The 140,669-nt window shown below is 34.1% G+C and overlaps 15 protein-coding genes and 2 long non-coding RNA genes across 22 annotated transcripts; 5 read left to right on the forward strand and 12 right to left on the reverse strand.

The window, feature by feature from the left end:
- Positions 1-8,234: 8,234 nt before the first annotated feature.
- Positions 8,235-9,957, reverse strand: LOC108824122 (vacuolar protein sorting-associated protein 32 homolog 1). 2 transcript variants are annotated; one of them, XM_056993651.1, is made up of 7 exons: positions 9,798-9,957; positions 9,568-9,680; positions 9,321-9,420; positions 9,155-9,240; positions 8,920-9,011; positions 8,717-8,831; positions 8,235-8,622 (listed from the first exon to the last, which is right to left on the reverse strand). In XM_056993651.1, the coding sequence occupies exons 2-7, from the start codon at positions 9,637-9,639 to the stop codon at positions 8,446-8,448; spliced, it is 642 nt and encodes a 213-aa protein (XP_056849631.1). In that variant the 5' UTR covers positions 9,640-9,680; positions 9,798-9,957; the 3' UTR covers positions 8,235-8,445. The 2 variants fall into 2 exon arrangements, with proteins under 2 accessions (XP_056849631.1, XP_056849632.1); XM_056993652.1 differs by having other exon boundaries at positions 9,568-9,656; positions 9,798-9,950.
- Positions 9,958-15,260: 5,303 nt separating this feature from the next.
- Positions 15,261-18,575, forward strand: LOC130499403 (hexokinase-1-like). The gene is made up of 8 exons (XM_056993409.1): positions 15,261-15,821; positions 16,617-16,767; positions 16,873-17,055; positions 17,135-17,209; positions 17,293-17,448; positions 17,533-17,631; positions 17,708-17,920; positions 17,992-18,575. Exons 1-8 carry the CDS (start codon positions 15,550-15,552, stop codon positions 18,343-18,345), a joined length of 1,503 nt encoding a protein of 500 aa, XP_056849389.1. The 5' UTR covers positions 15,261-15,549; the 3' UTR covers positions 18,346-18,575.
- Positions 18,576-22,142: 3,567 nt separating this feature from the next.
- Positions 22,143-27,424, reverse strand: LOC108825549 (golgin candidate 1). The gene is made up of 21 exons (XM_018598861.2): positions 27,148-27,424; positions 26,994-27,074; positions 26,726-26,775; positions 25,988-26,650; positions 25,810-25,872; positions 25,602-25,679; positions 25,285-25,488; positions 25,084-25,140; positions 24,900-24,974; positions 24,742-24,813; positions 24,445-24,507; positions 24,261-24,359; positions 23,945-24,022; positions 23,783-23,851; positions 23,392-23,439; positions 23,208-23,303; positions 23,045-23,121; positions 22,883-22,928; positions 22,671-22,769; positions 22,521-22,565; positions 22,143-22,434 (listed from the first exon to the last, which is right to left on the reverse strand). The coding sequence occupies exons 1-21, from the start codon at positions 27,173-27,175 to the stop codon at positions 22,369-22,371; spliced, it is 2,157 nt and encodes a 718-aa protein (XP_018454363.1). The 5' UTR covers positions 27,176-27,424; the 3' UTR covers positions 22,143-22,368.
- Positions 27,425-30,667: 3,243 nt separating this feature from the next.
- LOC108826947 (pathogenesis-related protein 1-like) lies at positions 30,668-31,189 on the reverse strand. Its single transcript, XM_018600292.1, has one exon. The coding sequence runs from the start codon at positions 31,187-31,189 to the stop codon at positions 30,668-30,670; it is 522 nt and encodes a 173-aa protein (XP_018455794.1).
- A 12,876-nt stretch (positions 31,190-44,065) lies between these two features.
- Positions 44,066-45,839, forward strand: LOC130499384 (uncharacterized). The gene is made up of 2 exons (XM_056993364.1): positions 44,066-45,130; positions 45,380-45,839. The coding sequence occupies exons 1-2, from the start codon at positions 44,698-44,700 to the stop codon at positions 45,802-45,804; spliced, it is 858 nt and encodes a 285-aa protein (XP_056849344.1). The 5' UTR covers positions 44,066-44,697; the 3' UTR covers positions 45,805-45,839.
- A 6,548-nt stretch (positions 45,840-52,387) lies between these two features.
- Positions 52,388-55,199, reverse strand: LOC108826918 (protein SPEAR1-like). Its single transcript, XM_018600262.2, has 5 exons — positions 54,843-55,199; positions 53,982-54,086; positions 53,711-53,751; positions 52,895-52,970; positions 52,388-52,609 (listed from the first exon to the last, which is right to left on the reverse strand). Exons 1-5 carry the CDS (start codon positions 55,071-55,073, stop codon positions 52,505-52,507), a joined length of 558 nt encoding a protein of 185 aa, XP_018455764.1. The 5' UTR covers positions 55,074-55,199; the 3' UTR covers positions 52,388-52,504.
- A 10,855-nt stretch (positions 55,200-66,054) lies between these two features.
- LOC108825146 (uncharacterized) lies at positions 66,055-71,359 on the forward strand. Of its 3 annotated transcripts, none has more exons than XM_056993702.1 (24): positions 66,055-66,555; positions 66,660-66,735; positions 66,818-66,882; positions 66,965-67,012; positions 67,090-67,181; positions 67,309-67,462; positions 67,561-67,622; positions 67,702-67,775; positions 67,848-67,918; positions 68,032-68,119; positions 68,201-68,261; positions 68,359-68,451; positions 68,527-68,644; positions 68,761-68,854; positions 68,944-69,027; positions 69,110-69,266; positions 69,354-69,514; positions 69,588-69,632; positions 69,745-69,773; positions 69,855-69,976; positions 70,064-70,111; positions 70,209-70,333; positions 70,417-71,067; positions 71,150-71,359. In XM_056993702.1, the coding sequence occupies exons 1-24, from the start codon at positions 66,164-66,166 to the stop codon at positions 71,228-71,230; spliced, it is 2,991 nt and encodes a 996-aa protein (XP_056849682.1). In that variant the 5' UTR covers positions 66,055-66,163; the 3' UTR covers positions 71,231-71,359. The 3 variants fall into 3 exon arrangements, with proteins under 3 accessions (XP_056849682.1, XP_056849683.1, XP_056849684.1); XM_056993703.1 differs by having other exon boundaries at positions 68,536-68,644; XM_056993704.1 differs by having other exon boundaries at positions 67,381-67,462.
- Positions 71,360-71,384: 25 nt separating this feature from the next.
- On the reverse strand, positions 71,385-73,209 carry LOC108825553 (F-box/FBD/LRR-repeat protein At3g51530-like). Its single transcript, XM_018598865.2, has 4 exons — positions 73,074-73,209; positions 72,089-72,956; positions 71,887-72,021; positions 71,385-71,813 (listed from the first exon to the last, which is right to left on the reverse strand). The coding sequence occupies exons 1-4, from the start codon at positions 73,082-73,084 to the stop codon at positions 71,487-71,489; spliced, it is 1,341 nt and encodes a 446-aa protein (XP_018454367.1). The 5' UTR covers positions 73,085-73,209; the 3' UTR covers positions 71,385-71,486.
- A 255-nt stretch (positions 73,210-73,464) lies between these two features.
- Positions 73,465-80,925, reverse strand: LOC108825547 (CLIP-associated protein). The gene is made up of 21 exons (XM_056993701.1): positions 80,430-80,925; positions 80,191-80,346; positions 80,022-80,084; positions 79,540-79,608; positions 79,250-79,409; positions 79,012-79,173; positions 78,809-78,906; positions 78,412-78,486; positions 78,263-78,331; positions 78,086-78,171; positions 77,897-78,014; positions 77,635-77,733; positions 77,205-77,559; positions 75,301-77,096; positions 75,115-75,213; positions 74,609-74,713; positions 74,421-74,495; positions 74,260-74,328; positions 74,117-74,185; positions 73,926-74,027; positions 73,465-73,802 (listed from the first exon to the last, which is right to left on the reverse strand). Exons 1-21 carry the CDS (start codon positions 80,760-80,762, stop codon positions 73,644-73,646), a joined length of 4,317 nt encoding a protein of 1,438 aa, XP_056849681.1. The 5' UTR covers positions 80,763-80,925; the 3' UTR covers positions 73,465-73,643.
- Positions 80,926-91,200: 10,275 nt separating this feature from the next.
- On the reverse strand, positions 91,201-94,098 carry LOC108825551 (uncharacterized). 2 transcript variants are annotated; one of them, XM_056995119.1, is made up of 8 exons: positions 93,687-94,098; positions 93,525-93,581; positions 93,305-93,439; positions 93,115-93,216; positions 92,911-92,991; positions 92,721-92,829; positions 92,594-92,651; positions 91,201-92,515 (listed from the first exon to the last, which is right to left on the reverse strand). In XM_056995119.1, the coding sequence occupies exons 1-8, from the start codon at positions 93,775-93,777 to the stop codon at positions 91,568-91,570; spliced, it is 1,581 nt and encodes a 526-aa protein (XP_056851099.1). In that variant the 5' UTR covers positions 93,778-94,098; the 3' UTR covers positions 91,201-91,567. The 2 variants fall into 2 exon arrangements, with proteins under 2 accessions (XP_056851099.1, XP_018454365.1); XM_018598863.2 differs by having other exon boundaries at positions 93,115-93,219.
- A 130-nt stretch (positions 94,099-94,228) lies between these two features.
- Positions 94,229-96,897, reverse strand: LOC108825556 (zinc finger CCCH domain-containing protein 21). Its single transcript, XM_018598870.2, has 8 exons — positions 96,434-96,897; positions 96,149-96,233; positions 95,889-96,029; positions 95,695-95,786; positions 95,086-95,274; positions 94,871-95,001; positions 94,687-94,789; positions 94,229-94,600 (listed from the first exon to the last, which is right to left on the reverse strand). Exons 1-8 carry the CDS (start codon positions 96,602-96,604, stop codon positions 94,421-94,423), a joined length of 1,092 nt encoding a protein of 363 aa, XP_018454372.1. The 5' UTR covers positions 96,605-96,897; the 3' UTR covers positions 94,229-94,420.
- Positions 96,898-102,759: 5,862 nt separating this feature from the next.
- Positions 102,760-103,837, forward strand: LOC108825558 (uncharacterized). Its single transcript, XR_001945265.2, has 3 exons — positions 102,760-103,078; positions 103,384-103,448; positions 103,593-103,837. It is a non-coding gene; the product is annotated as an uncharacterized LOC108825558 (long non-coding RNA).
- Positions 103,838-108,621: 4,784 nt separating this feature from the next.
- Positions 108,622-109,851, reverse strand: LOC108825559 (uncharacterized). Its single transcript, XR_001945266.2, has 2 exons — positions 109,645-109,851; positions 108,622-109,262 (listed from the first exon to the last, which is right to left on the reverse strand). It is a non-coding gene; the product is annotated as an uncharacterized LOC108825559 (long non-coding RNA).
- Positions 109,852-112,428: 2,577 nt separating this feature from the next.
- LOC108825546 (myosin-13) lies at positions 112,429-121,320 on the reverse strand. 2 transcript variants are annotated; one of them, XM_018598856.2, is made up of 39 exons: positions 121,069-121,318; positions 120,577-120,702; positions 120,352-120,495; positions 120,113-120,258; positions 119,848-120,013; positions 119,706-119,764; positions 119,471-119,630; positions 119,223-119,372; positions 119,015-119,142; positions 118,784-118,930; positions 118,597-118,698; positions 118,266-118,323; positions 118,062-118,163; positions 117,934-117,971; positions 117,723-117,849; positions 117,473-117,643; positions 117,273-117,404; positions 117,079-117,188; positions 116,938-116,998; positions 116,696-116,852; positions 116,403-116,596; positions 116,174-116,293; positions 115,872-115,970; positions 115,550-115,762; positions 115,338-115,456; positions 115,147-115,261; positions 115,034-115,066; positions 114,879-114,944; positions 114,630-114,800; positions 114,403-114,546; positions 114,156-114,317; positions 113,949-114,059; positions 113,797-113,867; positions 113,612-113,711; positions 113,472-113,528; positions 113,319-113,375; positions 113,139-113,219; positions 112,980-113,044; positions 112,429-112,861 (listed from the first exon to the last, which is right to left on the reverse strand). In XM_018598856.2, the coding sequence occupies exons 1-39, from the start codon at positions 121,069-121,071 to the stop codon at positions 112,744-112,746; spliced, it is 4,383 nt and encodes a 1,460-aa protein (XP_018454358.1). In that variant the 5' UTR covers positions 121,072-121,318; the 3' UTR covers positions 112,429-112,743. The 2 variants fall into 2 exon arrangements, with proteins under 2 accessions (XP_018454358.1, XP_056850422.1); XM_056994442.1 differs by having other exon boundaries at positions 113,139-113,375; positions 121,069-121,320.
- A 5,403-nt stretch (positions 121,321-126,723) lies between these two features.
- Positions 126,724-128,396, reverse strand: LOC108825557 (RPM1 interacting protein 13). The gene is made up of 3 exons (XM_018598871.2): positions 127,986-128,396; positions 127,793-127,879; positions 126,724-127,685 (listed from the first exon to the last, which is right to left on the reverse strand). The coding sequence occupies exons 1-3, from the start codon at positions 128,214-128,216 to the stop codon at positions 126,912-126,914; spliced, it is 1,092 nt and encodes a 363-aa protein (XP_018454373.2). The 5' UTR covers positions 128,217-128,396; the 3' UTR covers positions 126,724-126,911.
- A 3,109-nt stretch (positions 128,397-131,505) lies between these two features.
- LOC130500179 (uncharacterized) lies at positions 131,506-134,603 on the forward strand. Its single transcript, XM_056994932.1, has 6 exons — positions 131,506-132,357; positions 132,435-132,570; positions 132,730-133,184; positions 133,324-133,670; positions 133,749-133,830; positions 133,914-134,603. Exons 1-6 carry the CDS (start codon positions 131,506-131,508, stop codon positions 134,601-134,603), a joined length of 2,562 nt encoding a protein of 853 aa, XP_056850912.1.
- Positions 134,604-138,029: 3,426 nt separating this feature from the next.
- On the reverse strand, positions 138,030-140,276 carry LOC130500180 (uncharacterized). The gene is made up of 2 exons (XM_056994933.1): positions 139,842-140,276; positions 138,030-139,745 (listed from the first exon to the last, which is right to left on the reverse strand). The coding sequence occupies exons 1-2, from the start codon at positions 140,274-140,276 to the stop codon at positions 138,030-138,032; spliced, it is 2,151 nt and encodes a 716-aa protein (XP_056850913.1).
- Between the last annotated feature and the right edge of the window lie 393 nt (positions 140,277-140,669).

Genomic DNA, 140,669 nt, shown 5'->3' on the forward strand with positions numbered 1-140,669 from the left:
TAATTAAAACATATAGAAAGAGTTTATATATATATATATATATATATATATATATATATATATATATAATATATATATATATATATATTTACAGAATCAGTTAGGTATGGACATTTGAGTACTCATTCAGATACAAATTGTTTCTTTCGGGATCAAAATTTTTGGGTTTACAAATTAGGTTCCACTTGGATATTATAAACTTATGCGTGGATTTCGAGTTGGGTCTTCCCGAATCTTAATGATTTTGATTCTGATGTGTAGAAACATAAAAATATCTAAATAACCAATATATCATAAACAAGTTCAGATATTTATACCAGAAATAATCTTATTACCCAATTAAGTCTGGATCTTTTGAATACAATTAGTTATACGACGATAAATCTAAAATATATACCACTAATCATGAAAAATGAATATCATTGTTTAAAACATAGAAAACAATATCCGCATTGACGAGCATCAAACTCTAGTTTATCTTTAAATCTTTTTTATCAATCATCTATTCCTAGTATTTAGTATATAGAATACTATTCACATATGATAAATTATTACTGTAGTATATGAAGTTAGGCAGCATGTATGTACACATAAATATATTTGATAATTGATATCATGGGTTAGCATGTATATATATTTAATAATCACGAGTTTCTAATAAAAAATAGTCATGAGTTTGATCGCTTTGCTAAAATAGTAGGAAAATTAAAGAAGATTTACTAAAGACTTATTCTTGGGTTCACCCCCTAGGATGAACCTTTAGATTCACCAACCAATAGTCTTTAAGTATTTGATATTTGATATCTTTTAAAAAAGGAAACATAATTGAATTTTCAAATTAGATTAAAATAAAAAAAATATTAAATACATAAAAAATATAATAGTTACAAAAAATAAATAAATTAATATTATTAAGCCTTCACTAAAATACTAAATTATATACCCTAAATCCTAAAACATATACCCTAAATCCTAAACCCAAAAATTTTAGGTAAACCCTAAGCCTTTTGATAAATCTTAAACCCTAAATCATAAATATTAAAACCTAAATCATAAAAACAGTAAACCCTAAATTCTAATCACTAAACCCTAAACCCTTGGGTAAACCCCGAACCCTTGGATAATTCATGTAGGTTCACCGACCAATATATAATGTTTGAGTTTATGATTTATCCAAGGGTTCGGGGTTTACCCAAGGGTTTAGGGTTTAGTGATTAGGATTTAGGGTTTAGTGTTTTATGATTTAGTTTTTAATATATGTGATTTAGGGTTTAGGATTTATAAAAAAAATTAGGTTTATCTAAAATTTTTGGGTTTAGGATTTACCTAAGATTTTAGGGTTTAGAATTTAGGGTATAGGGTTTAATATTTTACTAAAAGCTTAATAATATTAATTTATTTATTTTTGTAACTATACTATTTTTTATGTATTTATATTTTTTATTTTTAAAAATACAATATAGTTTAGAAATTAAATTTTGTTTCCTTTTTTAAAAAGATGTCAAATATCAAATACTCAAATACTATTGGTTGGTGAACCTAAGAATAACTCTTTACTAAAAGAGTTCAGTGGTAATAGATGGACTATGAATGCTAACACATTTCAGATTTGATTTTCTTTCTGTGAAAACTAAGTTATATTGTTTTACTCACCACAGTTTTGGATTCTTACGTATAGATATCCAAAAAAAGAGCATGTTATAGACTACACCTCCTATCAAAATTAAGTTTGTTTATTTAGTAAAAACAGAAGATTTACCAAAAATAACTCATACTTTAGTTTTGAATCAATTATATATCATATATTTGATCAAATGCGAAAATAACTTAGTTTTCAGAACAAACTTCTCCAATAACTTATTTATGAAATTAATCTTATAAATACTTTATAAAATTGTGAAATTTATCTTGATGAAAAATAGAATGAAATCATGTAAATATACATATATTTTAATCATGTGTATCAAAATTTAATAAATTAAAATAGTTATGAAATAGATAAAAATATAAATTGTCAATCATATTTTCTGTTTAGTAGATTTTATAAAGAAGTCTACCAAACTGAAAATAATTTTCTTACTTGTCATTTTTATTTAGTTTGAGTATAAAAAAATTAACCAATAAATTTTTAACCAAAGCAGTTTTTACTTAAAATCCATGTGGAAGACTTCATGCAAAAATTTTAATTGATATTTTTGTCTGTTATATAATATTGTTTTTCACATTTTCTCCCTCTCTCAGACTGTACAACAAGAGTCTAATGTTTGTATCTTTAAAACTCTCTAACCCCAATAAACTCTTTGAATTTGAAAATACCAAACTTTAAATCAATTTTTTATTCTTTTTTTTATTTCATGTCAGTTTTACAACTATATTTATTTTATAAAATTTTTATTCTATGGTTTTCATTGTCCTCTTAATAGGTAGATCTATAGATTTTAGATGTGCATTCAAATAAAACTATATATATCCACCTTAATGCAATTGTTTTCTTATTATTTTAGTTTAAAAATTCTAGTTTCGAAGGTTTCTCTCTTTTGAAACAATTTTTAATGTTTTGAATATTTATATTTTCATATTTGAAGACGATATATCAGATTTTAGTAGGAGACTTTACCCATAATTTACTACATGGACTACCAAAATTAGTAAGATTTCATTTTCACTAATATTTTTATATTTTATGTGTTTAGTCTTAATAAAGTTTATAGATTCATATGATCTTTCTTTAAAACTATTATATATATCTTTAGATATTTTACTTGTTTTCTTGTTGCGTGTTTATATCCAAGTAAACATATAGATTCAAACTCAGTGGGTTATATGTATTTAATATTTAGTTATAAAATTTCTAGTTTCAAATAATATTTTTGTATATACATACTTTTTTTTCTTTCAGATTTCAAAAATGTAAATATATGAATCTGATGCAACAGATTTTATCAGTAGATTTCTTCAGAACACTACCCAGCAGATTTCAGTAACATTTTTTCATAAACTATTTGATTTTAATTTTTCTTGATGCAATATCAATATAATTTTTATGTTTTATTATTGTAATATGTAATTTTGTAAACTTGTACTAAACATCAATTTTATTTGCTTTTATATCACTATCACCAAAATATCAAATAAATTAAGATTTCTAAATTATATTAAATCTTAGGTAATGATAATATGCTAACTATAACAAAAACAAGTTATAGTTATAACATACAAGTTTATATCAGAATTTTAAACAATAATATAATATTTTTTAAGTTTAATACTTTAACATAACAAAAATTCAAAATAATACGTGACACAAGTTCAACATAGTAAGTAAATATTTGAAAAGGGCGCGTTTGAAGCATGCGCAGACCTAATTTTCTCTCTCGCGGCGACCAACCTTAATCTCTTCGATCTTCAATTCGGTGGCTTCAAACGCCGCGTCTGGCTCCGTCGGCACCCTAGATACGGCGAGAGCCTCCTCTCACCCTCAAGTCGTTGCCCTCCTTCCTGCAATGGCCGCTCCTTCTGTTACAGTCTCGGACAAGAGCTCCGCTCCACCTACTATTATCTTTGACAACAACTCTGTTTCTCCTCCTGCGATCTTCTCCGATAATCAACCTCCAGACCACTCACCAGCCTTAGCTATCACCGGTGCTCCACCTCTATCTCACTCATCTCCAAGCAACGTTGATGAAGTTCCGCCTCCGGTAATCTCCGATGAAACTAATGACTCAGATTCTGATTCTCAGGATGAGGTCTTTGTCCCTACCTTGGGTGCTTGGGCAAAACCACTTCTCTTTAGGCCTCCAGCAACGCCTACGTCTCCAAGTACTCCTACAGAAAACAATCGGGCAAAAGTGGGTAATCAGTTAGCTGCTTTATGGCCAACGTTAAATGATTCGATTCTGAACACTAAGCCTAAAACCAAGCGACCAACTCGTTCTTTAATGCCTCCGGTTGAGAAACTTCCGCTTCCTGAACTAAAAGCTGATGGTACCCTCTGATTCCCGTGGGCTGCGAGATTGAGTCCCCAATCACGGAACCTTTATCAAGCAGCATCTCCGACTTATCGACTTGATGGTACTCCTGAGATATCTATTCCTTCTAAGGTACTCAAGCTCGGTCCTGAGAATAAGGATGAGTACATCATAGGAAAGTTCCACAAGTGTTCATTACCACCAGGTGGTCTCATTCATGCGGTAGTTAATAGAATTTGGGGAAGGAGCTGTAAGATTAGTTGTAAGAAGATTGGTGAATCATCTTATATGTTTCATATCCCGCATGAACCAACTCGTCATTAGATTATTCAGCGAGGAGTTTGGCATATAGACGACTGCTTGCTTTTCGTCTTGCCATGGATTCCGGAAGGCTCTTTCATTATCCCGGAAATATCAACACTACCGGTATGGGTAAACTTGAAACAGATTCCTGATTGTTGCTACTCTAGACTCGGAATTAGTCATATTGCCTCAGGTCTTGGAGAACCTATACTTACTCACAAACCTCGCCTTGATCCTACTAGTATGGGTGAAGCAAATGTTTTGGTTGAGATGGAACTAGATAGAGATTTCCCTAAGTTAATAGCTCTTGATGATAAACAGGGTCACATCTTTCTTGTTGAGGTGGAGTACACATGGATTCCTTTTATGTGTGAAAGGTGTGGTAACCTAGGACACAAAGAGAAGAGGTGCCTCTTACCTTCCAAGCCGGTAGACGAGCACAACTCACCAGAGAAGGTGATGGTTGGTCCCATTGAGATCCCGGTAATGGATATTGATCGCATCTTAAAAGAAAGGGGTTATTCGAGCACTCCATCACTGCCTATCCAAACAATAGCTGCAAATCTTCAGGTTAAACGCTCAGAAGAGGCAAATGCAGCTGATGCTCCTAGTGCTACTATCAAAGATCCTATAGTTACGGCTCATGATCAGGTTGATATAGCTCATGACTCTTCTTAACTTCCTTCTGCTGCTCCTGAGGTATGCACAGACAGCATAAAGACTACTACATTATCTTTTTCTTCTCCCTCACATCAACAGACGCATGTTGCTCCGCTTATCTCAGCCAGTTCTACTGCCACATTAGTAGATTCACAATCTACTCCTACTCCTACTCCGATTATGGATTCTTATCCATCCAATATTACCAACAACGAGGTTATTGAATCTTTAGTTGTTGATCTGATGACCACAACACCTATACATTCTGCATTTGAGAGTTCTCTCGATTTTCAGTGTTAGGAAATGTGGATAAAGCTGAGATTGAGCCTCCTGACTCTATCAGCTTGACAAGAGGTGGGAGGGAATCAAAACCTCTGATCAAGTACCAGAATATGGAATGGAATACAATGCGAGGTAGGGGGAACCGTGGTCGCAATGGCCGTGGTTCGTCTCGCTAGTTACTGTTTTTATCGCCATTTGATGGTCATTTCTAGTCTCTACCTTTGTTTAAATAGGGTCTAAATATTACACGAAATCTGTTTCGTGCAAACTTTATTTCACTATAAGATCCGACGTTTTATCTTTGTAATACTTATGTTTTTAAATGAAAAGCCCTTTTTCAAAAAAAAAAAAAGTTCAACATAGCAGGAAAATATATAAATAACATAAACTAATCATATTCAGAAAATTGCGAAAACAGACTTCACGTGAAGTCTAAAATCTATTCTCGTTAGCTACATTTTTCCTTTTGAGAAAGGGCTCTCATTAGCTACACTTACAAAGAAACAAGTATTTTTTTTTTTTTTTTTGAAACTTACAAAGAAACAAGTATTGTTAAGAGTTTTGGGAAGAAAAGAAAGAGTGTAAGAAATAAATGAATTTTATGTGTAAGAAATAAAAAAGAAGATGTAAAAGTTGAATTAAAATGTATTTAGAATTTAATATTTGGTTGCTTACTGTGGTTAGTGATACTGATGATAATTGTACTTTTGTTGTCAAGTGAAATGATGGAGACTTTTGGAGGGTAACAATCTATTTCAAAAATAGTATTTATGAATAATTGATATTTTAGAAAGAAATTTCAAAAAGTAAAAAAAAAGGTTCTCTATTTGACCAAAAGTTATAAGTTCAGTTTTTGGATTATGTTCTATTTAATTTGGGTGTTATGTATGGTTCGATCTGAATGCATACTTTCAAAAGAATTAAGATTGTGATGAGAAATATTGTTATTGGACCGAACAAAAACAAGAAGAGACTTATAAAAATATTGTGATAAGATTTGGGTGACGGTGATGAAGATGTGAAAAGTAGCTTGACCTTTTGAAAGTTCAATCAGCTCGTGCCCTCTTTCCGTACGCAGAGGGCACACACCGACACTGCTTACGACGTCGATTAATAGCGTACGCATTTTTTTGCTTCCGTATAGTATGAAGTATGAACTATGTAGCTCTCTCATCTCTTTCAGGCAAATTGGGTGTCGATTTATCAACTCTGGTCTAAGCCCATCAGCAGATACACTAAAAAGGCCCATCTAGACTGCCACCAGCGAAAGCCCACCTGGAAGCTCAAAATCCAGCTTGCAACTAAAGAGCTCCAACGGTCAGTAAATATATATACGGGGTTGTTGATATCTATTCGGGTTGTTGATATCTATTCGGGTTCGGTTCAGAAATCTGAAATTAAAATTTTCAGTTTTATTCGAGTATTTATAAATTCTGGTTCGGGTTCAGATCTTTGTAAAGTCAGTTCGAGTTTGGATAACATGTTTAAAATATTTTTAAATCTATATATATAAATTTGAATAATGTATGTCAAAATATCTAAACTTTATATAAAATAGTTTACCTTGAATATTTGGATGGATAATCAATAGATGTGTTTCAAATAATTTTTGGTGTTTTGAGTATTATTTAACTATTTTAGATATTAAGTCTTATTATTGGTATATATTTTCAAGAATTTTAGACAACTTCAAAATTATATATATATATATATATATATATAAAATTTAAAAGATAATTTTATTTAACTATTTTAGATATTCTTTTGGATATTAAATCTAAAAGATAATTAATATATTTAACTATATAAATCTGATTTGTATCTATTTGGATATCTAAAATATTTTGGTTGGAATTCGATTTGATTTCGTTTTTGAAATACCAAAATTTTAAATTCGTTCGGATGTTTAACTAGTTTTGATTCGAATTTGATGTTACTTTTCCGGATTGAATTTGGTTTGGTTCTTATGATTCAGAAGTTTTGTTCAGCCCTAAGAACATCTGCAATCATGTATTCCTCAGGCTCGATTTCCAATTTCGTTTTTTTCCGTCTCATTATTAAAAAAAAGAGCTAATTGTGAGTCACCACATGTCGTGGAACCCACGATACAGTAACGAAATACAACAAAATCAGTTCTTAGTTTAGGATTTTTTTGGCCTAGTAACGTTATTGTCACTAAACTTAACTAATATTTTAATATTTTTTTTAAAAGAAGAGAGCTACGTACCCCGCGTATTTGAGGAAATTACAAAGGTAATTTTGATAATGCAAAAGCAAACTACACAAGCACATCCCGTCACAACTGACAACCGGTTCGCGGCCTTGAAGGATAACGACGAACAAGACTAAAACCCTAGAGACTGTTCAGCTATATATGTAATACCTTGATGTAATGAAACCTTAGGAGAGTAATATCAAAGTGCAAAGACCCACCTTTCTTCACTTTTTCACTCTACATTCACCTTTTTACTGATAAAGCAAAAGCCAATGACTCACCTTCATTGTCTCTTCTACGTTCTGTCATGAGCAACTGATAGTTACTCAAATCTTCTAGTGCTTCTTCCGTTTCATCTTCACTTTTGTCCATAGACTGACTTTCTGATCTTCTATCTAAGCAGATCCTTGTAGACTTAATCCCCTGTAAAACATTGCATTATTCCTGCCAATCGCACACTTCTCGTCTTCTAGCAACCACATTTTACTCAATAGAGATACCTGATAAAACCACCTTTCATGCTCTCGGTTTGAGCTATCTTTGATAAATATGACCATAAACCACTGAACCCAACCTTCTGAGATGAGACTATCCATGTTCTTTTCCCAGCCATATTTGTTCTGGTACGTTTCCATCATTTGCCAATAAAGGTTTCATGTTTATGAGTTGAACTGAATAAGTAATTGAAAGATAATTACTTGTGTTTAACAAAGTCAAAAATGGCAGGGAAGGTAACAAGTCGTAACCAAGTATAGAGGAAGTTAGCACAAGATAGCGTGAACGAAGAGTAAAAAGAAAATGTGAAGAAACATTCAAAATAAAAATAAATAAAAGCTTATAAGTTATATAAGTCAAATTGTATATAAAATAATGTATCCGATCAATTTGACTCGGATACTTTAATTTACATAACAATCTTCGTTTCTGTTTTTTTTTTTTTAAAATAATGCACACTCAAACCCCATCTTCCAACACCAACTTCCGCTGCAGTAAAAATAGAACCCGTTGGTTGTGTGTTTATAGTGCCATCTCAGCCTGTAGTGCAGCGAGTTCATCTTCTTCATCAGCAGTCTGTTTCTTCTGAGGTAGAGGACGAGCAGGTAGCTTTCCTTCAGGAAGTGGTCTTGCTGGCTGAAGAAGTTGGTCCTCTAGCTCTAAGCCTTCAAGTTCGTCAAGTTCTGCTTCCAATTCATCCTGTAATATTGCAAAAAATAAAAGAAAGTGTTGAAAAGAGATTGTTTGTGTGTGTTTCCTGATGGTGGGAATAACGGGGGGAGGGAGTTTTTACCTCATCGAAATCAGCGGCGGAGCCAAATGGAGCGGACAATGCGTCCTGGATCTGTTTCATGTTATCGGTCTGCTCATTGATCTCATCCATTGTCTTGTCAACATCGTCAATGTTTCTGCCAAAACACACACATTAGTCCCTGCTTAAATTAAAAAAAAAAAGAAAAGAAAAAGAGAGGGTTGGGTATATATAAAAAGACGTACGTAGCTTTCTGCATAGCTTTCATAGCAGCAGCACCAGTCCTCAAAGCATCTACAGTCTCAGTTGTTGCTTTTGCACCTTCTAACATAATCATCTGCAGTTTGCAAGAACAAGAGAGAGAGAGAGAGAGAGAGAGAGAGAGAGAGAGAGAGAGAGAGAGAGAGAGAGAGAGAGAGATTAAGTAGTAGCAAATTTCATCAAAAGTTATAAAAAAAAAAAAAGAAAAAAAGGGTATACTTGATCATGAATACGGAGCTGGAAGTTGCCAAGCTGTTCAACTTGTTGCTCGTATAACCTCTTCCTTTTCAAACATTGTATAGCCGCTGCACCAATAACAAGTTCTATTGGATCCTCTACTAAACAAGAGATAATACTAAGCTCACAAAGAAGAGAGAGTGATTACCGCGTTTGTTCTTGACCTTGGAGAATTCTTTGGCTCTCTCAACCTCTCCAGCAGCTTTCTTGAGAAGAACAGATTCCTTCTTCTCCAGCATCTCAAGTGTCTGATGAGGAACAACAATTTAAAACCCAAAGATTAAGTATTCAATCCTTTTCCTAACACAACAATCTAGTCAATTCACAAGCTTTGTCTCAAGTTTCAGTTGAAGATTGACCCAACAGAGGAATGAATTGGGGAGAGAGAGAGATACCTCATTAAGCTTGCCTAATGTGTGGAGAGTATTAGTCTCCTCCTTGGGTTTCCCGAATAGCCGTGTAAACATTCTTGTTGATTAAACACCTACACCTCAGATCGTAATAAACCCTAAACATGATGAATCGGTTTTATCAGAATTTTCGGATCATAATGTATTTGCCGACATGTCTAGGCGAAGAAATAGGTGTTTATCAATCTCTTTACTCGATTTCTAGATACGATTACCTGGGAGATTTGATGCCCGAAGGTTGCGATGATGATGAAGAGACGGAGGAGAAGAAGAAGAAGAAACGGCGTTGAAGTGCTTATCAATAGTTTTTTATAATAATATGAGATGATCTCCTGTTTCTACTTGGTTAAGAAATATAATGATTGATTGATATTTTCTCTTTTGATATCTTCTCCTTCTTCTACCCTTTTTTATATTTTAGTCCAATCTCCGAAATTTCTTTGTAATTTATAACCTTTAAGCAAATATTTTAAAATCGCTTTTATTTTTTTTCTCTTTTAAAATTGTGATAATTACAACTTTTTGTTGTTTCGTAACGACTTGAGAGAAGCATATTTTTATTTTTGTTTTACTGTGCAATGTATATCTAGGCATTTCAAATATCGGTTTGGTTCGGATATTTTAGCTATCGTGTAGTTTTACTATTTAATTTGTTTTTCGGTTTGGTTCGGTTCAAATTGTTTTGGATTTAATTAAGATAGTAAAACTAGGAACAAAAAATATCCAAAAAAAAATAGTTCTCATTTGGTTATGATTTCATCTTGGATAATTCGGATAAATCAGTTATTTAGGTTAAATATCAAATAATTATGATCATTTAAATAAAAGAGTTGGATATTCGGATTAAATTATCTGAAAATTTCGGATAGTTTCAGATATTTAGATAATTCAGATATTTTATAATAATTTAGTTATTTTCAAATATTTTTGATACCTTTAATAGATTTTAAATTATAATTACATTTTTTGTTTATAAATATATATTTAATTATGCTATATATATTAATATGTTATATATTTGGGTATCCGTTTGATTTCGGTTTGGTTCGGTTATTTCAGATATAGAAATAGGCGTTTTTAACTCAATCCGAAGTACCTACGTAAATCCGAACCGGAAAAACCTAAACCGTATCCAAACTGTTATACAAAAATATCCAAATGAGACTTCTAAGCTTAATATTTTAAAGTCTGGTTATAACCCGAATCGAACCGAAATCCGAATTAAAATCCCAAAATATCTGAAATTGGTTGAATATTTTATGTTTTTGTATATCTATACTACATGTTCAATATTATGTTGTGTGGCGTATATCTTTTCTTGATTAATGGCTTTCATATTAAAAGCAGCAGGAGAAATAAAAATGATTACAAGCACAAACCTATAGTCCAACCCATTAGTTAGCTAAACCCAATTGTTTTTGAAACCCATAGATTAGGATCATAAGTAAAGATTAAGCCCAGAAGAACTGGAGCCCAGAAGAAAAGACATCGTCATCAACGGAGTCGAGGAGTTGGAGAGTCATTCTAGTTACGATCATCAGTGGAGAGCCAGAGTTGCATGAGCTTTGAGGAGTTGATGGCCAACTGCAAAGTATCTTTGGGGTCTTATCAAAATCTTTGAACACCTTTTCATTAAGTCCATTTCAGATTTACCAAAAAATCCATGTAAATTGGTAATCTTCAATATATGGTCAAATTTTCTCCATAAATAATCTATATTTGCAAAGCCCGATTTTTAGAAAAAGACCGATAGATTCGCTGGAATTTTAAATAGAGCCCATACATATAGAGTTTGAGGACTTTCAAACATGACATAGTTAATTGTCTTTTCATTCACTTCACATTTTGCACATTGTGTATCACATTTTATCCCTCGAGTTTTAAGATTCTTCTTTATTGATAAGCATCCAAAAATGAATTGCCATAAGAAATATTTTAGCTTCGGGTGACATTTGAATTTCCATGAAAAAACCTTTGTGTCTAGTTCAATTATGGTTTCCAGATACGATGTTCCACCTCACATCTTGATTTGACTGTATAATTTCTTGATTGTGTAAAATGTCATCTCTCTATCAAGTTTGATATTGGTTCAATAGGATACTCACAGTGAGTTTCAGTTCGTCTTGATCCACCAAAGTCTCAATAAACCATGAGTTTGAATGACGAGTGGTAAGGTTAACGAGTTGATCTGTCGTAAATGCAAAATGTGCGACATGTGAATTATTTTTTGCTGGTTTCGAGCAATTAGTTAAGAACCAAGAATCGTTCCATATTGATATAGAACATCCAGTTTCCATTCCATATTGATATAGAACATCCAGTTTCCACTTTTTGATTAGTCTTTTTGGGTTTTCTTAGTATTTGTTGGCAATTCTTCATTAATCCCAACTGCAATTTGTCCAGATTTATGTTAGGGGTGTGATTGGTTGGGTTGTATGAGGTGGTTTTAACTTTAAGTTTTACCTACAATCTTTAAAATCACCAATCATGCTTTATATTGGTTTTTAAAACTACAGCAAAAATATATAAAAAATGACTGTAACTACCTTATTTTCCAAAGTTTCATTTTTTTTTTGGTAGGAAATATATTGCTGTAACAATAAATTTTAAATCTACATCAGTTAAAGCTAAATCAAAAAATTATACAACCTAAATCCTACAGTAAATTCTCTACAATTACAACCAAACCAATCATCCCTATTATCTTTCTTTTTTCGTAGCGAGACGACGATCATATATGCATTTTTTAATTACCAGAAAATTCAAACCGGATTTCTTATTCCTCTAGGCCGAAACCACATCATTATATATGCATTATATTTTTTTTTTGTCATCTGATAGATTAACATTGATTTTCAACACTAAATTACACACAAAGCCGGCTGGGAATACCCGGAACCAAGAACTGACAAGGACCTAGATCCCTCCAGAATTAAGGTCAAACACAGCAACAAACGCCTAACTAGAAACAACAGAAGACCAGCTTTAGTACAGGTAAAGCCAAAGAAAACCAGAACTCGGGTGAAACACAATCAAACTCGACCTCAACAACACGCAAAACCTACAAGGTGAGAGCTCAATACCAATGAAAACCAGCTTGAAAGGAGGCCAAATAACGCACACATTGCGCACATCACCAAAGCATAGAATGAATCCAGAGAAGTTAAACTCCTTAACCGTTGCTGTAACACCCTTCAATTCCAACTAAGACTCGCCATTGGACCTTGATCGGACTCTCCACACGCTCATTTGTAACGTCACATACTCACCACCACACTACGGCCAAGCCTAGAAAGGCTTCCCGAAGTCTCTTTATTAAAACAGCCAGTAGCCGGAGATTAACTACTCCAAATCCACGAAACAATTAACAATAAGGTGGCAATTTACAGACCAAGAGAGCACAAGCTCCCAATTGTAAATTTATAAATTTACGTTTGTCAAAAAACTTTTTACACATGTTATTTACAAACATGTTTATCTAACTATACTAGGTACTTAAACGCATATCCTAGCTGATAGAACGATTATGTTTAAGTAAATAAACAGATTGTTCTATGCTATGAAAGCATGAAAATACGTGTTCGATTTAGTTTTGGTCTGGGCCTTCTTCTTTTTTTTTTTTGGTCAACGATTATATTTAGTTTTGGTCTGGGCCTTCTTATTATACTGAAATTATAATGTGAAGAATATCATACAAATATGAAATGGAAAATGAGAGAAAAACAACTTTTTTATTTTTCAATAGAAGCAGGGGATCAATGTCAGACTAAAGAAGATGACAGAAGAGTCAGCTTTATCTAATCTCTAACCGTTGTTTCGAGAAAACTAGTTCTGGACCACTTATATTATAAAGTTGATTTTAAAGCAACATATATATAATAATCTGACTCACCAAAAATATTAATTAATAATGTTAATACTCCAATTCTTTGAGCTGTGATTGTTCATTCCGTTCACGTCTTGAATTCGGTTCTCATGCGATTTGAAAGATAGCCAACGTGTTGTTTTCACTAAGATTAGATGTAGAAATTGTATACCTTTTCGCAGTAAACAATTCCAACACTTCACTTTAAAGCAAAGTTAATTTATTGGTTTAAGTTCGGTTTCACTAATTAACTATTTATTTTAACTAACTGATTATCTATTTGTTCAAAAAAAAACTAACTGATTATCTAAAAAGTAAGTTTTTTCAGTATTAGATGGAACGTCTTCTCCGTCAGTCCTACGACTCACTATACGAGGATTTGGACAAGGATTTTGCATAGCAATAGTATTAAAAAGGTAGAAAATTAAAAAGTGACTAATGTTGTTTCTTTGTTCTTCTGTTAATTCGGAGGTATCTGGGACACTCAAAGCCTAACTAAACTCCAAGAAAGACATTATTGACGACTAATTAGGTTTGAATAGTGTTGCTAACACTTCTTTTACCAAAATGTTGTTTAACACCTTATGCATAATAGTAACACATAGCTTAAAGTGTGGGCCTCAGTGGGTGAGACCGTGAGGGACAAGACCGAACTATTTGCTTTCTCTTACCAACCTGATGTTAACATGTTAAAGAGTTAATTTAAAAGTGACTTTTTTTTTTGGAATAATCAGGAGGTGATCCGGCGGCCGTGGCCAACCGACTAATTCTCCTGAGCCCGGAACCAGCCTGCGTCTGTACCCTCAAGGGGCCTAAGTCATTCCGTGACCAGCGCGTATCGAACCCGAATTCGTATTGGAACCTTTGACTTCCACAAGACCACTAGGCCAACTTGCGCTGGTTATTTAAAAGTGACTTTGATTTGAAGGAATTAGTCGATTTACAATTTTTTTTTTTGAAACGAAGATTTACGGAATTACACCATTTTTAATTACAAAAATTAATTTGGATATTTTCTCGATTTGTAGATGTTATATCTATATAAGCACAGAGTCCTACAAAGTTTATATGTATTTCTAAGTTTTATTGGAAAAGATTATTAATTATCTTTTATCAAAACTTATTAGGTGCAGTCAGCGACATACATAGGCCGGCGTGATTTGTGTAGGAGTGGAAAATGCCATTGTATATATAATTAACGTCTGACAAACACATTTATTTTGTTTTTGGAACAGATTTTTTAAAGTGATGAAAAGCTCTAATGAGATTTTTATATGATAAAAGCTTTAGATAGTCTGTGTATAAATTTATAATTCCACCTATTTTTGTGGAATTTTGTGTAATTTCATGAGTTTTTTCCCTCTCTATTTAGATAATAAGTTATGTACTTTTTTTTTTTTGTAAACTGCAGGTTATGTACTTATGTTATTAAATAAAACGTTTCCTTTATCTTAGATTAGATAATGTAGCAACTCTTTATCTACAGAAAAATGAATCTCTACAAAACATTAAATTTTATACTGGCAGAGTCTCGGAATAATTAAGTTGCAATAATGTCAGATAATTTATGAAATAATAGTATTAATCATGAGTCGGTGGTCAAATCAGTAACGGAACTCTAATTATATGCATTTGTCTATAACTAAAGTCAAAACATATTTTTTTAATTCTAAACTAGAAAAAGGCGTCAAGCAAAATGTCAATCTTCGAAAGTTAAATAAAATGTCAAACTAGAAATTTAAAACTAGATTTGTAAAAACCTTATAGCAATCGTTTTGCTTACTCTGATTCAGTATATATTCCATCAGACAAAATGAGTAGTATATCTTTACAAACAAGGACTTCCTTTTCTACAAACATTCGATATCGTTAACATACTTTTTATCCATCCCGAATTATACGTCACTCAGCGTCCTCCACAATTCTTTCTCAAACCAAAAAAAAAAATTGATCTTTCCTTTGCGTAGTTTACAGACAAAGGGAGCTGCTTACGCGGGTCTCTCTCTTACAATCACCACCAGCTCGAAATAGATCGATCTAGGGTTCCTCCATTGATATCGGATTTTCAGATCGAAATTTGATTGATTGTGTCTGAGAGAGAGATGGGTAAAGTGGGTGTTGGTGCGACGGTTGTATGCGCAGCGGCGGTGTGCGCGGCGAGCGTGTACGTGGTGAGGCGGCGGATGAAAAGCGCGGGGAAATGGGGGAGGGTGATAGAGATCCTGAAGGTGTTCGAGGAGGATTGCGCGACGCCGGTGGGGAAACTGAGACAAGTGGCGGATGCGATGACGGTTGAGATGCACGCGGGTCTCGCTTCCGAAGGTGGGAGCAAGCTCAAGATGCTTATTAGCTACGTCGACAATCTCCCTTCTGGGTATGTCTTCCTCTTATCCTTTTATTTTCTTTTTTGATAATAATATTTGGATTTACAAAAAAAAAAAAGAATTATATGATTCCGCGATTTTTCTGGATGTTTTTTTAATCCGGATTTTATCTGTTTGGTCAGATTCTTTATCTAATTTGTTTTTGGATAATGTTACGAGTTTCGTCTGAGAAAGTTTGATGCTTTTATGATTCATTCGGATCAGGTTTCTCTGGTTTTAATTAGATCTCAGACAGACCACTTGTTTCGTTGCGATTAAAAGCTATTTAATCCTAAGAAGTTAGATGTGTGTACTCATGTCCTTGTTTTTAAAAAAAAATTAAAATCATGACACTGTATGTAAAGGGAACACAAAACATGAAACTGTAGGTTTAGAGGTAATACCAGGCTTGATTGTGTGGTGTCAGGTGTGTCTGCATTTTTGTTTCTTTTAGAATAGTTGATAGGTTTTGATGTCTCCCTGTTGTTCCATGATTATAACCTTTTCATTAATTCTAGCAAGTTTTTTTTTTCTTCTTTGTTTATGATCTCTGCTTAGCTTCATCTGTTTCTGTAAAGGAAATGAATTGACATAATTATAAGTAGGCTTTATGACATATTTGGTCTATACATATTCTAAAAGTGCCAAAATTTTCCGTGTAAACTTGAGATGTAATAAGTGAATTTCATTTTTCACCATTAATCAGTCCATATATTGATTTTTTTCTTTTGCTGTTGTGATACTGCTGACACCAGAAAACTTGAGATGTAACTTGACTTTAAAATTAACAATCAATTTTTTGACAGGGATGAACAAGGTTTCTTTTACGCGCTGGACCTAGGAGGAACAAACTTCCGTGTCATGCGAGTGCTTCTTGGTGGCAAACAAGACCGTGTTGTCAAACAAGAATTCGAAGAAGTCTCTATCCCTCCTCCTTTGATGACCGGTCGTTCAGATGTCAGTTTCCCTTACACTAGAGTTTTATGTTTAGTCTTTTTTTTTTGTTTTGGTTGATCTATGTCTTTGTGTTCTTGATTATGTTCTTGCTAATTGTGGAGACAGGAATTGTTCAATTTTATCGCCGAAGCGCTTGCAAAGTTCGTCGCTACGGAAGGAGAGGACTTTCATCTCCCGGCGGGTAGACAAAGGGAGTTAGGTTTCACTTTCTCGTTTCCGGTTAAGCAGACGTCTTTGTGCTCTGGCACTCTCATGAACTGGACGAAAGGCTTCTCCATCGATGATGCAGTTGAGCTTGATTACCCTTCTTCATTTGTATTTCAAATTTCATCACGCAAAGCTTGTTCTCAATTTCTCTCTGGTGTAGGTTGGACAAGATGTTGTGGGAGAGCTTATTAAAGCTATGGAAAGAGTTGGTCTTGACATGAATGTCACAGCGCTTGTAAGTTTATTCTTGCAGCTTAATAGATTATGTCATTTATTTGTTAACGATTCCTTAAAACGCCTTTGTAAACTTTTTTGCAGGTTAATGATACGGTTGGAACACTTGCTGGTGGTAGATACTATAACTCTGATGTTGTAGCCGCTGTTATTTTAGGCACTGGCACTAATGCAGCTTATGTCGAACGTGCACACGCCATTCCCAAATGGCAGGGCTTACTCCCCAAATCTGGAGAAATGGTTTGTGTTTTTCTTTTTCTTTTGCAACTTCCATTGAGCTTTGAACTATATTTGAAGCTTAGTAGTATGTACTGGCAAATGTAGGTGATCAACATGGAGTGGGGAAACTTCAGGTCATCACATCTTCCACTGACGGAGTACGACCACTTGCTGGATTTTGATAGTTTGAATCCTGGTGAACAGGTATTATGATGGCCTTGATTGTCTGCTTGTTTTCAAGTTCATGATCATAGCTAGCTAATCTGTCTTTTTCTCACAGATTCTTGAGAAAATCATTTCCGGTATGTATTTGGGAGAGATCTTGCGTAGAGTTCTTCTGAAAATGGCTGAAGAGGCTGCTTTCTTTGGCGACTCTATCCCACCTAAGCTGAAAGTACCATTCATCATAAGGACGCCGACCATGTCTGCTATGCACAGCGATACTTCTCCGGATTTGAAGGTTGTTGGAAGCAAGTTAAAGGACATACTGGAGGTTAGATTCTCTCTCCCTTAACTATTCACACTAACCTATATTAATGAATGTTCTTTTTAATGATCTCTCAGGTCCCTACTACTTCTCTGAAGATGAGAAAAGTTGTGATCAGTCTCTGTAACATCATAGCCACCAGAGGAGCTCGTCTCTCTGCAGCTGGTATCTACGGAATCCTCAAGAAAATAGGAAGAGACACACCGAAAGATGGAGAAACAACGCAGAAATCTGTGATTGCCATGGACGGTGGACTGTTCGAGCACTACACTCAGTTCAGTGAGTGTATGGAGAGCTCACTGAAAGAGTTGCTTGGAGATGAAGCATCAGAGAGCGTAGAGGTGATTCATTCGAATGATGGGTCTGGCGTTGGAGCCGCGCTACTCGCTGCCTCGCACTCTCAGTACCTCGAGGACTCTGAAACAAGTTAATTTAAAAAGGAAGGTTTCGACATTCCAAGCATGGAAGGTAAACGACCTTTGTGATTTTTTTGTTTGCCCATTATTTGAGGATTTTTTTTGTTTGTTATATCATTGTTCAGGAACAAATAATAATAAACCATCCTGGATAGTCTTCTTAAGGCTATGGCAAATTCAAAAACAAGCCAATGTTGTAGAACTATATATTTCATAGTTCTATATATAAGTGACCTTTTTTTCTACTGATCTTGAGTTGAATATACTGATACGCCCACATTGGTTGTTGCGGCAAAATATAACCAATTACATAACTGTTTTTCGAGGAGATTGATACATCAGCTTTTTAATACTTTTAGAATGATAAAAATGTTTGTTTAATGGTAATTAGCAATATGAAATCAATTCCTTTGTGAAATGTACCAAATTTGTGTCTGTTAAGCCTCATTCACATAACTGCTATATGCTCATAAATCATACTATATTGTTTAAAGTTAAAATTGATGTCATTATTGTTAATTTGGACGGACATGCAAATAGTTGGAAATTTTTCAACTTACAAAAGAAGCCTTGGAGAGGAATGGTAAAAGACAAAAACAGGACGTAGAAGAACCTGTCATGTCGCTTTTGGCACTTGAAGATCCGAGTCATCTGAATCAAGAGGAGATTCGAAGGTTTCACGGAGAGATTGAACATAACTGGATCCTTCAGAGTCAAGACACAAGTTCCTTGGATATTGTTCATTGGTTTGTGACCATAAGAAGAACATGCATAAACTAAAAGGAACATGCACATCTATACTATTCTTTCAAAAGCGATTATATTTTTTGTTTAATTTTTTTTTTTGAAAATTTTAATTTTTATATTTAAATTTTTGTATAATCATATTTGAATTTAATATTAATGATAAGGGTCTTTTAAATAAATAAAATACATTATTGTATCAAACATTTATTAATTGGACATGATCATATTTTAATAGAATAGATTAACCGGTGCTAAAATAAAAACTAACTAACCAGCTTGTAAATTTTTTTTATTTGCGATCGACTAATCTTGTATGCCCAACCCATGGAAAGCTTTAAAGTTATATTATACCAGTCAAGAAGAAATTTATTAAAATATGAAACAGAGCACATATGAACTAATCATATTGTCAAATGACTCAAATATATGAAGCTAGTTACAGGAAAAATGCCAAATGCCTCAATAATAGCTTTACTTTCCCATTGAGTCGAATTAGTAACTTCAGAACCACTCCTTGGACTTGATCGCTGACGTGCAGGCCGTGAGATACTGGGTTTTACTGCACCCCTGACATTTTTTACCACCTTTTGATCCCAAATCGCTTCTCCTATTAATTCTTACCAACAAAAGAACAAAATTTCAATACTAATTTCTAAAAAATAGAAAACCAAATCAACAGATTCAATGAAGAAGTTTCTTATAATAACGATAAACTTACTGCCATTGAGAGATTCGTTATCGTATGTTAACCCAGCGAAGACGATAGTGTTCAATGATGCAGAGAACAAGAGAATAATCAAAGTTACTAACCGAACCGTGTACATTTTTTTTTGTTTTTCTTGTTGTTGGTTGGTCTAGACTCTTTAAGTTTCATCGGTTTTGGTTTGTAATTTGTGTATGTATTTATATGTAGAGAACATGCACAAAGGTTAGGTGGGTTACGTTGCTAAGAAAGAATTAGTTTAGAAGTTTAGATTAATTAAACGCGTTTAAGTATATTTTATATGCATGTTTGTAAAAATATATATCTTGACTCTTGAGCTTCTTGTATCTATATGAACCGGTCCAACTTCATCTTCCTCTTCCATAATACATAGGTTAGGTTAGGTAATGCGTCTTCTTGTGAATAGTTGAATTAGAGAAAGACCAAGACCAAACAAACCTATATTTTATAACGAAAGGCAAAACAAACATTTATAACAACAAAAAAAACAAAAACAGACATGCACCACGAAAGTCCATCAGCTGCCTTATTCTCACACACACTCCGACTTGTATGATATGGTCGAAACCCAATAATCTTGTTAACCATTTCTGATATTAAAGATTCACGTCCTTTTGGTCACTGTCCTTTTGCTGAAACTAAAATATCATCAGAAAAGACTAACACAAAATCCCGAAGAAATGACTTGAAAACCAAATTCATGAGTGCCTGAAAGGTAGCTGGTGCATTAGTCAAAGCGAAGGGCATGACCAAGAATTCATAGTGTTCTTCAAGTGTGCGAAATGCTATCTTCTTGATATCATTCTTCACCATATTGATATCCAGAGCGAAGATCCAACTTAGAGAAGAGACACACACCATGAAACTCATCCAATAACTGATCTATGACCTTTATTGGATATTTATCAGGCACAATAGCTCTGTCAAAGCCCTGTAATCAATGCAGAAAGCGATGAGATCCATCCTTCTTTTTGACGAGTAAAACATGGCTTGAAAACGGCTTGTACTTGGTCTGATCATTCCTGAGCTAACATGTCAATAACCATCTGTTCCATAACTATTTTACTAGCATGAGGGTACATATATGGTCTGAATGAGACTGAAGTAACTCCTGGACAAGATGAATAGCATGTTCTTTATCCCGAAAAGGAGGTAAACCCACTGGAACTTCAAAAATGTCTTGAAATTGAGTCTAACAGATCAGATATAGCTGGAATCATCATAGTAGCCAAGTAAGGAGTGTTCTCTGGAATCATAGGTGCATCCATTGTGAAAGTCTTAAGCCCTTCTCTTCCTTGCTGACTTCCACAGTAGACTGGAGATAATGACTTGAAAGAAAGCTTCCTACAATGTAATGACTTATCGCCAAACAGAGTAATCCGTTTTCCCTTGTACACAAATGAATTGAACAATAAAGTTTCGGAGCACAATCAGAGTAGTCAACAACATTTCGCGAATTTGGAGGATAGCGTACAGAAAATTCTGAAAGCTTCCTACTAAAAAACTATATTTCTCTCCTGTTCTTGGCAGAAATTTTGGCTTTTTCAACTTGCTTCCAACTTTTTTTTGGTAATCTTGATCTATATATATATTTGTGTATATTACCTCTCTCTATGATGGACCATTGGAATTCCTATTTGTTTTAGAAAGTGCATACACGTTTCAACATATCTTTCTATAGGAAACCAATGAGAAATCACTGTCCACACGAACCTTCTTTTCTCTTTAAGTTTGTACTGACTTCAAAACTTTGCTCATTATTATGCGCAGGATCATGTTGAAGCTAAGGTTGTTGTTGCTGGTTTATCAACGACTAGCAGCCAGAAAATTCATAATCAGTTGGGTATATTTGAGGTAAGATTTAATCTCTTTATGATTGTCTTTCATTAGTTGCACTAGTCTCTCAATATCTTGATGTCTTCATTGTAATTGTAACTGTTTTTTTTTATTAAACTGTAAGCACAACCATGAAAAGCTTAACTATCTTCTAATCATTTATGTTGTTCATTCATTGGCTTTTGCTGACTTCTTTTTTAATTCTCACATTGTCCATCTGTTTAATTTTGTTAATTATTCTAAGTACTGGTTATTTCTGTTTAATCTATGACTTACATTCAAGTTGGATTTAGGTTGTGCATCAGAGAGTAGCCCACTGCTTTTTCTTTTGTTGTAGAAAGCTCAACGCAGGCGATCATCCGTTTGAGCAATGCTATGGACATTACATGAGTATGTAAGATTCATATGTTATCAGTGTACAATGTGGTCTTCCATCCGGAATGTGTTGTGTTTTTCCTTTCCAAACCCAAACACTCAACTCGAATTCAAACTAGTTTTAGTTAAATAGGTATTCAAGCGTACGTTATATAAACCCCATGTAGTCATTTACAAACATTCTGTTCTTCAAATCCCAAACAGTTAGAAGAAACTTCCTTGAATAAACAAAACAGTAAAACTGCTGCTACACTAAATTGTGACAAGCAGCCTCAGTATAAAAAGTTCAAAACCTTCTCTAAGACAATCCATACGTAAGTTCTTTGGTAACTTGAAAACCCCATTTATAGAATCTGTCATGGTCTGAAAACGTTGTTGGTCAGGCCCATTGAGTCCCCTACTTCTTCGGCCTCGGCTTGCGCCTACACGAGTGCATGAGATTAGAACGACAATTATTCAAATTCCATGACTCAAATAAATATTCAGTTTAATTAGGGACCAAACGTACCTGTAGCCGGTGTATTAGATACATCAAGAAGAGATGAACAAAGATCTGCAATTTCATAAATGATGTTTATTAGATGTTATTTTGGGGTGACGATGAAGATATAGTAAGGCAAGTGATATTTCAAGAGGTAAGCGAGAGAGAGAGTCTCACAAGGTAAAAAAGCAGGAGAATCCGAGCTATTGGGTACCGCCAAAGGAACCTCGTGGCCCTTACAGCTCCTGAGTCTAACAGTTTCACTGCGTTTTGCACCTGAAGACACAAGGAGAACAAAGCGAACATAAGATTAAAAGCAAAAGCAAAAGCAACAGCAAAAGCGAATGAAAATAAGTAGTGTTTCTAAATATGCTCCCAAGTTTCTCTACCTGTGTCCTCGCTGTAGCCAGGTGTTGGTGATACAATGGAAGAGACCTGAAATTGTTTTTTTTTTCTTTTTGTAAGCATCGAAGAACAAACTCAATATATAGATCAACACCATCTTCAATATAGAAAAGTTCATATTTAGCAAGAGATCGCTAAAGACGTACTCGAGTGTCTTGATCTCAGAATCTTCTTCCCAAGTTGTTGATGGACGTCGCGGAACTCTGCTTTTTTCTACCTCTACCTGAATCATCAACCAAGTACAAGTTTAGATTCTTTCTTTTTAAGTAGCGTGCGAACGTATAGCTGTAGCTAGATTTGATATCGAACCTGTGCTTCCTGTAGACGTTTCACCTCTTTCTCCAACTGAAACTCTGCTGCAGCCTTCTCACTCGCCATAGTCTCTAGTTGCGTTTGCTTATAGTACTGCATCAAACCACATGGCCAGATGCTATCATACAACTTCCCAATATGAATTTGATCTAAGAATCATAATGTTTCAGAGTTCACATACCAGTAAATCTGTTAGTTCACGGTAGCGTTTTTCCAGCTCTGTATGCTCCTACTAGGTCAGGGGTATAACGATTAAGCTCATGTTATATAATCATATAGTCATATGCATTAAAGGTACCACTTTACGACAATGATGAAATAAATCAATTAGATGTAAGCACTAAATTCTAGCAACCATGAATCAGTTATAAACCACAAGACCATGTTAACAAGTAGAGCAATGGGTCTTTCACAAAAAAAAAAAGATCCAAAAAAGTTGCCAGGCCAATGAAATAGAAACGCCAGGGGATTAGAAGAGAAACGAGGTCTGCCGAGTCACTTGATATAAAAAAAAAAAAAACTGTCAATGCATTAACAAGAGGAGACAGACTCTCAGAAACTGTGGATCTCACCTGGCGTGAGTAGTGTTCTGCATCCCTCTTCATGGCTGCCATTTCCACCCTAACCTTTTGCATTTCAGCCTATAACAAGCAAATGAATCACATGTAATCTCGTATACCACAAACAACAAATATATTCATGTCAATAAAGGATTTCCGAGGTTACTAACAAACCTCCATCGAAGAAAGTTTCTCCTCGGCGTCTCTTTGACCTTGCCGAGCACGGTCCACTTCGTCTTGCCATGCTTGAATCTGCATAATAAAAAGTTAACTTCCTAGAGTAGCCAAAATTTGAACCTTGAAAAGCTAATAAAGTTGTTTTCAAGGGTTCGAACATACTTCTCGCTTTTAGAATTAGAAAACTGAAATCGATACATGACTTACCATAGGAACCACGTAAATACTGTTTGCACATATTTTCTACGGTTTTTACTTCTAACGAATTTTTAAAAGAGTGCTAAAACTCACTATCGAAGTTAACATACCATACCTGGATCACTTGATTAGGTTCATCCGGAGATTTCTTTTGTCCTCTGCGAGCACGAACTTCCATATCTTGCAGCTCTTGATTCAGAGATGTGCATTCGACCTGAGTATCATTTGCCAATTCTTCTAGTGAAGTTCAAATATATGATGATGGAGTAACAAATTTCGTTGAGGATAGATTCATCTACCTCAAGCAAGGCCACCTTCTGTTCAAGTTCTGCCACCTTCGCTGTCCTTTCATCAGCAATTCTCTAATAAACCAGCCATTTTCAAAGTCAGATCAAAGTGTTCTGGGTAACAAGAGTTCCACATAGAATCTTTACTTTCTTCATGATTATACAGTACATGAAAATACAATGGGTTCCTATTTTCCTTGCCGGAGAAAGAACACAGTGTACGAAGATAGAGCTAATGTTCAGCAACTAACAGCATATTAGGTTAGGTGAGATATTAACAGTAGGACTCAGTCAAAGATCCTGTCTCACCTGAATTCTAACAAGTGCTGTGGAAGCATCCACAGCCCTGTGCTCTAGCTCTCTTTCCCTTTCCATTGCAGCCTGACTTAGAAAGAGCAATTCACGTAAACAAAAAGTGATAGCATGTTTCCATTATGAATACTTTCCGCAACGTTCAGACAACAAACCATTTTTGTGGCATTATGTGCAGAACGCTCCTCTTCGGCTCTCCTTTCAGTAGTTGCAAGCTCCTCCCGCAATGCCTGGAAGAATTAAAATATTAGTTCAATGGTTTTGAGGACCTTATATGTTCATAATCGTATATACTATATAGCAAGCAGAAATTAATGGAAACAAAAATTCTAGTAGTACCTGCATCATCCTAGTCTCAGCCAATTCTCTGTTTCTCATAATAGACTCCATGTCAGCCTGGTAAAAGTAAATTATTTTACTAAAAGCTGATTGGGAAAAAAGAAAAAAGGGGTAGCTGAAGAGAGGAAATAACTAGGACCATTTACAGTCATGGTATGATATAACTGGAAGCACACCAAAATTAAACGAGGCCTAGAATACCTGAAGAGACGACACTTTTCCTTCGTTCAGAGCAGCCTGGTTTTTCAGGGCATCCATTGCGCTGACAAGTGCTTCTATCTCTTTGTTCTTAGCTGCTAGTGCCTCAACCATGCTTGACTCTACTTTCGTCACTTCAGTTTTCGAAGCTGATAAATCTTTTTGCAACTGCCTAATGCTAGCTTCATATGACTTGGTAAGCTCTTGCTACAACAGTCAAAATGAAGAAATAATATTAGGTGCACTTGACCACTTTCAAGTATTACTTTTTTACATTTTCTTCTATGAGAAGGAAAAGAACTCAAACTGTTGAAATTTACCTCTGAAGTGAGAAGCTCTTCCAACTGTGCATTCTCTGCCTTAATTTCTTGCAGACGGGATGAAAGTCCAGCACAGACCTAAAAGCAAATGAAGACATATACATCTGAAATCCCAACTACTGGCATGAATAAATCCTATCTGACGGATGAAGGAGTGTTTTGTCACCCACTTGATGCAGGAAAGGTAGAAAATGACATTGGAGCTTACCCTTGCTAACCTGGCTTCTTTTGACTGCCCAGTGGAAACTGTAGCTTTTAACAACCCCTGAGCCTATAATTAGTGAAAAGGTTGATCAACAGACTTTTAAAAACGACATCACACATGCAAATTCAAGTAGCAGACATAGCACGTGCTATTTTTTCCTCATTTGCGGAGGCTAACTAACCTCTTCAAGTTGATCTTGTATCTTCATGGAAGTTGTATCAGCTCTACGACCTTGCTCTCTCTCCAAATTGGTTGAGGCATCAGCAACTTTCTGTTCCTGTTTTTTATCCAAATTGATTGAGGTGCCAACTTTTTCTTTCGCCTCATCACCTGTGCTTTGAATCACATTCCCTTCGCCTACAGGAGGAACATGTACTACGGTTTCCACAAGTCTATCCTGGTCTCTTTTTGAAGAATCTTCCAACTCTCCTTGTACATCCTTTTTGGGAGCATCAACCAGGTTCTCACTGGCAACAACGACCTCAATTTCTTTGTCAGGTAAAGATGGTGACGGTTGCACCAAAGATTCATTTGGAACACCAACATCTCCATCAGGATTCTTGCTACCTGGAGCTGCCTCAGCATCACCACCACCGTCCACAACAGATTCTGAAGGTACCACAGCAGCAGCATCTTCACTTTTGCCGTCTGACACTGATTGTGGAAGTGACTGAACATCTGCATCAGTCGGTTGAAACTCTCTTCTCTGCAGGAGAGAGGCATCTTCAGTGGAAACAGAACTTTTAGATGGAGGCCCCTCAGACTGTGACACTCCTGGTCCAGATTGATCACCAGAAAGATCTCTCTTACTAGAAGTTCCCTCTTTTACAAGTTTCTGCCGAGCCTGCAAATACATTCCACAATTTAAGTACTGATGTAACAAACAAAGACAAGATAAGAGAAAAACGGTAAATAATACCTTTCTCTTTGAAGTTAATCTCTTTGATTGAGACCCTTTCTTATCAGAAGCTTTAGCCACCACCCCAAAAACAAAAGACAACATAACATAAGAAAAAGGCACGTGACTAAAATTAAAATACTAAAGATGTGAATCACTGTTAACAATTTGGCCACACTAACACCAGGCCAATGCTAATGTTCCTAAAAATTTATCCAAATGCTATACAAATTACGTCTGACAACAGCGTGATTGTGACATTCAATGTGGAATGAATCAGAGAGAGTACCTGACGGCTGCAAATCAGACTGTTCCTCGGAAAGATCTTCAACCACAGACTTCGCCCTTCGATCCACAACCTCGAATAAATCTATAAACCAACACACAACCTTCGATTAAAAAAAAAAAACAGTTATAACGGTAAAGAGTGAAGAAGCGATTACCTTCGGCAGCTTTGAGCCAAGACGCCATTGATGATCAGAGAATATATAAAAGTAACTCCCTCACTCACTAGTCACGTCCGATCGGTACAGGAGCTTTCCATACACCACCGTCTCGGATTCAGATTTTAAGAATCAACAGCTGCTGTGCTGCTTTTGAGAAATCACAAATGGTTCTTTCGTTGGGGAGGTTCCAACCAGAATTTAGCATATGAGCGAAGAAGGAAAAGAACTCAGATCGTTGATCCTGTGGTTTCACGACCACCTGATTTACAGTGGTCTCTACCTGATCCTGGCCGTTGGAATGGGATTATGACATTTCTCCTAATACTTCTTTGGATTGTGTGCGTGTTTTTGGACTAATATACATTTGGTGGGCTTGTGTTCGAAAACAAAATATATATTTGGTGGGCTTTTTGACATAAGTGGGCTCTTAAAGAAAGTTGCTGGGTGTTTATTGTTCTTCAAAATAACATGCAACAATTTTGTGATAACTCGTCTTCAGTTCCAGATTCACAGATATATAGAGCATCGACCATAACCTTTTACTGTAAGAAGAAACACCTCCACATCCATCGGTAAATTATTGATGTGCTTGAAATTACTCGAACCCAAAACTTTACTTTTTAACAACTCTCCCACGTGATAAGCTGTATCGGAGATTTCATAAATTAGAACAAATCATTTACCATGGTCTTAATTAAATCAGTCGTGGATCTGTTTTGTTGTGGGTAAAAATATACTAGTTAATTCGAACATAGGTAAAATGTTTTCTGAATAGGCCACTGAGGTAAGAGTATGCCTCGGATGTTGGAGAAAGTTATTGATCCAAATTGAGGAGTATAGGAGCCACAGACTCTCATGGTCACTTTAACATCATTCTAAAGCTCCTCAACACAATTGAAGACCGAATTTTGCTGCTATAATTGTGCCTACGTCTAATTTGAAAATACACATACTACATCATTCAGCCACTATTCAGAATTTAACATTTTAAAAATTTATCTACATGCTCATAATCCAGTCTATAATGGAACGGACAAACCAAATTTTTTTATGTCTTAGCTATCTCTTTCGCAAATGAAATATATGAACTTTTTTTTAATTTACAAGCTATACATTATATCTGAATAAATATAAAGGAAACTAATTCACTCCCACTTTAATGAACAAAACACTGAAAAACCTTTAATGACAAAAAGTTTATATAATCATAAATCTTTAAACAATTTGCAACCCATATTTTACCACTTATGGTTCGGCCTATGATGAGTGTCTAGTATGAGTATGAAGTTTTTGGGGGTGATTGATTCAGTTTTATGTTCCTACTTTAGTTTTATTTATTTTTAAAACATTAAAATTTATCAATCATGTTGTACTTTTATTTTTGTTAGTCAAAAAGCCTACAACAAATTACTATTAACTTTTACCAATCATTCTTTAGATTTATTTTTAAAGCCACAACAAAAAATCTAAAGCAAATTTGTTTCTTATATATATTAAGCAAAAAACCTACATCCTTGTTAATAGTATTTTCTTTTTCCATGCATTTTTTTAAGTGCTAAATTTTTGCATACATATTTGAGCTATTTCATTAAAAAAATTCCTAGTTCAACGTGACTAGTGCACAAGTTGAAAGGGCAATAAACTAGAATGCTCATTTTTGAAACTTTTTAGCTCGTAATCTTTAAATAAAAAGGAGGCTCACTTATCACTTCGAAATACCTTGATTGATCATAAATGTGATCATTATGGAGATAATTATAATGAATAATTATGTAATTTATTTAAATTTAATGATTTAGTTTGTATGTTTTTATTCATATGCAATGTTTTACTATAATATAAGATTTTCTTTATTAATTTTGTTTTATAATAATTTTGTTGGATATTTTATAGTTTTTGTCAAATATGTATGCTTTGCTAAGCATAAAGACTTTTATGTAAAATATAAAAAAATTAAGGTTTCATATAAAATTTTGTTTTTGGAAAGAAACATCCTAAAACTTTTTTTTTTTTGAAAAAGGATATTAAAATATGAAAGGTTGAGCATCGAAAAAAATTAGGACTAGATTCTAATATTAGAGTAACAAAATATGTTTATCATTAAGTAATCGATAAATGTTAATACTTCTGTTTTATAATAAGTGTTACTTTTTGTTTTTAATTTTGTTTCAAAATAAATGTCGACATCCTCAAATTTTATTTTTGAGGTTTTGCCAAACCTTAAAATATAGTTTCTTTTGAAGATACATTAAAATGAAAATAAATAATATTTTAAAGATTGAATAATGAATGCTCAAATTTGAGAGTATAATGTCCACCTCCTTAAAATTTGAAGGGATAAGAGGTTGCCGGAGTGCAAAACCCCTAAAAATAAGGAGATATAGACTATTGAAGATGTTCTTACTTCTTATTTCTTAAGTTGATTTTCAAAGATTTATTGTTGTTTTTTTTTAATCTTTTCAGTATCGAATTAATTTTATCTAATTAATGTTTCAACGTTTATTTTAATTTTTCTGACATTAATATATATAGTATAAAATTAAAATTAAATATTTTTATCGGCGGTTAAATATATATAAATCACAAACCAATTAAAACTTAAATTTTCAATTATTATTTAGTTATGTATTTATTATATTCTTAGACTAAAAATTTAATTTATGACTGAATATTGCTTTTAAACAACAGTAAATTAAGTGTTTATCTCTAAAATAACACACGGGAAAATCATAAATTAACACTTACTAAACGCAAAACAATAAAAATAAGTAATTCCTCAGTGTTATTTTAGTTGTCATTTTATGTTTATACATACATATTAAAAATATTTAGTTTTGTATATTTTCTATATAAAACATCATTACCTATAAATTTAACCATATTTCAACCAATAAAAATAGAATATCATATAAAGTTAATAAATTTTTTATTTAAATTATGAAACAAAAAAAATTTACTCTACAATAAAAACTAAATCGAAACGGGAGAGTATATTTATATTTAGAATTATATTATTAATTAAGTATTTAAAAAATAAAACTAAGAGTTAAAAAAATGTAAATGATAAAGTATTTACTAAATATAAAGTATTTACTAACTATATATTTCATATTTAGAGTTTAGTAGGGTTTAGAATTTAAAAGTGGCAATATCAGGGTTTCTTGTGTAAGGTATAATTTAGGAATGTTTTGAATTTTTTTTTCTTGTGTAACATTTTTGTAAAAAAAAAAGTTTTCTTGGGTGATATTGATGAGATTCATACTTTATCGTTCCTGCTAGTATCCTTTATGTATCATCTTCGGTTTCAAAATCACATATTGTTGAAAGCAAAAAGCAAATTACAAATTCAATATATATATTAGATTTTGAATTAGTTATATATAATACTAGCACAAGAAAATGAAAAATTGTGAATTGTTACATAAGTGTTATATTTATGTTGTAGATGACTTTTTCAACAACTCGAATACGCACCATTCTGTTTAGTCACGTTAAAAGAGAAAAAAACAAAAGTTCATTAATACGGACGTGTGTTCGCATCACCCATTGGCCTAGGAGCATAGTTACATACAACCCAAACATACTCATTGTTATGACATCTGACCGTACCACAACCGAGTCGTTGCGATTGATTAGCGACAATCTGGGTGTAATGCCCACACACATCACTACATTTGTTGGTGTCATAATTGTAATTAGGCTTCTCCGTCGACCAAAACTTAGTCGCAATCGGACCGCTCATTGTGTCCAAAGGTTGGACCCACCCTGCGGCTAAATTCTCGCCGTACATTCCGTCTGTTGAATGCTTCATGGCGCAGTCTTTGGAGCGTACATTAGCATAGTTCTGTGCGTAGGCAGCTAGTTTATCGTCCCATACCAGTGGAGCCACGCCGACATCGGCTCGAATCTGGTTGTGAATCGCTAGCGTTTCTTCCGGTTTGAGATCATACATTGGGTCTACTTTTCCCAAACCATATATTTGAGTAAAAACGATGGAGAATAATGTTAGTACGACGAAGCTATAACCAGAAAACGACATTCTTCCACTTTTATTGTTGTTTGGAGCTTCTTAGATCTCTATTCTGAACTTTTTTTCCCTTTTGTAAACCTAGAAAAACAAGAGTTCCGTGACTATTTTGGGATTTGGATATTCTTTAAACCAGAAAAAACTAAGTTGCTTATCTTCGTAATCAGTTACTCTGTAAATAACAAAAACCAAAAGAGTTACTTTTAGAAACTTCATAAAATAACAAAAAATTAGTACTAGATTCTAATTTAGAGTAACGTTAACAAATTGTGTTTATCATTAAGTAACTGAAAGAAGTTATAGTCTTAAAAATTTGATAAGTATAACAGAGAAGTCAGAGAAGTTACAGTCATTCCGTTTTAAAATAAGTGTCACTTCAATACTTTTTCCATAGATTAAAAAATTGTATAATGTACTAATATCTCTAATTAATGTATGATTAATTAAATAAAAATAATTAAATAAAAAATTATTCATTATTCAAAAAGGTAAAAATTAGATTTAATCTACGAAATTACATTGTGATTGTAACAAATAATACTTATTTTAAAACAAAATTAAAAACAAAAAGTGACACTTATTATTATAAAACAGAAGTATTAACTTTTATCGATTACTTAATGATAAACATATTTTGTTACTCTAATATTAGAATCTAGTCCTAATTTTTTGTTATTTTATAAAGTTTCTAAAAGTAACTATTAAGTTCTTTTGCTATTTATTATCTGAATAGGAAAATAAGCAACGTAACTTTTTTTACCACTGAAAATCTTTTCATTCAAAAACCAGTAGCAACAAAAAAAACAAGGTCGTGGAGAATCAAAGTTGCAAGATAAGAGAGAAACACTGAAAAGACCAACATTACTAGCCTAGGGATCAGAAAAATAGAATAAAATACACACAAACATCAACCTTATTAGTTACTCTCTCCGTTTCATAAGATCCATATTCTAAGAAAAAAAATTATTTCGAAAAAAAATTTTTTTTTACTTTTTAAATATATTATTTAATAAAAAATTCTTAATTTCAAAAAAATTAATAGTATTTATTGGATTTCTATTGGTTAAAAGTTATAAAAAATTGTTATTCACAAAAAAATAATGTATTTACAATCAGATTTAATATGATTTTTTTAATATATGTGAAAAATCTAAGATATGCATATTTTTAAAACAGAGGGAATATTACTTATTAGCTTCTTTGGACATACATGGCTTAATTGCTGTTGTAACCAAGTCGGACCTATTCCTTGCCACATACGAATGCATTCGTCCATGTCGAGTAACTGAGTTTGCAATCACCTCCACCGGCACGTTACCTTCCTCACCTAGATAGGATAAATCCCAATGATCAGTTTTAGATATATAAAAGATCTAGAAATTCTTCTCTTATTATTTATATTAATCTTTACACTGTTGCTCTCTAACTCTTTATACAAAACCCTAACTAAGAAGAAAAAAAAAAGAATATGATAATGGGTATATACAGAAGCCCACAAACATAAGCTTATAAGCTATATATCCTAAATATATCTTCGAGACCGTTTCCAACCTCTCTAAGGAGACGTGACTCATCTTCAAATATACCACACTCTCACTGGAGGCAGCCAGCAGAAAAGCAAGGAGTTGTGGCTTAAATCTGGAGATAGAAACACAAAGTATCTCTGTAATAGTGTGAAGGGCAAGAAGACCTTGAATCGGGTTTTGATGTTGTAGGACGAAAGTGTAAACCAGTGTCAGATGAGGAGATTAAGCAGGAAGAATTCAGAGTGAAAGGAAGCAGTGCCCCAGGGAAGATGGTCTTTCTGGATTTTTTACAGACGTTCTGGTACATCGTTGGAGTTTAGGTGATTGAGGAGATTCAGTCTTTTTTTTCAGAGCTCTGTTTTACCGGATGGATGGAACCATACACAACTATGTATCATCCCAAAGATTGATAAACCGACGATGATGAAGGACATGAGACCCATCAGTTTGTGTTCTGTCTAGTACAAAATAGTCTTTAAAATTCTCTGTGACAGATTGAAGAGCTTCCAGCCTCAGATCATTTCAGACACCCAAGGTGCGTTCTTAGATAGTCGATCAATCACTGACAACATTATTGAGCCCATAAACTGATATACATGCTGAGAACGAATGATTTGGTGATGAAATATTATATGGCGATAAAAACACACATGTCAAAAGGCCTCAGGGGAAGTGCCTTGGTTTTCCCGAAAGCTTCAATGGATCTAAGCGTAAACTCTTGAATTATATCAAAGATAAGCTGCAAGGAAGATTATAAGGATCATGTCCTATTTCAGATTATCAAAAAGACCTAGCTCACTAGCGCTATTACCGAATATTGGTGGATAAGTGGAGGTAAAAGAAATAAATTATTGTGGATAGCCTGGAAGAATCTATGCAGAAGAAGGAGGACGTGGCTTCCATGAAATTGAACGGTTTAACCAATCGTTCCTTGGAAAACAAGTGTGGAGAATATTCTCCAATCCAGACTCTGGTAGCTCGTCTCCTAGAGAGCATGTACTTCCAGAACTCCTCCTTTCAGGATTGTAACCTGGGAACTCGACCATCATATGCCTAGGCATAACATCCTTCACAGAAGAGAGCTTCTCAAAAAAGGATTACTCACGGTTATAGGTGATGCGAGAGACACAAATGTGTGGTCTGGTAACTAGATTTCAGATACTGCTCCTTGGCCGCCTAGATTTCTTATGTACAATCCCATGCATTGATCTCACATTATTGGTTTCTGATCTTATTGATGTTCACCATGGGGGTTGGGATTTCAGAAAACTCAAAAGAACCTTTAAGGAAACCAATGTGGAAAGGATAACATTCATTCGTTGCCATTCATCGAGGAAAGATGAATTCAGTGGGGGTAATGGATAAAAGCTGAAAAATGCTACGATACAGTGAATTTTTTGCATATACTCTCGGAGAATCAGTTAGTTTAGTCTAGAGATGGCAAACAGGTTGTCCCGTCCCATCTCGTACTGCAGCGGATTCATCTTCAAGCGGATCATAGCGGGTCAGTCTCGTGCGGGCCGCGGTTCTCAAAATGGTTGACCAAACCCGTCACGCAAAAAATGTAAGCCTTTGCAAGCCTTTGCGGGTCGACCCACAGGACTATGATTTTGTAGTTGTTTTATATTCTAACTTCCCAGAGATCATTCCCTGCACATTAAATATAGATATCAAAAAAAAAGTCAGCTTGTTATACTCAACATTAATGAAGAAGACCCGAGACTGTAACATGCTGATCTACCAACAATCTTAACAATTAACATCAATGTACAAGAAACCGAGACTGTTATATGATCAAGCAACAAACATAACGTTAATGAACAAGCAACTGAGACTTTAATATGATCAAGCAACAAGCAGCAATCGTAACAATGAAACGCGCAAGAGTTTAATGACAAGAAAGATTGAACACAAACATACCATTTTCACTTATCCATTTGAGCAAGAAAAGCCTCTTGTTCAATACGTTGGGAGGAGAAATACAAAGCAAACATACTGTATTTACCAGTTGAACACCAAGCACATAAGCTTCTATTATTTCCTGCTCTGTTTTATTTGTTCATATATTCATTATATAAGCAAATTTTACAATAGTTTTACCAACAAATTATCAGACCTTCATTCGTTCTGTTTTATTTGTCACAAGCTCATAGTTGGTGGTTACTTGGCAATAAGCAGAGTGGATGTCTCTCTGTCTCCTATGCAAATGTATCTCACAGAAAAATGAGAAAATAAATAAATTCCCAACACTGAAAAATGATACATCACAATTCAGAAACTTTAAACAAATTGGGATAAAGACGATTACATGAATACTCAGATAAACGCTTAAGGATAGTAATCAGAATTTGCATGTTCTGCCTTCTTTCTCTGAAAGACACAACCTGAGCCACTTTTTTTGTAAAAGAGGCAATCTTGAGCTGTTCCTTCAACTACGTGACCTATCTATTAAAACATGACGATGATATTCTGACATGAATGAAAAAAAAAAATTCAAATAGAGAAACTTAACATTCTTGAACATATATAAATATTAGATTTTAATTGTTTATAATATTATTTTTAAATTTTATCAAATTGAATAATCTGAATAAAAATCATATTAAATCATAATTTGTTGAGTGCGGACTATCATCTATTAAATTATATGTTTACAATACATTTCTGAATAAAATTATTTTATATTATTTTGACCATTTAAAATATATAATAGGTGGCTCTAGCATAAATCCATGAAGACCATCTGCCTCCGCTATCCATGTGCAATTACTACAATTTGCGGAGTCTCTACCCGCTTGAAAAATTGGGAATGAGCCTTTGTCTATTTCTCCATGACTAAATCTACAGAAATATAATGTAGTTCCCCAAAAATTAGTACGGAAACTCCATATATACATCTCACCCTTTTTAAGAATCTTGAAACCCATATTATCGTCTCGAGATTTGCAACGGACTCCAAGATGATAGTCGTTGTTATTCTGAATCTTGATTGTAGTACGAGGACTATCAAATATATCTGGTTGCAGAGGTTTAGAATTGGCCAAAGATACCACCATCATGAAGGTAGTAAACACCAAGTATACAATAGATATGAGTTTTTTTGTCGATGAGTTCATCATGATGAATGGCTAGGGTAAATACTCTTTTCAGAAAATTTAATTTATATGTGAGGCATGGTCAAATATACTGTAGAATTGAGGGATAGGAGAGAGAACGCTTTTGAGCATGGTCAAATATACTGTACATTTAGCTTTTTTGGAATACATAGTCAAAAGTCATTAGAATATACTAGATTCTTTTTCTGCGCTACGCGCGGATAATATTTTAAAATTGTTATATCTATCATTTTTATTTGTATGTGAATTTTTGCATTTAAAATTATATTTAACTAATTTTTAGATTTGAATATTTTTTCGTGTTACCATTTTGAAGTAAGTATTTGAATATAATTCATTGGCATTAATGGATAAAATAGTTATATAATTTTCTTCAATATACCCTAAAATTTATACTATTGTCAAATATGTTTCTATTATATGTAACATAATTAACTAATAAAATATGAATAATGGAGTTTGAGGTTTTTGAGTTATGCAAACAATATTAATCATGTATAGAACTTAGATTATCTTAAATTAAAAGATCAGAATTTCATCTCGAATAAATTCATGAAAAAAGAGTACTCCAATAACCTACTTAGAAATGTAAGCCTAACATACTTAATAATATTTTTTTCATGTGTAATAGTTGGAAACTGAAATTGAATATCAATCCAGATTATTATTTTAATATTTCTAATGGTGAAATTTTAATTATAATAGACAATTTTATTTTTATAATATTACATGGTTTATAAGTCTGTAAAAATCTAAAATATATGTTTATTAACACAATATATTTTTCATTTATTATTTTGTTGTTATATTGCTTTAATTTTATTTATATTTGTATTTTGTTAATAATTTAGGTTTTTAAGTAATTTTAAAAATTACCAAAAATATAATCTAATTAAATTTATCCAAATATGATGTCTCATTTTTATATGTGTTTGTGTTGACAATATTTAATCTGTATTTTGTATATTTAATAACACATTGTTATGTGCCGTTATTTTTTGTAATCAACATACAGACTCAAATAAATCTATATGAACCGTCTTAGTAACTTTGCATCCATATGAATAACAGAAACAATTGTCTAATGTTGTATGTAGTTCTATGGATTTAATAAATGTGTTTGTCATTTCATTTTTATTATTACGAACATGATTTTTTATTGATCAATGATAATGTAATTTTAACTTATGTATTTGATTCTATTGTATATTTTCTATATAGATTTTCCTATCTTCATGCTGTCATTTATTTTAGAATCATTTTAATAAGGTAATAGGTTTAAATATGTAAATAAAGCGGTATATGTTGTAAATTTAGACTTTTTAGCGGGAGCACTAGAGTTTATTGCCTTATTCTTTAATTGCAGAGAATTGCTCTTTCCAATTTTGTACCTTCATTCAATCTTTTGGTATTATTTAAAGGTTTTGATATTTTTAGTAGTGTATATGATACAGTATTTATAAATTTGGTTACTATTTTACTATTAATTAAAACTAGATTATGACCCGCGCTTTGGAAGCGCGGAATATTTTACGATGAAAATTTTCACTAATAACTTAACAAATATTTTGGTAACTTTTAAAGAGTGTATTTAAAATATTTTTGCATTTAAATCAGTGTTTCTAAATTCAACCCGATTGTGATTATACCGGTTGATCCGGAGATCTGACAATTCAATTTAGGTTTTTAAAAATATTCATATTAACAAAAATCACTAAAATCCGAGACTAACCGATTGAACTGATGGATGACCAATATGTAATTTAATTTGATTTAAATTGTGATCGTTTCATAATTTGTAATCTTATAATCCAAATTTTAAAGTTCATTATTTTGTAATTTATGAAATTATGATGTTTCTACAAAATTTTAAAGAGAAAATGATAGATATAAAATATTAAGATTAATTATTGTATTGTTTGGAAACATTGATAGTAGTATAAAAATATATTGTTTGGAAACATTGATAGTAGTATAAAGAAATAAGTATATTGTTTAGAAACATGGATAGTAGTATAAAGAAAGAAACATTAGTGATTTAATGTAGGTTTAACTATAAAGTATAAAGGTGTATTTAATTTAAAAACTTACAAAATAAATGTTAGGTATAACTGAATGTTTCTGTTTTAATAAGATAGAAGTATCATGAAGATATTAATGTGACTGAATATATTTATCATAAACATACAATATATATATATATGAAAATGTATTTGCAAATAACTTGTATGTTGTTGTCTGTATATGTAATGTATTCACTCAATACTTATTTATTATGTGGACGTCATCCTATTGCTTTCTTGGCCTAACCACCAGTTATAAATCATTTTCTCAATATTTTTTTTTGAGTGAAGGTATCATTTCCTCAAAACTTTCATTATGTTTTTGCCTTCCATTTCTTTATTCTTCCCTCAACACTGATTAAACCATATTTCTTACGTGATTCGTCAAGACAAAAATGATTTATGACTACATCCAGTCAAAAAAAAAAAGACTACATCCAGTCATCATCGATTGATTTTTGTTTTTTTTTTCTTTAGTCACAATTTATAGTCTTTGTATGTTTCGACCATTTCTTTTTTTTTTTAACTCAAACAACTGATGTTATTAGATAGAAATGCTTACACTCTGCGAATGGAGTGAGAGTTTGTGCGAGAGAAAGCTGATTTAGCCACAAATATATTGAGATAACATAATATTAAGGTATGGAAACTCTATCTTGTCTTGAGCTGGATGTAATTTAGATACCTGTCAATGTCAATTGATTCTGTTTTCGTGATAACTGGAAAAACATCTTTATGTCTTCCTTAAATCACCGTTAATTGGTTTGTATCTGTGTAGAATTAGTATACAAATTACTCTATTTCTTTCAAAATGTAATTATTTTGAATTAAAATCTAATATTAAAAGTTATTACTTAGAAAAATGGCATTTGATATATAAATTCAATCAATTAGACAGTAATTTTACATAATTTAGTTGGCCACAAAATATCCATTAAGTATAAAATTACATTGAAATATGAAAGCGATTTATATTTTGAAACAAAAAATACTTTAAATCATTATATTATGAAACACAGGGAATATTCAAATAATATTGAAACATTAAAATAGTATGATTAATCAAAAAAGCTAAAATCGTTGATATTTGACATTATGAATGAAGTCACTATAAAACCAAAATACAAAATCAGTTAGAAAGAAGAGTTAGGAACTAATACATCTTCTTTGAATTTGATATGGTTACTGGCTTTGAGTTACAGATACCAGATAGAATAATGAATAATATAGTAGAAGTCGATAAAAAATTAGAAAAATGTTAACGTGAAAAAATAATGAAAAGAAAGCAAGTAAAACTTTTAGTAGAAACAGAAAATCTATTGTTTACTTCAAACCCAAGTTAACCCATTTTTTGGCCAAGTGGCAACCAGTATCTGAGTTAATAGGCTTTTTTATAATTTGATTATCAGCTTAATTACCCGTTTGAAATTTGTATAGGCTATGCACCCGTGTGAACCCGTCAATCGGTCCGCTTCATCTGAAAAAAATTGTCACGTAGGTCATAATAGGATAAGATTGGACTCAAAGGTTTGGTCATATGATTGTCAACTGATAAAGAAATATTTAGTTAATGGATCCGAGGCTTTTCCATCGCCTTGCATATCCAATATAGAATTGTAAATCTATAGATCATTTTGTCTCTTTAGCTAAACCATTCCAGAACTCCACCGATTCTAGATCAGCGGGATGCTCGATCGTGGTTCCAAAACCTAGAGTTCCTGAGACCCAAACGAAGTGATAAAATGTAAGGCAAAGCCTCTGAGCTGTAGCCACCAGCCATCATAACACGCAACGGATGATTCTGCAATTAGAAAGGACTCATCTGTGTCTACGAATCTAAAGTTCCAAGTCTGCAATATATTAAAAAAGAAGATGATGAGATTACGTTAGGTAAGATTCAATAATTATAAAAATTCCAACAACATATACGAAAGGAAAATTGAAAGCGTTATTTAATTAAGAACTAGATTAGGACCCGTCCTAAACGACGGAAATTGATTTGTCAAATTTCAATTAATAATATATGGTATATATAATATGTGTATATAATATTATATATATTGTGTAACATTTATATATATATATATACATATTAGATATATATATAATATTTTATTAAATATATATAGAATTTAATAGTGTTATAATTTGTGTTATACTTGTTATTAGTTTGTATTTAATCTTCTTTCATTTTTAGTATAATAATTTGCCTTGTCACACCTTTTACCTTTTAACTTATACACATAGTTATGCCCTTTTCAAAAAAAAAAACTTATACACATAGTCTCGTAAAATGTAATATATAAAAAACATATTTAAAAAAACTACTGACCATATGCCATCATTATTTGGTTGTTTGAACAAAAAAAATCATGTTCTTGCATAACTGTGTATGTTGTGATATGATGTAGGCGAAGAGTAAATATATGGAAGTAAAGTTAGTGATACGAACATGAGCCTATGTTGGTCTATGCCACAATTATTTGGTTTTTGGAAGATCAATGAGCATAAGTATACATGGTCTTTGTATGCTTACGTTGTAAATGAGTCGGATATTTTTTTTCTTATGTCTGGAATAATATGGAACTCGTTGATTTAAGAGTGGTTCAGTTTTATATGATCTAATTATATTAAGAGATTAACCAAAAATATTATAAAAGTGTTACTGGTTAGGTTTAACTAATCTATATTGGTTAAGATTTGGTTTAATTTAAGTTGGTAAGTTGCATTGTATAGGAGGCATGATATATTTTAGCAACAACTATAAAAGAGTCCAAAATTTAAATGAGAACTTTAAATAGTAGATAATCCCTAAATTAATAGATTAGATGATGTCTAATGATTCTTACATTTCCTTCAGTTTCAGAGCCCCATAGCTTTGACAGATTGTAGAGAAGGACCATGTCTTGTCTTTTTGATCAGTTCTTTGTATTCACAGAAATAAATATAGATGGAGTAATCTGTTCTTGGTCTTGTTCTTCTTGATCTTATCTTCCACTGAATTTCCTCTTTAATTAATCTGACAAACAAACAAAAACAGTTAAGGCAGTTGAACGTCGTTTTGGATATTAGTGGTTCGATCCGATAGCTCTTAAACTTAAGTGGCATTCCTCTAACAGACAGCAACAACAGAGAGCAGCGAGACTGAATCATCAAGACACACACAACAACAAAAACGATTTGGTTAACTGAGTCACTTCACTGTAACAAAACATAATATAAGTTGGTACATCACAAGTGAATACACTGAAAGTTTCAGATAGAACAGCTAAAATATATAAGATAGGACTCTGTTTAGCAGAAGAAGATGATGTTCTTATGGTTATGCGCAATTAGTTTGAGAGTTCATTTTGAGACTAAGAACGCCATATATGTATCAGTATCAATAGTATTGATTCAAAACTCTTAACATATAGCAGGTAACGATACAATGATCTTGGAAAATAATTATGGTGCATCCAGAAAGGAGAAGTAACCTGATACGCGCCTTCGTAAGGAGGACGCAAAGGCGTTTGAGGTGGAAGTTCGGATGGGCATCCCAGTGGAAGATACCGAGATTGGTAACGTAATCAATTTGATCACCAGGCAAAGAGAGATTTAGAGTCGAGCCAGAAGACTAAAAGGTTTGTTCTTCTACTGCAAGGAACTCAAACAAAATAGAAAGTGGAGAACGTTATTACAAACCTGGAGGAGGATACGATTTATGCGCTTTAGCTTTGGAACCGGCCATTGTTGATTGGGTTTTATCGCCATTACTTCAGCTTAGGAGAGTTTGGGGTTTCTTTGGAAGTAAGCTTAGACGAAGCTGTTTATAAAGGAGGAGAAAGAAAGGGAAGCGAAACGAAACGAAGTGATTAAAAGGAAACATAATTGATTGTTGAAGAAAGCGACGCTGTAACGGAGATTTAATGTGATCAGAAACGAAGAAGACGGAGTGTCTGGCAAAAAGAACGATTAAAGTCGGAATTTAGAATTTAGGACGTGGGCATGAACTGGGTCAATTCTTGATATGATGTGGCAAGAAAATTGTTTCTGATTGGCTGATTTTAGTAAATGACGTGGACAGCCTAAGAATGCTTTATTAGTCCCTTTTAGTATAGTCTTGATGTGAGGCATTATAGCTAGGAAAATATTGAAAATATTGTTTCATAAGGATTCCTAATTTATATATATGAAATAATAAATTTTAGGATATATATCTTCTTAATAAAATTTACATTAGTCTTTGTTATGGATATTCACATATGTGGATAACCATTATAAGAAGTATATGATTTTGACCCGCGCTTTGGAAGCGCGGAATATTTTACGATAAAAAATTCACTAATAACTTAACAAATATTTTGGTAATTTTTAAAGAGTGTGTATTTAAAATATTTTTGCATTTAAATCAGTGTGTTTAAATTCAACCCGATTGTGATTATACCGGTTAATCCGGAGATCTGACAATTTAATTTAGGTTTCTAAAATATTCATATTAAAAAATCAGTAAAACCCGAGACTAACCGATTGAACTGATGGATGACCGATATGTAATCTAATTGGATTTAAATTGTAATAGTTTCATAATTTGTAATCTTATAATCCAAATTTTAAAGTTCATTATTTTGCAATTTATGAAATTATGACATTTCTACAAAATTTTAAAGAGAAAATGATAGATATAAAATAAATAAGATTAATTAATATTGTTTGGAAATATTAATAGTAGTATAAAAAATATATTGTTTGGAAACATTAATAGTAGTATAAAGAAATAAGTATATTGTTTGGAAACATAGATAGTAGTATAAAGAAAGAAACATTAGTGATTTAATGTAGGTTTAACTATAAAGTATAAAAGTGTATTTAATTTAAAAACTTACAAAATAATGTTAGGTCCAACATAATGTTTCTGTTTTAATAAGATAGATATCTTTCAGAACATTGTAGATATACTTATATAATATCCGAGATAAGACTAAATCTCAGATTTTGTAACTATATATAAGTGATTTGTTATTCATGGAATAAATATACTTGAATTCTTTTACTTATTTTTATTCACAACATATTTGTCATTTTTAATTAAGATAGTTTTTTTTGCTAAAATATTATTTCCAATCTTATCTTTCTAAATTTATAGTCCATGTTTGTCATCATGTGGCCATAACGCACATAAGATAATTAATATAATTTTAAGATTTTATGCATTACATTTCTACATACAGTAATAAAAGATTATTTATTATACATGTTAAACATATCATATATGATATGTGTATATGTATGTAATGGTAGATTAATAGTATGATAAACACGGTCGTATTTAATATTCAATGAAAAAAAAATTGTTATATAGCAAAATGATTTAAATTTAAAAAGCAGGAAATGTCAGTTTGATGATAGAAAAATAGTAGAGATACTTCAATGACAACAACTCCCTAATATAGTTTTTTAAACGCTGGATAATTATGCTATTACAATTATGAGGAATATTACTGAGCGTTTTACAGCCAATAATTCTATATGTCGTATGCGGATTCACCCATGACTTATCACCTGAACCGATCTATAGGATCAACGCTTGACGGTACTCTTTACGCCATGCTACAGATCTCTTGTAATTCTTTTTTCCCTTAATTCGCATAATTCCGCTTTCTCCCGGAGTTGAAACTCAGATCTGGTATAAAAGCACTAAAAAACACTTGATCAAACTACTGGATCAATGAGCTTCCCCACATAAATAATTTAGTTAAGACCACCACAATTACTCAAGTCTCCTGAATAATAGTCCGACTGGTTGGCATTTGCATTTGCATTATCAATTATGAATATACTAACACCTAATAAATACTATGAAAAAATATATGTAATACTAATACAGATATATGACATACCTACGTAAGTTGTGAGCCTCAAGCAAATCAGGGTTCCAAAATACATATATAATTGTATTTGACCTACTATAAAAGTAAATGAACATGGAGGAAAATATAGTTATGCATATTATTAGAGAATTGATGTTATTTATAACTATAACACAATACTCAGTGAATATCGTTTGAAAATTCTTGAATATGCCACCATTGTAATATACATATCTATGTTTCTCCCAATTTATGACAACGAAATTGTTCTTGCTAAAATTGATGGCAATGTAACTTGCCGCTTGACATTCAATAACATTTTCGTTATAAAAACACACTTTAGGACATGTAAATGCAAATGTAGTAAGTATAGATTAACAATTTATCTCTCTCTGGCGCTCTTCTCAAGACTACCATGACTCCTCCCTGTCTTTAGTCTCCTCCGCAGCTCAGCCGTCTCCCCACCGTGACTCTATTCCGGCGGCCACCTTCTCAAAATTTCCGACCAGAATTTTCTTCTGCTTTTGGAATCCTGATGTTGAGGGTTACTGATTTATGGGGTCAGATTTCGTGTGGGGTGCTTCCTCTGTGCTAGATCTTGGATCTAAAATTCTTTACGGGGTGATTTGTACTATTTTTTTTTTCTCCGTTCACTCATCGCTGGGTTCATACTGTCGATTACAGTTTCTACCTCATCTCTGAGGCTTTGTTTTGCTCCTCCGTCTCTTAACCACGAGCCGCTTCTCCGCTGATGTCGACGCCTCCCATCCTTTCCCGAAGCTTTTCCCCTCCTCTGTCAATGGAGTCTCCTGAAGCTGTTTCATCTGGGTTTCTCCCCCTGCCGCCTGAACCATCAGACCCCAATCTCGACGTGTTGTTTCCGATGTTTCCCCCTGTCCCTCCAGTTCCCCCGACCCTCCACCGATTCTCATAGATGTAGGTGTGCTATCTGTCCATCCTCTGGTGATGCATCCTTTACAAGATGAAGCCGATCTCTCCAGCTCTCTCACCACCAGACGAGTCTCCTCCTTCCTCCAACTAATCCCGGTGTCAAAGCCGAGAAACTTGGTCTCTTGTGGCGAATATGTTTCGTTTAATTATCAACAAGAGGCAGGGGGTATTGAGATCTCTGTGGCAAGGTTCTTGGGGTTACTGACAGCTGACTGCAAGCTTAATTTCCTTCAATACTCAACACCTCAAGTTCGCGAGGACTGGACTTCGAATGTTGAGATATTGGTGGTGGTGGGTTTTCTGTATGCAGCTTTTATTACCTCAGTGAAACTTCTTGGAGTGCAGCTCTCCACTGCAAAGTGCAGTTCTCAGTCAAAGCCGGTCTTTCATTCGAAACCTTGGTCACATGTCGTTGGACTCATCTCCCTTTGCTCCATGCTTTCGCAAGGTATGGTTCTCATAACTTACTGGAGTGAATCATTCTTGTTCGATCATTGCCTCCGAGAAGAATGTAATTGTCTTAGTAGGAGATCCTTGTTTCCTCGTAAACAAGAGTTTATGCTGATTTTGAATGGTTCTTTACCTCGTATTGAGGATGTTATAAACCTTTTGAGCTCCAGGTTTAAGCTCCATTTACCTCAGCATGAGGCTGTTATCTGGATTTCTGTCTTTGTGGTTTTGGATGCTATTGTTTCAGGTTTGTCTATTTGGCCATGGCGGTTCGCCTCACAGCAATCAATCTTGTGGAAGAGGTGTTTGGTAGCCTCTGAGTTTACTGATGTACCCTCCCTAATCGGGTATGTTGAGAACTTCCCGACTTGTTCGGCTTATGGAACGTGGATCGTGAGTTCTACTCAAAACGGCAAAGCTGTAACGCTGCAGAAAGTTCTACACCAGTCATTATCATCTGGATTCTCAAGTCTTCAGATTCTAGAGGACTCAATTGTCTTCTTCTTTGCCCTGTGCTCGGGGTTGGTTTTGATTGAGATTACGGGTTTCTTCATAGGTAGGAACCTTGTCCCTCTCGTCATACCGTTATCATGTCTTTATAATATAGGTTCAGCCTTCTGTTTAACTGTTGTTGCTTTTGTAATGGGTGGTGTCCCCAAACTTTGTGGTTAAAGTACTCTGTTTGGAGTTTATGAAATAAAAACGTTGACAAAAAAAAAAAAAAAAAAAAAAAGGGACATGTAAATGCTAAATATGCCTATATTAAATTTTATCAAGATGCTGTCAAAAAAAAAGAAAAATTTAATCAAGATACATTACTATACTTCTCGTTTTCAATACATAACGTCAAAAAAGCAAATATCATGTTTCTCTGTTTCACAATTCCATAATCAGTGTAAAACTAATAATCATTCATACTGTTTATATCTGAAATAAATTATAATAATGAGAACAAATAATGTTTATAATTTTTTAGACAATAAGAACATAATTCTATTAATAATTACCAACAGAAAATTTGGAGTCAAGGGTGGGTTCCTCAAAACACTCGAAGGTCAGTAGGTGGTTCCTCAAAAGTCAAAACCCATCAGATTCATCTTGACCTAAGACCATCATCTCAAATGTATTTTGTTATTTTCAGCTTTAACATAGACGAATTCTATAATATAGGTGATATTTGTTCCAATATATTCTACTAATATAGCAAATTCTAAATATAGAGTAAAAAATAGAGAAATACTATTTTTTCTTCTATAAATAGAGAAAAAATAGAGATCTCTAACTTTCATTGTGGAATAAAAAATAGAGATTTCTTCTTCTAACTATCTTTCTGAAATAAAAATTTGATGGAGGCCAAAATAAGCAAGTTCCACTTACAATTGCTTCAGAATGGTATTCTCTAACTTTCATTGTGGGATAAATTCAACAATTCTCCTTCACTTACCAATATTTTAGTAATTTGATTGAACAAGCTTAAATAATTATGTAAACCTCTATTGGTAAAGTTGATGATAAAACATTTACACCATGCTGAAAAGATGTATTTTCACATTAATTTAACTATATCCATATGCATATATATAGGTATATTATTTTAATCTAGAATTTTATTTTTAAATGATAAATATATTATAATTTTAATTTTATTATACATTTTAAATTATCAAATAAAATAAATTAGATAAATGTATTTATATTTTTATATTTTTAAAAGTAAGGTAAATGTGTTAGGAAATTTTTCATCTATGAGTAAAGATCATTTGGATTTACATAGTCTAAATATTTTTCAAAATGCTTTTGTAAAAGTAACTGATTGGATAGTGAAAAACTCAAAACATAATGATTTTCTATAAGCTCTATCAATCAAGACGTAAATGGCTGTATTTCTAAAATATGCAACATACCACATAAAAATTAGAGACTTTTGTTTTGGTTTTAGATGAATATTTAGATAAATGAAAATGCATAGAGAGAGATCATCAAATAATGAATATCAAAAACACTTAAGAGAGAATCAAACGGCATAGAAGAAGATACTAACTTGCTTCCACAATTTCTACAATAGATTCCAGGAATTCAAAAACAAAAAATTAGACCGCTGGTTTTGGAAGTTGTTCAAAATCAAAACAAGGATTTGGAATAAGAGCTCAGATGTGTGTATGCAAGCCGGCTCTACATAAAATTCAATGAAACATGGGCAAAAGACCTGAAAATGTTCAACTAGGAGAAAATTTTAAATCTGGTTCGGTGCATCGGACACCCGTTAGACTCGGATCGGGTATTTTGGAATTTTGGATAATTTGGTATTGGGATCTATAACCCGTTAAAATATTTTACATATTGGATCAGGTTCAGATATTTTTAGTTTGGATACGGTTATTTCGTGTTGGATTTGGATATTTAAAAATTTAAAAAGTTTATCATTCATTGCTCAAGTTTTCTATACTTAAAAAATTTACCATTAACTTAACTGATTTTATAACTTTTAATAAATTGGACGATTAATAAGTTTGGAGAAAAATTTGAAAATATAAAGAAAATAATTTAGTTGTTGTTTTGAAATTTTGAATACAATTTTTGTCAATGTATGAAACAAAAGTTTAACATGCATTTTAATTGAAAAGCAAACCACTTTTTCTATAATTATATGTATATTACATGGTCGTTGTACCATGTGCTAACATCAATATAACTAGTTTGAATAAATGAGTGAAGCAAATTAGGAATATACAATTATCTTAAGATATTCATTCGGATTACGATACTATCTCTTAACTCAATATTCGTTTAGATATTTAGCCACTATGGTTCGGATAATAAGAAAACAGATTGTTTCCCCTCGAAAAAGTCAGTTGCGATGAATTTCCGACAACAAAATTAGATAGTTCTATCTTATCAGAAAAAGTTCATCTGAATTTTTCGGGCTATCTAACAATTTCTGACAAAATTATGAAAAACAAAATTTCAACAAAATCCGGACGAATATTATCAGTCTGAAATTGTCAAGTATTACCATCCAAAAAATTTAGTCAGAATTTGTAAAAAAAAAATATTTTTTATTGAAAATATAATATTCAAATAAATCCAGTAATTTCTAGAAAAAAACTTACAATTGTTTATAATATTCTTTTAAAACAATCTTTCTATATGAATATAATTTAAATTATATTTAAATTTAAAAAAGATTTTGTAATAGAATTAACATTTATAGAATTTAGAAAATACTTCAACATTATATTTTATAAATTGAAAACGTTTATAGAGAAGTGAAAAAAAGTTTTAAAATAATATGTTACTAGATACTGACCCACCCTTTTCAAGGGCGGAAATTATTTAAACAAACCTTTTTAATTGTTACCGAGATTAGAATATACAAATTATAAAAAACAATATTTTTTTATATATATAGTTTTAGAATAATATTGTTTTTGGTTATAAAATATACACATTTTTTAAACTAAAACTTGTACAGTGAAACCTCTATAAATTAATAATGTTGGGACTACACCAAGACTATAAATTTTTTTAATTTATAAAGGTTATTAAATTATCGATATAATATATTGAACCAAAAATTCAATGTTGGGACTATAAAATTATAATATTTATAAAAAAAAATTAGTGTATATTAATTTATAGAGTATTAACTGAAAGAGTTTATACTGTATATAAACGTTAATATGTGTGAGATTCAAAATTTATAGGTAAAATATTTAGACAATGCTTTTAATTGTTACTGATAAAACGAAAAAATCAAATAAACTTTAGTTCCACAAAAAATAATGTATTTTTTATTAATAATATTGTTTGTGGATATATTATTTAGTCTTTTATTTTTAAGTTTCAAATACAATGTTAGTTGGTTAAAACCCAATATTTATAAGGGCTAATGTAAATTGGTTTACATAATAGTATTGTCCTTTATTTGCAAAGCAACACAATTTTAATAATTTTCCAAAGCCCATTAGTTAAACCATTTATAATGTGTATTTATGTTGGTTTAAATTAAGTTGTTAGTCATGTTGATATATTCAAGGAACCAAACAGATTTAAGTAGCCAAACACCTACTATTCTAGAAAATGTCCAAATTTAAATGACAACTTCTAAATGGTAGATAAAATTTAGGACCCTAAATTAATATAGTAGATGATAGAAATTTGAAAATATAAAACGTTTTTATAAATTAAATTTTTTAAAAAAAAAATTGAAAGTGTTTTAATAAACTTATACCAACACAAAACGTTTTATAATTGAAAACATATTCGAAATTTGAAAGCCATTTTTAGAAATTCAAAAAACCATAAAAACGTTTTTTAAATTGAAAACGTTTTAAAAAGATGAATTTTTTTTCTAAATTTTAATTTTTTTTTGAAAACTACAACAAAATTTATTGTTTTACAAAAACTTAATTTTTTTTTAAAAAAATCATGAAACGTTTTAGAACACCAAATAAACATAAAACAAGTTTTCAAATCCTTAATGTAACATGTACAATCCTAAAACCTATCAGAACAAAGAGATTTTAGAGAAAGAGAGTGTTAAAATAAAGAAAAAGAAAACTTTTCAATTTTTATGTTAAAATTATGACGGGTCAAATTCATCGGATCTCCATTGGAATTTCTTTAATTTAGCACTTCATGGAAAAATTAAACGTTTTTTGCAAATTTTGATTTCCAACAAATTTCCAATGGAATTTCGCCAAAATTTTTGAAAAACTTTATTAATGAGCAAGTTGACAATTTTCAATATATACCTATTCGTCCGAAAAGTATATTCTCCGATGAATTTCTGACAAAGTGTGGATTTGAGTTTTGAAACATAACAAAAATAGACCGACAATATCTACTAATAATATATTAATGATTTTTAGCGGATTATAATCTTGAAAAATGATTGAAAAAACTTAAAACACACACAAATTCAATATTTTAACATGAAACATGAAACACGTAAAATATTTACTGAATTATAAGTATTAATGAGAAAGATCATGTCTCTGTCGACGCATCCAAAGCAAGAACCTATAGCTTTAAAATAATTAAGATATTGTTAACCTCATCGTATTTATCAGTTAATATATGTCATGGTGATCTTGTAGGTTTCCAGTTAAACATTTTTTGAGTATTTCATATCTGAAACCCAAATTCGTTGGAAATTTCTGACGATTTCCTATAAAAATTTACACTTCCCGAAAACATACCCCAAATTCATACCCCAAATCATTTAACATTCCTCGGGAATCGTTGATAATTCATCGATTATTTCCGATGATTTTTTATTATGAAATCTCTTGGATTTTTCAACGAAATACTGACAAATAATAAAATTTCATATTTCTCAGAAATTTCCAATGAATACTTTTCTGTCAGAAATTCCAAAAGAAATTACCATCTTTCTTGTATTTTATTTAAGCTCTCAGACTTTTTTTATATTTTTCTTCTTCTTTTATAAAATGTTTTCATATTATATTTTTTTTTCTTTATCATACTAAGTGCAGAAATAAAGAAAACAACCCAAAACACTAGATAACCAGGTTGGTATAAAGAGGTAAACTGGCAGAAACAACTGGATCCAAAAGTGATAAACCGGAAATCAATCAATCTTCACTTTGACGGAGCGTTGCCATGTCTAGTCAGACCACTTTTCGCCTTGAAGCTTATGCCGGAGAGGAACCACCACCTAAAAACAGAAGAAGAGAAGAAAGCTCCAGCAAAACTCCTGCAGCCGCAAATTTAATAAATTGACAAAATACATTTTGTAATTAAAAGTTTATTAAAATATATCTACAATTAATTAAATAAATTACATATATTTTATTAAAAATACATAACGAAAAGAGTTGCATTAACTAAAAATTAAATTAAATAATATATTATACAATTTCATATTTAATAAATACAAAATAATATAAATATCCAAGTAAATTAAAATAAATTTTTAAAATATTTTATTTTGTAAATTATATTTTGTTACAAGATATTTCCGCATTTTAAAAGTCTATTAAAACAGTTTATATAATTGGAGCAAAAAATAATCCGTATGGTCGTGCGAATCCGACAAAAACAAAAAAAAACAAAATAACTATACAAAAATTTATTTGTTGTTTCCAATGAAAAAAAACTGTTAGATTGATGAGTTTCGAGTTAGAAATGGATAATTGACCAAATCCATTGGGAGAATCTCTACTTATATCTACATGTTTTTGTTGGGTCAATTCTTTTCAAACAAATCAAAATGATTTCATACAAAATGTATATGAAAATAAAGTTATATAATATTATATAGCTAACTGAATAAAATTCATATACTTTTTAATTATTAAAATATCAATTTTATGTTATATAGAGATATATAGAGCATAAAAACATTTATACAAAGTCTAATTAATATGATATATAAGAACACAAAAATTTATTCATATTTCTATATGTTAGATATTATTGTATGCACTAATCTAGAATATAGTAAAACATTATATAGTTTATTTAAGTAACATATATAATATATGATTTAATAACAGTCATTACATTAAAAAGTAATATAAATATTATACTTTCTTATGACCGGGTGGTTCTGGGTCTAAACCCATAATGACTATAGGAAAAGGTCTGGATCATTTTAATATATAAATAATATATATTTTACAATAAATATAATAACAAAAATAATTACGAATATATTAAAATAGATATTATGTGAAGATAATTGATTAACACTAATTATAAACAACAAATTTAAACTGATTACAATATGAATCAAATTATTGGCAAGCTAATTTACCATTAATAGTTATAATAATGTTAATTGAGCCACATAAAATAAATATAACACGACTAAAATCTCTATTAACACTAAACAAAATTCAATTAATTTATAAAATTTGTTTAATCAATTTAAAATAAAATTGTGCTGTCAAATGGGTCATGATCTAGTATTTTGTTATTGGTTTATAAAATTAAACTATAACCTTTAAGATCTAATATTCAGAAATCACCATTTATTTATAATAGTCTACGCAAAATCTTATAAGGAAAATGGTAACCAAATGCTGAATACGGCATTTTTATCTCTTTCCAAAAACAATTAGTCAAGATCAGTTGAACACGTTTGCTTCTGGATAAATTTACCATATACGGTTTATAATCTAACTTTTTATGCTCCTTCAAGTTTACAAACGATTTCTGTAAATCCTTTCTACTGAATGGTCAAATTATCCCTAAGAAGAAAATAAACTAGATACCCCAAATAGAACATATTCAGCTGTTGTTGCTTCGATTTATTTTCAGCATAACAACAGAGAATATATGAAAAGCATAATCACAGTGCGCGACTTGTTTCCAATTTCATGAAAAATCAAAGTATTACAAATGATTAGAGTGACAATCTTAACTCCAAATCTAACTCTTCATTGTCATTCGATCCCAAGTTGTGGTTTCCTGATCCCAACGATTTACTTCGCCTTGTAAAACTTGGATCCTGTTTCAAGACAAAACAAGAAAAAAACATTAGATAAGATATCTCTTAGCTACAAATCGACCAGACCTGTAACACTTTTTAACAAGGTTATTTCACCAACATTTAACCGACATAGGTACATTGACCATGGTTACACTAAACTAGAATAAACCAAAATATTTTTTTTTTGAATAAACCAAAGTATTGAGTGAAACGAAAGTATATAATACTACACACAGACTAATAAATTAATAATCATGTGATCAAATCCCTATGTTATTATGTGTGATGGTGTAGAATAAGAACCTCGTTAAAGAAATGTCTGGTGGTGTTTGGTTCCAAAGAATGGTGGCTCTCCAAGATGCCGTAGCTTGGGTTCCAACTGTTTTGAACAAAACATAAAAGGTCATTAATATTTAGGACCAAACGAAATAGCTAGCATATCATAAACTGAGAGATGTAATCTAAGTCCCACATTGGAGAATTAGACAAGAAGTGTCTAATATATAAAGAGAAGTCCAACTCTAATTAGTACGAGGCCTTTTGGGATGAAAACCAAAAGTAAATCCATGCGGGCTTGCCATTAAGGTCCAAAGTGGACAATATCGTACTAATTAGATAAAAAGAGTTGGATATGGACTTTCACAATCCCAACAATTGGTATCAGAGCGGTTGACGAGAAATCTGCAAGAAGACATAAATACCTTCGAGAGAAGAATGGGTATATCCTATGAGTTAGGAATGATGAAAGGTGTATGTGGCAGAGATCAAGTCAGAAGATCATGGAACCTGTGATGTTGGAGGACGAGGATCATCCTCAATTCGATGGAAGAAAAGACACGAGATGAATGTAATCCTTAGATTGAGGGGGAGAATGAGAGATGTAATCTAAGTCCCACATTGGAGAATTAGACAAGAAGTGTCTAATATATAAAGAGAAGTCTAACTCTAATTAGTATAAGGTCTTTTGGGATGAAAACCAAAAGTAAATCCATGTAGGCTTGGCATTAAAATCCAAAGTGGACAATATCGTACTAATTAGATAATAAAGAGTTGGATATTGACTTTCACAATCCCAACATAAACCTGAAAAAAGACAGTTGAAAGTGATTTTATATTTACCTCATGGTTGCTCTCTCGTATTGATCTCTATGTACACCTATCTGCCAATAACAGAAGGAAAAAAACAATTAGTAGTTGATATTGAAACATGAATGACCTAATTTTGTATAAGATTTCATATCGTAAGGCATGATATTTTGATTTGAAATAGAAAGTAAATAAATAACTAAGAGTAGGAATCTAAGTGATGTTTTTCTTTATAAACACACACGCACGCGCGCGCCACACGTATAAATCGCACACAAAGAGAGCATTAAGAGAATATATATACCATTATATTTGGAGAGAGGCCATAAGATGGTGATGGTGATGCATATGTAAAGGATGGTGATGATGATGGTATGGATGAATATTCTCCTTGCATCCTCACATTCTCCTACATATACATTCATATATGACGGTCAAATAAATGATATGCAAATTATACTTATGAAAGAGACTGAATCAGATAGACAAATGATAAAAAAATGTTACAATTTCATTTATAACATGAAATTTTCTTTAAGTATATCTTAAGAAATGAGAGGAATACACTCGAGAACTCAAAGACCTAGAATAATAACTTATATGAAATCTATTTCATCTCAACTGACTAATCTTCAAGTTGAGATGACTAATCTTCAATAGTAGATACATCATACATTGACAAGTTTTTCTTTTCTGGTTTAAGCCAAAGAAAAAAAAACTATTTATATGAATGATTGCGACTATATTAACGACTATATTAACGTATAATCGGTCAAATAGTAAATTGATAGATAAATGATTTTTTAAAATTTAGATAAATAATTTTTGGCCAGATCGAGCATGATTTTTGTAAAGATATACACGTTTTGTAATCTTTGGGTTAGAGTTGTAATTATTTAAATGAAATCTAAAGAAATTATTAAGCGAAACTAAAATCCTTCATACAAATAACCATAATCAGTCATCTCAAGTTCACGGGACACTGAATCGAAGCTCGGATTCCTATAATAGATCCGATAGAAGAATTCGATGAACACAAAAAGGGTTACGACACGTAAGATGATCGCGATACCAGTATACACCACTATGTTTAACATGCCCTGATCAACTCTGGCGAGATTATATCGTTAATGCATGTATATATAATGTATATGTAAAATGTTACCTGTGGATACAAAGAAGAATTATAATTGTCGAAGCTATTGCAACTCATCTCGCCGTGTAATCTAATTTTCTCCAGTTGTGCAACCCCAAGACCTCTCTGTGGCTGCTTTGGCTTCTCGGAACCATTCTTCTTCCCTCTTCTCGTCGCTGGGGATGAAGACGACGATGTTGGAGATGATGAAGACGGCGAAGATCCTCTCATGTTTGGTTTACCAAAGAAACTACTTCCCATGTTTCTTTGACCAGATTTAAATTTAATATCCGGTCTTGACGTACACCGGAAAAATCAAGAACTGGAGAGAGAAAGTCTTCTCTAGAGAGAGAGAAAGAAAGATGGATATTTCTTGTTATGGTTGGCTTTGAGCTAAGGAATCCGAGAGATCTCTTTCATGGTGAATCGGTGATCTCTTCTTTTATAAGCCTTTAGTAAATAATATTTATTTTATGCTTTTATTTAAAGACATTTAGTATATAACTAAAATTCATCGCTGGATCAGATTGTGTCCAGATTTCAATAGATACGCCACGCACACAAATACATTACGTTAAATATATAGATTTTATGCTCTTATTTTGATATTCCAACTCTCAATTATTTTATTTTTCAATTAATCAATTTGCAGTTTCATTAATTAGAATGATTGTGCAATAAAATACTATAAATGATTAGCTTAAGTATTCTAAAATATTTCTTGCTTGAATGTGTTCCGACGTAAAAGACTTCGACATTAATTGTACAGTATATAATTATTCAGCAAATCGAGAAACTCAAAATAACTATATATATATATATATATAGTTATTTTGAGTTTCTCGATTTGCTGAATAATTATATACTGTACAATTAATGTCGAAGTCTTTTACGTCGGAACACATTCAAAGTCTTTTACGTCGGAACACATTTAAAATTCCATCTCTTTTATACTATTAAAAGAGATGGAATTTTAAAAAATCTACTTATACAAGATTGTTACCTCCTTGTTAATGGCATAATAGTAATTTTGTTAATGGTCTTATATATAATTATACTAAACCAAATTCTATATCATTAATGTAATGTGATTCAACTGAATATATTATAAAATGTGCAAGACCCACTTCGTTTGATTTAGGGGGTGTTAGTGGGACTTTGATTTTTGTAGAATTTGTTGATTTGAAAAATTATGAAATTTGTTAAATTTGGAAAAAGTTGTAGAGAATTTTGTATATTGTAAAATCTATGAAAGTAAAGTAATATTATGATTTTAAGAATCCAAAGGAACATGTAGTATTCTTAAAATCTTGTTTTGTGACTTAAAAAATTGAGAATACAACTCCCAATAACACTTATTTTAATAAATTTGTAGAATCATTAAAATCTAAACTTTTTGAATAACAAATAATTTTGTATAGAATTATAGAATCATCAAATCAATAACACTAGATTTTAATGAGAATATGAGAATCTATAAACCAATAACACTAGACTTGAAAACTCTAATAATCACTATAAATGTCATTCCCACTAACACCCCCTAATATACGACAGTTTTAAGTATGAATATTCTTTCTTTCTCTTTTTTTTTGTTACCAATTGCAATTGCTCTTAAGCTTAGTATTTGTAAAAATGAAAAGTTTACAAGCTCAACCTTAGTTCTACAACACATTCGTATAGGACCCACTCCATATTTATTACGGGCCATCTATGTTATTGATCAACACATATTTAGAAAGCTGAAATGGAGCATTAAGAAAAAAAGGTGGTAATGGGTTATAATTTTTTCAAACCTGAAGGTGAAGCTATGATCTACCCAGAAGTGTTCATTGTTTCTGGTAATAGTAAGGCATGTAATACTACTGTTTGTTACTTTGTTATCTAGATTAGAATATTTTCGTTAAGAATAGCCTTTTGAACTTTGGTTCTCTGTTATGTACAATGTATGATAGCTTTTATTTTTCATCTTTGAGGTATATAGCTAACTATATCATAATAAATGTTTATATTTATATTTTCAATCTGGTATTTTCTTTTGGTTTTTCCTTATATTTCTCTAACTATATCATAATAAATGCTTTTGTCTATCTTTTGATTTTTTTTTTTTTTGCATTTTAATACACTTACTCCTAATAGATCCAATATATAATATCAAAACAAATTAATTGAAATCGGGCAGTTATAATTTGTGCTCGGTTTTGTTTACATAATTTCAAATCTAAATATATCTTAACATGTTTTCTATCTTACCTCTTTTATAGACAATATCACATTATAATATCGAAAACATTAATCTATATATACTGCTATATACCATATAATAAAAACTCATGTGTATTTGTATCATGTGCCAGTAATATCCTATCAATTGTTTACCATAAACTCTTATTCAAAGTATAAAATTTTAATAACTTTGTAAAGGAACCATGGTCAGATAATAATTTTTTTATTCTCATACCTATTTTATGGTATAACATATTTTTTTGTTCAAATGTGTGATAACATTGTTCTATTTTTTTTATGAAAAACCAAATTTTAACTAATTTTAATTTCAAAATTCATAAATATAATTTTAGATAATCATAAAAATCTTATAATTTAAAATGCATAACATAAATAGAAATGTCATTGACCTTATATGACAAATCAAATAGTTTATTTAGTTTTATGTACTATTATGAAATATATGAGAAGTTAAATAAATTTATAAGAACATTTTAAGATTTTTCTGGGTTTTGACCGTGTCAACCGGTGTCTGTTCACAGGTTAATGAAAATATTTTGGGTTTGAACATACTTTTAACTAAAAAAACTTTAAATTTAAATTTTGTGAAAATATATCAGTTGGTAGAACATTTAATAGAATATATTATGAAGAACATAAGCATATCCGAATCATATACGGCCACCGGGTTTACTGTTTCGGCCGGAGGTCCAACTCAGATATGAAAACATTGCTTATATTTTGAATAAATATTATTCGGATAATATATTTTTGGGATAATTCTGTTTATAATTAGTATTTTAAGATATTTGGTTATTTACTAATTAAATATAATATATTTGTAGGTAAATAATTTGAATTTTAAACTTCAAATACTCATTCGGTTCTCGGTTCAATTTCAATTTTTTTGTTCTATAGATATAGGATCTGCTCGGTTATTTATGAATTTCGTTCAACTTTGATTTCATTTTTCAGTTTGGTATGGTTTGATCCTCGATTCCAGATAAGTGTTCCCACACTTATAAACTCTCTTATATATCATTTATTTAATTTTTTTTATTTAAGTCCGAAAATAAATCCGCGCTTCTAGTTATCTTTATATCGCCTCAATTCAGGATTTATAAAACTTTTTTAATTTTAAAAATTAATCTTGTTTATTAGGTTTGTATTCTCTAGAAAATAGCAAAAAATACCACCTAAAAAGTACAGAATTTTCAAAAAAGTTTCTATCACTGAAATATATCAGTTTCAAAGAGAAAAAAAAATCCTGTTGGATTTAGTAAATTAATTATCAATAAAATAAATATGTATAGGACTTTGTATTACTAGACATAATAACATCCATATATATTTTCATGTTTTCATCACTAATATATTATCAATATTATTATTATTATTAATTACAATTTTAATAATTTTGTATTTTTGTAACTGATAATTTTCATATTAATAACCAAATTTAATTTTTTTAATAAATAATATTATTATTTCATGTATTTTAGTGAATTATATAACTATTTTTTTAAAAAAAATTATTAGATAATTAAATTTCTGTAAAGGTTTTTATTAAAAACTAAATAATTGACAGTAAAATTATCTAGTTCAAATAAAATCAGAATAAATGTAATTTTAATATAATATCTAACTTTTTATCTATAATTTAAAAGATGGATTGAAACTAGACAGATTCGAATTAAACGCCTCCAGATCTTATAACGAAAAGTAACACTAACAAAAACAAAATCTTGGTTGTTAAAAACTCTTAAACGTTTTTTAAAAATTATTAAAAAACGAAAGTGATCTTATTTATTTTTCTCATTTGAGAAGTGCAATGAACCATAATTATTAATTATAAAATAATTATGTAATGTAAATAAAATAAATTACTTATTAATGATATAATATTTTATTAGATTTATATTTTATGTGTAGATTTGATAATTCTTCTTTAATTTGTAGTTTCTTGTTAATTTATAGTTTCCAGAAAAATCTTAAGCAAACTTTATTTTAATTTTTTACTTTATTACTTCAAATATTTTAGGTCAAACTTATAGGAAGTAACTTACAGCAAAGAAAAATTAAAGGGTGGTTGTTAAAAAAATAAAGGTTATGATAAACTAGTTGTATCTTTTGTATATCTTTTACTGAGTAATCTATTATATTAAAATCAGAACATGACATATTGATAAATGTTATGTCTAATTATGTATTTTAATTATTTAAGAGACTAATTTATCAAATGAAATTAATATTAAACATAAATATGATTATAAAAAACTCAAATATAAAAGTTAATTTTTTTTTAAAAATAAAACAAAATATATTTATGCTCTTTGGAAGACGGGTCAAAATATAGTTGTTTTTTTTTTAAATAAATGTAATGGTTAATGATCGCATTTTGAAAAGTAGTAAATCAAACAAGTATTTGATAACATTACCCTTATATTCCCTCTTGTTCATAATAAGTGTCATTCTAATATTTTTTTGTTACATAAAAATGTTACTTTACAATTTCAATGTAAATTATACTTATTTTCAGATGAATAGTAATTGCAAACGGCATTAATTTTATAAATAATTTTATTTATCTTAAATACTATTGGTCAGGAATTCTAATTAATAATGACTTATATATATATATATATATTTCTCTCATCTTCTTGCCTTCTTAATCTGTGTGAAAAATGTAAAATTGACATTTGTTTAGAAACGCAGGGAGTATGATATATGGCACATGTGTTTACCAATTACATGAACGAACTTTCCAATTTCAAATTTGCAGCGATATTGGAATCTGATGGTACCATCTATCGTTGAGCTGTTTTGTGCATGATTTGATTGTGGCTTATCTTTTTTCATATTCTAATTTTATTTTATAAGTTTTTATTTGCTGTGTCAGCCAGTCTATTATGCAAATGCAAGGCTGAACAAGTCCCATTACCATTTAAAAATCAATTTTTCCGAAAACGATTTATTCTTTACGGCACATAAGAAAAAAATGAAAACCAAGTAATGAGCACTATTTAATTTATATATTCATTAACAAGCTAGGAAATTCCTTTTCTAATATTTTAAAATTGTCCCATGAAATCGCAAACCTCAGATCAAATCTTGAGATTTTTAATATTTAACACAACTGAATATTTAAATTTCTTACAGAACAGATTATATGTTTAGTTTATTCATCGATGAAAAAGACGATGTTTTTTTTTTTGAAAAGAAAAAAAAAAGACGATGTTTTGATAATACGTATATAAACGAAAACACGAGTTTTAGTTGATTAAAAATGGGTTTCTCCATTGTATCAATATATAGAGCATCGCCAATTTCATTGCTTAATATATACAGCAAAATGAAGTGGAAATGCAGCTGTGAAAGAAAAAAATGCATTACTCTATATATTATGCAGTGGGATTGAAAATACTCGTAAATGATTTCTGTCACTAAAACATATATATATTTTTCTATAGTAGTTAAGTTCTTTTTGTAGTACTGGATAACCCATTACATTATCATATAATCTTTAATTTTATTATATATGATGATCAACTGCATGCAATATATCCAATATTAATGAACAGCTTCACATATAATGATTTCATGAAGCTCTCTTCGAAACACTTAGATCGACGGATATAAGCCTCGAAATCTTATCTGATATCCGAACCCATATCCAAATTCGACCCGAAAAACTCAAACCAAAATCCAAACCGAAATAGCAAAATATTTGAACTGGTTGTGAATTAGGAAAAATTGAATATCCAAACCCAAACGAGTAATATCCGAATCCGAATGAATATCCGAAGATAACCGCACATATGTATATTTAACTTTATATTTCTAGTTTGTATTTCCTAATGCATTTAAAATATTTATATTAGTGTTAAACATAATTTAAGTCATATAATATACATACAATTACAGAAAAAATGATTTGGTACTCACTTAAAATGCATGTTATGTTTTTGTTTTATACATTAACAAAGTTTATATCAAAAGTTTAAAAACAATAAATAAATTAAAGTTTTTTTAATTTTTAAAATGTTATCTCCAAATCTATTAATCATTTAATCTATTAAAAATTTAGTTAAGCGAAATTTATATTTTTAAATACAGGAAACTTGAGAAATGAAAATTTTAATTTTTTTCAAAATCTAAATATCTGAATCCGATCCGAAATAACCGAATCCTAACTAAAAATACCCGAACCTGATCCGAAATATAAAAATACCCGAACGGTTCTATATCCTTATACCGAATGTCCAAAAATTAAAGTATCCGATCCGAACCCGAACGAGTATCTAAAAATCCACCTCCAGACGGACAGTTCTGCATATGTGACATCTCGAGGGACATGCTTTCTTCGCATCAGATGACCACAACAAACGGCTCTACATGTACTCTAGAACTTTTGATAAACTTTGTATTATAAAATCCGCAAGAAATTACATATTATGGAATTCAAATCCCATATATGGGTATACAAACTTTTAAATTTTAATCACTAGTCTAAAGTGCTTCTACCATAGTAGTTAAGTTTAGAAAGATTTTTTGATTAATACATGGCAACTAATCCATGTCATATCTAATCTATTAATTTAGGGTTCTATTTTTATCTACTATTAACAAGTCATAGTATGACCACTTAAAGAATTAGTCAATATGACATATTTGATTATTTGTATTAACAATAAACCAACTATAAATATATTAACAATAAACCAACTATAAATTTGATTTTTTTAATTATAATAAAATCTGTTGAGAAAGAATCTAACAAAATCTTAGTTTAAAATTTAAATATTTTTTTATAAATAACACATTAATATATTTCGAAATTAGTAATATAATATTATTATAAGTAAATTTAACTAAAACTTATTATAAAAAAGAAAATAAAAAATTCTTTATACTAACTTTTTATAGATTCTATGATATATTCCGTATTATATAAAAATAGAAGTGCTATATGAATTAAATATTAAAAATATATTAAATTGGTAAATTAACAAAAAAAATTATTTTATTTTTTAAGTTAAAGAAATTATTGATCATCATTATAATGGATTAAACTTCGAAAACTATATAATACTTTTATATTAAAATAAATGTATTAACATAAGTTAAATTTTATATTTACAGCCATACATTATCTTTTTATTTATTTTGAAACTATTAGCAATATATTGCTTAAAAATGTTTATATACAAAAATATAATAGTATATAATAACCTTTAGTTCATATACTATTTAAAAATATGTTATTAGTAAAATATGAAATTTCAGTAATTCATTTAAAATATTAGTGACAAAAATCAAATTTTAATTATAAATTTTATTTTATTTTAATTGTAACAAAATTTGTTGATAAAAGAATTAAAAATATCACCAAAAATTCAAATATTTTATAAAATAATACAGTAATGTAGTACCAAAACAAATTCAAAATTCATGTATTATTCCAAACTCAAATAGTTGTGTAATTTTCCAAAGTTGTCTGGAAAAAATATATTATTTTGAAAATAAATATTCAAACTCAAAATGATAATATTTCAAATTTTACAAAAGACAAAATCATGGATAATAAAGATTAACTTTTTGAAATGTACCTGAAAAAACTAACTATATATGTTGTAAAAATTTAAAGTAACCTAATGTTTTGACGTCTTAATTTAAAAAAAAAATAGAACTTAATATCATAACATCCAAAACAAATATCCTATATAATAAATTTAATAAATAGTATGATAGATACTACTATGTATAAAGTTTACTAAAACAATAGGATTATATTATTTAAAATAAATAAATCCCGTAAAATACTAAAATGAGATATGTTAAAGTATATTTTCTTAAACACAACATGTAAATATAATTATTTTAGTCATATTTATTTTCTATAATATAAATAAATAAAATTTAAAAATGTATTATATGCAAAATGTTTAAATTAAAGAAAACAACATAATTTGAATGGGGTTCTCTATTTGAGTATTTCATATTTTTATTTTATTTTACCTAACTCGAAAATATATTAGTAAGTAATAAAAATCAATAACAAAGTAATTTTTTTTTAAAACCATTATATATTAATAATATTGAATAAGAAATATAAACAATAATATGATATAGTAATACAATATATAACACTAAAATAGAAATTATATATTTAAAACATTTTTAATAATATAAAATATATTTAAAAATATATAAATATATCCGCACGAACGTGCGGGTTAAAATCTAGTTTTTGGTTTGTTTAAGAGCATGCCAGAAACACATTACTACCATGGTGCCATATATATACACTTCGTTGAGGTAAAAAGAAAATTTGTATCCCAGTTTCATCCACAATAATCATTATTTCAATCGTTTTCCAACTCCTACAGTCCTACTATTTAGAGCTGCATTTCAAGGTCTATTAATCAATTGTCAACTAAATTAAGTAATTGGAAATGAGTGAATATTAAACCTCTAGCCTAGGTCTTTTAGTTGACTTACCAATGCTACGACGCCTACGTTCAGTAACGATCGAAAGAAAACTAATACAGCTTGGCTGGCTACAAATTTTTATCCATATAATGTATAAACTCTATGTCTATGGAATGTGAATCATGTGAACCTCGAACATGTCTTAGCCTTAATTAGCTTCGAGGGAAGAACAGTATTATAATAATGTAGCAACGAGGTGTTACTTTTGAATAGACCACTAACTACATGACACTTGTTAGTTCATATGCTACGATGAATATTTACCATGTGCATAACCCTGACTTAAAAAGAAAAATAACATAAGGGCTGACATAGTGACATGTATTAATTCTGTAACCTGAAATTTGTTTAATGTTTAATTTTATATATGACGTAAAATTAATTTTCTCATGTACATCGAATTCCCATTTAACGGTCCTGCGAAAAAAGCAGGTTATATTTCAGGGTTGCAAAAAATATGCATATATGTATGCGAACCATTTAATGGAATGGTTAATTTACAAGAATATATACATATATTGTACATATATGCATATGATTAAAAATTTACGAATTGAATGATTGAAATAACTTAAAGACGGAGAAGTGTATCAAAATAGGGGATTATGTTGAGATTAAGTGATTTGATGAGTAATTAAGAGAGGATAACACCAAAAAGGACAGAGCATAGTGGAGAGAGTATGACATTTATTAAAAATTAATTAATTATTATGAAATAATATCTACTGTAGATTGTGTGCACATGCATTTCCCCTACTGCATTATACCACCCTCTGTCTAGTTCTTCTCTAATCTTAACTCGTATATGATTTAATATTACTCAAATTATTGATCTGTTAAGGATTTTATTTAAAATCATTTTTATCGAATCAAATCCCTTTGATCCTTCCTCGACAGCCAATCAGACCTAAAATTCCTTGCTTTAAATTATCCCATTATATTAATTACTAAAACATTTGATTATGTTGTAGTTTATTTTTAACCCTTATTATAAATTTAGCTTGGAAATGTACGTAGCATAATACCCCGTTAGATTATATTAAAATTTATTTACTTTATGCTGAGATATTACTGTGTTATGTAAAAACTAATTCAAATAAAAAGAAAATTCAATTTTTAATCAAACTAAATTATTCTATGTAAAACTTATGCTAGAGTTGTTTAAAAGATAGGAAAAGACACTAGCATCTATAAATCTGACTTATTTAAGTTAACAATATAATATTTCATATATTTATGGTAATTAATACTTTCCATATTTTATCAATGATAATTGTTCTAATTTTTATGCAAACTATACTCTCCATATAATCTGAATATCATTTTTCATGCATAGTATTATTTAATGATTGAATATGAATAAATATAAGAAAATTAAAAAAATATTTACTATGTCATTTTGTACATAATTATGCCAATCTTGAGTTTTTAAAAATATTAAGTTTTACATCTAAAATAAGTAAAAATATAAACTTATCATATTTTATTAGCAACAAAAATAAAACTAATATTTTCATATCAATAGGTTTTCTTTTTTCTTCTATTATCATTGTTTCATTTTTCTCAAATGACATAATGCAAATTTCATTAAATTCTGAAGAATTACAAGTTTTCTTCAATTTATAATATTAAAGTATGAGTTATTTAATAATTTTTTTGGAATAAGTATTATATTTTAGGGGTTTCAGCGGATCATCTAATATCGGATCGTAAGTTAATAGCCAGTTTATTGATTTTTACCGGGTTCTCTTTTTTAATATGTATCTTTTCAACTATTGATTCACTATGCTTACAACTAAATGAAAAAATAGTTTAAATAAAATTTTGTATAGTTAAATTTTACAAAATTGTAGCAGCACATCCAAATTATTTCCACCATTCATCTAAACATTCTTCAAGTATAACAAATTAAGTCAAATTGAATTACATATTGGATCATTTATTGGTTTAACCGATAGTCGAATCCCGAGTTTCACTAGTTTTTATGGGGTATATTGGATTTTTAAATAATGAACTTTTTTTCTAAAACCCAAACCAGATTACATATTGAGTCATTAAGTTTATATGTTCGACCATAGATCCGGGTTAGGATTTAAAATTACGGTTATTGACGTGTAGAGAGTGCAATTATTCAATTAGAAGAAAAAACCTGATCGAAACCGTAATAATACAAAAGAAAGGTTCGGCCATGGCCCAATATTATCTGTCATATACAACTAAAATTCCGTTAAAATATTTAAATAGAAATGTCAGTATAAGATGCTATTTGAAAGAATTGTCCTACAAAGATTGTAAAAAAAAAAGAATGTTAGTATAAAGTAGTTAAATATTTCAAATTTTAAAATACCTTATAATTTGTTGACAAAAAAAAATAAAAATAAAATACCTTATAATTTATTGGGCCGCTAGCTTTATTAAGTTGGGCTGATAGCTTTGTTAAGTTTTGTGGCCTGTTATCCTTAGTATACTAGTCACTGTATTATTGCCTTTGGGAAAGGGTATCAAACAATTTAACTCTCTCTCTCTCTCTCTCTCTATGTTCCTTCTCCCACACGATTCTTCTCTTCTTCTTCCTCCGTTCTCTTCTCCCATCTCAGTCACAAACCGTTAAGCATATCACAAAGCTTAACACTATGGTTTCCCCAACAAGCAAATCAGAAGAGAAAGAAACCCCAAGCCCTAGAAACGTGTACCACATCGGAGGACTCCAAGTGAGATTCCCTTATCAGCCGTACGGAACACAGCTAGCGTTCATGAGCCGTGTCATATCTACTCTTGATAGGTCTCAGAGAGACGGTCGATGCCACGCGCTTCTCGAGTCCCCCACTGGCACTGGCAAAACTCTTTCATTGCTCTGCTCGGCTCTCGCTTGGCAACAGAGCTATACATCTCGCTTTCCTAAAGGAAACTTGGCTCGTAAAAGAAGTATTTTCATACCGGACACACAGTCACCCTCCTCAACAGAACCTAGCAACGTGGTGGAAGTCGAAATACCTTCAAGAACTCCAACCATATTCTATGCTTCGTAAGAACATTATTAGTTTTTGTTCCCTTGAATATGTAAAGAAGTTTATGTTTTTCTTTTAATTTCTTCTTATTGGTTGTTGTGATTTTTAATTTGTGTCATAGACGAACGCATGCTCAGATCACTCAAGTCATTCGTGAGTATCGCAAAACTGCTTACAGAGTGCCCATGGCTGTATTGGTATATGTCAATATTTAATCTTTTAACTAAATGAAAATTGTCTGTTAATTGTGTTATATCCTTCATCTTTGTTGAGCGTTAGGGTGCACGTAAGCGTTCATGCACCAACCGTCGTGTACAGAGGAAACCTTATTTAAACGAGATATGGTAGAAACAATGTCATTCTCATTATTCTTATCAGCATAGATGCTCCTCTATCTAACGTTAACATCCCCTTTTTTTTTTGTAGTCGGTCTCTCATAAAAGATAGGATGAAACCAAAATGTCCCGAGTTCATGTAAGTTTTATCCTCCAACTTATTTTGTTTTCCCCCTCTTTGCTCCTCAAATCACGTTTCTTTTCCTTAACTTCCAGAGGCACAGATGAAATTGTAGCTCATCCATCACTTCAGCAAAATGAAGTTCATGATATTGAAGATCTTGTCAAAATTGGATATACTGTTAGAGGTTATACTTTTGGTTTTACATTTCTTTTATTATTATTATTATTATTATTATTATTATTATTATTATTATTATTATATTATTATTATTATTTCTTCAATATCTAATATATATAGTCTTCTCTTTTTAGGTTGTCCATACTTTGCTTCCTGGGATATGTTTGACAAGGCACAAATTGTTTTTTGCCCTTATTCATATATAGTTGACCAAGTCATTCGAGAAAGTAATGAAAAAAAATTGAGAAACAAATTGAGAGGGGCCATTATAATCTTTGACGAAGCACAGTAAGCGTCAAGCACATAATTAAGTTATCAAATTTTTTTATTAGCAATGCTTGGCGGTGTTGATGGTTGACTACTAGACACTTTTGATATGTGTATAGCAATATGGAAGACATTGCTCGTGAATCCGGCAGCATTGACTTGGGAGAAGAAACTCTCTTCAGTTACGTACTTACTCAATCTCTTTCAGTGCATTTTGTTCACGTCGACATGTACTGTGCTACTAATATGATGTCATGCAGAATTACAGAGTGAACTACAAGATATTGCTGTAGAGGTGCCACAGATATATCAACCCGTGTGCGATGTAATAGACGTAAGTCATCATCATCATCATCTGCATGATGATATTAATTCCTTTGCTGATTACTGAGCCATGTATATTTAGGGATTGATAAGATGGATCGGAAGCAAAAAGGACTCGCTAGCAAAACGAGATCCTCAACACTATTTCTCTAGGTAAGTACGTACGTATAGGGTTCAAAATGAATTTATATTCTCTTCTCCATGAGAACTTGTCATTTCATATTTGTATTTTACTCAAATTTATACATTTTTTTGCTATTTATCAGTTGGACTGGAGACAAAGCTTTAAGGGAGCTAGAGGAATCTAATATCACTCGAAAAGACTTCTTAAAGTTATCGAAACGCTTCAATATGGTAAAGTCATTTCTTCTAGGTTATCTTCCACATGCTATTTTATACGAATATGCAATGTGATGTTGTTCCTTATTCTATAAGGCGATCGAAACATCAGAGAAACTTCATCATTTGAGTGAGATATCGCTCTCCACACTACAAGGTTTGTTTCTTCTTGTTACCTTTACTAAGCATTGATTGATTGATCTCTGTAATAATATCTTGATGATGAGAGCTTATTGTACAATTTTGATATGCAGAGTTGTTAACTACACTTGGATACTTCTTTTCAAGAGATGGAAATCACATCCTAGATTACGAACTGGGTTTACAACGACGCTTTATTAAAAGAGGTAAAAGTTAAATTTTCTGTTTATCCGAATAATGTTAAAAAAACCAAAGATGTGTTCATTGCTGTTACTCTAAAGGGGATGAAGGAGATTCTTCTGGGAAGTGGACACATACTTTGAGTTTGTGGTGCATGAATCCATCTGTTGTTTTCAAAGCCATAGTTGATCTTTCTTCATCCATTATTTTAACATCTGGGTAAGCAAGCAGTATCTATTTACTTTTTTTTTGCTAAGAATCATTTTCCAAGTTTTGTTACCTCAAGGTCTGGTTTAAAACCACAATGTCATCAAATATACAAAATCATATTGCAGGACTTTGTCACCAATGGACTCTTTCTCATCTGAACTTGGGATGCAGTTTGGCTCTTGTTTGGAGGCTCCACATGTGGTTGATGCAAATCAGCAGGTTTGTTCTGACCTAAAGAGCTATTAATGTCCACTTAACGGCAAAAGCCTCCAGAACTGAATGTATGATATATTTTAAAAACCATGCAGGTGTGGGCTGCTGGAATCTTCAGTGGTCCTAATAATCAACCACTAAATGCAAGTTATAAAACAAATAATGAATATCCGTTCCAGGTACTTGGGCATTTTTTTATATCACTGTTAAAAATGGTTTTCTTCTTGTACTCTCATGCATACCTTACTTTGGTGTTTGAAGGATGCTCTAGGTATATCATTGGAAGAGATTTGCTCAATTGTGCCAGGTGGCTCTCTCGTCTTCTTTCCAAGCTATAAGCTGATGGAAAAACTCTGTACACGGTGGCGTCAAACTGGCCAATGGTCTCGGCTCTGCTTGGAGAAAGACATTTTTATTGGTTGAGTAAAAGAATATGTTCCTACAAATCCCATAGTGATGCATGTTTTGTTATTGTTGTTGAAAAATCTCAAATATCTCTCCGCAGAGCCAAGCGGAGGAGCAACGGGGGAATTTGAGAATGTCCTGAAGGAATATTATGATTGTATAGGCGGAAAGAAGAGATTGTTTGGTGGAAGAAATAGGAGAGCAGTTGATTTCAAGAAAGGAGGAGGAGGAGGTGCATTTTTTGCTGTATGTAGAGGAAAGGTTTGTGACGATCATGTCATGGGCATAGTTTCTATCTTTTACATATAGATTTTTGAGTATACACTTGTCACAGGTTTCTGAAGGGCTTGATTTTAGTGATGACAACGCCAGGGCTGTGGTATACCTTTCAACTTCAATAGATTGTTATTGATAATTAATATGATTTCATACTTTTGCTTCAATTTTGCTTATGAGTGTGGTGTTAAACAACCTTGATGCTTTGCGTTCAGATAATCGTTGGCATTCCATTTCCAAACTTGTAAGACTTTTTTTTCTATTTTTTCCCCTTAAGATTCATTTCTGCTTCTTCTTAACTGATCATTTCTTTTTCATGGGACAGGCGTGATGTACTAGTCGAACTAAAGAGAAGTTATAATGATACGTTCAAATCATCTAGAAACCTTCTTGGAGGGGGTGAATGGTATTGCCAACAAGCGTATCGTGCTTTAAATCAAGCAGCAGGTTCCATTGTTATATAACTTTGTCTTTTTCAGTTTTTTTTTATTCCAAATCAATATTTAATCTAACATGGTATTGTCATCTTTACAGGAAGATGTATCCGACATAGGTTTGATTATGGTGCCATCATATTTTTGGGTATGTATCTATGAAGATTTTAAATAATATTTTTGGGTTGTCAATGCTCCACTCTTTTTTTTTATTTCAATTCATTTTCTTGTGTTTGATTATCCAGATGAGAGATACAGACAACAAAGGAACAGAGTGTCTATTTCAAAGTGGCTTAGACAGTCTATCAAACTGTATGATAATTTTGAAGAATCTATGCAAGACTTGAAATCATTTTTCCCCAGTGCCAAGGTCTTATTTCCCTTTTCTTGAAAACTCTTTTATTATTACATAAAATCAACAAAATTGTTAAAGCAAAAACTACCTGCATGCAGAAGCATGTTGACAGTAAGATGTTAAGCTACAAAGAAGTCATCGACCTTGAGTGTGTGGTCCAAACTGAGCCTGAAACATCTGTTGTGATCAATGGTAGTTCAGCAGCCAGTCCATTTTCTTGCTCCAGTGGTTTGACTCTAGAACGAGGAGGGTCAGCGAGTGTTAATTCTCATGCTTTGAAGAGAAGAAAGTTTATCAACTCTGCAGCTAATATTATTGACCTTGAGAAAGACAACGACCAAGACATGACCACAAGAAAAATTGAGTTTGGATCTGACAGCAGCACTGAAACAAGAGCTCGAGTGCAGATATCTTGTTTGCTCTGCAGAAGCCCTTTAGGCCACCCAGATAATAATGGCTCTTCATATCTAAGTTGCTTGGTGACTAGGTCGTCCAAGAAGTACTTACTGTCTCTCCTGAAGGAAACATCAAGATCCGAAATGCCAACAAGCGTTTCAGTTATCGTGACAGATTGCTCCTTGGTTGACCAGAGACTCTGCGCAGAAGAAGGTGAGGAGGGGGTTTGGTGCGAGCAAGATGGATGTGTTTTCAACACTATCTTCTGCCCTTTCTGCAGTGTTCCAAACACGACGTGTCTCGGAGTGCAAATCATGGCTACTGATTCATCAAACGTCCAGTTTCTCAGCAAAGTAAGGCTTCAACTTTAGTGGCCAATTCATCTCTCTTTTATGATTAGTTTGATTGACTATTCTTACCTTTTCTTTTCTCCAGATGTTGTTCTTTTCTGATCACCTAAATGTCATGGGTGATGCTGCAATCAAGGAAACTTTGTTGGAGCACAAAGGTGATTGATAGAGAAGCTGAAGCTGGGGAGAAGAGATGAAAACAAGTTACTCGGCATTTTGGTGTTTACACTCTCCAAGGCAAACGTTATTGAACATTCTACAAGCTGAAGCAAATTAGTACACTTTGCTTTGTGAAGTTGTGAAACCAAACTTTTGCAAAATAAAGCAGAATCAAAACCAAATCCATTTAAACACAAAAAAAAAAACAGCATGCAGTAAAAAAAGTCTCTTGATAAAGAGTTTTTGTCTCATACATAATAAGATCACTCGGACTCGAACACAAGTTGGCAAGAACTGGAAGCCCTGACGACAGCAGGCAATTCGTTGAGCATTTCTCGTCTTTTCGCTAACCTGAAGAGCCTCTTGGGTTCGATGGGTTCTATGATGAAAGTCGCCTTCTTCAAGTGTCGTGCATTGCCTAGAATGTATACCGCCACTTCTTTCTCTTCTTCTCTAATCCAATCAGGTCTTGTCCACACAAATGTCTCGAGATGGCACAACAAACATTGAGGGACGTACTTTGGTTGGTTCCATTTCCCCGGCTCCATATTTTTCTTGTCCGAAACCAGCTTGGGTTGCTGAGACGAATGCTACACAAGGGAAAAGCAGTGTAAATTATTAACAGACCAGATAGCAAAACTAACTAATACTGAAACTGCTTACATCAGTGAGCTTCAGAACTTGTAGCATAGGAGAGCTATCAAGCATCACTGTAAGTAGATTCCACCACTCCACTTTGTGTGAATACATCTCAAGATATACCAGCTGATAGAATACAATTCCAGTAGGATATGCAATCTGTTTCATGAGACACTTATTAATACATTTATAATAATGTACAAAAACAAATAGAGTTCAAACTTACCTGCAAAGGTGATAAGTCCAAGCAAAGACGTTTGGCAGACACAAGAGATCCCATAATAGTCTCATTGGTTACATGAGAAACATTGCTAACATTCGCCTCTATCAGCTCCTCAGGCGCGTTCTCGATAAGACAATGCTCATAACCTTTCAACATTTGAATATCCAAGCGTAGCAAAGAGGGAGCGTTTATCACATATCCCCCTTTCTCTCTTCCGAAATTCTCACCGTAAAGAGACAACGTCTTGAGCGATAGAGACTCAATAACGAATCTCACAGCGTCTTCGTTATAGCATCGGTGGACGACCAAATGTTCAAGATTGGGGCAGCTAGAGAAAAGGTTTCGAATAGACTCACTGTCTTTGTAAACCACAGAATGAAGATGAAGAGTTGTGAGGGAGTTCAGAGACACCAAAGAAGGAATATCTAGGAGAACGTGATACTTGAGTTTCAAGGTCTGAATACTACAAAACAAGCTGCTTGGAAGTCTGACGGGGTTGCCACGGCCGAAATAATTAAGATGAAGCTCGAGCTCACGGACGGGGCGTGCGAATGCGATCGCGGTCCATATTCCGATGTACACGTCCTCGCATCTATCGTTGAGTTTCAGATGGAGAGTATCCAAGATCGGGGCTTTATGTGAAAGCAGAGTGTTGGAAACATTCTCTGCGAATTTCTGCATGTCCTCCCCTTTGGATTCGGATTCGAACCGGAGAACCGGCACCATTTTCCAAACGTGCCGCCATTGTTTAGACAGGACGCTTGTGGCTACGACGAGTTTTGTCGGGAGTAAAGACAGTATCCGCAGAATCAAAGGTTCTGGTAACGCACTGATTCTGTCAACAACATCTCGCTTCCTCAAACTTTCTCCACTAAAAAAAAGTCAAAGAGGGAAAAAAACAATTAAGATTTTAAGAGTCGGAGTTTGAAGAACGGTTTCGAGTAGGATCGTGGGGGTAAAAGACAATCAAACAGATATATAAACTAACCATTGTTCCATGTTCTTCTTCAACTTCAGATTCGTTCCTTCCACGATTACGAACAATTGGAGTGGAGGCAGACAAAAAAGAACCGAGGAAAAGGAATTTAAAGGTTATAAAGAGTTATGACACTACTAGGGCTTCATGATTAAATTCTTTTTTTCCTTTTTTGGATAATGTTGGAGTAATCACAACTTAAATGTAGAATTACTCTATTTAAAAAAAAAAACAATAGAATGAAATCTTAAGTAAATCATGTAATCATGTGCAGATAATAAGTGTCATTAAATCATCAGAACTCAGAAGCCCACAGTATTTAACAGGGGAATTTAGAAGATGCAACTGAAAACGAGAGCAGAGTAATAACTAATAACACACTCCCGCCAAAAAAAAAAAAAAGAGTAAAATAGATCACACACTAACAAAATGAATAGAAGAAAAAACTCAAAAGTTACAAAATTACACCAAGAAGTATCACAAGACACAGGGATATAACCCATATACAAAATGAACAATAAAGAATAATAACCCCAAAGACACAAGGGAGAAAACCAAACAACCACGACCATAAGTCTCTCGTCACGTGTTTGAGTCTATAGGGGCACCAGTTCTAGCCTGTGAGATCCTGTTTGCGTAGATGGTCACTAACCGAACCTGTGTACTGTTTAGACCTTCCAAATGCGGCAAAAACGCTTTCCCAAGCATTATGTATATGTCTACCAGACAGAACACCACTGTCTGCAACAACAACACACAAATTCCAAACGAGCTCAGAGAGACATATTGACCTTTTGTATCCCCTTTTTCACAAAATCTCAAGAGTAGTAGAAAAAGCTTTTGTATCCCCCAATTTGTTTTTACCTTTCGAACATCTGCGCTTTGGTTCCCAAATGCTTCAAAAACGGCAGGCAAAAAAGAAGACAATTGATCCGTTAATTCCTCTTGGGAGAGCCTACCCACAAGCTGTGTGCACAAGAAAGCAATGTGTCCCTTTCAGTGGGCATCTGATGATTGTATGTTATCTATATATGCAACTTTCGGGACGATTTTACCTTAGTTAAACAACTGATGCAAGCGACGAGGGTTTTTTCATCTTCTGTTACCAATAGTGGAACAATAACCTGAACACAGACATATTACGTTAACTAGCAATCAAATGAGGCCTATGAAAATAAGGTAACTCTTAACTACATACACTTAAGCATCTGAAAGGATCGTATTGGGACAAAACTGTGTTCAAGCATTCCTCAGCTTCACTGGAAACCTGAAAGGATATATCCATCATATACGAGGGGATCAAGAGTCATTAAAAATATAAGAATGCACAAGAAAAAGGCTGAGTATGCAATCTCTTACTTCTGGAACAGAGTCCTTCGAGACATGAAGCAGCTTCTCAATCACTATCTCTACAGAATCTTCCATGGCATCTTTCTGAAATTATCAAGTGAGATATATACAAGTGAGAAAAGATGCGAGCAATTTCGCAGAACTGGAAATATAACACCATTAACGTCTTGATAACTGAGTCTGAGCAAGTAACAAACCTGGCTCTTTAGCATTTCAGAAATCAGCGAAAGAGAAACTTCTCTGACTGAAAAATTTTCGTCATCCACCACTTCAAGAACAACCGTCAATATTTGATTGAAATACTGAGAATAAATAAAAGAACATAGAATATCCATTAGAACTGATAAACAAATGAATGTTTTAATCAATATGAACAGTAGACGACTTGTGACTCAGAGCAGTAAGACGGATAAAAATCACATGGCAAAACCCACAAATAGCGAAATACAGCTGCTACCACATGTCAACAAATTTCATGGTTTGGCTTCTTAAGTTTCTAGTCCCAAGTTAAAACCAATATAAAAAAGGCAACCCACCAACAGACATTTTCCTTGTCTTACCTAATCTTGCTTAGCCTCATAATATGATGGAGTAATTTAAGACATCCAGTAAACTTTTTCAGTAGAACTGTAATCTATAAGTTGGCTATGTCGAGAAAAATGCCTCCGACTACTGGAACTATAAGTTGGTTTATTAGGTATACCTTGGTCCAAACTGATTTCTCGTTAGCTACAGAGGCTTCAATTAATTGCTGGAGTCCAGATATCTTGCTTGAAGAAGGGTTTCCATCACTCCCATTGATCTGTAAAAGCATAACCATCAGACATGATTTAAAGTACCAGAGATTAAAAAGATAACGCCTTTTGCCAATGTGGCAATTGTTACTTACCATATGTAGAATCTGCGGAATGCTAGGTCCAGATTCCGATGTTGGGTTAACCTTAATAGATGAGAACATGTACTGACTCAAATCTAAGTCGCGGGAGACCTCATTTCCATGTCTATCTTCCAAGGAATCAGCGTTTGTCATATTCAGACCATTTTTCTCCAAATGTTGTGGAGATAAGCCATCCAAATTTTCAACGCTGTCTGAACTTCCATTAGGGCTAGTTCTTGATATCAAATTCTCACCAGCTGAAGTAAACGTATAATCAGAATCCTTTTGGTTCAACAGATCACTAGCAGCAGTTATTCCACTTCTGAAGTTGTGATATAACTTTTCCTGAGTTCCACTGGAAACACTTTGACCAACCATACCACCAGTGACCGTTGTCTTCTCCTGGGAAGAACTCCATTTCCTACCACTATCACTGTCAAGGGAACCCCCAGAATACCTGCCAAGGAATATATTCTTCTTGGACGCAGCAGGATAGCCTTCTTCAGACGATGTCCCAATAGCATCAGATGGATCATAAGACTTTATTCTCTGTTTCTCCTTCTTACTCTGCATATAATTTAATAGCTCCACCTCGATGCGGGGAGTATATTGTTTGAGGGCTCTTCTCAAGGAGTTTTGCTCCTCAACTGACAAACTAAGAATGTAATTTAGCAGTCCTGTAGAATCATAGTGATTGTAGACAGATATGATACAAGTAATGGAAGCTTCTTTTAACTTGGTATTTTTGTCGCGGGTTAATGGTGTCAACTTTGCCAGCCACAATTTTAGGATGCCACTGTTACCCGAAATTTCAGGGTTACCAGCGTACCTGTTGAAGGAGTTGACGGCAAATTCAATCACAGCTAATTTAGCCTTTGGTGATCTCTGCTCATCCAGTGAACGAAGCAATGCAGGTAAAAGGGAATCTACACTGTAGGTTTTGCTGACAATTTCCAAGGTTGACGAGCAAGGTTGTCTAACTACCTCTTTTGGATCGATTAGCCTTGAAAACACATGGGGTAAGACTCTTTCCATGTAGCTCTCAAAAGGTTTTCGGCAAGATGGTATAAGATCCGCGAGTGTCGACAGTGCTGCTTGTGCAACCTTGTGGTGAGGATCATCCAAGTGCCGGAGAAATAGTTTCATTACTTTCTCAAAATTCTGGATTATTTCTTGAGCACCTTTTGGGCCTTGTTGCAGCAAAGTTTGGAGAAAATTAAAAGCTCCAACTCTGGCAGACCAATCAGAAATTGAGTTCAGTCCATCGTTAAGGGCCTCGTTCAGAGACGCTGGACCATCAACATGATTTGTCATGTCACCAACTTGCAGCTGGCTATCATCAAAACTTCTCCTCCTGCCTACTGACATTCTTCCCCCAGCATTCTTTCTCAAAAGTGGCCTCTGGAAATTAGGAACATGGCTAGTGTTTGAATCCCTGAAGGTTAAATCTCTATAAGAGGAATCAATCTGCTGTCTGTCTAAATGACCCACCATAAACCGCCTCGCCTCCCTGGAATCGTTGTTGTCCTCAAAACAACTTCTCCCATTTCTCTCTGAGACCCGTTTAACTGTCAAGGATGAAAAGCTAGGATGAGATTCGGACAACAGATTGCCACGGTGTGATTGTCTTCCTGAGTCCTTAGCCGCTTGTATTTGGGTGATGATATCTGACAAACCAAGGCCACCACTGCGATTACTGCCTTTGTTAATACCACGCATTGATTCAGCAGTTTTGCTATTTGTGAGAGTATTGGATGCTGCACCAGAAGCTTGGAATGGAGGATCACGAGACGATGGAGGGTCAACTCCTGCACTAGGGGATAGAAAGACAATTTAGCTGCGCAAGAATGTTTTAGCTCATGTCACAGAATGTTCCGAAAACAGGATATACTCTCACAAGGAAAGAAGCTCAATACCTAGATCCAAACTACTCGAACGAAGAGCTGCAGGATTTTGTCTATCGGATACATGCAGTCCTCGGAGCATACTTTCAATTGCACTCACCTTCTGCTTGCTTGACTGTAACACACTTTCCAGACTACGGTCAGAACCTTTATTGAGATCCTTTGATTGGGATAGGAGTAGGCCAGAAGAAAGAGATCCTCCTGAGGACAAATTTGAACTTCTATCCATAGCGACTATGGCTGATGTTCCATAGCCAAGTAAATTAGATGGAGCAGACGTCTGAGAAAATGAAGGCTGGGAGTGTCTCTCACGGACAGATGGTGAGGCGTGTCTCCTATGAATTCCCCCTTCTTCTTCATTTATTAGCTGAGAACATATGGAATGTGTTATTAAGCCTCATCAATGCAAATGCGCAGAATATAGAGAGCTGAGAAGCCTTACCCTTTGAATGACAGGGTCAAAGGAGGAAAATAAACGACGAGAACGATCCGGCCAAGTTTTTGCAAACATTCTGTAGCACATTCTAGCAGTTGCTCGTACCTGTTATTCAATATTTTAACAGATGATCCATGGGAGAATGATAGACGGGCAGTACAAGAAATACAAAGCGTTTGATACAAATAACGCAAACATAGATCCCATTAGAAGTTGCATTGAACCCTAATGACTGCCATCCCACACAGAGATGAAACAAGGAACCTACCTCACTCATAGCATCTGCAACACAGCATCTAACCAGATCTTCGTATATATCAACTGACCGCTGAATTTCTGGAGCATCAGGCCAATGTTCGAGTGTTAATAGTGCATATTCACAACACCTGTATTTAAAACTGGGATCAACTTCCATAAAATCAAAGGTCTTATGATTTATACGAAGGCCGTAGTATACCTTGCTCGTAAAACTGCATTACGGTCATGCTTTGCTGACTCAGCTATGCGAGGAAGTACACGGGCAGCTTTGCAGTTACGCAGCATCTAGAATAGCAAGAAAGCATCTGTGTAAGCGCAAAACTTAGACGAGCAGGCAATCTTATAGAAGCCAAAATCAGAAAAGCTAGCGATTTACCGTTTTTATGCAGTTATCAGCAGATTCTGCAATTACAAGCACAGTTATCACAACCAGCTTGAAAAGTACCTGATTACCATATAGTAATATTAACATGAATTTATATCCATTGAATGTCAGAACAGTAGATGACAGGGGTTTTAGCTTACTGGAATAAAAATCTCAGCGCATCCTTCAAAATCACCCAGTAACTCTTTTGACAAGAGACACAAGAGATGGCAAGCCTATATACACGAGAAACACCAAATGAAGGAAAGGCAATGATATATATACAAAAATATATAAAATAAGGCTGCATTCATCTAAAATACCCTTCACCCTACTGGAACTTCTAAATATGTTACTCTTGCTAAAATCAATACAAATTATACAGCAATGGATAGTGTTGTCACGGGCCAGGGAAAGATATGAATTCCATAAACTAATGAAATAGCATTACTCTCGACATGCCAAATCATCAATTTGTCCCCATTGCTGAGCAAAAGAAGAATCACAATGCATTCTAAATCTTAACAATTAAAATATCAAATCGACAATTTAGTGAACCTGCTTAACAATGGTAGACCGCCGGTCAGATAATTGTGTACTTAAGGGACCAACAAGTTGCTTCAGAAGACCTCGAAAACAAGAGTAGTCAGTCGCACCTTCAACAGAGGAAGATTTCATGAGATGTGAATTTCAGAAGATATCATGGAGAGCAATCAAATGAAAAGAGACGGACAAAAGAAGTTGATTAGGTAAGTACGTACCTCCCGCAACGAGTCCTTCAACCCTCCGCATAGCTGAAATACGCATTGACCAGTCTTTCTCTGGGACAAGTGTTGAAGCAACTTTCTCAAATTCTCGTATCAGCTCCTTCTCTGAGTACACGGTGATTGGCTCGATGGGTTTTTCGGTGATGTCGGCATCTCCTGAATACACAGATTAAAAAAATCAGCCAAGATAGGCAACACAATTTTAGACTTTCCTTGGGGGGAAGTTCTTAACCTGCAAATAAAGAGTTCTCTCTGGTTGAAGTCTTTGCCTTTGGACTACTTTTCTTGGAATTGACATTTGATGCCTTAATCTCATTAACAACATGGTGATGGCTATCTGTAGAACGCTGTTGTGGCTCAATACGTTCGAGTCTAGCATTGATATCCTTTACCTGATTCATAACAGAGAAGGAGTTGTAGCAAACTGCAATTCTATTGTTCCTCAACAAAGTACACTAAACCACGATGCAGAATGATATGCAATGTGCACCACATATGAATCAATCTTAATCTGAAATTTACCATATATGATGGAAGATGGTGGCGCTGAAGCTCCTCACGAAATTGAGACCCACCTTGCATGTACATCTCCTGAGAGAAAACGCAACTGTGATATTAGAAACAAAAACACAAGTCACGGCATATGAACTCTAAACTCTATGGATTCTCAAAAACAAATAGACAGGGCTTCAACGAAAAAATTGATGAAATTCTGTACACAAAGTCTATTGGATTCACTACTCAATCATAATACTAAAATTTGAGACACATAACCAGCCAGAATGAAATTCTCTTCACAAATTTTATCGAATTCACTATCATAATAATACTGAAATTTGAGACACATAACCAGCCAGAATGAAATTCTCTACACAAAGTCTATTGGATTCACTACTCAATCATACTACTGAAATTCGAAGTACATAACCAGCCAGACTTCATCAGTAGAAACTAACACTGAGTCTCTTAACACTTGTGTGGTTGAAAACGAGTTAAAGCTTTACCTCAATGCACAGAATTGCAGCTTCCCTAACAGCTTGATTCGGATCATTTAACATCTGAAGTATCTGTCAAATAAAAACCATTTTCAAGATCGAGTTAACCTGCCTTCTTAAAACCAACCAATCAAAATACAAGCAAAAAAATAAAATAAAAAATGTTGGTTCTCTGTACCGGAGAAAGAATAACACGTTGAAGAGGAAGTTCAGTAGATGCAAAAAGACCAATGGCAGATGTAACAGTACGCGCAAACTCCTCCCTTACTCTCCAACTCTTATGCATCCAACCATACGAACCTGCTCTTTCCACTATAATCGTCGGAGACGAAACCTTTACAAAAAATAAATAAAATAAATAAATAAACTGTTAACATCACACACTTGTCAATGAGATAATAAACTAATTGATTCCACCTCCATGAGAGTCGTCAACAACCGCCTCGCCGCATCCCTCACCGGCTGCTTGCTGTCGCCGAGCCGCTCCACGACGGCAGGCACGAGCGCGTTCAAGTGAAGCTTCAGATGCTCGCCGGCGAGCACGGCGGCGGAAGCAAGCGCCTGGAGCGCGCCTTGGGAGACTCTGAAGTTGCTGTCCTTGAGAAGATCCAGGCAGGAATCGACGAGCGACGTCACTTCGGAGGGAGTCAGGCTCTTTCTGGAAGCTTCGAGAAGTTGGTGAAGCCGCTCCACCGCGGCCATGCGCTCTTTCGTGTCCTTGGCTCGCGCCATTTCCAGAGCCTCCTCCATGGACCTAACACCGCTCCCGATCTGGCTCTCGTCCCTTCAGATCTGCCTATTCCCTCCCAATTAGAAGTTACACCAAACCGAATCGATCCAAGGAGAGGAGAGAGTGTGTGTAATGTGATTTGTTTAGAGAGAGAGAGAGAGAAGCAACGAAGTGATTTAGCGAAGCAAGTAATTTTTTTTACTTAGTAAAAGAAAGAGTAAAGGCAACCGATGGGTTAGTCCACATCCATTTGTCCATATCTATATAACCATTTCTTCTTTCTAGACAAATATTTATCGCGTCCATTAATATAAATGGTTCATGGGATTCAATACAAACCATATAAGAAAATCTACTACAATAAAATTTGCTATAAATGTTTTATTAAATATTCAAAAAACGTTTATAGTTTGTGATTAAAACAAGATTAAATGTAGTTTTGGTGGGAATAATTGTTTGAGTTAATTTGCCGTATATACCTAAAAGAAGTCAATATTAAAGATCTATCAATTTTTTTGTTTAAATGGTAGAAGACTGTAGCAAATTAATATTAATATTTCTATATTACCTTTTTTCACAAACAAATTATAATTTTAACAGGGGAGAGAGACTCCAACAACATCTCTCTCATCTCTCCGTTTTCTTCTCTTCTGCTTTCTTCTCTTCTCAATTCCACCTGGACCATGGGTTTGACTGCCTTTATTTTTTCTTCTCCTCTTAAATCCTCTCCTCTCATCAAAACTAAACCCTAACCCTTTATGGATTAGTAAACCCATGGACAAAGATTTAAATTCTATAGGTAACACGACGGAGACGTTGAAAGATCTGGTGGGAGCATCGTTGGATTCGTCTGGAATCAACGAGTTATAGGGGTTTGAGGTTCATTTGTATCCTTAACTCTAGTCAAAAAAAAAGAACGCAACTTCTGAGTAGAGAGAGGAAACGGAGGAGTGGAGGGAGGAGAGAGATCTTGGCGTGGGAGAGGGAAGAGAGTTGAGAGAGTAGCTCGGGGTGGCGGGATGACATCGTGGTAGAGCTGTGCGTTGAGGAGGCAGATCGCTTGGTGGAGTCGATCGGCGGTAGAGGCGGGGGATCCAGAGACGAGTACGGCCATAGAAGCGGAGATCCAGTGGAGGAGACGGTCTCCGCGGCGGAGGAGAAGAGAAGCTCGGGGTGGCGGGAGACGACGATGTATCGGAGCTGGGCATTGCAGAAGCATATCGTTTGGTGGAGACGCTCGCCGGTGACGTCGTAAGATCCGGTGGCGAGTGCGGCAGAAGAGAAGAAGGCGTAGGAGAAGGAAGGGGAAAGGAATGGAGAGACGAACAGAGGAAAGAAAAGGTAAATGAATGGGGGAGACTGGCTGAGGAGAAGAAAAGGGAGAGGAATGGGGATACGCAGAGATTTTTTGGTGAGGAAGATGATGGATGTGGGATAAGGGTATTTGAGTCACTAATTTTTATGTACAAGTTGTAATAGTGTCAAATGGCAGATTGTTAATCAGGGCCGTCTTTTAGCACGTGCAAGTGGAGCGGTCGAACAGGGTCCAAAATTTTAGAGGGTCCATATTTTTGTTTGTTTTACTAATAGTTATAAATTTAAAATCATATTTTTATAAAAATCAGAATGACTATATTTTAATTTAGTTTTTGTATTTATAACCAATAATTGTAAGTTACAATTTTTCATTTTGTTTATGTAACCAACTAAAAAGGCAATAAATTAGGCAGTAATTAGTATTTATATCAATTATATATTTTGGGAAGTAATAATTAGTTGTTGATGTGTGTTAGAATATTCAATGGTGGTATAAAAATAATATTCTAATTGATTATATTTAGGAAACAGTTATCAATTAGTGATTATATATACGCCCTGTTCGGAAACTCGCTACGCGTTCCTCGTACGCTTGGGTTACGCCTAACGCCGAATGAGAAAATCGGAGATTTTGCGGAAATAAATCGGCGCGTTATTTTTAGTTATATATTATATATTTGTAGAGATTACAACAAACATTCCTTAGTGTGGTGGTTGTGGCTTCCTTTATATGTATAGTGACCCGGGTTCGAGTAGTGGGAAATGCTTATTTTTATGTTTTTAAATGTTTAACTTAAATGAAGGGTACTTATGTCATTTACCTGTCGTCTTCCTCTTTACATTATTAGGGTTTCTGCGTTTTCAAACTCGACGGCTCTTGAACTTTGCTGTGTTTTCGATCAATTTTCTTCTTTTTTACTGCTTTTTTCTGGCAGATTTCATAAACCATCTGTATATTAGTCGATTCATAGGTCGAAACAAGCAATAACTTAAGTTTTTCTTTTAGATCCGATTTTTCCAGCGAATCTCTCTAATTCGCCACGGTTGATGACCGGATAACGCTTTTCCGGCGACTTCGCGGTCCTCGGCGGCGCGTTTTAGAACAGGGTATACACGGAGAACAAAATATACTTTCCTCACCATTTTTAATTAAGAATAGCAAACACAAAGAAAATAAAACTAACATACAACTTCTGTTGACAAGAAAAAATAATGAATTGTCCAATCAAAAGTATATAGCTTACTATCCAGATTTTTTTTACTCTATTATATTTATAGATTATGATTTCTGATCGTGGATATAATAAACGTAAAAAACTGAAAAAAAAAATTAAAATGATCAAATTTGATGATTTGATCGATGATTTTGCATTGAAAAATGCTAAATAATCAAGTTCAGTGTTTGATCAATGATTTTGCATTAATAACAAGAAAATTGGTGCTATTTAGATTATAAATAATTAAATTAATGTATTTATTTTATATTATAATGGTATTTTGTAAAAAAAAATCAAAATTATTTCAGATTATTAAAAGAGATCTTATTTTCTTTTTTTGAACAGGGTCCGTGAAAAGTTTGAGACGGCCCTGTTGTTAATTATGCAATAAGTTTTGTGTATGCAATGCAAATTCTCTAATTGTTTTTGTTTTGTTTTTACAGTTTTGACAAACAAAAATATTTTGTAGTTTTGGCTAAAAGTTGTTTGGCGGGAAAACTTGATATGTGATTTTGGCGGAAAAATCGATTTAACGAGAATTTTTTTGATTTCGAGAGAAAGCAAGTGACGAAAATGAGAAGGAAAATTTAGATCCTCAAATTTTAGGAACCCTTGGTTTTGTGATTATTACTCCAGAACATTCTCTCACTTTTTATGAAACAAAAGAAATTAATTCTCTAACTAATTTATGCTTTCTATGATTTTTGATTGGTTGTTCCAGAAAAAAATTGTGATTGGTTAGTTGAATAATTTCATGTAGAAGTGATTTTCTTTATCAACGGAATGTAGCAATGATTTTCAGCCGACCAAATCACACAACATAGAAATGGTCGGCTGAAAATCATTGCTACATTCCGTTGATAAAGAAAATCACTTCTACATGAAATTATTCAACTAACCAATCACAATTTTTTTCTGGAACAACCAATGATCTTGTACAGCGTCGGTTTTTCATATCCTCTCAACCCTAAGAAGAGAAAGAAGCGCCGCCGTCGTGAATCTCGCCTCCTGCTCTGGTGGTCGGTGCCTCTCACCGCCGCTGGGAGCGGGCTTGTTTCGTCTCCTGTTTAGTTTCTACGGCTTTTAATCACGGCATAATGAACGATTTTGAGGAGTATAGCCTCGGATCTGGGTTGAGGAATGGAGAGGATGCGACGGTTCTTGCGTCTGATCCTTGAACACCTCTACCTGGATGGAGAATCGATCTGTACAGGTAGCGTCGGATTCTGAGAGGTGGTCGTGAGCTTGGCTGTCGGGTTACGGATCCTGTGAAGATTGGTAGTCTCGTACAGTCACAAGCTTCTCCTTTTTATGGCGGTACCCTCATCGTTTAGTGCCTGGTTATGTTTTTAGTGCTTAGTCCTTCGTAGTTATTGGTAGTTGCTTTTGTGAATCTGAGACGTTGAGGTTTGGGTTCTTGCGGAGAATAGACCAGGGCGTATCTGGAGGTGGGCTAGTAGATCTGTTCGGAGCTGTTGGGTGGAGGTGTATGGGTGTTTTGTCAGCGTCTATACTTACTCGTGACCTTGCTCTTAGGAGTCGACTAGGATGTTTCGAGGTGTGTCGCTTCGCTGTGGGTGAAGTGTTGTTTGTGCTTTGAAGCTCGTCGAGTGCAACTGGGTTGCTTTTCCTCAGGTTTATTGCTAAGAGATAGATGTTTGGAGGAGCAAATGCTCCAATGTTGGTCGATTTCCACCGATTTGGTCGTTTCAGTCTTGGATTTGGAATGGTTTTTATCCAGTTACCGGTTGTGTGAATAAGACGTGTTCGGGAAGCTTTTATAGGCTTCGCTGTGGAATGTTGGTGCGTATGAGGCGCGTGGAGAACCCATTCAAGGTCCAATGGCAAGTTCTAGTTGGGATTGAAGGGTGTACAACGACGGTTAAGGATTCTAACCCTTCTCGATTCAGTTTTATGTGTTGGTGATGTTCGTGTGCTTCCAGACTATCTTGGTGATCTTCTCATCTGATGTTGTTTGTGGATTGTTCGGTTAGCTCGTTCTAGTGTGCTTGTTGGCTCTCTCTTCTCCCGCAGTGATCTATCCTTTCTTTGTTTCAGTTTAAATTAGTTTTCTCGTTGTTGTTTTTTCTCTTGGCTCCGAGGGGTGTTGTTTACCTCGTCGGCTTATGGTTCTGGAAAGGCTTTGTTTCTTTGCCGGTTTGTGTAATGCACTGTTATTTCAATATTAATCCAACAGCTGACAAAAAAAAAAGAAATGATCTTGTACATAGTATTACGTTATGGGATAGGTCTAAATTGAGGTAACAGTGACTACTGTATTCAGCATGACATCTGTGAACTTTCCATGTTCATAAAACATAAAATCACAGTCATAAGGAACAAAGTCAACTTTCCATGTTCATAACACACCAAGTCACAGTCAGAGATTTTTTGTTCATCAAAAATACACTGATAAAGATACATTTCTGAAATTGGGCTGGTTTAGGATTCTATAAATATATTTTTACCTGTCACCCAATTGTTCATATTTACCAACTAAAATCACTATTTGTATTAGAAGGCAGCAAACAAGTATGGCGATGACAACTTCTACATTTGTTCTCCCCATCATCTTCCTTGTTATGTTTGCCTTAGGTATACATTTATCTCCCTTTTTTATTAGTAAATAATTAAATATCGCTCAGATACTTCTTTATTACTGATTAATTTTAAATCACAACAATTTTGCTATTTAAGTATGAAAATCGTTCTGTTGGATAAAGTTGAGCAGAATGTGGGATGCACAGCAAGTATGGGACCATGTGAAATAGGTAAAAGCTGTACTTCCAAATGCAAGGTTACCTTCGGACAAATGGCTAATGGCTACTGTGACCGCAGCACTGGTGGACTTGGAGAGTGTGTTTGTGTCTATCCTTGTCCACCTCCTTCTCCTTAAACCCATTTGTGATTTGTATTTATAAATATTTCACTTCTTCCAAACGTATAAGCTGAAATATAGAAGTTTAAAGCTCAAGGTTTTTTGTCGAAATATTTCTGATAGACTTCGGATATTATAAAATAATATCACCATTTTCGTTCAAGTATTATAATTTTAGTTATCACCTTTCTAAATCATCTCACATTCATAAACTTCATTTTCACATATTTTTTATGGAAAACATGTTGGACCTCACCCATATGTATTGTTCTTGAATTTGGACATCTCAATTCTTACTCCTTACCTATTCTCCAATATTCTATCAGTGTCATCTTAAGAGCTTTATTGTTCTACACTGCTGCTCAGAATGGCGCCTCCACTTTTCAGTCTATATATCTTTGGATCATCAACACAAGTCAATATCTTTATCTTTTAATCATTGAGTGATATCATTCCCATTAGAACTTGCCATCATTGTCTAACGAATAAACAAAAAAAATTATGGAAGTGGTTAGCTAGTGTTTATTGATTAGAATATTGTGCTTTGAGTTTCAGAACAGTGTTTTATTAAACCCTTATCAATATATGTCTGGCTTGCAATCTAAATTACCTGCGAACTTTCTTGAGTTTAGCGTCAAACTCAAGAAAACGTAAGTCCCTGATGCTTTTCACCAATTGTTTTGGCCGATCGGTGATTTAGAATACTGCGGTTAGGGTTTTAGTTCTGGTTTCTTCTCCCTTGTAATCAATTAATGGCCGATTCTCATTATCTTTTAGCGGGAATGAGTAATTGAGAGCTGGTCTAGAATTCATGGTCTATTTTCTCGAATATAAATTAGGATTTTCTTGGTTTAGTTTCTGAAATTTGGGTTTAGTTCTCGGTTTCTTCTAGTCTTGTAATCAATGGCCGATTCTTTTAGCAGGAAACGAGAAATTGAGATCCGGTCTAAGGTTCTCAGTGTGGTTTCTTGGTTCTGAGAATATCCTCTGGTTTTTTCTAGGGTTGTAATCAATGGCCGAATCTTTTAGCAGGAAACGAGAAATTGAGATCCGGTAAGGGTTCTCGTTTCGGTTTCTTGGTTCCACGCATATTCTCTGGTTTCTTGGACCGATTTATCTTGGTTTAGTTTTTTGGTTTCCGAAAATATTGACCGGCACATAATATGGAACTAAACTTTTGAGAAAAAAACATATGTAAATCATAATGCACAAACTTTCCGCATAATTCGCAATCAACCTTTAGTATAGAATATGATTTATAAGAAAAATGTTACTAGATGATGATGTAACGTATGAGTAGCACCTAAAACACATATGTATGTACTGCTAAGTTAATTGGTGAACTTTTTTTATGAGAAGTTACTATAATCCAAACCAGATCTCTTCTTACATAATAAACCTACTTCCTATCTCAGATCACCTAGTATCATTTGGTTCAACGGTTTGAAAAAGAGTTCATGTTTCTTGTTCAACCATCTTAGTTTTCTCCCAAGATGAACTCTTATCTCTCTGAAAACTCTCTCCTTGTCTCGGGATACTAATCTAGACCTCCCTCTACTTCTATTACTGAAAAGTACCAAAGAAAGAGCAGAAGGTAATGACAAGTATCCCAAGAAAAAAAAAGGAAACTTAACACTTAAGTACTTCTTGGAACGGGTATTTATTTATTACTCCTAATTAATCATATCAAATTTAGCATTCCAGCTTCATTCATAATTTTTATCCACATAATTTAAATCAAGATCTGACATCGTTTTAAAACATGTGCAGAAAGCACAAAATCATTGGAACAAGTGAGTGTGAATCAAATTGTTCGCAGAAACAAATAATGATGATATAAACGAATGGAAAAAGAAAGAAAGAAACTAACTTGTTTCAAAATGCTTTACTAATTTTCCACGACTCGGGAATCTACCGCACCCTTCCCAGTTATGTCGCCACCTGCGCCCACGTCGGCTGTTCACTCCCCTCCGCAGCTGGTACAGGCTTCTGATGTCTTGGCCACCAGGATCTTGCGGCATCTTACTCACAATCTCATGCATCTTTTCACTATGTTGGTGGGTTTTTAAGCAACGAGGACCAAGTGTTGAACTGTTATGTCGCCCTCTTGAACAGAAACTGAGGATTCAACGTGGGTATTCATGTGCTTGATCAAGTTCAGTTTTTTGATGTGTTTGTTTCCCAAAATAGGGAAAATTATCAAAAAAGAACAAAAAACTAGTTTGTTGTCTCTTTGGTATAAAACCATTTTTGACCATTTTTCCTCGCTTTTACCCTTTGTATTTCTGAAAACTAATGAAATAAATAATTTTGTGAATTAGAAAATTATTAAAAATATAAACAATTAATAAATCATCCATATACACAAGCTGGTACTTTTTTTGGTTCAAAAACTTGATAAATAAAATTTTTAAAATATGTTCTACTAAAAGTAGAATGCGTCTTATACGAAAATGGTATAAGAGAAAACAATTTCTAAAATAAACATGTTCACCTACTTTTTTTAGAATGCTCATTCTACTATTTACTAAATTTCTAAATAAGAGGAATGTGCATTCTACTACCCGTAAAGGTATCCACTTTCCTTCTGAATTCATCTTCTACTTTTATAAAATATTCTAAATATCAGAGAATGTGTTTTCTACAATGTACTCTTACGTCTACACAAAGTATAAAATATATTCAGGATTTTTATCATTCTTCAAAACTTTTAGAAGGTGTCTTCTACGGATAAGAATACCTAATTTTTTGCAAAAGTTAATGAAATTTCAGTTAAAGAAATATTCTAAAAATCTCCTAAAAATATTCTAACTTCCTAAAACGTGTTTTGGTCGATTTTACTTGTAATTTTTTTTTTTAAAAAAACTGATTCTCCCTTGTCTTCTTCATCAATCTATGGTTTCTCCATAGTTTTTCTTTTGATTTTTTCACAAAACTCTTGTTCTCTATAATGCATATCTATACAACATATGGTGTTTAGAAATTAGGTGCCTCTACTAGATGGGTTACGAAGAAGAGCACAATCTCCTTCTTGTTTGCCTCGACAGAGAGAAAGAGAGGTAGAGAAAGTTGAATTAGGATTACGGGAAATATTCCCAAATGTTTATCCCCTTTTTGTTTTTTTATTGCCTTTCAAATGTTTTTTTTCTTTTTCCATTAACTTTTTTAAAAAAATTCAAATTAACTTTTAAATTGTTTTTAATTAGATTAACTATAAGATTAGTTTTGGGATTATGAGAAATACTAGTGTTACTCCCGTGCCTATGTACGGCTCAAATGATTATGATTTAAATTATTTCATGATAAAACTGTAATTTTAAAGTTATCAATCAAAATAAAATTTAATTATATATTCTATAAATATGGATAGCAATTGCCCATAAAGTGAGGCATTTTAAACAAAAAGGTAAAATAATATTTTTTGGTAAAATAATGTTTCTTATATTTTTTTGTAACTGAAATATTTCTTATATTGTTTTAGGATCGATAGATGTTTGCAAGTAATTTAAATTTGGAGATTGAGATATATACCAACACATAAAAATATAGTTAAAGTACTATATTCATTATGTTTTTCTTTGTATTTGTATTTGTCTTGTAAATAAATATTCTATACGATATAAATTTCTATTTATAATAAAAAACAAAATTATGATAGATTTTTTTTTGACTTAAAAATTATGATAGATTATGACAATATTCTTTTTGAAAACGTACTTAAAAGTTTTTGATATTTTGAGACATGATATAAAGAGAGAGTTTCAATAGAAAATAATTATGAAAAGAATATAATTTTTTTGAACTGATTTTAAAAATAATATTATTTTTAAATGCTTCAATAATCACATTTGTGATTTTTTTTCATCATTAGTTCAAACTCGATTGACTACCTTTTTTCTTCTTGTTTCATTCTGATTTTGTTTCTTATCAGCCACAAACAGAAACTTGAGCTTTGAAGGGAAAAATATGTGCAACAAATGCAAATACTAATTGTAAAGTATATCTTAAATAAACTGGGATTATATTTGAAAACTGATTTCCCGTCGTTGTTTGAAAGTATTTCTGCAAACTCACAGGTGGATTTCTGATTTTTATTTACAGCAAATATAGATACTATTTTAAAAGTTATTGCATTTTTTCATCTGTAGCAAATAGATAACAGAATTTTCCTAAAAATATGCTACAAAATAGATATGAAAATTACTTTATAAATAAAAGAAGTAGAGAAATACATTGTTATACCTTCATTGCTGATAAATTGATGGAGTTTAAGGAATCTGGGAATATAAACAAAAGTTAGAGAAGTTCTTTACTACAGTGAACATAAAAGAGTTTCATAGTCACGATTTTGAAAATCTGAAGATATTGAGAAAAAAAGGCAGGTTATAAAGAAAAGTAAAAAACGGTTAGATTTGAACGTGGAATACTTTTTTGAGAAAAAATATGAATTGAATTAATCGGAGTTGCAGAAAAAATAGGAGACAGAAAGTGATTATCGATTGATTTTAATATTTTTATTTTTATTTTTTTTAAACTTTTCCACTTGTCAGGTTTATATTGGTAAGGCGATTTGCGATTTAGTATATAGAAGATTATACTACTGAGACAACTTTATATTGGTTTTATACAAGGGGACGACAACTTTGTTTTTTTCGTTCTTATTTGGTAATTTTCCCAAATATAATCAGTAGACCAAGTGGTCACTTGCCACGGTTTGACTCTCGTTTTCTGCTCTCATAACCAAACCATCAACTTTTCAACCGGTTCTTAAGAATTTCGGTTCCATTGCATTAGCTAAAAACAAAATTTTAAATCACTCTTATGTCCTCTGGTCTGGTCAACCTGACCATATGTTTGGTTATCTCGGTTTCTTGTTGTTTGTCATGGACATGGATATAGAAGTTAAGAAACTATAGCTATTTTTACTGTACTTTCAATTTCTAAATATACATTCTTCTCTTACGTTAAAGATACAGTACGTTGTGACAGAACTATAAACAGTAAAGATGGTATGGTATAACAGTTTTTTAGCTGACCCTTTACCCATACATAAAACATTCACAATTACAAAATTTATTGGGGAGATTGATGCTAAATGAATGACCCTCAAATTGAATGAGAAAGAAGGATGAGTGAGAAAGAAGCAATCATCTTACCATCCATCTCAACCATATATCAGTACCTTATGTCTGATCGAGTTATATATCGACATTTCCTTCAATTAAATTCATTAGTAGTGCGGTTAGGACAAGATCTAAAATCATCGATTCTTATGTCGTCTGACCTTTAATGTCTTATCTAAAAGAATGCAAGAAACAACGCATGACACCAAATTATCAGAACAGTGCGAGTAAGAAGAGCTATATTGACCTGGTGGCAACCAAACTCGTTTCAAGTAGTTCTTCAGTAAAGCTCATATCCACCACCGATCACTTCGTGTTGGACTTGACGTTTCCAACAAATCTGAATTGCTAATGCTTGAAAACGGAAAGGATACAATTTCACGTAAAGTGACTTTAAAAGGGGAATGATCCAATGGAGAGTTGGGAGGACTATGATAATATTTGAAGTCTCTGGTTAAACAATCTGGCGAGCTCGTCCCGTGATGAAATGTTTGGAGATTTCGGTTTGCTGCAACTACATCATCTTCATCAATCATATGCCTCTCGAATTCATGCTCAAAATGGCTGGTTTGGTTTGTTGCTGGCAGGAGGAAACTGCCTGAAGTGTAATGAGAGGACAGAGGCAAAGGGTACAGCTCCCTTGTAACAACATCATGGGATGAAGAATGGTCAGACCTCCATGGATCATCAGCCAAAGATGATGATGATGCATTTGGACACGTGATGAGTTCTGTGTGATGATTACTTGGTTGCAAATAATCAGTCTTTCTGGTGCTTGCGTTCTCAGTGTTCCACTCTAGAAGTAATGCAGAAGAAGGCTCCCTGTGATCATAGGGTAAGGCCTCTGAGCTGTATCCAATTTGATCTCCATGATAACCCAGTGAAAGAGGCTTGTAGTTTCCGAATTGGAGGCTAGAGTCCAGAGTCTCTTCAACAGGAAAAGACAGGGACGCCTTCTGTGTCAACCGTGGAGGTCTATAAACCGACGATATCTTAGGATATGAGATGGAAAAGCTAAAGTCTTGGGGATCTCTCCGGATGAAACTGCTGTGAACATGCTGATTCGTTGCAAACTGCAGACTCTGTGCGCTGCTATTTTCCAGCCATCCACACCAAGGTATCGATCTGTTCTTCTCCATTTGGTCAGCTTCTGTATAGCTTTCATGGGACCTCTTGAGAAACTTTGAACCAGGAGAATCAAGAACTCTATCTGTCCTCTCCTTGGGAAACCTAGAAGGCTGAGAGAGGCAACCAAAAAGTGCATCAAGAACAACCGAAATTAAACGTTGCAGTCCAGATACTCTATTTAAGCTTACATGTCTCTCATCGGTTCCAGGGAAGAGCCGAGTTAGGAGAAGAGAAACTAAACCGCCCCTGAGAGAATGACTTCCTTCTGAGAACAAGCATTAAGATAGAAGTTAAACAAAAAGCTCTATAGTGTACCCGTTTGAGGTGACGTTAGGGATTTCAGGAAACCAAGTATGTTTGACCCACTGGTTCAATCTCTTCCTCTTCACAGAGAAAAAGTCTTCTTCCTTGTCATCAATGCTTCCTGAAAATCCATCCAGACTACAGAATCATCATGTTGATTTGATCAATCTTAACAATAAAGATAATATCCAGAGTACTATACCTCCACATCTCAGGTTGTTGTTATCCTCTAGAACGTTGTCCTTATCTCTATTGAACCCTGAAGAACATTTCTTCCCAGTATCTTTCTCATAAGAAAAACAGAAATAATTAGATTCAAGTCAAGTATAAGAATGAAATGGAAACAAAAAATGATCCTCACAGGCAAGAGGTCTATCAACATAAAAAAAAAAAAAAATAACAAAACCTTTATCATTCTTTCGAGTAAAGTTGAGAAGTGAGGGATTATGAATGGGAGTGGAGAAGCTAGTATTGGGTATATCTTTAGCTTGGCGGTCCGTTACTGCATCTACTGAAAATCAATCAATCCAGGGGAAAAGCGTAAGCAGGAGACACAAGAAGAGATGATAAAAGCCCAAAACCGTAGTGGATTTAACCTCTGGATTCAAAATATTTTGGATTTTGTTTCACTTTGATTGAACAATTAGAGCCAGGAGAAGAAGCTTGGGAGGAGCGACCAAAACTAGACTTTAACTTGTTGAAGAAGGCAAACTCCGAGGTCTTGGCATCAACTGCTTTTGCAGAAGAAGAAGAAGAAGAGAATCTGAGAATAAAACAGAGAAGCTGAGAGTGAGACGAACTCACACACAAACTCACATGGTCCGCTTTGATGATCAACATCGACGAATGTCACATTCCTCTTTCGTTTCATATCTAAATCAGAAAAAAACAGCAACGGAGAGAGAGAGAGAGAGAGAGAGAGAGATCATCAATACAAAGATAGTAAAAAAAGCCAAAATTGAGGGATTGATGAGACACCTCGAGAGGTCGAAGGATCAGGATTCGTGAAGATCTCATCGGTCTTCTTCTTCTTCTTTAGTGTTTCCGCTCGCTGATTCCCTCTTCTCATCACGGATTCATTAATCGAGAGAGAGACTGTTCAGCTATCATCAATTGATGCAGGACGGAGAAGAGAGAGATTTCACGCTTCCGATAGACGGAGGAGAGATGCCATGACGTTTTATAACGGTCTTCTTCAGCGCGCGAGGTAACAAGCTCTTCTTTTAGCTCAATCTGATCTCGGTGCTATGGCTTCTCTAGTGGGGCTAATGTGTAAATCTGCGATAAGTTTTTGGCGTTATTTAGAGAATTGTAAGAGCTACGGGGCTAATGTGAAAATTATATGAATTTAACGTCCCAGAATAGTATAAATTAATAGTTATGGGGCTAATTTGTTGAAATCTTGATGTTGTGGGGGAGGACTAATTTGTCGATGTTCTTGCTGTATAACATCTCTCTTACACACAATAAAAGTTATCTATGACGATGATATTTTACTTGAAAACATTAAGAACAAAAAGAAAATAACACCAGTCCTTGATGAGACATTACGATCTTAAGACACAGTAATCGATTTATTCAAACACCTTTTAGTGTCTGCGAAATCCAAGTCATCAAAAAAGTACACAAGAGCGAGCAAAACATGTGCTTTTTCCTCTCCTCCACCTCTCTCTGTCACACATATTTTCACCTCAAATATGATATGATGATCCTTAATCGTTTGGCTCACGAATCTGGATCGATGCTTTCGACAAGCTTGCTTCCAGTTCATCAAGCTCATCCATGTCCAAATCATCATCATCATCATCATCTTCGTCCTCTTCTTTCGAACTCTGTTCAGCATCACCACTGCTCCTGCTTGTCCCAGGGGCCTCTGTTTCTTTGTCCTTTGCCTGAGAAAGCAAAAAAAAAAAAAACTCAAGATTCCATTAAACATGGACTTGGTTGTTTTAAGAGGAAGAGGAAGAGAGTTCTTCACCTTCTGTTCAGTCTCTTCCTCTTCCTTTTCCCTCTGGTACTCTTCAAAAGCCTCAGCATCATCCACAAACAAGCTTGCATTCGACAGAAACAGCTCCCGACCACTGAGATCCAACAAACACAATGAATCAATCAGCTTCTTACGAGGAAACAAAATGAAGAACGGTTGGATTTATTATTATTACCTCATACGGTCGTTCTTGGCTCTCTCGGCTTGAGAAGCAGCCAAACCTGCGTCTCTCTCAGCTATTTTCTTCCTCTTCCATTCCATAAATAGCGCCGGTGTCATTTGTGTTGCCGTTTTCAGTTTCGCACGCTGTAACAATACAAATCAAAACTTAAGAGACCTAGACAGCTATGAGCAGAGATTGGGAGAAGCTGGAAGTAAGAGTATTAAAACCTCGTTCTCGATTTCTTCTTCAACTGGCATCTTTTGTGACTCTTCTTCCAAGAGAGCCTTCATCTGAGACTTGAGGATATATCCAGGAGGAAGAGCGTGTCTGTAATGACACTCTTTCCCACCATTGGGGCAAGCCCAGAACCACCCATACTGTTTCTTTTCCACCGCGTCCAGAAAATACTTGCAAACCTATATTTTTATGTACATCGGTAAACAAATATTAAACATCTTAAGGGAAGCTCAAATCTCTCATGAAATAAGCTCATCGAACTCTGCGAGACATTTCTGAACATGTTGAATGAGCACACAAGGTCATGTCAGATATCGAATTAGCCAAGTACATTGTTAATAGACAATACAATGAGGAACAAATGCATAGACGCATGAGTTCTTGACTGTTATGATCCAAGCAGAAAGCAAAATAAACAAGTAAACAGGACCGGAACTTGTGCATCACTTCACTTAATCAATGAGTAGCCATCTCATCTAAAATCTATATATTCATACACAAACCAATTCTGAATTTTGCATACTGCATTAACAAGAGAAAATCTACGGACCCAAACACCATGTCCTAAGTAACAAGTTTGAGATACATAAGAGGCTTACAATATCAGTTGGTTTGTTCTGGTTATATTCATTTTTCTTTGATTCCACAACCTTCTCAAGGGTCTCCTGATCCCACTCCTCCATATCTCCATCTTCAAACAATATACAAAAGCAACATAAGATCATTGTTTAAGGAGGGTAAAGAAGGAATGTAAATATAAGGCACTTTGTTGTTACACTTGTGTGTTTTTTACCTTCATCACGCTTGTCGCTGTAAATGTCAATCTTCTCACCTTTCCTTTGAATGTTCAGATCATGAGAGAACTTACACTTAAATCCCTTTTGACACTGCCCTGCCTTGAAAAACTCACACAGGATGGACTTCGGATCCACACCTGCCAAAAACCACCAAAACCACATTCTATAAATACATTGAAACAGAACAGGAGAAACATCATCAAAAACAGCACAGACAAAGAGCATTTTGTTAACGAATAATTAAAAAAAAAATTACCAACAGGAACTTTGGGCTGACTAATGGCAACCTTAAACAACTCATTCAACTCTTGTTCTCTCGCTTTCTCTTCCTCTTTCTTTTTCTGTCCTCACACCAAATCAAAACAAGCAAAAAAAAAAAACATATTCTTTCGGTAAGAATCTAATCGAAGAAAGAATTAATTACAAACTATCACTATATAAATAAATAAAATATCTACTCTATCACGAAAACTAACTCCTAATCATTCAAGAAACTCAAAACCCCATTTCAGCAGAATATAAAACAGGAAGGATATGTAACCTTGGCTGCAACTTTAGAGGCATCGGGTTTAGGCTGAACAGATTGCTTGAGACTCTGAACATACTTCTGAACATTCTTGCTCTTGTTTTTGTTTTTCAGACCGAAAGTTTTGTCTTCAACTTGCTTCTGCTTTTTCGCCAAATCGGCCTTCGGTTGTTGCTTTGGTGGCATCTTCTTCAACACACAAAGACAGACTAACCTTAATGTATCTAATGGAATGACCTCTCGAGAGAGAACGTTCTAAAGCTAATGTATCAAAATTAGGGTTTTTTAAGGTTCCGAGTAAAAGAACAAAAATCAAAGACTGAGACTAAAGACCGCAGAATCTGAATCGAACCAAAACGGCGGAGATTCAGAAATTTCCCAGATAAGCAGCCCTAATCACTAATTACCGATCGAGATAGGAGGAGACAAGAGAGAGATCAGACAAAAGAGACACAACACTCGCCTGATGTGTCTACTCCACACACACTGACGATATGTGGGCCTTTTAAAGGCCTGTCTATATTCTACTACGCCTACCTATGTAAAGGCTCGCTTATTAAGGCCCATTAAGCTTATAACCTCTAACGGTCTTCAAGGTCGTTCATCGTGTATATCTAATACAATAAAGTTGGGAAATCTGCATCCTTAAGCTATCCACGACATATTTGTGAAGGAGGGCAAATGGTGACACCTGTCGCAACCACACTGGTCGAAACGCTGAGTCATCCGTGTATTTCACGCATTCCTTTTTGTTGGGCGCGTCGCTTTCTCGCCACGCCTGGCCATTCTGAATTCGACCTCACTCCTGCCATTTATTTGTTTTGGGCTTTCTCCTCTTGATTTCAAAATGAATCCACTTTAAAATCCAAACGATATAGCAACTGTAAACAGTCTACGTGGCATTAGGTTTTTGATATGTTTGAACTTGTATTCTCTCCTATCAACACTCGAATAACAGAATAATACGATCTCCGATTGTATCAAAGGAACAAATACAACGAATCACTCACAAGTACTGAGTTTGATCTACGCTCTCATGGCGAACGTAGACGAAGGTCTCATATGACTCTTCTCAACAAATCTCAGCATAAAACCATAAAAGAAATGCACAAAGTCTATTTATTCGAAAGCATAAAATATCTTCTCACAAAGCCTCTGTGTCACTTCGCGGCTTTGCTCACCTCCTCTTGTTCCAAACCTTCTGCTTCCACCAGCATCTTTCCTTGCTCTGTTTCTAACTCAAACTTCCCGCGCTTCTTCCTCCTCCTAAAGAACACCCTTTGGAGCGTATCATTACCCCCCCCCCAACGAGACGAAGCTTGTCCTCAAGCGGAAAAGACGGAAACTAGCGTGCAAACTCCCAGCCCAGAATCCACGAAGCTTCATGCGCCGGTAAACTCTCCCACTGAACCAAGATCTCCAAATATCCATCCGCCGTGTAACGTGTAGCCAAGATCATCGCAGGAACCAAGATGAACTCTCCCTGATCAGAGAACGTAGTAGGTAACGGAGTCACCTGATCAGTCGACCCCACCACTGGTTTAAGTTGAGACACATGGAACACGTCATGAATACGAGAACCCTCTGGAAGACGTAGGCGGTACGCAACCTTCCCAATCCGCTCTACTACTTCAAACGGTCCGTAAAACTTAGCTGCAAGCTTCTGGCAAGAGCGACGTATCACTGAGTGTTGGCGATAAGGACGCAGCTTCAAAAACACCTTATCACCTACTGCAAAAGACAGCTCGCGACGATGTTTATCAGCTGAACGCTTCATAGCCTCCTGCGCCTTCAATAAGAACACCTTCAGCTGATCCAACTTACGATCACGAGCAATCAACATAGACTCCAAATCAAAGTTAGTAGTGGACCCACTCTCATAGCGAACCAACGTAGGAGGCTCGCGTCCATACACCACCTTGAAAGGAGTAGACTGAATCGACGTATGGAAACAAGTATTGTACCAGTACTCCGCCCAACTCAGATACTTGTACCACGTCTTAGGATGAGTAGAAGCAAAGCACCTGAGATAAGATTCCAAGCAGCGATTGATGACCTCTGTTTGGCCATCAGTTTGAGGATGGAAGGCAGTGCTAAACTTCAAATGAGTGCCCGAGAGACGAAAACACTCCTTCCAAAATGTGCTCAAGAAAACCTTATCTCGATCTGACACGATAGAAGCCGGAAACCCATGGAGTTTAACGACCTCTGAGATGAACTTTGCAGCAACATCAACCGCTGAGTAAGGGTGACGCAGGCCAAAGAAATGGCTGTATTTGCTAAGACGGTCCACGACCACAAAGATCACGTTGTAACCTCCAGAAGCAGGCAAGCCATCAATAAAGTCCATGCTAATGTCTTGCCACACTTGAGTAGGTATGGGAAGGGGTTGTAGAAGGCCTGAAGGAGATAAAGTCGACGTCTTGTGTGTTTGACAAATCACACAGCGCGACACATACTCTTGGACCATCACACGAATCCCTTTCCAATGAAACGATTGCTGAATGCGTTTGAGAGTCTTCAGCACGCCCGAATGACCCCCAGTCAAACCATCGTGATACTCATGGAGAATCAGCGGAATGAACTGCGATGTATGAGGAATCATCAATCGTTTCTTATACCAAAGCTTGCCATCAATGACAGAGTAACCTTTCTTCACAGGTTCTCCGGCTAGTACTTGTTGCTTAAGAGCCTGTATGCTACCAGAAGACTCAATCTCTTCATAGATATCTTGTAACTGAAGCACACGAGGAACAATTAAGGCAAACAAGGACGAGCTAGTCTCCTCAACAGAACCCTGCATCTGTCGAGAAAGACCATCAGCAGCTTTATTCTCAATGCATGGCTTGTTTACGATGTCAAATTGAAAACCCAACAGCCGTACAAGCCAACGTTGATACTCCAAGGACACTTCTCGTTGCTCGAGCAAGAACTTCAAACTCTTTTGATCGGTGTGAACTGTGAAGCGGCGCCCAACGAGGTAGTGTTTCCACTTGAGAATAGCTAAAACAATAGCCATGAGCTCACGCTCATAAACCGGTTTCAGTTGTTCCCTTGGAGTCAGACTTCGACTAAAGTAGGCAATCGGCCGATTCTTCTGCATGAGCACAGCGCCCAAACCCACACCAGACGCATCAGTTTCGACCACAAATGTCTCTGTGAAGTCAGGCAAAGCCAACACCGGAGCAGTGACCATAGCTTGTTTCAGAAGATCAAACGCTGTCTGCGCTACCTGAGACCAACCAAAAGCATCTTTGCGCATAAGATCAGTGAGAGGCCTCGCCAAAACACCATAACTGAGGACAAAACGCCTGTAGTATCCAGTCAAGCCCAAGAAACCCCGCAAATCCTTGACATGACGCGGTATTGGCCATTTCATCATAGCTTCAGTTTTGGAACTATCAGTTGCAACACCCTTAGCTGAGATGATATGACCAAGATACTCCACTTGAGGTTGAGAGAAAACGCACTTCTTACGATTAGCAAACAACACCTGCTCTGCCAACACTGCCAGCACTAACCGAAGATGCTCCACATGCTCTTCCTCAGTAGCACTATACACCAAGATGTCGTCGAAGAAAACCAAGACAAACTTCCGCAAGAAGGGGCGAAATATCTCGTTCATCAGCCCTTGAAAAGTCGCAGGAGCATTGGTGAGACCGAAAGGCATCACCAAAAACTCATAGTGACCCTCATGTGTGCGGAAGGCTGTCTTCTCCACATCACACTCCCTCATACGAATCTGGTGGTAACCTGAGCGTAAATCAAGTTTAGAAAAAACCGCAGCACCATGCAACTCATCCAACAACTGATCAATCATAGGAATTGGGTACTTATCTGGAATGGTAACACGGTTTAGAGCTCGGTAATCAACACAGAAGCGGTGAGTAGAGTCCTTCTTTCGTACCAAGAGAACTGGACTTGAGAATGGACTACAGCTTGGTCTAATGATCCCACTCTTCAACATGTCAGCAACCATTGTAGCCATAGCTTCCTTACTGGCGTGAGGATAACGATATGGTCGCACTGAGATCGAAGTTACTCCCGGTGTCAAGTGTATAGCATGTTCACGCCCTCGCACCGGTGGTAACTCCGTTGGAACCGCAAACACGCCGTCAAACTCCGTTAGTAACGTACTCACCTTCTCAGGCAACACCTCATCTACTACAGCAGCTTCACCCAACTCCAACACCTCTGCAAAATCCGGAACAAACATCGATCTGAGAGCGACTGAACCGAAATGTAGAGAAGGATCCCCTCGTAAGTGAACTGTCTCAGAACCCAACTTAAAAGCCATCTCCTGAGTCTCCCAATTGACCAAGCAAGGGCCCAATGTACGCAGCCAGGACACACCCAATATCACATCAGCACCACCAAGTTCCAATGCCACAAAATCCCCCGTGAATTGAGCGCCCTGCAACTTAAAAGTAACCCCTTTACAAACGCCCACAGACTCCACCGTCACACCCGTACCCAACAACACCTGAAACCTTTTGTCAGTAAACAGTGGGAGTTTGGCCTGAGTCACGACATGAGGAGCCACAAAGTTGTGGGTAGCTCCACTGTCGATCATCACGACAAACTCATGCGCACCAAACACACCTCGAACCTTCGTTGTAGTTGGCGTTTCAATGCCCAAAAAAGCATTCAACGACAACTCAGCTTGACTGTGATCAACTCCCGCAGACTGAAACTCCCCCTCATCAAGGACTTCCACCTCAAAACCATTGATCACCGTCATCAACCGTAGCTCCTTCTTGGGACACAAGTGAGGTTTAACATAGGGACCTTTACACTTGAAACAAATGCCGTCACGACGCATCTGATCCAATTCAGCATCCGTATGCACCAGGCGAGGACGAAAGGTACTGTTAGATGACGACCCCGCCTTATCATTAGCACTCACTGTCTTCCCCGAGTTGGCAGCCCACGTTCTACCTGTAGGTTGAGAACCACGAGAATAAGGTGTTACAGCACTCACTGATTTGCAAAAAGCACTACCCTCCATTCCAATCACCGCGGTAATGTGCTCAGTCAAACCCTTAGGTTCCTTCATCTTGATCACTTCCTGCATCTCAGGTTTCAAACCATTATAGAACACATCCTCCAAATTACGCTCACTCACTCCTGTCACAATAGAGCGCAACTCTTCAAACTCGTTCACAAAATCCATCACTGATCCCGATTTTTTAAGAGCAAACAAACGTTTCCCTGGTTCATCCTCCAACTTCTGACGAAAACGAGCCACCAAACGCCTCTTGAACTGCATCCAATCTGAGAATGGATCATGTTCCATTTCAGCATTAAACCAATTCAACACTGGCCCCTCCAAACTCATCGAAATGAACTGCAACCTCTCTCGCCCATGAAAATTTCCCAAGCGAAAGTATCGCTCCACTCTAGCCAACCATTCAAACGGATTAGCCCCAGAATAAACTGGCATCTCTACCTTCTTCAACAAGCTCTCACGAGTCTCAAACACCGCCGGAGGTAGTTGATAACCCGGTGGAGGACCGCCATGACCAGAGAGAGAACCACCGTTACCACCATGACCAGGACGTGTAGAAGACGCTAGCTCCGGAGGAGGCGATCGTGGATCCTCGATCTGTTTCCCTTGGGCTTTCGTCGATTGTTGAGCGAGTAAAAGCTGAGTCAAACGATCAAATCGCGAATCCAAGGAATCGAAACGAGTATCGTAAGAGCATAACCGTTCCTCCACCGATCGGAAGTGTTCCTCCGCCACTTGCATCTTCATCTGCAAACGTTCGCACTCCGAGTGGAGAAACGAGATCTCGTAACTCGTCGCCATCTTCGAATCTGCGCAATCACCAGAAATCTCACCGCAACCATCAATATTCGCCATAACTAGTTCGATCGATCACAAACGCACCAATTTGATAAGTTTGAACTTATATTCTCTCCTATCAACACTCGAATAACAGAATAATACGATCTCCGATTGTATCAAAGGAACAAATACAACGAATCACTCACAAGTACTGAGTTTGATCTACGCTCTCATGGCGAACGTAGACGAAGGTCTCATATGACTCTTCTCAACAAATCTCAGCATAAAACCATAAAAGAAATGCACAAAGTCTATTTATTCGAAAGCATAAAATATATTCTCGCAAAGCCTCTGTGTCACTTCGCGGCTTTGCTCACCTCCTCTTGTTCCAAACCTTCTGCTTCCACCAGCATCTCTCCTTGCTCTGTTTCTAACTCAAACTTCCCGCGCTTCTTCCTCCTCCTAAAGAACACCCTTTGGAGCGTATCAGTTTTCTCTTCCCTTCTTCCTCTTCCGGTAGAGACCTCACCGACGATATTCCAGAGAAAGTAGACGCCTTTCATATCTGTAACGTCTCACCAATCATTTAATTCGTTCTTTATTTTGAGTTTACCCTTAATTAATCCACTCCGCTCACTTAAAGATTTCTATCTACCTCTTCGTTTCCACTGTAACCGCTTGGAGCTCCAGCTATTAATATCGGACCTTCCTAGCATGCACAGTCCAAATCAAACGATATCCAGAAACATACAATTTCCCAGCAGCAACAGATTCCGGTGGCAAATTCATACACTCTCCTTGCCGATTTGAGAGCCGGCCGATGGTGAGAGACAAAGAATATCAAAACTGATTCCTTTGTTAGCATATCATATGTAAGTTTTTCCATCTCCTATTAATCAGCGATTAGTTTATACTGATTCTGATTCTGCAGAAATATTCTGGTCCTCCAATTGGCGCAGACAATTGTAGTATGCTTTATGCGTATAGTCTGAAACTAAGAAACTGCGACGATGCTTCTTCGGTTAATGGGATTTTATGATACTGATTCACTTATTAGATGGAGCTAGAGATTTACAACAAAATTATTGGATCCATAGCTTTTGGCTTTTTCTGCCCCGTTCAACTACCTAAGTTATTTATGCATACAAGTGCTCTGATGGATTGAGATTTATTACAGGAAAAATGAGGAATTTAATTACATGACACGGCATACAAATAAGGCATTATTGAAGTGGGGACAATGTGAGTAATGTGTGCTTCTCATATGCTTGACTTTAAGTAGTAAAATTTTGTGGATCTCTTGAAGACTGATTATTTATGCAACCATGTGCTTTTGAATTCTCAGAGTTCATTTTATCGCAAGAACTAAAGTGAGTTTATGTGCAGCATTGCAAGCTACACGATGAAGCGAAAAGCAAGCCCTTTGAATAGGAGATGCGCATGATATGTGAGGAGTCAAATGGGAGGACGAATGGTGGTTAAAGAAATGATGTGCTAAAGTTCCCGTAAACCTTAAAATTGATATTATAGCCAAGATATCTCACTTTCTTCTATTATTATTATATGAGGCTGCTATTGTTATCGTATTGTCTGATTGTTGTTTGAAATCAGTTGTGTACAATGTTTAGTTAGTCTAGACTGCATTGATTTTGTCCAAATTATACTGATTCTCATTATGATTTTGTCGTATGTTTTTTTTAATATATTTATTCTGGGCTTGCTATTACGCGAAAGGGAAATGGTTCTCGACAGTCATGATCCATTGTATTCGTTATTTCATTGCAAACAATGGATTGCTTCACTGTGTGTGTGCAGGTTGATGCAACATACTTACTTGGCTATAATATAGCAACCTCGAGATTGCTCTATGGAATAATTTGAGGTTTCCAAGTTCTTGAGATGTTAAAACCCATTATGTATTACAATCCATGTAGCAATATTAGCAGCCAAGTGGTCTCTTCAAGTCCTTAGTAACAATGCATGGCTCTTAGCTCGCAAATGCCCTCAAGATGTAGAAAAAGACTAGCCTTTTTTTATGGGAAGAGAACAGTTCGAGTCTGTGATGTGTACGATCATGGAAGGCAAAGAGAGGGTCGATGACTTTCGATCGTGCCTCTCTGCACGTGTCGCTCCACATTAATTTTGTTTTGTATGGTTTGCATCATGTGAAATGGGCCATGTGTTGTGTCTGAATATCTATTGAGCTCTTAGGTTCTTTTGCTTAAAGATCCAGATGTTAATAGGGTTTCTGCTATTTTGATATTGGAAATACCAAGCAGAAAACAAACGTACCCTTTCAGATCCCACAACTACCGAGCGATTGCTTTGTAACGGCTGCATATTGCTTTGTAACATTAGTAAAGACAATCTCTGTCAAGCACAGAATCCAACAGCGGCGTACACTCTTCTTGGGGATTTGAAACCTGACTTTAGATCTTGGTAATTTTGACTATGTTCTTTTACTATTTCCCGTTTGTTGGATTCGGAATCACCAATATCAATAACACATGAAAGTGACACCTAACATAAAGATAAAATAATAATAAAAGTGCGATTGGATCCCATATTTAAAAGTTCTGGCTCCAATAAACCACCGTAATGATCGAGAGAAGAGATGAACTCATAAGAGAACTAAAAGGCTTATAGAGCTTCTTAGTTAAAGAAGGCTAACTTTTATGATGGTGATGGTACAGTTGGTTTGGTTCTTGGTTGTTCCAATGAGAGACTCAAAGAATGGCATGATGTTTTTGATATACACAATTTAGCTATGTAATCTCTAAAAATTCTTCAATCCAAAATATAATAAAAATATATGTTTTATGCATGGATAATATCTAAATCATAAAATAAGAAAACATGATGTTCAACAACAAAAAAGCAGAATATATAAACAAAACTCAAATAATAATAAAAAAACTTCATTACATACATCTAAATTCAGATTAGTCTAAAAAATAAAATTCCAAATGTCAGTTCTTCTATACACTAAACACATGGTACTTGAGAATATAAGTATGTTCCCTAAATAGAACATCAACTTTACTTTATGTCTAAATTCCAACTAAATTAATTTCGTTATATATGATTATCGATTTTTATTCTAATTTTACAAAATAAATTAGTCACAGCCACTTATGCTACTCTACTTTGAACTAAACAATTTCAAAAATAAAGTAACACACTATGATTGCTAACCACTATCGATTGGATCAGAAAAATATCATGTTTGTTCAACAGATTTTCATTTTGACATTTTAGAACATATTTTTAACTAAGACCATAAAATAAATTTTAAATTCATGTAAAAATAAAATATACGAACCCGGCGCGTAGCGCCGGAATACCACTAGTATTAAATAAAAGAAAATCGTTAACCAAAAAAAAAAATCATGTTTTAAACTAGGGCTAGGCGTTTGGGTACCCATTCGGGTTTTGGTTTAGTCCATTCGGGTTTTCGGGGTCAAAGATTTCAGCCTCATTCGGATATTTTTAAATTTCGGTTCGGGTTCGGTTTGGATCTTTACGGGTTCGGGTTCGGATAACCCATTTAAAATGTTTTTAAATTTTCAAAATTCATTATATACTTTAAATTTTCAAAATCTATAAGAAAGATAATATATTACATATAAATTTTCATAACATATATGTCAAAATACCTTAATTTAACATATAAATTGGTTTTCTTTGAATATTTGGATAAAGAATCAATAGATATTTAACTATTTTGGTGTTTTCAGTATACTTTAGCTATTTTAAACATTTACTTTTGACTATTTGCATATATTTTCCGAGTATTTTGGAAAACTTAAAGGTATCTTATATATTTTTAATATTTTTAATATACATTATATATAAAAATAATGTATATATTTAAGTATATAAATTTATTTCGGATACATTCGGGTACCCAAAATATTTCGGTTCGGATCGGGTTCGGTTTTGGTTCTTTAAATACCGAAATTTTGAACCCGTTCGGATATTTAATCAATTTCGGTTCGGGTTCGATGCTACTTTTTCGGATCGGGTTCGGTTTGGTTTTTCGGGTTCGGATTTTTTGCCCAGCCCTATTTTAAACCATGAAACTGTAAAAAGGGAGCATTTTAAACCTCAATGTTCAAAAACTCACATTTTAAACAATCAAATCAATTGTATTAACACATTAAATCTTGAAACTAACTTACTTCTTTATCAAGTAAAAATGTGAAAAATCATCCGTGTATTAAAAGATATAAAATGTCAGTTTTTTTAATGGTGACAAAAAAAAAAGAAATGTCAGTTTTTTAATTAATAAATAAGAAACCAGTTAAAATAATAATAAAAATTAATTTAATTTAAAATAGAAATAAATGCAAAAAAAAATGAAAACTTAAATTTTTTTTTAAAATCAAAACAATGAGTAAAATTCTAAATTTATTAATAAATTAGAAATTAATTTAAAAATCAAATATGATGAATACAAAATATTGTTAAATTAAAAATAAAAATAAGTTTAAAAATTAAAAAAAAAGTTAATAAATTCAAAACTTATTTCAAAATTCAAAATAATTCGAAAACTTATTTCAAAATTCAAAATAATTCGAAAAATAAAATAAAAAGTAAATAAATCCCTAAATTTAACATATGCAAGTGAAAGTTTTCAAAATACTTTTCATATATGACGATTTTCCAATGTATTAGAGCATCTCCATCCCCACTCCATAATTTACTCCATTTATAGAGTAAATGGAATGAGAAATGGAGTAGTGAACAAAAATAAAGGCATTACTCTATAAATGGAGTAATGCCTTTATTTTTTGTTCATTACTCCATTTTCCACTCCATTTACTCTATAAATTGAGTAAATTATGGAATGGGGATGAAGATGCTCTTAACAGTAATTATTTCTGATATATGGCCCTTGATATTGATGGATTTTGACATATCATCTTTCAAACTTTATCACCGTCAAAGATGATATATCAGAAATCACCACCAACAATATGTTGAGAAACTACCAATACATCAGAAAACTGAGCATTATGAAATCCCCACCAAAGTACTACCTTATTACATTTTCATGGTTTTCATTGGCATTGTTGAATTTAATTACTTTTTTGATTTTTCGATTTATTAATAAATTTTAGTTTAATTTATTAATTTATCTATTTTTACTTTTGAATTTATTTATTTTTATTCTTAAAAAATTATTTTAATTTATTAACAAAATTTAGAATTTTATTCTTTTTTTCTATTTTTGCATTTATTTCTGCTTTTTAAATTAAATTTGATTTTTATTAGTTTTAACTATTTTTCTTATTTATTAATTAAACAAAAAATACTGACACCTCGTACTTTTACTTGATAAAGAAAAGTTAGTTTCAAAATATAATGGGAAAAAAACTAGTTTAACCCTTATTTGTCAATTAATTACTAGTTTAATTCTAATTTTATTTTAATTACTAGTTTATTTTTATACCTAATTTACTCTTGTTTCCTTTGTTAACAAAAAAATAATTACGAAAATACCATTTCTGAATTTTCGAAATATTTACGATTTTACCACCCACAAACTTATTTAGTTCAGGTTTTATGTAGTCACAAACTTAAATATATTTTTCTTTAGCCACAAATTTATTTTAAAATTTATAGACTTAATAAGGTTTCTACAGATTTGTTACAACAAATTTGTCACATTTAACCACAAATTTATATAATTTTGACAGACTTAATTTATTTGGCCACCAATTTACTTAATTTCAACAGACTTACGTAGGTTTGATAGATTTATTTTTTCTGTAGCCATAGATTTATTTGTTTTTGACAGATTTATTTTTGATTTAACAGATTTATTATTCTTTAGTCACAAATTTACTTAATTTTGACAGACTTAATTAAGATTGATAGATTTATTTATTTTTGACCACAAATTTATTAGAATTTGACAGATTTAGTTAGAATTTGATAGATTTATTATTTGTCCACAGATTTGTTACATGTTGATAGATTTGTCTAAACTTCAGCTACAGATTTATTTATGATTTGGCCATAGACTTTTTAAAATCCTGTAACCGAATTGGTTTATTGCAGCCCATATTAAACCATCTAATTCTGAAATTATTTCATATACCAATAATTTAAATTGATTTAAACCAAACCGTTCCAAACCAACCATAATTTGAATTAAAAGCATTTAAACCAAATTTATTCAATTAAACCAAACCAACTTAATTTAAACCAAACAAGCAAAAAGCCCTAATCTACAGAATCATACACGTGAAACCTTGTGCTGTATAACGTCAATGGCGTTTTCAGACTGATCTATTTTCTTCCTTTTCTCTCATGGCACAAATAAAAATTGTTTGTGGTCAATGGATATTTGGTAAAAACAAATGGTTATTTGGTGTTGATAAAGGAACGATGAGTAAAGCTATAGCTGTAGACGACAAAACTAGTTATGATGATTTTGTTCATATGGTGATCAAAGAGTACAAGGTTAATGAGCAGATTTACGACGTGGAATTGAGCTACATGTTTCCAAAGAAATTTTGTTGACGTTACCCCACAACACCACCTGTGGATATTAAAAATCAGAGGCAATTCACTGGATTTTTGGAACAGCTCAAGATGGAAGCAATGCAACTTTGTCTTGAACTTAAGGAACGAGTTTTAGAAGAAGACGAGGATGCAAGTGATGATGAAGACGAAGGCTCTATATTTGATTATTGTGATGATTTAGATGGCGCATCTTCAGGTGACGAAGACTTTGCATTGAATGGGATTCATGCATTGTCACCCCTATTATCACAGCTCATACTTGTTGAACGCTTATTCTACTTCCATAATGCCAAGAGATGTTGATTCACCAGTTCCAGAAAAAATAACAACAAAGATTTGCTTGCCTCTGCTTATACAAGCACAACCTGGAAGACCTAAAAAGTCAAGGATGAAGTCGGCTTTAGAGAAAGCCACTGAGAAAAAACGACCCAGAAAACAACATTTATGTTCAACATGCCATCAGTCTGGACATAACTGTAGTAGTCGTGGGTAATTGCGCTTACTGCTAGAAGAATCCATAACCTGAAAAAAAAAAAACATTGGCATGAAACCAAAACTAAACAATTAATGGTAAGCAAATAATGTATCTAAGGACAGCTGCACTCAAACTAACGAAGCAACAAATCTTTAAAATATGATGAACCAACGAAACAAGTAAATGATTTAACTAAAATGTAAAAACAGAGGAACCAAAAAGAGAGCAACACAAGCACTCAATCACAAAATAGAGGAACAAAAAAAAATCAATACCTTAACAGATGAACCAACTAAAAACTCAATAAATCATGCAAGGAATCAAATAAAAACAGGGTGAACTAAGGGGCAAAACAATGAAGTAACTAAAACAGAATTTAAATATCGGTTGCTAAGATTACAAAGATCAGTAGGGTGCATAGGGTCAAACCAGAAATCTGTTTCGATTTTTGGTTGAGAAGACGAACACAGATCACAGATACAGCGACGGTGGTTTGCCTCGCCGGAGACTTCGACACCGGAGATGTGAAAAAGTTAATTGAACGTTGTCGGAGGATATAGTTTTTCTTCAGGAAAAGGGAATTGTGGAACCTTAATTTTATAAAAGTTCTGGGAACTTCTTTTCTAATTCTACGACACCAACAAAGAAGAAGAAAGATAATTTATGTTTTTATTAATTAATGGAATAAATTGTCAATGGCAGTATTGTAATATTGAATACTTAACAAGGTTTTTCTGTCTTTGTATACATAAACTAAAGTGCAATGATAAGGAGGAGTTACTCTAGTAATTAACTAAGAAAGTAGAGTTAGTCTAGGTAATTTTCTCAAATATAATAGGTTAATATAATTGATTTAAGAGATTATTGGCTCATTAGGCGTAAATGGAACAAAAATTAGGAATCTACCCGAAACCAAAAAGAAACCCCAGCCACTGTAGCCATTTGTCTCCCTTTTTCCTGTTTTACCCCTAGACCCATGACACATAAGCTATAAATGATATTTTTTTACTGTAATACTAGGTTTCTATTCAAATATAGGTCTGCAGCTATTGCTTCCTATCCCCTCGTTTCTCCTTCTTAGCTTTTCAAAAACTAATTTATTATCTATTTTAATTTATATATGTTGACAATTATTTTCAGATAATCATCTTTTGCATCTGTTGCTTTTACTCGTTTGTCATACCTATGATATTAGCTTCTAATATCAATGGTTAGATGTGACAATTATGTGTTATCATTCAACTAAAGGGTTAGGTAAATATATTGGATTCAATGGTAACTCCAGATTTATGATAAATTAGATTCGATCCTTTTGTATAAATACATGTTAGTATCTAATATATTTGGTTAGATGTAATAACTATGAATTATCATGTAAAAATTATGAGGAAATACATCTCTTTCCTTTTTCTCTTTAGCTTTTTTTTTTAGATGTTAGCATCTAATATATATATTAGATGTAACAACTATGGGTTATCATGCAATATTTTGATGGAAATAAATTGCGGTTTAGTATCATGCATACATATATGTTCGATGCTAATGACATTTGTTAATGTTACAATATTTGTTAGAGGGTAACATTGAACATTCACATCAAATGTTCATGGCACACATCTCTTTCCTTTTTCTCTTTTGCTTTTTTTTTTCTTTATGTAACTTCTTATTCTTCATTCTTGCAAGATCATTGACGGTAAGACAACCAACAAACATCGCCTTCTTGAAGACATGACCATCACATATAAGGCGAACCATATTGTTAACACGTTGGTCCTCACTATCATCATCCCAACCTAGATCAGCTTCACTTTAGGGTGTGTCACTTACATCATCTTCTACTGCTTGTGAGTCGTTGTACCCAGACTCCGATTCGCTATCTGATTCAATCACACCACCAGGTCTGCCTGAGCCTCTACAAATACAGCAATTAAGATAATCCAACAGAGTTTCTTAAAAAGTAAGATAATTATTACTAGCAACAGTCTAGATTTGCAGTTATTATTCGTGATAACGTTCACTCAGTAGACTCAACTACTACTAATGCAGCAAGACAAACAATGGTGGCAGTATAATGAAGCGGTAAGTATATATCATAAGCGCTACTATAACTCTTAGCAGTAACATTTTGAAATAATCTTTACTCCAACTAGTAGACTTAAACATAGGTAAGTACCTGATATTTTAGTAGGAGTGATGTTAAGATTAATGATAACGGTCTTTCTACAAATGTAGCACTTAAGATGAATCCAGCACAGTTACTTAAGAATCAAGATAATCATTAGCATCAACAACATAATTTCGCAGTTACTAATTGTGATAATGTTCACTCAGTATCCTTAACCATTACTAATGCAGCAAGTTAAACAAAGATGGTAGTATACTATGAAGCGGTCACTACATATTATAAGGACTAATATAATTCTTAGTAGTGACGTTTTGAAATAACGTCTACTCTAATTAATGGACTTAGTCATAAGTAAGTAACATAAATTGTAGTGGGGGTGATTTTAACCACAAAATATCAGAGGAATTATTATCTCAGATACTAACCTTCGCTTCCTCAACTAGCGCTTCAACGTGTGTTGGATTTACACAGAATCGAACCACTATAGGGGTGGGGTTGATTCAGAAACATCTAGCTCTTCTTCTTCGTATCCTTGAGAATCATTGCAATCATGCTTAGACTTGGCAACAAACATGCTCCGGCAACCGCAAATCATTCATCTCGCCTAGTAAAATCCTAATGGTTCTCTAAAACGAAGAAGAGAATCAAAGATATAATGTTTAAGAAGAGAGAGACATGAAAGGTTGTGAGTTCAAACACAACTAATAAACTGCAAAAAATGTAATTGTTGTTTTTCGTCTACCCTTGGTGTCTTTTTGGGTAATATGGGAATACAGCCTGTGGTGTGTAGAATAGGGTCTTAGCGTCTAGTCTCTGACACAGAATATACAAGTACAAGATAAATGAGCTGTAGTCGTATAGGGGTGTTTCGGTATTAAAAAAAATTCAACAGTGTCTTGGGTATTCTCCAAATTTCGACAATTTCTGTGTGTATATGACCTAAATACTCTTGATTTAAAGATTGAAGTGTGAGTTTTTGAGCACCAAAGTTTAAAGTGCCTTCATGGTTTAAAATGAGATTTTCTCTATCAAATAATTAGACACAAGAAAACTACAAAAAACACAGATAAATGCATGTCATCAATCTATAACAGATAATAACATCATTTTATTTTCTTATCCTAAAAACTTTTTTTCTTTTATACTCAATATATATTGATCGTCTTTTGTACAAACTATACCAAAAGTTCCTTGTTTCCACCAACAGAAGAAGTGACCCATAAAAAATAACCGGATGTCTTTTTTACTCTCCCAGCAAAACAATCTCTCTTGGATAATTAGAGAGAGAAATCCAATGAGACACAAATAAACAAATCGGTGATTTCATCCTGAGAGAGATTCTTCATCCTATTTTTTTTTCTTTTTAAATGGTGTTCTTGTTTTTTTTGTTTCACTGAGTTACACTATTGCAAGAAACTGAAAGCTGGATTCTCCACTAGTTCCTCGGCAGGTTTCACTTGTGCAAAGTCCTTATCTTGCATTGAACTAGATAAGTCATCGATCAAGAGAGATATGCTGTTGCTGCTCCACACCAAAGCCAAAAAAGGGTCATATAATTATGATTTTTGATGATCATAGCAGCAACCTATATGGGATTTTTATATTTGGGTAAAGATGACAGATGCAAAGCCATACATACCTAGAATCATCTTTTAACAAGAAGTCGCTGCTGTCTGTCATAACTCCTGCCATGTTCTCTATGACCTGTTTGATCATCAGAGGATCAAAACTACTTACTGGAGCAAAGGATTAAAAACAAATAATTAGACAAGCAGCATTTTCCTCAGAAAGCTTTTACCTCTTGAGAAACACTTTTTGTGTTGTAGATTTCATCCTTATACAGAGTACATAATCTGAAATGCTGTTGTATTCTAAGGACCTGATGTGATGCGGACAAAAATGGTGTCAGTATAACCACAAAAGTCAAAGTTCCATAAAAAAAAATAGTTGGTTGATAGAGAGAGAGAGAGAGACTTACTGGACACAATTTTTTTGCAATCTCATCGTATGAGATTTTGTACTTATTATGGAAGAGCTGTGTTGAAGATGGGAATTCAAAAAAAACTCTTACTTAGTAGATTCAAGTACAGTTAAATTTCTCAAAAATTCAAAAACAAGTTTCACAACATACCAAGAATCCAACAGCCTGTCTGGTATGTTTGAGTTCATCCCAGGATGAGCCAGCATACTATCAAAGACGAGTGGCCAAAAGGTGAGAGATATTGAAGACAACAAAAGAAGAAAGAAAACTGTACTTTGGGGGAATAATACCTCTTCATTTGTTTCCAAGCACCAAACCTCTAACTTTTCTAAACCAGATTTTACATATTCTCCATTGATGAACGAACAGTTATCTGGTCTCGTCATAACGCTGTGAACCAAATTAGAAGAGGTCTATTAAAATCTGCTTACCATACAGATTCATATTCCAAAAACACAGAAAGGTAAATACAAACCTGTTCCACAGTTGGACATTGATGAGTGAGAAAGCCTGAGACAATATCTTGTGGATAAGAACCAGAGGAACCTGTAACAAGAATAAGCTTAGTAAAAATCTCTTGACATTTAGGGGAGACAAGAGCACTGAGTAGAAACGAGTTTCACATACAAAGTTCTCTTTAAGTGTGCTTAGCAGTGCATCTAGTCCTTCAATAATCCCCTGCCAGTATTTAGCAGTGCTATCAGACATTAGCGCAGTCCCCTTGAACGTTTTTGGTGCCTAGAGGAAAGATTTTCTCATGTCAGCTCACAACACATATACATAGATACAAAGGCAAAGATGAAAAAAATAGAGAAGCATTGTGGATCATAGCACCTGGATGCAGAGAGTAAGGGAAGTGTTCAAATCCTTTTTCAGTTTAAACCAGATAATCCCAATAATCTTTTCAACATATGCTGCAAGCTGCTGCTTGAAAAGCAAAGCTGGAGCCTTGGCATCAACTGGTCGAATCGCTTCAGCTGCTGGAGAACGGAAACCCTGGTAAACAAAACGGCAAGGATTGTTTTAGTTTCTGGAGTATACACACACTCATCAACACAAGACAAAGGGTATAAATATTTACCTTGGTCATCCATCGGACCAAGGAAGGTGACTTTCGAAGTGGAGTGGCCCCATTTCCACCAGATCTGAGACTTTGTTGTAGCATGAACAATAAGGTCGAAGTATTGGATAACCAATATGCCAAGTTAGCGTTGTCGTCTTCATTCTAATAGTAAGAAACCATTAGTCATTTTCATTCTGATAAAAGAAAAAGAATATTTCTACGGACCCTCTCAATTTTTAGTGTACCTTAATAGCAGAACCAATCATTTGAACAAGACGATCAAATACATTGGTTCCTTCTGCTTCAAAGGATTTCCAATGAAGAAGACATTTGTAGATGGTAAATGCCGCCACAGGCTTCCCCTGACTAAATCCAACGTTTTTTGTGACACAGCTGATTAGGGCTTCCACATCCTCCTGTACCAAGAAAAGGAGAATCTCTCTTCAACCAAGGACGGAGAGCACATAATCCAGTAAATTTACTAAACAACATACTTCTTGAGGATCAATATGAGAACCCCTGGATTCTTGAATCCTTGCTGGTGTTGTAAACATAGTTCCCTGCAGAGACGGATCTTTAAGGATTTACAAAAGAAATGGAGCAGGCTATCAGATAAAAAGTAGATGGAAAAGCAAAAGACATAACTTACAGTGAGTTGATTTGCTTCGGCATTTTGCAAGTTCTGAGCAGCAAGAGCAGTATTATTAATTAGGATGATTGATTGAGAGAGTCAGATGAAGTCATTTCAAGTATATGTTTTACCTTTAGTGGAGTAGCAGGGAAGAAACGTCCTGATGCTGTCTTAACAGGTGTGCTTAAGGCAGATTGCTTCAAAACTTCATTTTCGTTTATCACATCCTCTAGCTTCTCTTGCAGTCTGCAAATGAAGAAAAAAGGACCTTAAAAATCTCTGTGGAAACTCAATAGCAAATAGACCAATAGTGAGTGAATACTTGTGCATGGCGGTCTTCAAATCAACAATTTTGTCTTCAGCTTCTAAAGCCTGCTTCACCTTCTCCTTGAATTTTTTCTCTGTTTCATCAATCTTCTGCTCCAGCGAACTTACCATGGACTGCATATGAAAAAAAAAAATGAAATTTCAAACGTGGCTTTGGTTTCTACATCTTTGAAACGCCTTACTAATTATATATAGCAAACTCCCTACCTTGAGGTTTTCATTTTCACTCTTGAGTTTCTCCACAAGCTCGGTGTCAACAATAGGAACCTCCTTTACTACCGAAACCATTTCTGCAGTCTTTTTCGCAGCTTCCACTTCCTTTGAGAGAGACACTTTGGTCTCCTTGAACTGCAGTTGTATTTCCTTCAGTGCTAATTGCAGTTTCGCATTTTCTTGTGTTTTACTCTCTTCCACGTCCACCTACAACGTCAAAGCCCACAATGACAGGTTGAAGAATCTGTTGAATCAGTATCCAGAGAACGGATAGAAAACCGAAAAGAGAAGGATAAGTGGCTGTGGTTATACTGACCCTCATGCGTTTCTCTAGCTGCAGTCTCAGCGTGAGATCTTCCACTTGCTTCTCAAGCTTACTCTTCGCAGCTTGTAGGGCTCCAGTTTCCTTTGCAGCCTACAGAAAATATCATTGCTTCAGTTTATCATTTTTGGCCAAAAACGAGCATGTTCGCTCTCTCTGTGTGTTCAAGACAATCAATAAACAGCGCAATTTCCAGCTGCTAGCTCCATTATCTAAACTCATCTAACCACATTTTTTTAAGCTCGTCTTCCATGTAAAATGCTTAGAACGGAAAAGTAAAAGAAGATTAGGCTCACCATCTTAAGCTCTCGCAGTTCTTTACGGGCTAGCCTTGCTCTCCATGCACTTTGTGTAGTAATCGCTGCTTTCTTCAGCTTCTTGTAGTGCGACTCGGCCAGGTATCTACGGCAATGGATCTGGTATATGCAATGAAAAAAATTAAACTCGGAGTCTAAGAGAAATTTGGAGGGATGAGAAAAGCTCAAAGATGATAAGAAAAAAAAAAAGAGAAAGAGGTTTCACCACCTGAATAGCAAGTGTGGCCTTGGTCTTCCTTCCTAGTACATTGCGAGCAGCCATACCACGCAAACCTGACTGAACTGTAACCACAGCTTCTTTGTAAGACCGCCTATCAAGGTAGATCCGCAAAGCTCTCTGGATCTTCAAAGCAGCCGCTTCCTTTCTGCGCAAGTCCTCAAATATATGTCGAGCGAGTTGACCTGTAAATGATGGATAACAAAGCAAATAATAAATGCATTTGTTCTCTAGCTAAGTGAATATTTGAGAATCAGCTAATATTCTCTACAACTTTTAGATACCTCTGCACAGAGCCTGAATATTTATTGCAGCTTTGAGGAGCAGGTAGGAGCGGAATTTCCTCTGTATGATTCTGGCTGCTCTTCCCAAGACATCGGTCCTCCGAGCATCCAATTCAGCCATCTGCCCAGCCATGAGGAGAACCTTCGTCTTTCCAATCTGCAGAAAAAAAGAACGTTAAAGCAAAATAAACCAAACAAGTATTCAGCAAAGTGTCCATGCTTGACGTGCACATAATGAGTACCTGGTATCCTCTGAGTCCAACTGCCTCCAGAAGTTTCTTGCAGGCTGCTTTCTCATCAGAACTAGTAGGAACAAGCCAAAAGTTAGAGCATTTTCAATATCTAGGTAAACTTTCAACCTCTGAACTGAGAGAGAGCCAAACCTCTTATCCAAAGTAGAAGAAGCTAGGACACTAAATCTGTCCAGGAATTCATCAAAATGTTTCCGTGTAGGAAATCCAGCACGGCATATCTCGATTGCCTCCATCATACCCTGTAAAATGACTAATAAGACTTGCATGGAGAAAATAACAAACAAACGTTTTCAGACAAACCAAAAAATGAAGGTGAATCTAACCCCACAACGTAGCTGTTGCAGAACATTTTGGTTCTCAAAGATAGAGGGCTTCAGAAGATTATTGGGCTTCACGCAACGAATATAGCGAGGCTCAGTAGTACTAAGACGTTCCATCAATAGTGCCAGTTGTAGCTGCATAAATAAGAAAATGACTTCAATAAATCCTGTTATAAACATGAAAAATACCTCATTTACTTCACCTTAAATTGTGAAGCTACAGAAGAGAACTTGGACTGTTTGCTAGCATCTTCCACTAGACTAGGAAATAAACCTGCAATAAAAGTGCACTTGGAAGCACCTAGCAGAGCCTGATGCTCAGCAACAACATAATCTTTGTTCTTTTCCAGAAACTGCTGGGTTTGATAGGTTACCTGCAAAGAATACTCAGTGCTTTTAGTATTTTTAGGGCATAGTTGCATTATTTAAAAATGCTTGCTCTGCTCTACTCACATCACCAGCATAGTGACAAACTGTGAAGTCAGTACGAGCTAATTTTGGCTTGCTAAAGTGCTTGTTCTTTTTTAATGTTTCGTACAGCTTTTGAGAAAACGTTTCATGTGTTGATCTTGGGAACATGCTGCAAGACAGAGGTAATAAAACGTCAATTTCAAAGCAGAGACAACGCAGCGGAATAATAACAACTGAAAGCTCTTAGGATTACCAAGCCTCGTCCAGGAGAGCAATAATACCACCAGGTTTCTGAAACGTGAGAAAAGAGTGATGAACATGCGAAAGTGGCAACTATTTTACAAAGAGCTCGCAGTAAAACTTGGTAAAAAAACTAGATACCTTCTCAATAAGTTCCAAAACTTCCCAATTATCTGGGAACTCGATGTGGTTCCACTCAATTTCTTCTTTCTTGTACTCATCTTGTTCCATTTTTAAGACGTGCTGCGCAAGGGAAAGAATCATGAATCATGAATCAAAAAGGAGCAAGGCTGAATAAAAGGCAACTATCAGAAGAGAGAGAGAGAGAGCAGAGTTCAGACAAACCTCATTAAAGTGATGCTGAAGTTTCTCATTCGTCAAATTGATGCAAAATTGCTCAAAACTGCAAAAACCATGATGCATTAGTAAGAATCAGAAGCAACATGCACTTGACTTCTTACTAAGAGATAAACGATGTATTTATTATCCACATGTTGTTATATTTCAACATTCCAGAAATTTCAAGGAGAAATAGTGACTTTTTCTATATATCAATTGCTTCCTAGAACTAGATTCATGTCATGTGTCTGATGTTTCATTTGAGCCTTTGCTCCATAGCATTTTACTCAATTCTTTTCCTTGTCTAAAACGAACATGATGCATATAGCGTAAGCACCTGTTTGTCTTGAAGCTTTCGAATCCATATATATCCAACACTCCTATCATGTGTTTTGAGTCAGGATCTTGTCCAATTGAATTATTGATCTTGTTTACGATCCTACAAAAGCAATAAGCAAAGAGTTAGGAAAATTACTTTTGGGAATTAAGAAAGAGAATTATATGCTCGGAAATGCAATACATACCAATCAAACAATTTTGCGTACACAAATTTTGCCAAAGCATCTCTACTAAATGCTGCAGACTCAGGATCCAGACATCTAGATATCGTTTCTTCAGGTGTCACCATTACACGTCTGCAGAGAGAATCTTCCAGTGCCTGCTCATCACACCTGCAGGAATTCAAGGAGTCAAGAATAGTTTCTGAAAGGGATGATTTTCACATTCAAAGTGATCAACTCAAGTTAGCAGCGTACATGAAAAGCTCAGCTGCAATCTTCAGTGACTTCTTGTCTTTTGGAACTGAAGAGTCTGTTTCTTCTCCGTTGGTAAATTCTATGTTACCCAGATGAAGAATAGCTGCCAAAACTCGAAATATTGCTTCCTGGAAAAGAAAGTGATATCAAATCAAATACACTCATATATCACCATTTTTTTTACTAGGAGAAGGGAAAAATAACTTACCTGCTCCTCTGAGCTTATCCCAACAATGCCCATTGCTTCTCTGGTTTTAGCATATTCTTCCGAATCATCCATCCCCTCTAACTTGATACAACGAGATTGATTCAGATAACGGTATGTTGTTGGATCCTCTAGTCTTAGTTTTCTAATGTCCTGTCAAATAACATAAGGAGAAACAACAGAACAATAAATTTCAGAATCTCCAAGAAACTGTGGTCTATTAGACAGAAAGAAGAGGCATATGATGTTACCTCTGGTGGTGCAGCACAAAGCATGTAAAAGCAGTGATAGTTTCTCTCAGAATCTGACACTTGGCACACCCTTGATCTCTCTAACAAATAAGTCTTGATAGCAGCTCCTGATATCCTTCCCCTTTGATCGAACTGAATCTCCACGAATTTACCAAATCGACTGCAACATGATAATGATTTGTATACATATAAAAACGGATATTCATTATTAAGAGAAAGTTTATGTTCCACTCACCTTGAATTGTTGTTCCTAACGGTTTTTGCATTCCCAAATGCTTCTAAAACAGGATTGGACTGCATAAAGAACACCATTCATGTCAAATAACGATCTTTTACAAATCCTGTCTTTAGATAATCCACAAGTTGCCATTAGATACCTCCAAAACTTGATCTTCGACACTCCTTCTGCTCGAGAGATCTTTGACAGCTCGACCTCCCATTTTGGCCAGATATTTCATAAGCGTTTTAGCAGTCTCAGTCTTCCCTGCTCCACTCTCACCACTTACCAAGATTGATTGACTAACTCCCTCATTAATCATTTGTCTACACCCCAAGCAAAGAAGAAGAAGAAGAAAAATGTGAAAGCAGGAAACAACCAATAAGGAAGGGAACAAGAGAAAGAAAAAGTTGAATGGCAGGTACCTGTAAGCTGCATCCGCAACTGCAAACGGATGGGGCATCAATGATCCAAAGGCGGCTCCTTTGTAATGTGCAATCATATGGTCATTGTACAGGTTCGCTAGTTGTTTAAAAGGGTTCACAGCAATCAAGATATCTCCTGTGTAAGTCTAGAAATAACACAAATGTTAGTCCAAAAAAGTGTCTTAACAGAGCCAACAAAAAAAAACAGAAAAGAGCAAAAACCAAAAGGAAAAGCTCACATATATTTCGTCTATATGATATCTTGATTTCAAATTTTGTAGGACCCCTGGTTCATGTAGATATGCTAGCGTTGTCATGTCAGTCACTCCAGAAGGTGGAACTTCCATATCTTTCGGAAATGTGTCTGAAACTTTGACAACAACCTGCATAAAAATTCAACACAAGTATGAGATACAAGCCTCCATCAACATATATCAGAGTTATTCAGAGTGTATCCAACATACCGTCTTCCCTGAGGTACATTGGACCTTAATATCATCTCCATTAACCTCAATAACTTCACCATCTAACCATGCCTCCTCCGGATCTTTGACCCAAACGAACGAGCCAGCTTTAACTGTAGAAGAAGGCTGAAGAAGCAAGCAAACACATTTAATTTACGAAAAGTGAATTACACAAACAGCATTCAATAGTGTCTAGTTTAGAGGCTTAACGCCCAAGAACTAGACCCCACACACACACCCAAAAAAAAAAATCTTGAGTAATAAAACCAATTTAATAATCACAACATGAAAGCAACCAATGATAAAACCTTAAACAGCAGAAACCATTTACGATGATTTATGTTCATCACTGCACTATTACTTTTTTCCAGGTAACAACAGAGCACATTCAAATGAAACCCAGAAGAACAAAACGTACATTCATTTTCGGTTTGAAATGAAAATAAATAAAAAGATCAAAACTTTGAAATGTAATCCAGAGATTTAGAATACCATTTTGACGGGAGATTAATCAAATCGGAAACCCTTTTGCCCCCCCAAAGCGGAAGAGATTACACACGAGCAACAAAGAGGAGCATTCAGTTGAGGAAGCTGGAGGAGAGTGGGGACGAGTTCTATGACTCAATGCAAAGAATAAGATTCCACAACAAAGTTAAGTAAAATATCTCAGAGAAGGAAATGTATCTTATAGAGTTTGGAGGATATGTGAGAACGCTCGCTTTTTAAGCCATTTTTTCTTATAGCAGATTTGGAGGAAATAATTTTACTCATAAAGAAATCATAATATAAAATCTTCCTCTTTTGTTTTTTTCCCTATATTTTCGTTTTTCTTTTACTTTCTTCTCTCTTTCTTACTTATGTAACTCTTTGGTCCATTAGAAAGGGTTAATCGGTAATTTAAAAAATTTTAAATTCCCATAGAAACAAATAAACTGTTTTGCTTCTAACAAAATCACTATCTCTTTTTGTTGTTTTATAATAAATAAAATAGGTAAATCCAAAATTCTTTTTTGTTCCCATCTTTTTTTGTCAGTTTTTGTTCCCATCTATCGCTTTTTTTTGGTCATGAATCCCATCTATTGCTTCTTTTACTTAAAGTTGCAAGCTTTTCCCGTTTACACTCTTAAGCTTATAAAACTACTCTCAAAACTCTATGTGAAACGATGGTTGAAGTCGATCTGTGTTTTTGTTTGAAGTGTAGATCCGATGAAGGTTGGTTCGGGTTTTGGATGGTCAGTTTGCTGTCGTGGTGGCTCCGTGTGTCGGAGGAGATCGCGAGGCTCTCAGTAGAAGCTTTCTGAGGAAAGGACCAAGATGAAGTTGGATGAGTCGGTGTTCATGGTTCCGGTTAGATTCCGGTGTATTGAGTCTTGAAGGAGAAGATGTGGTGGCGTAGCGACGCGTGGCTTCCTCGTGTAGAGATGAGAACACGTGTCCTGCATTGGCTAACCTAAAATGGTGTAAACGGCGTTTTCTTCTTCTATACGATTGTTTAGGGTTTTCCAGCATTGTGGTTTAGTGGGCTAGAGGCCAAATGTTGGATTTGTGTGTGGCTTCTGTAGTGGGCTTTTGTGTTTGTTGTAGTTGGGCTTTTGCCTTTTGAGTGTTTCCCTTTAATAAAAATTTTAGACGGAAAAAAAAAAAAAAAAAAAAAAAAAACTCTATGTGAAACGTCATATTCACATTATTACAAATATCATTTTTGTTACCAGTGACTTTTCTAATACCATAAATGTGACTTGAAAGCTAATCTTATGTATATAAAGCTTAGTAAAAAAATATAAGTTGACCAATTATATGACTACATGTGGTCTAGTTTTAAGTTTCAAACCATATAATAAGAGAAATTTTATTTATTATTTTTCTTAAGATGTTAGACATAAGGTTAAAATACATGTTATAACAATGGAAATTGCTAGTTAAATTTAATAATTAAAATAAAATCAGTTTTAATAAATAATGTATTCATGTGTTACAAAAATCATGAGCACACAAGATATTTCAATTTTTTGTTAATTTTAGTGAAAAGAAATAAATTATAAAACGAAAGATATAGTGCTAGCAAGCATTTAATGGTAATGAGATGGTTGTTAATTTTATCTTTAACTATTTTATTTCCCACGTTAATAACACTGAATTGGGTTAAATTTACATTTAACCTTTTTAATAAACACATCACTGTACGCAATTATTTCATTCTGTACTTATGTGACATATTTATTTTTAAATAATTTATTTGGAAAGATTGTTATATTTGTTTATGAATTACAACTTACAGCTTAAAAACACACTAGATTTTGACCCGCGCTTCGAAAGCGCGGGTATTATTTTTCACTTTTATGAAATATATTATTGTTTGTAATTATTAAATGTATTTATCTTAGTAATTTTTTTTATAATAAATTCGATACATAGAGTGTCTCTGATAAACTATGTGTTTCTCTCGTTTTGTTTTATTTCCTCTCTAATCAACATATTTATTTGGTTTGTTATTAAAATAAATGATTTTAGAACGCAACTATACAATACTTCTACATTGATATTTTGTTTAAAAAATATGACATATTTCTATATTAATTAAATATTTATATTGTAATTTAAATTTGTATACAAATAAATATATTTGTGTAGTTTGTTGTTAAAAGAAATGATTTTGAATCCAAATGTACAGTACATTTATATTGATTTTTTTTAATTCATATAATTTTTAAATATATTTCAACTGAACCAACTAATATTTTATTAAATTGCCCCTGAAATATATTTTTATGCATCGATATTTATATATCATATTTAGTATTATATATTTTAGATGTATCATAATATAACTAACAATATTCAAAAGACCTGGACTGAATCATATTTTTGTTATAAATATCCGAACCCGTTTTAGATACTTTGGTTATTTAGATATTTTTGGGTAAATACATCAGAACCGAATTCATCCAGATCCAGAATGACCTAACTCAAAATTCACACATAATTTTATAATATTCAAGCGGGACTTGGTTTCGAAAAAAAAAACAATACCCGAGAGGAAAGCCAGTGGAGGAGGAAGACAGTGATGTTCGTATAAGTATAAGTTCCATATTTACAAATAAGTAAGTGCCGCTGATTTTTTGTAGGTGTATTTACTTATATATGTATCAAAGTTTCAGAGATTACTCTATGTTAATGGACAAAGATTTGTACTTTTTAGTTTGTTTAGCAGTAGTAATTTTTTTTAATATTCAAAACATGTGGTAGTAGGAACGACCACAATCTGATCTGAAAGAAGTTACTCTCCCACGCTGAGCAAGAGAAAGTAAAATACAACTCATGGTTAGTAATTTTTAATACTTAATTGAGATGAAAACAATATAATACCATGTGGATTTAGGAATAAGATTGAACCATTGCCTTACATAGTACTATATGGCTTTAGTACTGATTGAATAGTGATGCATAGCTAGATAGTGATGCATATCTGGGTTCAAAATTATAACGTTATAACACAAAGTAGAACACTAATAAAAAGTAACATAATCGAGTCTATAAGTATTCCTTAATAGAACTCAAGGAAAACACTTTAAAAATAAAATGACCATCTTCTAAACAGACTTCCTGAACTCCATGCTTGAAAAAACAATACCCCATCACTATCTCTTCCAGATTGTAAAGACATACCCCATCACTATTTCTCTCCAAAATAGGATATAGTTGACAGTTTATCAGCAACACTGGTTGAACCTGCATGTACCAAAAATAGTTGCAATGGTCAAAAAGAAATTCTATCTACGACAACAGAAAACAGAATTTAACAGAAACGTGGATCATAAGATGTTTACCTTTAGAATACCTTATCACTAATACTCATCCATATTATTAAAAACCTCTTTGACAAAATCATTAGTAGTTTTCTTTGAGGTTTATCATCTTTGTAGACAATCAATATTTTCAAAAAAAGAAGTTTCACACGAACTTGTTTGTCTTCTTGCGCTAATCATGTTTTTTTTTGAGCTGTAAATTAGGTATCTCCTAGAGTCGCTATATATAGAGAGGTGGATAAGCTAGGTTATAAGGAGTCATTGCGTGCCAAGTTTATTCCCCGGATATTCTCAACTTTAAATTTTCATGGGATATCATATATTTTAAAAATATTATGGATTGTATTTGAAAGATTGTTATATTTGTTTGCGTTAATTTAGATAACCAATTATGGAATGTCTGACAACTTTTAAGGAGATTGGGAAGCAATATAAGAGAGTTTGGAGATATATACCTTGCATAAATAAAAGACGTGGGAATGAAGTTTAGTTTAGAAAATTAAGGTAATAATATATTGTAAAGATTGCAAACCAAGAATATAGCCAATTCCGTCTACCTATTTATTCTAAAGTCTCTCTATTGTTAAGATATTTTCACAAATAAAGTAATATTCTGTTACCTTAATTATTTGGTTAACTGAACCCATATGATTAGCAGGAAAACGGGGTAACTGAACCTATAATTAATGTTGAAAAGTATAGATTTCGATTTTGGTTAAGTAGACCATTATTAACCTTGTATCCAAACAGTTTTCTTTAAATCTCCTATTCTAGTTTCCAAACACTACGATTTTGTACTTCAACTTTAATAATATAGATGTATGTCTCTATTCATTTCCAATATTCATTCTTTTTCTAAGGACCTACTAAGAAAGTTATAAACCTATAAACTTTTTTTTTAAATTACATTTTTATTTCATCATAGAACATATGATGGTAGAACATCAGCTTTTAGAACAAGAAAAAAGAAGAAGATAGGACATCAGGTGCCAAAGTGTCAGGTCAAGGTGGTTTAACTTAGACCACTACTATCCTACATTACCTTCCACATTTTAAGTCGGTGACTGAACCCAAAAATGAAGAGAAAAAAAAAGAAAAAGTTGTGATAACTCGCAAGCAAATTGCAAGTTTAAATGTGCTAATCGACCTAAAAAGGATATCACGTGTCACCGCAAGGACTATTGTCCTATTGTCGGGTTAACAGTTGGACTGTCGTGTTAAATCAAGACATCGTGCTTTAACGGGTCACCCGCCAGAACCTGAACTCATTTATCATTATACTCGTTTAGTTACGCAAAATCGGCCTATTAAGAGAAGTAACTGAACTAAATCAACACTCAACAGGAATGAACTCGAACCTTTATCTCAACTATTATGTCTTTAAAACAGTCAAAAAAATCTAAGGAGTCCAAAAGTAAAAACAAAATTACTATTTGTTGATATTTTCTTTCATTCAAGAGCGTGAATGAGCCAGAAATTAAGTTGAGAAATTACCAAAAATATAATTTTCATAGTACCACTTTTCATGTTTACACTAACTACTTTTACCACTACTTTTAATGACGGGTTTAGATTTGAACGTTTAGGATTTAGGGTTTAGATTTTATGTTTTAGGGTTTAGATTTGATGTTTTAGGGTTTAGGGTATAAAGTTTAGGGGTTTAGAGTTGAGGATTTAGGGTTTATAGTTGAGGTTTCAGGGTTTAGGGTTTAGAATATTGAATTTAGGGTATATAGTTTAGGGTTTAGGGTTTAGAGTTGAAGATTTAGGGTTTAGGGTTTAGAATTGGGGGTTTAGGATTTAGAATTTTGGATTAAAATTTTGAAAGGCATATAAAAACAAAAATATAAGAGTGTTTAACATTTTAATAAATAAGGTATTTTTGAAAATGTGTACTTAATGGTGGTAAAGATGAATAATGGTACCTTCAAAATGGTATTTTTGAAAATTCCCCAATTAAGTTAACAAGCATACCAAATGCCAAAAAAATTATATTCAAAAGGACCTAACTTGACACTTTATAAACTAAAATAGAGACTGCATGATTAGAATTAGGTAACTACTAACCTCACTAGAATAAAAATGAAGAAGCTTTTGCAGCCTTGCAAAACATACTCTACATATTTTTTTGGGTTAAAATATTATAAAAGCTTAAACCATCAATAATACTAATACAAAATCAGGCAACACTAGCTTCATTAACCAAAAAATTTAACTTCTTTTTTCTGGTGAGGAAAAGATACAGACGTCAGTCAACTAAAAACCCTTCCCTCCCTTCCTCTGCTGTTGGTTTTGCATCCTCGCTAAAACAAACAATTAAATCTATCTGCTGAAAATCTGGAAAACAAAACCAAATATAACTAACACTATATTTGTTCGGTCTTCACTTGGTTAGAGATAGTATCATAGTAATAATACGTCTTAATTGTAATACGAGCTAACAATTATGATTTCACTATCTAAACCCACCCCTACAAATTCTACAATACACATACGGAAAGCTAGCTTCCTAACGAAGATAGTATTGTTTCAATCATTCAGGAAGGTTTCGAAATCGAATGTCACGTTGTCTTGAGCTACCAGGCTGGCTTGGTTACAACTGTCCATAAGCCAGCTCTCAACTTCCGACAGCTTGGTCTGCAAGACGTTTTGGTTAGTTCCCTGTCGCTGCTGAACTGTCGAACCCCACTCAGGTAAAGTAAACAGATCTGCATTGCTCTCAGACCCGGTCATCGCTGCACAACAATAATCAGTAACGTTGAGATGACAATTTTGTTGTTGTTGTTGTTGTTGAGCGTACATTTCTGGGTTTATTGTTGGTGCCACTACAAAAGTGTTACTATGGTGGGTGGATCGTGAAACTTTAGCATTGGTATAGAGACCCACCTTGACGCTGTTACCATAAGACCGAGTTCCTGAAGAGGCCACTCGAGACCTCCTTAAGTTATCCATATAAGTACTTGTATCCTTTTGGATGGTAACACTGCTGCTCAATGATCTACTCCTGCCTCTGACGTTTGAGAGATTAGCAACACGGGTGGATGATGATGATGAGCAAGCCCGGATCTCAATCTTATTATTCCTTGGCGACGGGTTTTGGGACAAGCGGATGATACTCTGAGGCGGAGACACTGTAGCATGGGCAGCTGGTACTAGGGTGGGCATATTCCCTCCAGTCCTGAAGTATTCGCGTTGCTTCATCCATGTCTTGTCTTTATCATTAGCATGACAATGATCTACGCCGGAGAGAGCGAGGCACCAGTATGGACAAGGAGCAGGGATGTCACACACGTAACAGTGACACTTCAAAGCGAAGCATAAAAAATAGAACAAAAAATAGGGATTTAGACAAGGAAAATAATCGATTAAGGCATTAGGGGAAAAAGCTTATAGAAGATGGGTTACTTTACCAGGTCGCAGTAACTCTCATGTGATGTTGAGTTGAAGGAGTACTTAGCACACGAATGTCTAGGGTGAGGGAAATCTCTACATGCTATCTACAATAACAAACGAAGATTTTTTTGGATTTTAAAATGAAGGCATTTTTTATTAAACAAAGACTTTGGCTTTTGATGAAAATTGAGGTGGATTCGAACTCAATACCTCACCCTTTTGCCCCACTACAAGCACCTCGTCATCATCATCATCAGCTTCAGCTTCAACTGCAGCACTAGTCTTGTCGGGATCACAGTCCAAAAGGACACAATCGTCGTCGTCGTCCTCGACTACATCGGTGCTGTTGGATTTGTCCTTGTTTAGCCAGTTCAAGTAGTCTCTGTCGATGTCCTCCTCGTCTGAACTAACATCCACAACTACATGATTCTCCGAACCCATAAGAAGACCAGATTTCAGAAATTTGGCAGAACAAGTAAATAAAAGGGCTTCAGTTTCTTCAGATGACCCCAGATGACTCTTAAAAATGGAAACTTGGAGCAAATTAGGGTTTGGAGAAGAGGCCGAAATTGAGTGAGGTAACCGCGCCCTCCTCAATCTCTCTCTTCAGTTCAGACGACGAAAGGTGAATAAAGCATGAACATCTTTCTTTTCTTTAATTGGGCCAGGCCCATCACCTTTTGTTTAACTTCGGGCAAACACAGCCCAAATAATGCATACGTACGATATCGTAACACATTTGAGGACTCTCAGTCTTTTTTTTTTTTCATTATAACGCGAGTCATTCGCTTACAGAACGTGGTAGTATTTCATGATATTTTCTTTGTTCAAGTCAAAGGGATCTTCTTAAGATTCAAATCCAACGGCTGAAATCGAGTGGGACAATAGTGAGACATATCGTCAACCGTTAGGTTCGGTAAAGCGCCATTGCACGTTCAAAGTCAATCCAACTTTCAATATTTATAAGCTACCACCTTCAACTTTTAGTTTTTCACTAATTGTTGACCAAATTTTAATTATTTCAATTTTGTCCAACACTAATACATCAAAAGCTTTTTCCATTGTGAATAGGTCTGTCTAAAGACATACAATATATATTAGTTATGGATGAGTAAATAGTGACATTCGGTTTGATACCTTTTCAAATGACTGTATAAGGTTTTTCTAATTAAAAAAATATAACCATTTTTTCTTAAATGTCTTTTGCTGCCTAAGAGTACTTGCTCGGGTAGATATTTGAATAATTTTAATAGGTGGCAAATTTTGGGAGAAACACAGTTCATATCTGACACGAAATGAGAGTGTTTATGAGAAACACAATTTTGTAGTGTTTAGATGTTATTCCATCTAATATATTTTTTATGAGAAATCTATCTTTGATTGTTTCTATCTCTAAAAACTCTTCTAACTTCTCTTTCGTGTCATCTTAGATATGAATTGAATTTTTGGCTGATGGTTTCTCTGCTCCTCAAATCACTGTAGGTCAGGTTTGTTTATAGTCTGAATGTCTTTTGATTAAGTTTTAAGTTTATCTAATTGTAGTTCTAGATCAAGATTTTACATTTATGGGTTTCGTAGATGAACTTGTCGGTGTTGACTTTCTTAAAGGCGTTTTTACGGATTTGATTATGTCTTTTTTATTTGGCTCTGTTTCAGCTTCTTGAGTATGTTTTATTTGCATGTGCATTGAGTTTGCCTCTTATAATAGATTTACCATAGTAGAAAAGATTACTTACCTTGTTCTCTCTTGCAACGGGTAATATCTGAAGTAGTGTTCGTCGTTCTATTCCGGTTTAAAATTCTTTGGTTCATTTTCAAGGATTTGGAGAGTTTTCGTTCTCTACACACCTAGCGTGGAGGTTTGATTGTCAAAAAGTTATGTTTTCATTAGCATATGGGGTTGTGTTCTATGTTTTTTCTTGGCTTGTCAAGTTGTCGTAAGAGTAATATATTGGGAAGTAGATTATCGTCAAATAATACTCGTTCTCTGGTGTGTGTTTATCTTCTCGATCTTCTTTGAGTATCTCTGTTTGCTTGGATGTTTTGTTATATGATTTAGTTTCTAAGATTGGATTTATTTTAATTTCTATATATTATATTTTGCTTTAGCTTCCCGAGATTCTATTCAAATCTGCCGGTTTCCATAGTAAGTTGTTGTTTACTACTATTTGCTAGCTTAGTTTTACTCTCTATATAATATCTGTTTTTTCATCAATAGAATGTTTCAGATCAAATTTGTTTTATGAAAATATATTTTAGCAGGGTTATTTGAAGAAAGTGTTACATTTTGCCATACCAATATATATGTTCATTTCTTGCAATTTTGTTCGCCGAGGGAGTGGTTTACCGTTTTCTTTTTCTTGCAATTTTGCTGTATACCTAATTAACTATTAATGTGGTGGATTTATCATATTGTAATCATATATAGCCTATGTATTTAAATATATTGTGTCAGTTACTTATGAAATATTAAAATACTTAATTTGATAATAAATATATAACCTTAATTTATTTATATTTTCCAAATTATAATATCAAATCATTTAAAATTATTATAAATGAATAAATATATTCTTTTAATCTGAATCGTATACTTTTTAGTCATAAATATTATAAAGTTTTCATATATATATTTGGATATATGCTTCATTCCAACACATATCTGATTTCTATATTTTTAAAAATCTCAATTCTACGATTTTCATACGATTTATGTACCAGTTTTCAATTTCATATGTAACATAAGTTGTAAGTATAGAAAACAAGTCTATTTACTTGTCTAAAAGTAACAAGTCAAATTTTACATAGTGAATAATATTAATATTTGGGAAAATTGTTTTTTTGGGCCAAAAAAACAGTAACTATGTCCCATTAGTCTAATCTTATATTGGTTATGTCCTATTAGACTAATTTTTTTCTAAATGGCAATACTGCCCCTAATTTCAATTAAAAATACGAAATAATAATGAAAAAAAAATATTAAGTAATAAATTATATTTTCAAACGAAAATGATTAAAAGAATATATTAAAATCCAAGAAAAAAACAAAAACGACGAAGACAATTTTGCATCGGGACCGATCGATCCCGTAATCACCCGATCGATCTGAATCAGTCGATCCCGATAAATGTCCAGAACAAAAAAAAATTGCGGACCATATTCTGATCGAGCGAAGCCCAGGTTAGCCGATCTGCTATAGCTCGATCGACAGTAGATCGATCGGTCATATATTGGAGACCGATCGATCCCGTGTCCATGTTAGTCGAAAAATGATTTTTTGGTTTTAGTCGGTTAAGTCCGGTTGGATTCCCACTTGATTTAAACCGAACAAGCACGAATCTACACTATTAAAACTCGATTTCTAATCTATCAAACCTATTTTTCTCTGCTCCTTGGAGAACAAGGGGTAGAATATCATATTCCCAAGTTTATAAACCCTAACTCATTCAATTTCACTCTGATTTCGACGATTCTTGAACCTAGCCGAGAAGATTTTGTGATCTCTTTCTGAATTTATCACTATTTCAGTCGATTTACAAAGGTATGAAATTCTATCACCAGTATTAGAATTCGAAAATATATATATATATATAAAAGAGGCAATTTTTGAATTTGTTAAATTGTCTGTTAGGATGATGATTAACGAAGATTTCACACACAATCTATTATTTTAGTGATTCATATTAGTTATTGATAGCTATTATATTTTAATTATGTTTAATTTTCAGGTATGGAGTTGGAATTGCCGAGTCGTCAATACGGTGAAGGCTTGGAACCTCAGGTTAAAAAGATTAATAACAGCTGCCGTTTGAAACTGCTCGAGTTGCTGAGAAAAAAAATGGAACCAGAATATGATGAAGTGATGAAAGATCCCCTTTTCTCGCATATTATGAATATCGAGAAAAATAATCTGAAGTTTTCGGCGAGGCTAGTACACTCTTTCTTGTGTAAGGAGTTGATAACAAGCAAGAGACATGAGAAGTGGTTCACATTTGCTAAGAGACCTATGCGTTTCGGATTGCAAGAGTATCATGCTGTAACTGGTCTCAAAGTAATGGAAGAAAAGAAAAGTAGGTTGGTTAAATGGAAAGATGATGATGGTTTTTGGAGCAACCAGATAAAGACAAGAGGGAAAATCAACTTGCAGATCATAAAAACCCAGTATTTGGAAGAAAGCAGTACCTGGACTTGGGTTGATAGGGTGAGGCTGGTCTATCTTTGCGTTGTTATGGGTGTGGTAATGGGGAGAGATGAGAAGGTGAATTTCCCACTTCTTTACATGAAGTTGGCAATGGATTTGGACAAGTTTCGGAACTACCCATGGGGTTTGTATTCGTTCAATTTTCTGTTGAAGCAGATTGATAAAACAAAGGCTAAATTGGAGAATAAGGAGGGGTACCTGATGGAAGGATTTTTGGTTGGTTTCCAGATTTGGATAATGGAAGCTATTCCTGCTTTAGGAGAGATTTGTGGTACAAAAGTCAGCGACAATTACACAGGTCCTTTGTGTGGTAATTGGAAAGGATGTGCAAAATGTTCTTATGAAGATATCATTGGTGTTGAGACTTTATTTCCAGAGAATGTATGCTAATATATTTTTTTTAATAATAATGTTTTCATTGCCTTGTTCACTTTGTTAAAGATTTGATTATTTTGTAGGGAATTATGCATTCACTCATAGAATTCCAAGGAGATGGAAAGGTCTTTTTGGCAACAGATTTTGTAAGAAAAGATGAGAAGAAAGATGAAAGAGTGGATCGCATCCTCGATATGATTGAAAAAAAACATGATTGGAGTAATCATGTTTGGAGAGTACAAAAAACTACAAGCTCCGAATTTGAGGAAGCTGATGAAGAGGAAGAGGAAGGAAACGAAGAAGAGGAAGGAGAAGAAGGAGAGGAAGGAGAAGAACAAGTAGGTCATACTGAGATTGTTAAGAGTAGTGATATTTCAGGAAGAAACAAAAGAAAGTATGTGGATCGAGGAGCAGAGTCAAGGAAGAAGAAGGTCTTGTGTGAACTAGCTGCTTCATCGAAAGTCAACATTGATACAGATATGAAAAAGTTTTTGGAGGGTCTACTACAAGCTTCTTTTACTACTTTTGAGAAGAAAATCAGTAACCAGTTCTCGGATATAGTTGACAAGTTTCAGAAAGTGGTAACTGACAGATTGACGAAAATTGAGACTGATATTACACAGCTCAAGACAGCTTCGGGTAGAACAGAGCAGTTTGAGACAGATGTAACTGGCAGATTGGTGAAGATTGAGAGTGAAGTTACACAGATGAGGACATCTTTACTGATTACTGAATTGGCGGGGAAGAGTGATCAACCAAGCGGTCCTAAAAAGATAAAAATCGACACTATATCTACCATGAGCAAAAAAGACACAGCTCCATCCAAGAAAAAGGTAACCATTTTATAATATTCTACTCAAATGTTTATGTGAGTATTCTATTTTGAATTTGATGTGAGTATGTGTAATTTGTTTTTGGAACTTGATGTTTATAATATTCAACTCTCTAATATACTTTTATGTTTCTCAACAGGGTATGAATAAAAAAGAGTTAAAGACTGATGATTTGAATGTTAAGTTACCTAGTGGTAATTTGACTCAATCATCAGCTAGTGATCTTCATATGGATACAAACGAGTTATTCAAAAATTGCATGAAGAAACTTTCACAAGACACATTTGTTAAAGATTTGGATACATCTAAGCCTACAATCGAAGATTCATTGGATTGGTTGGAACTTCCACCATCATTGAAGGTATCATCACCACGATTAGATGACCAAAAGATAGGGGTAGCAGGCAGCAAAGACCCAGATAATTGGTTGGTGTTTGTGCATCCAGATAAATTTGAGAAGATGACAGAATGGCAAAATACACGAACGTAAGTAATTTCTTTGTATATATCATTTCGATGATGTTGTTAGTATTTGATAACTATAGTATTATATTTTGATTACAGAGCTATACAGATTGGTCCTTCAATATTAGATGGAGAATTAGCCGGACGTGTTATGTCTGTAAGCACATGGCTTAAAAACTATGTAAGCATTCAACTGCTGATTTTTATTACAAGTTACCTTTTCTATAAAATCTTTATTTTACAGATTTGTCTTTGTTTTTGTAGGAGATCGATGCTTTAATGTACATATTCCGGGAACGAACAACACTGCAACGATGGAAAGTGGATCGTGTTGCTTTCATGACATGCGTTTTCAGTGACCTCATTGCTAGTGATTACATTCATTTCTGTAAGGGTATCAAGCAGTACAATATGAATCCTTTATTACTCGAATACGGTAAAGGTGAACTGCCTTCTCATGGAAGAACACGGAAGTTGTGGAATGTCGACGTAGATAGGATGTACGTACCTGTTTGGGTCAATGGCAACCATTGGATCGCTTTATGCATCAGTTTTGTGACTAGGAATATCCAGGTGTTTGATTGTGCGGGTAAAAAGAGAATCAAAGAAGTGGAAGCTTTCACGCATCTTATTCCTCGGATTGTTAAGGCTGTTCAGTCATTGACAGTACAGAAGCATCTCGTCGTCTCTCCGTACACTGTTTCCTATGTACCTATGAGTGGACTTAACCGACAAAAAAGTCATTGTGGTGTGTACACTATAAAACACATTGAATGCCACGCGCTTGGATTAGACATAGCATTGGTGGATGATGATAACATATGGGGCTGTAGGATAAAGACTCTGTGTGATTTATGGGAAGCAGCTCATGATCCAGAGTTGATTGAAAGGATGTCAAAATATGAGCCTCTTAAGTGTACGCCTACTGAGGCTATTGAAATTGATCCTCTGTAACTTCAGATGTGAAGTTGGAACTTTGTTTTTTAAATTTCTTAGTTTTAATTTAGTATTTTCAGACTAGAAGAATAATTTGGAGTTAATTTGATTTATGTTTTAAGAAAATTTGCTTAAGTTTCATAATGATAATACTGTCTTTAATTCCAATTATAAATATATAATTTTAAATTAATTTCCTTCATGTTATAATTTTTAATTAAATTAATTAACAAAACATTTGTGAAACTAGAAATTTGATGTTTTTCCTCCTCAAAGGGATCGATCGGTCTTAGTGAAACTGATCGATCTAGTCGGTCGATCCTGTTAAATATATACAAACTAACGATATTTTGCGGAATGGAAAATGATCGACCAACCACATTTTCGGTCGATCGGGGAAGATCGATCCCGATGTGGATCGATCGTTCGTTTGCGTAGATCGATCGATCCCGTACCCAGGTTAGTTAAAAATCGAGAGCCTGGTTTATCTCGGTTTAAGTCGGTTTAAATCACACTTGATTTGAACCGAACAAACACGATTTTAAGTGTTCAAAATCGATTATTGCAAGATCAATTGCTCATTCCTCTTCTCCTTCAAGAACAAAAGGGAGAAACCCCAACTCCCAAAATTGATAAACCCTAATTCTCTCAATTTTATCCCGATTTCGACGATTCCAAAGCCTAAACCACACAAGATCGAGAGCTCTTTCCGATTATATCCATATTCCAGTCGATCTGCGAAGGTAAGAAACTCTATTCCCACTTTTTCAATCCGAAAATATAACTTTAAAAGGTTAATTTTTTGAGTTTGTTTAGTTGTTTTGGGTTAAATCGTGTATAATGGTAATGATGAGGAACAATTTCGCACACAGCCCATGCCTTAATACATAGTTTTAAGTTTTATTTTAAAATTTAGGGTTAGTTCTTAAAAAAAAACGAAATTGAAGGGTTAGGTGTTTCAAATTATGTTCCTTTGATGATTTCTGTTGAGTGTTGAGGTGCATTAGAAACAAATCAGTGTATATTCCAATTAACTTGATTTTATCTTTGAGAACTTATTTGTTAAGTTTTTTTGCAGCAAAATGGTGAAAAAATATGCAAGGAAGAAGAACCAGAATACACCATCAGAAGCACCAGAGACACATGACACAGTAGCTGCTTCGTCTTCAGCTCAACCAGAATGTGATAAGCCTCTAGAAGCAGCTCCTTGGCCTCGGGATCCATTGACTCCATTCGAAAATATCAGAATTCGTGGACACCCTATCGAGAGTAAAAAGATGCTGAAAGAAGTTTCATCCTACAATAACCGTGACTACAATGCTGCTTGGAGTGATTACCACTGCATTCTCTACAATGGGTTGCAGCGGATGACATTCAAACCAACAAAATTCATCTGCGATTACACTACAAAGGAGATGGGAATTGTCAAAGATGTCAAAAAGATGTGGAAAAGTATGGGACTTGGGACTCTTGGCTACACTCCGGAACCTATGTATCCAGACTTGGTAATACAGTTTCTCTCTTCAGTTGAGTTACACTACAAGTCTGAGCAAAACAAAGTTGCTAGCGAAGGCAAACTTACTTTCTTATCCAGTGGAGTGCTTTATGAGATGTCTATACAGGAGCTATGTACTCTATTCGGATTTGAACCCAACCATGAGGCATGCTCTTTGTCCAAGTTCCCTTGTGCGGCTTATCTGTGGAATATGATTGCAGACACTTCTTATGTTTCTCGGGAAGCTAAACTTGCAATGGTCAGAAACCCGGTATTGCGAGTGGTAGCAAAATATCTGGGTCATCTTTTACTGGGAAAGGAAGAAGCAGGATCACTTACGGAGGATGAAGCGCAACTTATTCATTATGGACTTCCAGTAGCTATCAGGCCTAAGTATGGCCTGAAAGAGGAACCTCCAGCAGAGCTTTCCGTAAACATGGGAGCATTATTTGCTCAGATGTTGTTTGAAAAGAAGTTTAGAGGTCTCCGTGCTTTGGAGAAGAAACCATTGGAGGATTCTATTGGCAGCTTACTTACTCGGATCTTCAAGTTCCATGATATAGATCTTTCAAAGACTCCTTGTGTGACCAAGATTGAGAGATTTGATGAGCAGTTCTTCTTCAACAGCAGGACTTTTTACCCTGGTAAAATTTACCGTTTTATGGTTCCTGATGGGACTATCCTTCACTGCAAGCTCCCACAGCCTACCATTACGTCTTTGACTTCTGCGGAGAACATGCGTTTTATGCCTTCTTCTGAATTTCTTTGCCCGTCTCCTCAGCCTGCTACAAAGCGTCGCCGTGGTTCCTCTTCTTCGGGTCCTGCTCAAGGGCAACGTGAGGATGATACCATTCATGATATCCGAGTGGATCATACTCCAGATCCTTCGATTGAGTACTTGTTGCCCGCATATACTGGTCAGTATGACTCTGGAGCACCACCATTGGATGGTACACCGCAGCAGCAGTTCGCCTGGACTGCAGATACATTGGTTAAGCTTTCGACGATGATGCAGACAGTGTGGGGTGCACTTGCAAAGATTAGATGTCCACCTCCTCCTTCCTGCTGCCGCGCTCCGCAGACTTCAGAGCCTGCTGATATGACTGAAGACATTCCTGACATTACTAGACACAGGGATGTTGATGATGCGGTAGATGAACTATCCGACGGAGCAGCAGATGCAGAGCGAAGTTCACGCCTTCATAGGAGCAGACGAGCACCAGGACAGAGTAGGAGCGCCAGTCCTGACGACCATAACTGATCACTCTCAGTTCATATTATTCATTGTCTTATTCCATGTTTTTATTGACGTCAGCTTGTACTAGTTCTTATGTTTTTATCCTAAATTTTAATGTTCTTCTGGATTTATGTTAAAGTTAAAGTTTTATGTTAAAGTTTTTATGATTTCCTGGATTTATGCTTACCAAAACAATGGAAATCGAACTGAATGACATCCCTGAGAAAGGGATCGATCGTTCTTGATCAAGAGATCGATCGGTTGTGAAACGATCGATCGTTTTGTTTCGGTCGTTCTTCACGGAACGATCGTTCTGTATAAAACGGACCGATCGGTCTAAGCTGATCGATCGTTCTGGATCGATGTTTTGGCACCGGTCGATCAAAACTGCACCGCTTCGTCTGGCAATTCTAAATATATTGAGATCGATTAGATAGATCGACCATGACATAAAACGATCGATCGATCCTTGTATTTTGGTCGGTTTTTGCAGTCTGGGAAGTCCAGTACTATATTGCTATCAACATGAAATTTAAACAAAGTTGCATAAAACATGAAACAATGTAATTAGAAATTATTCTTGGTGTCTAAAAAACTAAAACAAATAAAATAAAACAAAGTTACATGAAACTGAAACAAAGTAAGTAGAAATCAAACAAATATCTTCTGAAAAACGAAACAAAGTTGCCCATAATAACAGCAGACAAGTCGGCTATATTGGCATCTTGCAAGTTGCTCTGTTGTGGCCACTACCAGAGCATCTACTGCACTTGCGAGTCTTACTTCCCTGTGATCCTTGTGATGATCGAATTTTGTCTTCAACGGTTTCATATCTGCTTTTTCTTTTTCTTCCAAGAGCCCTTCTTGTTTCAGGCGGTAGCACTTCTGAGTTTTCCACATTTTCTGGGACGGACCAAGAGTCTTCAGGCACAGTAATAGGATTAATGCTTTCCTGATAAGCTTCTCTCCAAGCTCCCGTGGTGTACATAAAATCAGTCAAAGTGTGTGCTTCTCTGCCAACAGAATAACCGGCTTTTATTGCGTGTCTACAAGGAATCTTCAAGAGGTTGAACTTCCCACAAGAACAAGCCCGTTTATCCAAATCAACAAAGCAATCAATTATATCGCCTTTCACAAGCATCTGACTATCTGTTATAGGGTAAACTACGAAAGTTTTTCCCTTCTCGATTCTCCTTTCAATCTTTTCCTCTACATCTATGGTCAAAGGATGCTTATGTTTTGAAATCTTTTTCTTACGCTTAAAAAACCACCGTGTCAGCATTTCTCTAATACTGTCCAACAAAGGAATAACAGGAAACTCTCTTGGCGAACGCAAAGCAGAATTTATAGACTCAGCAGGGTTGTTTGTCCTAATGTCATACCTGAATCCAATAAATTGACATCTAGCCCATTTTTTCACATCTGCTTCCATTAGATAGGTTCCTATTGCTGGACTGATATTGCAGACATGACCAAATATTCTCTTAAAGTCAGCAACTCTATAAGCCTTCGAAGCCTTAGAAACCAACCCAGCTAATCCCTTGCCTCTGAAATATGTTACCACATTATTCAACAAATGATGAATACAAATACCATGTGCCGCTAGAGGATACACATTCTCAACTGCCTTCGCTATAGACCCTTGTCTATCCGAAATAAAAGCCAAGCCATTACCATCAGCAACAACCACTTTTAATTGTCTCATAAACCATTCCCAAGACTGATGATTCTCAGAGTCTACTATCCCGAATGCAATAGGATACAAATTTGAATTTCCATCTAAAGCAGTTGCAACCAGTAGCACCCCTTTAAATTTACTCTTCAAGAATGTTCCATCTATAACAATGACACGTCTCATGACATTGGTGAAGCCTCTAATCGATTGACCAAACGCTATAAATAGATATTTAAATCTTCCATTGACGTCAGTCTCGTAAGAGGAATGGGTACCTGGATTGGCCTCTTCCAGCATGTGCAAGTATTTTGGTATTTTTCCATAACTTTCGTCTGGAATACCTCTGACGGCATTGATTGCATATTCACGGGAATCCCATGCTAAAGAATCAGAGATCTCACATCCATAATCATGACGCATAATCTGAACAATATCTTTTGCTTTAGGTCCTTCTTTGACACCTTCGTACTTATGCATGATGAGACTGCCTATTGTTTTCGCTGAAGCTGTCTTACCGCCACTGGATTTGTTTGAAGGTGCGCATGAATGTTCACCGACATACTTATTAATAATAAAATATGTAGAGCCCTTCAAACACTCTGCTCGGGCACCCCAATAGCACACCTTATCAGCACATCTAATACACCAAACTGATTTATTGGATTTGGTAACTGTGTAGTGAAAGTTATGCTTCATTGCACATAACTCAAACCTTGCCTTTAACACTGTTTTGTTGAGGAAAAGATCTCCTTTCTTAACCAAATCGAGCAAAGAACTCTTTGCTAAAGTTTCTCTGTTTTCTTTTTCAGAAATGATTTTGTCAGCATCATCATCATCATCTCCATCAACCTCCTCTTGCTTCATCTTTCCTTTCTTTTTCTTGTTATGCTTGTCAGCATCATAATCATCTCCATCAACCTGACCTTGCTTCATCTTCCCTTTCTTCTTCTCATTATCTTGCTTGGCTTTATACGTAACACACAATTGAGTTGACGGATGCTTCTTACAAAACCCTAGAAAGTTTTGAACTTGGCTTGAGTTTGCAATGATCACTGGTGGACATTCTGATGAATTGATCAATCCAATAGGTAGATAACTCAATTCCAAATCTGCATCCGTTACCTTTAAACAAAAATCCTCAATTACAATTTTCTGAAACTCTTCAATAGAGGAGCTCAATTGGAAACCATGTAATCTTCCTCCTATCTTTGCATCAACAGAAAAACTCCAACCTGAAGGTACAACCAATTCCCAAACACCACATGAACCATAGACATGAATCATGGTAGAATGAATGTGAAATTTTTGTGAAAATTTGGTGATCAATCAATGGAATATAGAAGATGACGTGAGATGTTTTTATTTGGGTAATCACGTTTTTTTTTTATTAAAACGATTTTACTTTTTTTTTTATTTTTTTTTAACGACTTTGTTTTAAAAAAAATATTTTTTTTTTATTTTTTTTGTAAATCGATTTTAATAAATAAATAAGGAAACCGAATATTCTCAAAATATTCTCTTCTAATATTATCCTTATCCGTAGAACCTGTATTCTAAAATAGGTAGAATAGAGTAAATATGTTAGAAATCGATTTCTACTAGTTTTAGATTTATAGCAATATGTAGATTCTGATTTCTACAGGTTTTAGAATTTTAGTAAAGTGTAGATTTTGATTT

The sequence above is a fragment of the Raphanus sativus genome, chromosome 9 (assembly GCF_000801105.2).
Source record: "Raphanus sativus cultivar WK10039 chromosome 9, ASM80110v3, whole genome shotgun sequence".
Classification (NCBI taxonomy): domain Eukaryota; kingdom Viridiplantae; phylum Streptophyta; class Magnoliopsida; order Brassicales; family Brassicaceae; genus Raphanus; species Raphanus sativus.

Excerpts from the sequence above, each read along its gene's own strand:
- LOC108824122 (XM_056993651.1), bottom strand. The coding sequence starts at position 9,639 with ATGTTTACACGGCTATTCGGGAAACCCAAGGAGGAGACTAATACTCTC. Across the intron at positions 9,012-9,154 it reads AGCTCCGTATTCATGATCAA|ATGATTATGTTAGAAGGTGC; the intron begins GTATACCCTTTT and ends TGCAAACTGCAG. Across the intron at positions 8,623-8,716 it reads CCGCCGCTGATTTCGATGAG|GATGAATTGGAAGCAGAACT; the intron begins GTAAAAACTCCC and ends GCAATATTACAG.
- LOC130499403 (XM_056993409.1), top strand. The coding sequence starts at position 15,550 with ATGGGTAAAGTGGGTGTTGGTGCGACGGTTGTATGCGCAGCGGCGGTG. Across the intron at positions 17,449-17,532 it reads TCCCCAAATCTGGAGAAATG|GTGATCAACATGGAGTGGGG; the intron begins GTTTGTGTTTTT and ends TGGCAAATGTAG. Across the intron at positions 17,921-17,991 it reads AGTTAAAGGACATACTGGAG|GTCCCTACTACTTCTCTGAA; the intron begins GTTAGATTCTCT and ends ATGATCTCTCAG.
- LOC108825549 (XM_018598861.2), bottom strand. The coding sequence starts at position 27,175 with ATGGCGTCTTGGCTCAAAGCTGCCGAAG. Across the intron at positions 23,304-23,391 it reads GTGAACTAACAGATTTACTG|TACTATAAGCAAACGCAACT; the intron begins GTATGTGAACTC and ends GGTTTGATGCAG. Across the intron at positions 22,929-23,044 it reads TCTGAGATCAAGACACTCGA|GTCTCTTCCATTGTATCACC; the intron begins GTACGTCTTTAG and ends AAACAATTTCAG.
- LOC108826947 (XM_018600292.1), bottom strand. The coding sequence starts at position 31,189 with ATGTCGTTTTCTGGTTATAGCTTCGTCGTACTAACATTATTCTCCATC.
- LOC130499384 (XM_056993364.1), top strand. The coding sequence starts at position 44,698 with ATGCATCCTTTACAAGATGAAGCCGATCTCTCCAGCTCTCTCACCACC. Across the intron at positions 45,131-45,379 it reads TTGCTCCATGCTTTCGCAAG|GTTTGTCTATTTGGCCATGG; the intron begins GTATGGTTCTCA and ends CTATTGTTTCAG.
- LOC108826918 (XM_018600262.2), bottom strand. The coding sequence starts at position 55,073 with ATGGGAAGTAGTTTCTTTGGTAAACCAAACATGAGAGGATCTTCGCCG. Across the intron at positions 53,752-53,981 it reads GCCTCTCTCCAAATATAATG|ATAGGTGTACATAGAGATCA; the intron begins GTATATATATTC and ends TGTTATTGGCAG. Across the intron at positions 52,971-53,710 it reads TACGAGAGAGCAACCATGAG|TTGGAACCCAAGCTACGGCA; the intron begins GTAAATATAAAA and ends TGTTCAAAACAG.
- LOC108825146 (XM_056993702.1), top strand. The coding sequence starts at position 66,164 with ATGGTTTCCCCAACAAGCAAATCAGAAGAGAAAGAAACCCCAAGCCCT. Across the intron at positions 67,182-67,308 it reads AATTGGATATACTGTTAGAG|GTTGTCCATACTTTGCTTCC; the intron begins GTTATACTTTTG and ends TTCTCTTTTTAG. Across the intron at positions 71,068-71,149 it reads ACGTCCAGTTTCTCAGCAAA|ATGTTGTTCTTTTCTGATCA; the intron begins GTAAGGCTTCAA and ends TCTTTTCTCCAG.
- LOC108825553 (XM_018598865.2), bottom strand. Across the intron at positions 72,022-72,088 it reads TGGACTTATCACCTTTGCAG|ATTGCATATCCTACTGGAAT; the intron begins GTAAGTTTGAAC and ends CTCATGAAACAG. Across the intron at positions 71,814-71,886 it reads AAGTTCTGAAGCTCACTGAT|CATTCGTCTCAGCAACCCAA; the intron begins GTAAGCAGTTTC and ends TCCCTTGTGTAG.
- LOC108825547 (XM_056993701.1), bottom strand. The coding sequence starts at position 80,762 with ATGGAGGAGGCTCTGGAAATGGCGCGAGCCAAGGACACGAAAGAGCGC. Across the intron at positions 74,714-75,114 it reads AGAAATCAGTTTGGACCAAG|TATTTCAATCAAATATTGAC; the intron begins GTATACCTAATA and ends ATTTATTCTCAG. Across the intron at positions 73,803-73,925 it reads AAAGCGCAGATGTTCGAAAG|ACAGTGGTGTTCTGTCTGGT; the intron begins GTAAAAACAAAT and ends TTGTTGTTGCAG.
- LOC108825551 (XM_018598863.2), bottom strand. The coding sequence starts at position 93,777 with ATGAGAAGAGGGAATCAGCGAGCGGAAACACTAAAGAAGAAGAAGAAG. Across the intron at positions 93,220-93,304 it reads AAAATATTTTGAATCCAGAG|TAGATGCAGTAACGGACCGC; the intron begins GTTAAATCCACT and ends ATTGATTTTCAG. Across the intron at positions 92,652-92,720 it reads CCTAACGTCACCTCAAACGG|GGGCGGTTTAGTTTCTCTTC; the intron begins GTACACTATAGA and ends TCATTCTCTCAG.
- LOC108825556 (XM_018598870.2), bottom strand. The coding sequence starts at position 96,604 with ATGCCACCAAAGCAACAACCGAAGGCCGATTTGGCGAAAAAGCAGAAG. Across the intron at positions 95,787-95,888 it reads CAGCGACAAGCGTGATGAAG|ATGGAGATATGGAGGAGTGG; the intron begins GTAAAAAACACA and ends TATTGTTTGAAG. Across the intron at positions 95,002-95,085 it reads AAGAAGAAATCGAGAACGAG|CGTGCGAAACTGAAAACGGC; the intron begins GTTTTAATACTC and ends GTATTGTTACAG.
- LOC108825546 (XM_056994442.1), bottom strand. Across the intron at positions 119,765-119,847 it reads TCGAAGATCAAGTTTTGGAG|TCCAATCCTGTTTTAGAAGC; the intron begins GTATCTAATGGC and ends TTCTTTATGCAG. Across the intron at positions 115,457-115,549 it reads GTGAAAATGAAAACCTCAAG|TCCATGGTAAGTTCGCTGGA; the intron begins GTAGGGAGTTTG and ends TTTCATATGCAG.
- LOC108825557 (XM_018598871.2), bottom strand. The coding sequence starts at position 128,216 with ATGGGTTCGGAGAATCATGTAGTTGTGGATGTTAGTTCAGACGAGGAG. Across the intron at positions 127,880-127,985 it reads TAGTGGGGCAAAAGGGTGAG|ATAGCATGTAGAGATTTCCC; the intron begins GTATTGAGTTCG and ends TTGTTATTGTAG. Across the intron at positions 127,686-127,792 it reads ATGAGAGTTACTGCGACCTG|TGTCACTGTTACGTGTGTGA; the intron begins GTAAAGTAACCC and ends TTCGCTTTGAAG.
- LOC130500179 (XM_056994932.1), top strand. The coding sequence starts at position 131,506 with ATGGAGTTGGAATTGCCGAGTCGTCAATACGGTGAAGGCTTGGAACCT. Across the intron at positions 133,185-133,323 it reads CAGCTCCATCCAAGAAAAAG|GGTATGAATAAAAAAGAGTT; the intron begins GTAACCATTTTA and ends GTTTCTCAACAG. Across the intron at positions 133,671-133,748 it reads GAATGGCAAAATACACGAAC|AGCTATACAGATTGGTCCTT; the intron begins GTAAGTAATTTC and ends TTTTGATTACAG.
- LOC130500180 (XM_056994933.1), bottom strand. The coding sequence starts at position 140,276 with ATGATTCATGTCTATGGTTCATGTGGTGTTTGGGAATTGGTTGTACCT. Across the intron at positions 139,746-139,841 it reads GAAAGATGAAGCAAGAGGAG|AAAGGAGATCTTTTCCTCAA; the intron begins GTTGATGGAGAT and ends GATTTGGTTAAG.